This window comes from Sorex fumeus, unplaced genomic scaffold, assembly GCF_029834395.1.
Source record: "Sorex fumeus unplaced genomic scaffold, SorFum_2.1 ptg000043l, whole genome shotgun sequence".
NCBI classification, from domain to species: domain Eukaryota; kingdom Metazoa; phylum Chordata; class Mammalia; order Eulipotyphla; family Soricidae; genus Sorex; species Sorex fumeus.
Genome location: NW_026606100.1, coordinates 42981486 through 43125664, shown reverse-complemented (window position 1 = coordinate 43125664; position 144179 = coordinate 42981486). Strand labels below are relative to the sequence as shown.

The following is a 144179-nucleotide window of genomic DNA, read 5'->3' as shown; positions in this document are numbered from 1 at the left end:
TGCTATATGGTCCCCACCCACTGTCTTCACTCCACACTCCTTTCTACTACTCCCCTTCCTCCTTTAGAGATAGGTGGCATATCAGATGCTTTCCTAGACTTACGTCTTTTGTGCCATTGATTCTCTGCTGGGAGAATCAGGTGGGAATTTGATACTCCCATCCGTTCCCATCCTTCTCTTTCCATCTATCTTTCACTCCACAGACTGTTCACTAGGTCCTTACTTGTATAACAAGTCATTGGTTGAAATGTGTCAAAACAAAACACAAAACTCTACAATAGTTTCACGTTGAAGATTCCATTGCAACATACTGCTAAGAATACAGAAATCACTTTATAACACCTGGGCATTCACTGGTTATTAATCATGTACATCAATAGTAAGAGGTCTCACCATAGCCTCTGTTAGCCAGGAAAGGAAGAGAGAACACCTTTTATTACAAGTGGGAACAGAAACAAAGGCATTTCACAATCTTCTTTCAATTTTTTTTTTAGGATACCTCAACTACTTTTCATCCTCTCTTGCCCCATAAAGGTCTCTGTACAGTTGCATTATATTTGTAAAAATGATATTAAAGCAAGCTAGAGCCATATTAGAGAGAAATTAATTCAGATGCAGTTCTGGGTCTTTTTGTGTTGCAGAAGTGTGCCCCAGACTGTTTATTTGCATCTCTCTCAATGGCTCTAGATGGACCACACACATGCTCCCTGCAGCACGTAGCCCCAGTTTCATCCCATCTGTACCAGAGTTGTGCGTGTGTATGGTGCCGACATGCAGACAATGACAGATAACGCCCATGCAGTGAGCCAAGGTTTGTGCCATCTTATTTCCTTCAATCCCATTCCTTTCCTGTCCCCACACTACAAACCAACATCCCTGAGTTGCAGACTGATTGAACCTGCATCTCAAACAGTATATTCACCTGGCAGTGATCTCAGAATCTGGAATTCTGGGATGCTCAGACAGAGTAGGTTCTCTGGGACCTGTTCCTCCCTGTTGGCTGCACAGCCTTTCCCCAGGGGTTCATCTGATACTCAGGGGTGCACAACTTCCTATTTCCTGGTTGAGGTGGTAAATGAAGTCAAGAATCCCTCCTGGGGCTGGAGCAATAGCACAGCGAGTAGGGTGTTTACCTTGCACACAGCTAACCTGGGTTCGATTCCTAGCATCCCATATGGTCCCCTGAGTACCGCCTGGGGTAATCCCTGAGTGCAGAGCCAGGACTAACCCCTGAGCATTGCCAGGTGTGACCCAAAAAGAAAAAAAAAAAGAATCCCTCCTGTTTTCCTAACTTGACCAGAAGAAAAAGCTAAAGTAAGCTAAAGGCTTACTTTAATCATACCACTGTTGGTGGGCATGTATTAAGCTTGAACTGGCCTCTGAATTCCAGATGGAGAAGCCTGGCCTCTCTCGCTTTGTGCTGGGCAGGATACTGCCCCAAGGATGCTCACTGCCTGCTCCCAGAAACCTGGGACTCTTCATTTACTAGGCAAAAGAGACTTTCCCTACTGATTCAGGTGAAGAAGTTTAAAGTGAGTGATTTTAAACTTTGGGCTGTCCAGCTGCCTCTTATTTAGTCTCACATGATTAAAATAAAACTGATTATTCAGGGCTGGAGAGATAGTACAGCAGGTGGGCTGTTTACCATGCATGCTATGGGCTCCAGTTCGATCCCCTCCACCCCATTTGATCTCCTGAACTTGCCAGAAGTGATCCCTGAGCATACAGTCAGAAGTTAGCCTGGAGCACATCCAGATGTGGCCCAAACACCAAAATAAAAGAAAATTTGCTTTATCATTTCAATAGTTAACAATAATACTACAGAATGCCAAGGGTCCAGTTCTCCACCTCTATATGTGTATGTAATTCATTGTGCCCACCACCAAAGTTCCAGTGTTATCCCACCACCAAAAGATCTCCCATTCCTTAAAAGAAAAAAAAAATTAATGGGGGCATGTGCTCCTGGCTCTGTTCTCTGTTCTCTGTTCTCTGTTCTCCCTGGTGGAGTTCAAAGCACCATATGGTATTCCAGGGATTGAATCTAGGTTGGCTGCTTGCAAGGTAAGTATCCTGCCTGTTGTACTCTCTCTCTCTCTGGTCCCCTACACCCTCCATTATTATCATCATCCTCCTTTCTCTCTAGTTACCACTGTAGTTTAGACCAAATACAGATGTTGGTTTTGTTGGGATTTTGTTGGTCATTTTTTTTTAACTTTGGTTAAGAGTATTTTATTACAGAGAAGGGGGGAGATGGTACAGAAATCAAGGCACATGCCTAGCGTGCATTTAATCAGGTTTGATCTTGGGCATCTGAGCACTGGTGGGGTGGTCCAGGTGATCCCCAGCATCGTGGAGTTAAAGTAGAACCCCCTCCATGGGGAGCATTGATTCACTGGCCAGCATGGCTGAATATTGCAGGAGGGATCTCCTCTGGCCCCTGAGCTTGGCTCGCGAGCACTCCTGACCCCAAGTAAGTACATCAGAAAAGGAGAGCCTACACATGTGTGTGCCAGAGTGGTTAAATGATCTCTTTTTTCTTTTTAACTTTATTGAATCACCATGAGATAGTTACAAGCTTTCATGTTTGGGTTACAATCACACAATGATCAAACACCCATCCCTCCACCAGTGCACATTCTCCACCACCAATATCTCTGGTATACCCACCCTTCCCCCCACCCCCTCCACCCCCGCCTCCATGGCAGACATTATTCCCATAATCTTTCTCTACTTTGGGGCATTATGTTTTGCAATACAGATACCAAAAAGTCATCATGTTTGGTCCTTTATCTATTTTCTGCACACATCTCCCATCCCAATCAATTCCTCCAGCCATCATTTTTTTAGTGATTCCTTCTCTATTCTATCTGCTTTCTCCCCTTTGCTCATGAGGCAGGCTTCCAGCAATGGAGCAATCTACCTGTTCTGCGTATCTACTATCCTTAGGTGTCAGCCTCATGTTATGTTGTTTTATACTCCACAAATGAGTGCAATCCTTCCAAATCTTTAAAGAGGACTTACTCCCAATCCTCTCTAAGCTTTTCCACAAAATTGAAGTATCAAAAACACTTCCGAACAGTTTCTATGGAGCAAATATCACCCTGATACCAAAAGCAGACAGAGATACCACAAAGAAAGAGGCCAATATCCCTGATGAACACAGACACAAAGATCCTCAACAAACTATTAGCAAATAGAATTCAACAACTCATCAAAAAGATCGTATACCATGACCAAGTAGGACTCATCCCAGGGATACAAGGAAGGTTTAACAATCAGAAATTGATCAACATAATCCATCATATCAACAAAAGAAAAGATAAAAACCATATGATCATATAAATAGACACAGAGAAAACATTTAACAAAATCCAGCACCTATTTATGATGAAAACTCTCATCAAAATAGGCATCAAAAGAACTTTCCTCAATGTAGTCAAATGATCTCTTTAAAGCTCCAGAAGCAAGGGTACAGGCTGCTGTAATATGAGATGGACTCAGCCTGCAGTTGCTGGCCTTCAGATGGGGCCAGGAGCCAAAGAATGTGGACGGCTTCTTGTCCTGGAAAAGGTCAGGAAATGGCTTCTCCCTGAAAGGCTGTGGGGAGGAAGACAGTTCTGCCTGCACCTTGGAGTGAGCTCACTGGGGCCTGTTCTGGACTTGGGCTCTACAGAGCTGGAAGGTGAGTTAACCTGTGCTGAGTTCACTGACCCAGCTGACCGGGATTTGTCAGTGTGGGTATTAGGCAATACATGTGTGTGCCAGGCCCTGTTGGCATGCTCCCCAAAGACACAAAAGTAACCAATTCTTCACAACTACTAGCCTCTTGAGGATTGTTTATAAATCATGGATGGGGAAATCTCAGCTACCTGGGACTCTTGCAAAACAAGGCAGGGGGCACTTTTCCAAGGAACTGGGGTTTTGCTTGTTTAAGACCCAAAATGCTTTCTTCTTTCAAATATTTCTTACTTTTGGGAGTTTGAACTTCTAACATTTTATGTTAAACATGGCTATTTTACATTTTATGAAGAGCGAATCTTTTCTAAATTATATAGATCCATATATATATATATAGGTATATAAACCTGGTATTTTGTGAAGCAGAATATATTAAACTTTAGCATTTTCTTGCTGTGTGGGAGAGTTTCTTATTTTGGGCATCATTACCCAATTACTATTAGATCACTGTTAGGGATAACTAAGTTTTAAAGAACTACCATCTGTTGCAGATTTTCTAGAACAATCCTAATGTTAAATGTTTCTACTTATTTGCCAGATCACCTGGCCTGATTTTCAGCTCAAGAGTGAAGGTTATCTTATTTGAGGGCTCCTTCCTTCATAACCAACAACCTCAGATTTGTTTTTTTGTTTGTTTGTTTCTTATTTTGCTTTTTGGACCACACCCAGTGATGCTCAGGGGTTACTCCTGGTTCTGCACTCAGGAATTACTCCTGGCGGTGCTTAGGGGAATGTATGGGATGCTAGGGATTGAACCCGGGTCAGCCTTGTGCAAGGCAAATGCCCTGTCTGCTGTACTATCCTTCCGGCCCCCAACTTCACATTTGTCTCTGACAGGAAATTCTATTCATGTGCTTGCCTAAACACACACACACACACACACACACACACACACACACACACACACACGAAAGAAAAAAGAAGAAAAGAAAAAGAAAACCACATTTTTTCTTCTTCCTACTTGTTAACTCTCAACCCTGATAAGAATTGTGTGCACAAGCCAGTTGGCGGCATCATCTATAAGCTCCTGGAAGGTGAGACTAAGTGGCCAGGATTGCAGCCAAGTCAGGTACTGGCTGCGCCGCTCGGGTGGACACTGAATCTTGTGGGTCTCACCCCATCCCTCCATCTGGGGCCTCCACCAACTTGCCTTCAAATAAAGTAAGCAAATCAGTGCATCCCTCCCGAAGAATTCTTTTGCCAAGACCCAAACCACCATCCCACCCCAGTGTGAGAACCTTCTCCCGCCTCAGAACAACGCTTCCTTTCTCCCCTCAGACTTAGGAAAATCAAATCCAACTTGAGCCTCCACACTCCACCCACAATCATGTTCAAAGGCCGCTGGGACGCTCCATTTCTTAGTGGTTTGGCTGCAGCTGCCCAGGCTGCTCCTCGTTCCAGTGACTGAGACAGGAGCTTCCTTTCAAGGGATCATGTGGCTGGAACCAGTTCTCTGGTCGAGACCCCTCGGCTCATTGGCTCTGCGCCTCAGCCCTATTTGATTCGAGATGCTTCTCTGGTTACTAATCACTCTTACTACAAAGAGGTGTCAACAAGTCTGTGGGTTCCGAGCTGGTCCTTTGAGTGTACTTAGCTTGGCCCTGAGAGCAGGGGCATGTGCAGGGGAGTGAGTGTGTGTTTCTGAGTATGCATGCATGTACACTTTGAGTGACTGCAAAGTGCATGGGATTGTATACGGGGTGTGTGTGTGTGTGTGTGTGTGTGTGTGTGTGTGTGTGTGTCCATGAATGTGCATAAATGTGTGTGCATGTTTCTATGTGATTGTGTGGCTCTAGGGGTACGGCGGGGAGCTGTTTTACATATGGTGTTGTATGCATCGGCAAAGCCTGGCAAGCTCCCCATGACGTATTCAATATGCCAAACACAGTAACAATTGTCACAATGGAGACATTACTGGGCCTGCTCATGCAAATCGATGAACAACGGAGGACAGTGACAGTGACCATTGTATGCATATGTGTAAGCATTGACTCCATGTGAGTATAAAGTGCATAGGATTATATATGGGACGTGTGTGTGGGGGGTGGGGGGCATGGACGTGCGTGAATGTGTACACGCATGTTTCTATGTGATTGTGTGATCCTGAGGGTACAGTTTTAAGGGGTGGCTATTGTCCCATGTAGTGTTCCATGCGTCTGTGTGAGCGTAGACTCTATATGAGTATAAAGCTCATGGGATTATATATGTGTATATGGGCGAGGGCACGGACATGCGTGAATGTGTGTGTCTATAGTTCCATGTGATTGTGCGGCCCTAGAGCTCTGGACATGGGGGCCTGTGTTGTGTCTTTGTGATTATATTGGCAGCAGAGGAACAAGAGAGAGAAAGGGAGAAGAAGAGGCAGCGAGAGAAGAGGCGGCCACAGAAGCAGAGGAGAAGACACCGGTCTGTGGGGAGAGAGACGCAGGAGGATGAGAAGCAGGAACTGCTACGACCCTGGCAGGGAAGGAAGAAGAAGAAGGTTTGAGTCCAGTCTGGGGCCCTGGGAAGGGAGGGCAGCGCCTCCACCTCGGCCTGTCCTCCAAGGTCTGCCCAGGCAGGGGGCCAGGCTGACTCCATCCTTCCAGAGTCTCATTCCCCACACTCTCTTCTCCCACTCACACTGCCACCAGCCCGGGGTTCTCATCCCCCGCCTCAGCCTGGCGTTGATTTTGGGCTGCTCGGTGGCACCTGACACCCGCCTGGGAAGCTGCAGTTTTATTTTTCCTCATAACTTAGCAACCTCAAACAAAGGGAGTCACGCTGCGCGTCTGTCTCCACAAGGCAAACAGTGACTGCACTGGGCGGGCGCCTCCCGATACACTGATGGGCTTGGGCAGAGGGGCCCACAGGGACAGCTTGGCGGGGGGGGGGGGTGGTCAGTGGATGGGAGATGCAGTGGAGGGCCTGGAGGCGCTAAGGTTGCTGAGGCCAGGGAGAGAGGGTGACCAGGAAGAGATGTGACCACAGCAGGGGCCCTCTCAAGCCCGTGGGACAGGCCACCTGCGTGGGGACATGGGAAGGATGGGGGGCCCAGCTGTCACCACCCCGAGTTGCTCACTGTGTACCTTGGAAGTGGGACTTGTCCCCTCAGGCCTGGGTCCCCCAGAGCCTGTGGGTGGGTTGGGGGGTGCTAGTTTTGTTAGAAGACTCCTGAGCAAAAGTGTGAAGCCCCCGGATCTGGAGGGTGACCCCCTTGCTGCCAAGACTTTCTACCTCTCTTTCCAGCTGAGGGGCTGGGGGCATTGGGCGTGTGGGCAGCCCTGCAGGGACCCTGTGTCTGCCCTGGCACCACCTCAGTTGTCTGTTAAGGGATGGAGACTCTCTTGGTGGCCCTCTGAACACAAGTCTCTGGGACCTTGGGCACGGGATACAGCCGCGGGGGTACTAGCAGGGGGCACCTCATCCTGACAGCGACAGTCCTGCCATGCTGGGATTTCTGGGCATATCCACTCCCAGTTGACACAGTGCCTGGCTGTAAGGAAACCCAGAAGCTACTTCCTTGCAATCGGTGCTACCTTGGAGATGGCAAATCCTGCAAGGAACCCCGGGGTAACCCAGGCAGGCCGACTCAGGTCAGGCTCCAATTCCATCCATAGCCGTGGCCTGCGGGGCCCTCCAGACAGCTGGCCCAGCCCCGAGCACCAACGTTCTGCCACTCCCAAATGCCCTCTCTGATCCTGTCTGCCTTCCATGCCTCCCAGGCTGCCACCCACTTGGTGGACGGGCAGATGGGAACCTCAGGGTGTCATCTAGGCAGGGTCCTGGGCCCTCAGCCCTTGGGAGTGGCCACTGTGGTCTGGGAGGAGCAGGACACAGACCAGGGACAGGAAGTGACCCTCAGTGCAGAGCTGTCTGTGTGTATATGTGCAAGTGTGTGTATGTATGTGTGTATGTGTATGTATGTGTGTATATGTGTATGTGTATATGTGTGTATGTGTGTATGTGTATGTTTGTATGTGTGCATGTATGTATGTGGTTATGTGTGTATGTGTATATATGTGTGAATGTGTGTATGTATGTGTATGTGTATATGCATGTGTATGTATATATGTGTGTATGTGCGTATGTATGTGTGTATATGTATGCATGTGTATATGTATGTGTGTATGTGTATGTATGTGTGTATGTGTATGTATGTTTGTGTGTGTGTATATATGTGTGTGTTTATGTGTATATGCATGTGTATGTATATATGTGTGTATGTGTGTATGTGTGTGTATGTGTATGTATGTGTATATGTGTGTATGTGTGTATGTTTATGTGTGTATATGTGTATATGTATATGTGTATGTGTGTATGTGTGTATGTATATGTGTATGTGTATATGTGTGTATGTATATGTGTATGTGTATATGTGTGTGTGTGTGTTTCTCTTAGACTGGGGAGCCCTGGGAAGTGGGGGCAGACCTGCCTGTGTGCTCAGGGGGCTTTGGGGGTGAGAGGTTGCCTCTGGACTGAACAGGGACCAACTGTTCTAAAGCCAGGTGGGTCTATCTTCCAAATCAGCCCAGAGTCACCCACCCCTCCCTGTCTGCAGCAGCAAACCCCACAAACCATGAGGCAGCCACATCTCCTGAGAGGCTCCCCGTCTAGTTACACCCCCTGCCACCCTGTTTGGGGCTGATACTTGGGTGTGAGAGAATGGTGGGGTTTGTGGGTGAAGACTTGGTACTGGGCCATTTCCCCATCCCCTTGAGAAAGGGTGGGGCCGGGAGATAACACAGTGGCCCTGGCACCCTCCCACACCGAAGACCTGAGCAGCACCCTGTCCTCAGACCCTGGCACTAAACTGCTGGTCTGGCTGGCTGAACATCCCCAGTGGGGCGTCTGTGTCACCTGAGCTTAATAAATGCACAAACAAATGAAGTTTTTAGAGGGTGGCCTCTCTGTGTCCGCCCAGTAGTAGGTAATGACTGCATTCCCTCTCTGGAGTCCCCTTCAGCTTCAGACTCAGCCTGCCCTGGAATGTTCTTGAGCACAGTTGCCTCTTAGCCGGGAAATCTGCATGATGGGCCCCTGTTTGCTTCTGTTTCTAGGAGCAACCACTTCAGATTTCTAGAGTGGGCGGTTTGCCGACATGAGTCATGCAGATATTACGTTCCTCTGAAGAACCAGCCAGCTCTTTTATCCAGGCCCCTGGCCTCATCCCCCAGCAGTGCGGGCGTGGGGGTAGGGTGGGGGGCGGAGGTGGGTAGGGGCAATGACCAACCCCTTGATCTCAAAACGCAGAGAGGCTGCCAAGTGACTTCCATCAGGATGCCCTCCAGTAGTCTCGGGGGCTGGGGTCATGACTCACCTTTGATCTGAGACCCTTCCAGGCTCTGCCCTCCTCTCCCCCGTGGAAGCTTTCCTGGAAGCCATTCCTTTCATAAATCACATTCTTCCAGTGCTTGCCTCAGCGCTGCCTCTGGAATCTGCATGAAGACTGTGCGTCTCTGCAGCAAGCAGCCGGCATTCTGCAGTCCTCAACTGTGTCACAGGCACCCCTGGCTGCTCTGGGATCTTCAGTTCACTGCAAGGTCGGGTTGTCGCCCAGAGGCCGAGCCCTGGGTCCCCTCCAGCACCACATCCCTGGATGTGTTCTGCCAATGACCTTGGCTTCTGGAATTCACCCCTGGGTGCATCCACATGGCAGACACCAGCTACCGCTGATCCAGACCAATGGCTTGCTGCATACTGACAAGGAGAGGGAGGTAGTGAAGGGGAATCTCCCTTCCTGGACCCTTGGAGCTGTAACTAAGAGCACAGACAGACCACACTGCCTTGTGCATGACAGAAACTTGTTTCTCGTAGTCCGGGAGACCGGAAGTCCAAAATCAAGGTGCTGGCAGATCAAGGGCGGTGGTGAGAGCTGCTTCCTGTCTTCTTGGGGTGCCCTTATGAGATGGGAGGGATGACAGTTGTTCTTGGGGGTCTCTTAGGTAAGGGCACCAACTTGCAATGCTCTAGCCTGATGATCCCATCACCTCCCAAAGGCCTCCCCGCCAAAGCCCACCCCACTAGGATCACATGTCAACACAGAACATTTTTATTTTGGTGGATTTCCCTCACTTTTGTTCATTTTATTTGGGGCCACATCTGGATGTGCTCTGCGGCTAGTCCTGGCTATGTGCTCAGAGGTCATTTCTGCTCGTGCCCAGGAATCCTGTTGGCTGTTGGGTTTTGGCATGTGCAAGGCAAGCACCTAAACCCTTATTCTAATTCTCAGTTCCCTCAACATATAACCTTTGTGCAACATAAAAATTCACTCTCCAACAGGCTGTCCTCTGAAATCCCTCTTTGGTCAAGTCCTTTTTGTTGAAATGCACTTGACTTAGTGTGCTAGGAGTTGCTTTGGACGAATTCATTTGTCCCCCTGAGTCCAATGTAACAGTTGTTTCGGGAGCTTAAAAAGACAAGAGAAGTCGGGGACAAATAGAAGCTTGGAGAGGGTCGCCTCACCAGGGCTGGGGTGACACCAGGGGACTCTAATCCAGGTCTGCATTCGGCCCAGATTTGCTGGGCTCTGCTGTAACAGAAAGTCTGTGGTAGAAAAGCCTCACACGTGCAGAAAGTTGATGGTGGTTGTCATGAGTGAGGGGAGAGAGGACAGGGGCGTAATTTAGTGAGAAGGAAACATTCTGGCAGTAGGCCAGCAAGCCTACTGAACACATAAAAGTGGTCAGTGTGCTCAATTTTATGTTATGTGTATTTTACCACTATAGCACTGCACTGTCGTCCTGTTGTTCATCGATTTGCTTGAGCGGGAACCAGTAATGTCTCCATTCGTTCCTGTCTCGAGCTAGTGTAGCCCAGTGGCATTTGCTTTCTCCAGGAATACGAAGTAAGACTTGTTGTTACTGTTTTTAGCATATCAAATATGCCATGGGAGCTTGCCAGGCTCTGCGTGCGGGTGGGATACTCTCGGTAGCTTTCCTGGCTCTCTGAGAGGGATGGAGGAATTGAACCCGGGTTGGTCATGTGCAAGGCAAACACCCTACCTGCTGTGCTATCACTTCAGCCCCACAGTTGATTTTTTTTATTGTGTTAGAGGGAAAGTTTGGACATACTCTGTGGGGTACAGGTGGGGTGTTTCTCACTTCTGCCTCTGAATTTGGAGAGACATAAGCGTGCTATGCCTATATCCAAACGTGATGTAACACCCACCTACTACCAGTGGAGTCCTCACGCCTGCCCTTTCTCTCTGGCACCACCACCCTGTTGTAGAGTCCGGGGCTGTTCTTTTTCTCTTCTTGAGCTTGGTTTCCTTGTATTCCACAAATGCACGAAATCAGTTATTTGTGTTTTCCTACATGATTCATTTTACTTGGCAGCATTGCCTCAAAGCCCATCCAGACAGTAAGACCACATTTTAATAACAAAGGGACCGTGACTCCACTGTGTGTCTATACCCACACCTCCTGTCCCCACTCATACATCCATGATCCCTAAGGTGGTTTCTGGGCCTCAGCTATGAAAAAGAGCACTGCAAGGAGCACAGATGTGCACACAGCTTTCGTTTGTTTGCTTTGAAGCCACACCAGATAGTGCTTAGTGGTTCACGTCCGGTGGTTCTCAGGGGTGCCTCATGGTATCAGGAATGGAACCCAGGCTTCCTGCACATAAAGCATACGCCCAGTCATTTTGGCCATCTCTTTGCGCCCTGCCCTCCTCCCCCACCATACACACACACACACACACACACACACACACACACACACACTTTTCTTTGGGGCTTTGTACATAGCCTTTTGAATTTGTATCTCCATCTTCTCACCCAGAGTGAGAAGGCCAGAAACATAGGGGTTCTGGTTTTAGGTTCTGGAGATCCCATCTGCACTCTTTTCCACAGTGACCCCCACCAACGCAGTAGGCCAACAACAGGGGTCTAGGTGCCTGACACTGACTTTTATTTTTCTTGCAAGTTCTTCAATGCAATGCAGAGTTGAGACCCTCACAGAGCAGTCAGCAGTTTTCTGGGTTGATATTTGCAGAGTGAGTCCCCCTGGCAACCTTCCCAATGGCCATGGAGGACGCAGCAGCAGGCAGGCAGACAGCACAAGGATCTGGAGCACCTGCCTCACTTGTTCCCAGGCTGAGGCCCTTCCTGACCTGTCTTCCACACCCCAATTCCCAACTCCCCCAGCACCCCAGCTCTGCCATAGTCCCAGTTCCTCCAGATGCCTATGCCTTCTAGAAGGCGAGCTTCCGCCCTCTCCAAAGAAGTGCTCATGCTCCCTGCAAGGACTCTCACTCAGTACTCGGCAACAAGCATTTTTGTTGATTTTTCCTGCACTCTTGGGCAGGCGGGTGTGTGAGGTGGAAAAGTAGGCCACGTGGGAAGGGACAGGGACAACATCTCCAAAGGACGGTATATTCATTCCTGACCAGCATGTTTTCCTTCTGTCCCAGCAGGACTTGTAGCTCAGAGCTTTGGGCGTCTGCCCCCTTTCACCCAATTAAGTGGGGAAGGGCGGGGGAAGCAGTTCCATTCACCAAATTCAACAGGCCTTGCTGGCATCATGCCCAGATGCTATGTGCCAGTCACGGGTCAGCAGTGGCACAGACCTTAGATGCTGGGGGACCAGGCAGAAGGGCACACAGTCAGTGGGGGAATCTCCCCAAACTGCTCAAACTCGGTGACTCAGACTGACAGGACATTCCATGAAGACCTGAAGTGTCTCATCGAGGTCCACTCCTGAAAACATGAGTTGGTTAGAAGTAGGCTCTGTTGTCCAGGTATCGATTCTTTCTGATTAACCCAGCAAACTGCTGACTGCTCTGTGAGGGTCTCAACCCTGCATTGTATTGAAGAACCTGCAATAAAAACAAAAGTCAGTATCAGGGACATAGACCCCTGTTGTTGGCCTACTAAGTTGATGGGGTCACTATGGAAAAATATGTGAAGGGGGTCTCCAGAACCTCAAACCAGACCTCCATTGAAAGTGGGGGACTCTCAACGGACAGGAGGGGCAATGAGAAGGGATGTCTCAGATTTCTGGACACTGAGCAAGTTCATTTTTCAGGCACTGCAAAGCTAGGAGAAGCTCCCATTTGCTGTTTTATCAATCCTCTACTGGACCCCACATTCTCCATGAGCATGGTCTAGAAGTTTTTGCCTGTGGGCAGCTTACCCTCTCTCCTCATATGCAGTGTTAAAGGATGCCATCCTAGAACTGACCCCCAACCCTTTGAACCCAAACCAAGAACAAAGATAAAGAACAAGGGGTCATCTTGGGTGGTTGGACACCGTGGGAGGAAATGGGTATGCTGTCAGTCCCATCCACCACCAGGGAGGCTAGGCCAGTGGGACTTTCAATGTGACTCCTGAGAATGCTGATCATGTGCCGATGTTGTTGAGAGACAGAAAGGGGGCAGGAGGGGAGAAGGGCTGGCCTCATAAGCTGAGGGTGGGGGTCTCAGTACTGCTGGACATCTGAATGGCTCAGGGTACGGACACACCAACATGGGAACTTCTTGTTCCCCAAAGCCTTGGAAGCAGCAGGGCAGCTGTGAGGTCATCTTGGATCCAGTCCAGAATCGGAGCCTAGAGAGGAGAGGAAGTCTCAGGTAGACTGAAGGTGTATGCTGAAAATATTGGTGCCGGGGCTGGAGAAATAGCACAGTGGGTAGGGTGTTTGTCTTGCACGCGGCCGCCCCGGGTTCTATTCCCAGCATCCCATATTGTCCCCTGAGTACCGCCAGGAGTAACTCCTGTGCATCTCAAGGTGTGACCCAAAAAGAAAAAAAAAAAAGGAAATATTGGTGCAGCCTGATGATGGAGGCCACACCCAGGGTATATCTGCTCTGCCAAGGAAGCTACAGGAGTGGGGCAGGCAGGCAAGGAGTTTATCCTGTGAGAAGGTCAGCCTGAAGTCCACCAGGCCCAGCAGCAGGATGGAGCTGGGAGCCCTGAAATATCAGGGCCTGTGTTTGCCTCCACTTTCCTGCTCTCTCTCTCTCCCTCGCATGCTCTGCATGGGAGGTAAATTTAGAGATATTCAAAGATGAAATGGAGGGGCTGGAGAGATAGCACAGCAGGTAGGGCGTTTGCCTTGCACGCAGCCAACCCGGGTTCGATTCCCAGCATCCCATATGGTTCCCTGAGCACCGCCAGGAGTAATTCCTGAGTGCGTGAGTCAGGAGTAACCCCTATGCATTGCTGGGTGTGACCCAAAAAGAAAAAAAAAGATGAAATGGATGAAATGGAGTTCTCCTCCCCATCTTGCTTCCCTCCCACCAAATAATGCCAGCTGAGGAAGGAAGGAAGACATCTGATGTCCAGACCCAGTCTGTGTTTGGGCCTTCGAGGGCTATGGCACACAGTAGGGGCTGAGCAGGTTCTGGGGTGTTCCCCTGGCTCCTACTGGATAAATGTAAAGTGACAGAGAGAGAAAAAGTTAAAGTTGCATCTTGACCACACTGCACATGCTCTGTAGGTGTACAGTGAGGTATTTTGTAGAGATTCATTTCAGCTCCAGTCTGTCCCGAGTAAACTGCTTCCAGCAAATATGATCCACTTGTTTGGCGGGCAACAAAGGAAGACCTTGGCAATGGCACAGCCTTTAGAAGCTCACCCCACCTCTCTCTCTCTCTCTCCCTTCCAGGCAATTAGGCCTTATCGGTCTTTATTTGAATGAAAGTACAATTCATATATTACAGGCAAGTGACAGGTCAGCCCAGGCTGAAAAATGCAACGTGTGATTTATTGAGACTGGTTTTCCCTGAGCACAAAAGAAAATAATAAATTAGCCATAAATTTAGAGAGAAAGTGCAGGGGGAAACTATCGAAATGTCAACGTGAGCAGTCTGAGAAAAGGCCAGCTCCCAAGAGCCCACAAGTTGAAAATGTTATTTCCGGTAGAGCTCTATCTGAAATCCTGTGAGCGCAAGAAATGCCTCTACAAGGATGGCTGCCTCTCGTTCTTTTAAGGGCGAGAGCAAGCCACCAGAGCTGGGAAGGGCTAGCACCCAGCTAGTAGTCAGCAGGGAAATGAATAGATCTGACTGTGGTCCCTGTATACCACTTTCTAGGGGCCTTGGTGACAAGACCCATTTCGAGGTTCCTTGCTTCCCCTTCAGGACCAGGCCAGTATAATGACAGTATCTTGGTCAACTCACATTGATAAGCAACTCATATGTGTCCCTCTTGATAATAGTGCAAATGAATACAAATGCCTGGGGCAGGGGGACTCACATGGGCTCAGGCAAATGTATCTTAGTTTTTCCCAACATAAGCCAATATTATGGTAGGACTGGCCTTGGGGCATCATTATGATTGCAAGATCCTCTTCAGCAACAGTTCCATCATGAAACTTGGGGAGATATTTATGACTTACAGAACCTGAAAATGACACAGCAGACCCGGTTCAGAGTGAGGTCTCGAAGAGACAAAGAGAATAAAAGGTAGAGAGCACACGTGGGTTGAGTCCTGCTCTTCTGGAGCCCCGAGTGAAGATGTAAGGTATCATGAATTACTCTTTATTGGTGCATTCGACCCATCAGACTGGGAACTTGCAGAGACAACAAAGTAGAAAGATCAATTCCAGTTGACCTAAAATATCCAAGATCTATGAAACCAAGCTGTCTCTGAGAGAAGGGAGGCAGCTTGACTCTCCATGCCCATAAATTCGGTTGGCCCTGGGCACTGAGCTGGACTCAGGCTCTTATGTGACAAGAAAGCTAAGTCTAGTCTGTGATCTTATAGTAGAGCAACTCATATTGATTTCTCTCTCTTCTGGAGGCTGGGACATCGTAGACCAGAATGCTAGCAAGTCTGATGGGTGGTGTGTACCGGCACTCCTCCGAGCTGGCAGATGGCTACTCTGCACCTTATATTGGACAGAGGAAGCTCTGAGGGTCTCTTCCCTTTCTTATCAGAACACTGGTCCTTCCCTGGTGAGTCCATTTTCATGATCTCAACTAAACCAAGCTTCCTCCCAAAGGCTGCACCTCCTTATGCCACCACATTGGAGGTCAGGATTTCAACCTGTGGATTTGAGGGGCATGTGCATATTATTTCTACTACCAGGGAAGTATCCTGAGTGGGGAACAGGCATCAGAGCCTGTCCCACAGTCTCTGCCCCATTTCTCCTTGTCACCATCCTGTTGTGAATATAGGTGGTGAAGAGTCTGTCTTAAAAGTCCCTTCCTTCTACAAGCTCCAGGATTCCAGGAAGAAGTGGGAAGAAAATAGAAGGGAACAGTGTCAGGATCATTGAGAGCCTTGATAGGTGAGCCCTGGGGTTGGGGTAAGTTTGTCTTCTCATGAACCTTGTTCCAAAAAAGAATTAAAGGTGACTTGCAAAGATAAAGTGTTAGATGTTGGTAAGAGAGATGAAGGAAAAGGGTCAGACAAAACCTAGAGCCAAGTCCTAAAATAGAAGGTAAACTCCATTTATTCTGCTTAAGCAGGAACGGAGCCAGGTTTTCTGGGAAGCCGGTGAGGTATTCTGAGCCTTCTCTTTTCAAAGAAGAGTTAGGCAGTGTTGCTTTCGATTTAGGGGCTTGCATCTTGATGAGTCTGTTCTGTTTGGGTTTTTGTTTCGGTCCCCGACCTTAAATCTCCATTTCAATAAGAGAGAGAGAGAGAGAGAAAAAAAGAGCTCCATCACAGCCCATTGACAGTTTTCTTGTAAACCTTCTTCCTCTAGGGATCTTTCTCAGGGTGAGGAACTTGGCAGATCTGGAGGGTAGCAGAGGAAGTCAAAGGTTAAGAAAGAATTGGACAGTCTGTACAATACAGGAACTCAGAAAAGAAAATTCTGGAAGGAACATCCATTTTTGCTCTAGCATTTAGAGGGCTCAGGTTTAATTATCTTCTGAAAGAGAATAAGACTAGGAAGACAGTCTCTGCACAGCTAAAGCTCCCTCAATAAAACAGGATTACCTGGTAATTGACTTGACTTTTGCTCTGTCTGTGTGGGCACAGAGTGTTTATTCAACGCGGTGATATTTTTATTTGATAGAACAAAGCTATCTTTTCTCTCAATCCCAAGGCTTGTTTGCCAAGATTATCTTTATTTAAATGCTCCCTACTAATAAGCAATTCTCTGTGGTCTCATGGAGAATATTCATTTTTAATTTCCAGAATTAAAACAAAAAAATCCATAATCAAATAAAAGGACTGGTTCTGTTGCGCAAAGCATGCTATAAATACTGCCTAATGAGTTCTCGTTTGCAAAGGGTGGGCCAAGTACCGTTTCTTCACCAAGGATGAAAGGATCTTCTGTATCCTGACGCTTCTACTTTGGTAGCACTCTAGCACTGTCCTGTAGTATTGTCCTCCTGTTGTTCATCGATTTGTTCGAGCGGGCACCAGTGATGTCTCCATTGTGAGACTTGTTGTTACTGTTTTTGGCATATCAAATATGCCATGGGGAGCTTGCCAGGCTCTGTTGTGTGGGCAGGATAATCTCGGTAGCTTGCCGGGCTCTCTGAGAGGGATGGAAGAATCAAACCTGGGTCAGCCACATACAAGGCAAACGCCCTACCCGTGGTGCTATCACTCCAGCCCTACTTTGGTATCTTCTTAAGTCCTCCCCAATCTTCCCTCAAAGCACTCTTGCCACCATTTCATCCTCCTTGATGGTGCCTTTCTCCCCCAAAGCCTCTATTCCTCTCGGAAAGAAAGGCAAGCTACCGAAAGTATTCCGCCTGCACGGAAGAGCCTGGTAAGCTATCCGTTGTGTATTTGATATGCCAAAACCAGTAACTACAACTGGTCTCATTCACCTGACCCTGAAGGCTTCACCGGCACGAATCTCACCATGCCGTTTTCGACACTGGAGAAGAATTGTTCCTCGGAACATGCGATAAAAGAGGTGTCGGAGGCATCGGTGTCCTTGTCAACAATCAGATGGGCTGGTCACGTAATGAGATTTAAAGACGACCGCTGGACTAGAGCTGTTACCGACTGGATTCCACGGGATGTCAAAAAACCGTGTGGCCGCCCACCTACCAGATGGTCAGACTTCTTCGTCAAGATCATGAATGATCGGTTTGAGGATCTTCATGTTCCCAGAGCGAACAGATGCCATTGGGCTACACTAGCACACGACAGGGACAAATGGAGATGTTACTGGCGCCCGCTCGAGCAAACTGATGACTAACGGGAAGTTAAGTGATTAAGTGATAAGTGATGGTGCCTTAGAGCCTGTTGTGGACCCTTCCCTGTTACACAGGCATCAGGGCTGGGTGGGTTTTTGAGGAAGTGACAGAGAATGAAGGCCCCTTCCTGCTCACTTCTGAGCAGCCCTCACCCTGTGGTTGACTGGGGCCCTTGACCAATGAGTCTCCTCCCTATTTTCTGACCTCTAAGAATTCAGGAATAAGTGGGGACCACTTGAAAGATATAAGATCCTGGGACTCTGGGAAGGAGTATTGTGAGGTCCTGAATTGAGTCTCCCACCAAACCCTCTCAATTTGTATGCTCAAACCTAAGTGCCTCAGAATGTGACTGTGTTTGAAGAAAGGATCTTCCTAGAGGAAAGCGGGAGAGAATGAGGGTGTTGGGTCCTCACCCACCCGATGGGTGTCTATGGAAGGGTAGGGTACAGAGAGAGGCAGCAAGGATGTACATCCAAAGGGGAATGAGGGATGAGCCAGGTGGTAGCCAAGCAGAGATTCAGGGGGGACCTGACTTACAGACACCTTGACAGCTGGTTTCCAGACTCCAGGGCAGCGAGAAAGCAAACTTGAGCTGCCATTTTGTTATGGTGGCCGAGCGGGCTCATACAGCACTCCTCCCTCAGGTTTCCTCAGCAGATCCTCCCAGGTCACTCTTCCTCTCACCCTCCCACGGTTCTTTCCTGGGCCTCCCATTTGAAAGTTAAACCCAAGTTTTAAGATTTTTTTTAAAATTGATTATTTTCTTCTCTCTTGTTCTTCAGTGAACCATTAACGACATCTTTATAGAGCAGACTCTCTCTCTGCTCCCCAAGCCAGGAAACTGCCCAGTTCTTTCCCATAAAGCCAGTCATACTTCAGTGTTTAGAAAAGGGCTATGAATCTTTCATGAAAAGTCATCATTATTCCAACTGTTAGTCATAGAATGATTAAAGAATTTGGAAAATAGAAGCTAAAATATGGCCATGAAATTAAAGATTATCTATGACTGCCACGATGTGAGAATTGCTGTTGATTAAAATCTTTTCCATCAAATTAAAAAGAAACATCAGAAACACCTTTATAAGTAGTCAAATAGATTTTCAAAAAAAAGATAACAAGAGCCACATGGAGTAGCCCAGGCCTTAGGGTGCAGTGCTCAGGTTCTATTGTGCTGGGTCATGTGGTTGTGGGGATCGAAGGGGTACTCACACATGTCAGGCACTTTCTCTACCATCTGGAGCCATATCGCTGGTCCCTAAAGTAGCTTCATTTGGGGGAGCCATATTTTATGCTATAATATCATCCTATTGGATGGACTTATTTTATCATTCACCTGTTATCGAACATTTAACTTTTTCAAGTAATTGGGCTCCTTAACACTCCATCTGAATCTTTGCCCAAGTTTTGGACTATTTCCTCATGATGAATTCCAAGAAGGGAACAGGAAAATACCTTGCAGTTCCATGTAGATAGCACCAAACTGCTACTCTGAGGTAATGGCACAAACTACATGTGTTTTTACTACAAATCGATCAGATTCATGATACTGGTCCTTCTACTGCTTAGGTTCAATAATTCCAAAGAAGAACACTTGTGATAAGACAGTCAGCAAACCTCTGTATAATGTTGGAAGATAGACAACGAAAGGTTTCGTTTAGGGCATTTCTTCTTATGTCATGTGTCACAACTAAGGAACAGCCCTGATGAAGTTTTCTTTTTTTGGTGAAGCCTATTATTTTAATTCTAGAACAAAAAACTTAGAAATTTTAGAAACCACTTGCCTACTTTAGAGATGACAAAATTGAAACCCAGGATAGAGGTTTCCTTTAAGATTATGGAGCCAAGAAATCCAAGACCTGGAGCCAGCCTTCTGGTTTCCAGGTTCTAGGCAGAGAAATTCATGAGACTCGAGGGATGCGGAATGTGGACTGTGCCCAAGGTATTGCCCAGCAGGAGGTTCTGATTTCTACTTAGCCCTTAGCCTTTCCCCATCAGCCATGTTCCCTGTTTGGCACTGTTCAGCTGCTTTCCAAGCACCCCAATATGAATAGGTTCACTGGGAGGAGAGTGACTTTGCAAAGAGGATTCTGAAATTATGAGTCATTCAAAATATGAGGCACAGTGAAAAGACGAAGAGGGTCTGAGAGGATGATGGCCTACAGGTGGCTTAGAGAGAAAAATGAAAGCTCGGTTCTTTTTGGAGCCTTTCACTGACTAATGAAAGCTCTAGACTGGCTTCCTTTCCCAGGACTTTCTAAATGACTAACTAGCAACAAGGACTCCTATTGCTTATCTTAGCAAACTGGGGAAATGGACTTGATATTCAAGAACGAGATTGAGGCCAAGAGCTGGATTTCCTTGTTTGAATTTAGAAAAGCAGAATTCTTGGCTAGAATAATAGTACTGTGGATAAGGTGTTTGCCTTGCACACAATCAAAAAGGGTTTGATCCCTGGCATCCCCTATGGTCCCTGTGCACCACCAAGAGTAATTCTTGAGTGCAGAGCCAGGAGTAACCCCGGAGCATCATCAGGTGTGACACTCCCACCCCCTACTCAAAAAAAAAAAAAAAGAAAGAAAGAAAGAAAGAAAGAAAGAAAGAAAGAAAGAAAGAAAAAGAATTCTAAGAAACAAACTGGGCTGGGTTAACATACTCAAGTAGACTGGCAAACAATGAACTGAGCTGATGTAAAAATCCCTACAGAACATGTTTGACACAGTAAAATGCCATTATAACAATTATTTTTTTTAAATGTAGGATAACTGCCCCTCTCAGAGAGTCCAGCAAGCTACCGAGAGTATCTCACCGGCATGGCAAAGCTTGGCAAGCTACCCGTGATGTATTCAGTATGCCAAACACAGTAACAAGTGTCACAATGGAGATGTTACTGGGCCCGCTCAAGAAAATCGATGAACAACGGGAGGACAGTGACAGTGACAGTGACAGGATTACTGCTATTATTCAGCCAGTAATTAAGTTGACTGAAACAGGCATGAACTCCACATTACCTTAAATTTTTTTTTTGTTATTGAATATGTGAGATAGACCGTTACAAAGCTGTTTGTGATTGGGTTTCAGTCATACAATGATCCAACACCCATCCTTCCACCAGTGTACATTTCCCACCACAGTGTCCCCCATTTCCTTCCCACCATCCCTCTCCACCCCCAGCCTCCCTCTATTTTTGTGCATTATCGTTTGAAATGCAGATACTAAGAGGTCATTGTGTTTGTTCGTGGCATTCAGTATTTTTAATTGGGATGGTAAGGCTGGAGTAGCTTTTGAACTGGGTAGCAGCTTTGGGGTGTGGCTGTGATTGCCGAGGCTTCCAGAAGTACAGAGAGGTGGGACGAGGTATCCCATCCCAAACCTGAGAAAGCCTGGGGATTTCAGTCACAAAACCCACATACCCAAATTTTCAGCAGATTTTATCTCAGTGAGGTGGAGTTGGGCTGGGAGCATGGTGGTGATTGTGGATTGTGGAAACAAGAGGCTGCCAGGGTCTCTGCTTGGGCAGGCATCAGGCTGACCCATACACTCCAATTTACCCTGGTTTGTTCAGCCTTACATGAATCCTAGATTAACTGTGGCTTTTGATCTCTTTCAACATTTATTTATGGGTCTCTAAAGCAAGGTCAAAAAATGAGAAATGAGCTTGTACAGTTGAGTTGGAGGTGGTTTGTGGGCATGGCTGCCACATACCTGACTTTTGGCCATTTAATTTCTCAGGAAATTTGGTCCTGAGTTTTTTGGGTCCAACCAGAGGCACACAGGCAATTTAGGGGTATCAGGAAGCCTGAAGGCAGCCTTGATTGTTAATGAACTTGCCCCACAGGTACAGATTGACCTGCTGGTGGCACTGTACCCCCCAGGTTTTTTTTGAAGTGGACAAGTATGCTGAGAACTCCAAGGGGCTGCTGGGGGAAGATCCTTGGCACAGGGTTCCTTGGACCAGAGTTTAATAAACCTTTCTTACTTGCATGGAGTTCATGCCTAATTAAATCAGCTTAATCAATGGCTGAACAAATAGCAGTGCTCCTACATTATTAAAAAAAAAGGAATATTCTAAATGAACTATTTAAAATCTATGACCTTTTATTTTTAACCTTTGAAAGACTTACAGTAACAGGTACATCAAATATTATAATTAGATCAAAATGAACTAAATTGCTTTATTTCTGAGCTGGACATGAATTTGACATATTAATATTATGTGTATTCAGTTCTGTATCTGTTTTGGGAGAATTTTCATGAAGAAAAAGAAAATTTCTTTTCTTTTTTTTTTTCAATCAGAATAAAAAAACAAAAATCCTTTCCTACTTGCAATCCTTTTTGACCTGAGAAATGGACATAGAGGAGTGCAGCCAGCACAACTGGGGGGTAATTAAGCAGTTGATTCTAAATTAATTGACTTTGAATATGTTTTTGGTCATTGCCTGTTCAAAAATCAATTTCCACATTCAATTAGGGACCCCATGGGGCTGTGCCCCATAGTTTAAGAAACTAGGGTTTCGGTACCAAGCCTGGTTACCAGTCTGGTCAATAGGCCCAGAGCTTGCCAGAAAATTGAAAGTTCTTTAGATTCCTTCCAACTTCTGCAGCCCAGCCAGATGGGGTCTTTGTTTTTGGTTTTGTGTCTTTTTGTGGAGGGGAGGGCATGCCTACGTGGTGCTCAGAAGTTCCAGCACTCCAGACCCCCAGGATTCTTTACTTACCAACTGCAAAGGCCTGAGGATGCTCAGAGAAAGCCTTTTGGAAGGAACCAGAGGGATTAACTAGGCCCAGCACAAATCCAGGAGCCCTGTATTATAGTTTGGTGGTTCCATTTGGGGTCTCACTCTCACCCAAATACCAGAGAATCTCAGCTCTCACCAACTACCCTCTATGCCTGCCTCAAGGATCCAGAGGACCTTGATCATGTGGGGCTTTTCCTGGGTGCAGATGCAGGAGAAGCCAGTCGAGTGTTTGTGGAACATTTCCTGAGCGCGATCTGAGAAAGGAGTACAAAACACTTGACAAGGGTGAGCTCAACAAACAGATGGCTGACAGGAGAGTCCAAATTCCCATTTTCCAACTGAACACCTCAAATCACAGGAACGCAAATGGCAAGATCTCTAGGTTCTGCGGGAATTTCGCCGAACAAATATTGACTGAAGTTGGTGGGTCTTATCAATGTTTTGATTATCCGGAAGCAGAACTGGCCGGAGTGGGAGGGTTGGATTGTGGGGAGCTGGGCTACACCCTGGGTGCTACTCTGATCCAGTCTGGCGTCTTCTGACGACGCTTTTTAAACTCAGTGCCCTTCAATTTGCTTATCTGCCAGAGACAAAAAGGATCGCCAAGGTCCTTCTTAGTTCTAAAATTGCATGTTTTTCGGCATGAATGGGGGCTCCTTGGCCCAAATTCTTTGAGGTTAATTTGGACTCAAAATCATTTTTAGAATGGGAGACAGATCTGCTCCCTTTGATGAAAACTGTGTGTCGGTGTGTGTGTCGGCGGGGGAGGGAAGCAGAACTTGATCTGCTTTGTTAATGTTCAACTGCAGTTCTCTGTGTTGTGGTAGTTTAGCCCTATGCCCGTTGTTGTACAACAGATGAGTGAAACTTTGTAGTCTGCAATATGGAAACTCCAGAGACACTGAAAGACAAATCCCCTCACCCTGTCTTCCTGGCCAGGTGGTTTCGGGCTCAGCCTGGTGATGCAGCAACTCAGTGCCATGGGCCACCGTGACCACACCTGGGAGAGCTCAGAGGAACCATGCAGTGGAGGGGATCAAACTTGAGGCCTTGCACATGCAAGACATGCACTCCAACCCTTTTAGCTATCTTCCCAGCCCCTGATTCTAATATCACACTTTTTTCAATATGCTGCATAACTGACATTCCCAACAATGATGCAGAAAGGTACCTCCCTGCCCCCAACACCCCTCACCCTAACACCCACCAATGATGCAGAAAGGTACCTTTCCCCCTCCCCAACAACCCCTCACCCTAACATCGCGCACTCTCCTCCCATGTCTTTGCCAATACTTCTTTCTTTCTTTCTTTTTTGTTTTGTTTCTTGAGCCCACACCACACAGTACTTACTGTGGCTTAGTCCTGGGTCTGTACTCAGGGATTAGTCCTGGTGGAGCTCAAGTTGGCTATGTGCAAGGCAAGCGTCCTACCTGCTGTACTCTCCCCAGCTCCTTCTTTCTTTCTTTCTTTCTTTCTTTCTTTCTTTCTTTCTTTCTTTCTTTCTTTCTTTTTTATCTCTCTTTCTCTTTCTTTCTTTCCTTTCTTTCTTTCTTTCCTTTCTTTCTTTTTTCTTTTTCTTTCTCTCTTTCTTTCTTTCCCTCTTTCTTTCTTTCCTTTCTTTTTTCTTTCTCTCTCTCTTTCTCTTTCTTTCTTTCTTTCTTTCTTTCTTCCTTTTTTCCCTTTCTTTTTTCTTTCTTTCTCTCTCTCTTTCTCTCTCTTTCTTTCTTCCTTTTTTCCCTTTCTTTTTTCTTTCTTTCTCTCTCTTTCTCTTTCTTTCTTTCTTTCTTTCTTTCTTTCTTTCTCTCTCTCTCTCTTTATATAAATAATAGTTGTTCGAATTCATATAATGTAACATCTCATTGTGGTTCTGGTTGCAGTTTCCCTGATAATTTGTGTGATGGTAAACCTTTTTTTTCAGGAACCTGCTAGCCATTTGTATATCTTTTCTGGAAAATAAAATTTAAGATCCTCACCCATCTGGGGTTGGAGAGATAGTACGCTGGATAAGGTGCTGGCCTTGCACACAACTGACCCAGGTTCAATCGCTGGCATTGCGGCATAGTTCCCTGAGCTGACCAGGGGTAATTCCTGAGCAAAACCAGATGTGGCCCAAAGCAAAGACAAAAACACAGAACAAATCAAATGAGAATCTTTGCACACTTTAAAATCAGATTTCTTATTTATTTTTGAGAGTGAATTATATGGGTTCTTTATGTATTTTGGATATTAATCCCTATCAGATGAGTGATTTGCAAAGAATTACTCCCTTTCAGCAAGCTGCCTTTTAATTTTGTTGGTGAGTTCCTCCACTGTGAAAATCTTTTCAGTTGGCGGAGGTCTACTTATCTTTTGCTTTTGATGTCAAATAAACAAAGCAAAACAAAACCCCTTTACAAGCGTGATATAAAGAAACTTACTACCCATGTTTCTTCCTTGGATGCTCATGGGTTTTATAGGTTTCATAGGTCTTATGTTTAAGTCTTTAATCTGTTTTGGTTTAATGCTTTGTGTTCCACTCTTTTGCATGCGGTCATCCTGTTTCCCCATTTGTTAAGAACACTGTCCTTTCCACCGTTGTATGTTATTATTATTATTATTAAAGGCCCGAGGTAAAGGCCCTCCCGCTGATCGTTGATTTGCTCGAGCGGGCCCAGTAACGTCTCCATTGGAGACTTTGTTGTTACTGTGTTTGGCATATCGAATACTCTCGGTAGCTTGCTTATTATTATTATTATTATTATTATTTATAATAGGTTAATTGACCATATATGTGAGTTTATTTATAGACACTCTACACTGTTTCATTACTATATGTTTTGATTACTATAGTTTTGTAACATATTTTTGAAATCAGAGACAGTGATATCTCCACTTCTCCATTTGTTTTGTCTACATAGGGTCATTTGTAGTTCCTAACAAAATTTAGGGTTGCTCTATATCTGTGAGGAAAAAATTGCCATTGCATTTCTTTTTGGGAAATTCATTGTGAATTCCTTCGGGTATAATGGACATTTTAACAATATTAATTCTTCCAATTTATGCTTTTTGGGGCAATATCTGGCTGAGCTCAGGGCTTGTTCCTGACTCTGTACTCAGGAATTACTTCTGGGAGTGTTCAGTGGACTTTATGTGATGCCAGGGATTGAACCTGAGTTGACCTCATGCAAAGCAAGTGTCTGAACCCCTATAGTATCTCTCTAGCCTCCAAATTCTTCCAATCTATAGACAAAATTTATTTTCATTTATTTGAATCTTCAGTTTCTTTCAGAGTCATAGTTTTCAATGCACATGTCTTTATCATCTTGATTAAATTTATTCCTAGGTATTATAATCTTTTGAATGTAATTATGAATGGTCTTATTTTCTTGATTTCTCTTTTATTAGCTTCTCAGTGTATAGATGTGAGACATACTTTGCATATCATTTTAGAAATCTTACAACTTTATTGATTTAGTTTTTTGGCTTGATTCAAATTTTTTTGTAGACTTTTCATGTGATTTTGTCAGGAGGTGCACATTTCTTTTTCTTATTTTATTTATTTTTTTTAATTTATTTTTTTATTAGTGAAACACCATGAGGTACAGTTATAGACTTACAAATTTTTGTGCTTGGGTTTCAGTTATACAATGATAAAGTACCCATCCCTCCACCGGTGCCCATCCTCCACCACCACGGATCCCAGCATCCCTCCCACCCCCCATTCCCCTCATCCCACCCTGCCTCTGTGGCAGGGCATTCCCTTTTGTTCTCTCTTTCTCTCTCTCTCTCTCTCTCTCTCTCTCTCTCTCTCTCTCTCTCTCTCTCCTTTTGGGTCCTGTGGTTTGCAAGAGAGGCATTGAGTGTTTGGTCTATAGTCTACTTTCAGCATGCTTCTCCCACCCTGGGAGGATCCTCCAAATACCCTTTATTTGGTGCTCTCTTCTCTATCTGAGCTTTCTTTTCCCCCTAGCACGTGCACATTTTATTGCATTATGCCAGGGGGCAATGCCAAGGAACACTCTGGGGTGTGAGGGGATGGGATGAATGGGAACAGGAAAAGGGACACAGCACGATTATTGTCATCTCTGATAACAGATATTTCAGGACATGAGCAGGGGTGTGCGAGGTTTTTATTTTTCTTCCACTTGACAGGCCACAGGATAGAATTCCTCTGTCCCTCTCCCATGGTGCTCCTTGATTGTGCTGGGAGCCATTAGCTCATAGCGTGTGTGTGTGTGTGTGTGTGTGTGTGTGTGAGAGAGAGAGAGAGAGAGAGAGAGAGAGAGGTATCCTGGTTATCTTGCTGCCTTGTCATTGTGCTAATTTATCATCAGTAGCAGAGGTCTGGGTTTAGCTGGGATGCTGCGGACCAAGTTGCCTGTGCATCAGGCTGGCAGGTTTGGCAGAGGAAGCACTGTGTGAGGGGAGGGCTTGGGGGATGGGAGGGAGGAGGGGCGTTCTGCAGTGGCGCAGCTGAGATTTGCTGGATTTGTGCTTAGCTTGGCAGAGTTTATGAGATGCAAGGTATCTTCTTCTATGTGGACAAAGAGTTCATCCTGTGAATTAAGTCCATGATCTATATAGATTATTCATCAAAAGAACACGTATCAAATTGGCTGCTACTGTCGCACTGATCTATTTATTAATTTATCTATTTATTTATTTTTATTGAATCACTGTGAGATACAGTTACAAGCTTTCATGTTTGAGTTTCAATCATATAATGATCTAACACCATCCCTCCACCAGTGCACATTCCCCACCCCCAATGTCCCCAGCATACCCTCCCCCGCCCCGTTTCCCACCCTCCCCCTGCCTCCATGGCAGACAATTTCCTCCATACTCTCTCTCTACTTTGGGGCATTATGGTTTGCAATACAGATACTGAGAGGCTATCACGTTTGGTCCTTTATCTACTTTCAGCACACATCTCCCATCCCGACCAATTCTGATCTTGTAGTGGAAGTGCTTTGTTCACTGGGACCAGGTACTAGTAAGTTACAGTTTGATGTCTGCTGAGCTCTCAAACTGGAAGGGACACCTGAGATGATCTAAATCTACTCCTTTGGCATACAGGTAAGTAAAGGCACCAAGAATCCTTTCCATTCTGCCCAGACCTACATCACCCTCATCCTCTCACACCCAGGTGACCCAAGGGCTCTACTCTTCAGTTCTTTTCCTACTTGCCTCTATGCTGTCTTCTTAAATACAAACCTGCCTGCCCAGTAAGAGAGCTCCAGGGGGTGTGTCCACCCATTGCTCCATCCATTCTTCCATCTACCCATTCATGCACCCTCCCATGTTTATTTAGCAAACTGCCATGAGAATGCTACTTTGCAATATGCAACATACCAGTGGAGCTTATTGGGACAGCACTCTAGCTATCAAGTAACAGTCTAATTAAGAGAGAGGAAAGTTTGCATGTAATGACTAGACCTCCAATTAGACTCTCAAGGAAGTACAAACTAACTTTCTATCTAGCAAAGTGTTGAAAGAAATGGAAAGGAAAAAAAAAAGTCCTACTAGAGGATGTGATTAGGTTATAAGTAGGTCTTGTTTATTGACCTGTGTCATCTGAACAGTTAGTGGAATCACACGGCCTGAATTCTAGAGATCTGGCCATAATCCATTTTATTCTCTTTTTCAGTTGATGGATTCACATTCTAGGTCAGGAAAAGCCACACGTCCTGCAGTCATGATGCCTCATATCAAATCCATCTTCTTGACCACCTTCTTGCTTCACCTCAGACAGATTCATTCTCTGGGCTTCAGTCTTATTACAATATATCCACTACTCATTTTAGCAGCAACATCCTCATCAGTCTTTGGAGATTTGTTCTTGGCTGGGCACTGCCTACATGATACCAGGGAGTCCCTACATGTACATTTACATTTATATGAGATAAAGAAAGCACAAATATCAAGAAACAAACCTAATAGAACACTGGGTACTTATTGCACTTGGAACAGACCCTGGGCCAGGGGTGGGGAGTGTGTGTGTGTGTGTGTGTGTGTGTGTGTGTGTGTGTGTGTGTGTATGTGTGTGTTGGGGGTGGGGAGGGGTTGAGGAATAACCCGAGAGAAGATCCAGGGAAGTGGCTTTGAGAGATTCTTGGAACCACCTTTTCACTTAGGCTGGGGTCCTAGAGACCTAGGAAAATAGGCAGGAAGGGTCATTAACACCTTTCCACTTAATTGCAGAGGGAAAGGGGTTCCTGTCTGTGTCCAGAATAGGTCAGCAGTGCTCTTGGAAGCACGTGAGCAGCTTTCTCCATGTGTGGGGACAAATGGCTCCCCACGAGGCAAATGTTCATTCAACACTGCATGAACTCAACCAGACATGTGGGAGGATGTCAGGGCATGGCCTCGAGGCATCTGGCCTTCACCCGAGCCGGTAACTGTGCCCCTAGCCCTGTGCTCGCCCAGCTGTCTTCCTGGTGTTCCGACTCCGCTTGTCAAGATCATTTTACAAGATTAGGTAATAGGCACAGGCTGGGTTATATAACATGCACATGGTCAGTGGACATGTATAGAATAGATGTGTTAGGAGGTAGATGTGCCCTTGAACAGAGCTTACTTTGTTCATCCAAAGCTCGAGTCTATTCCAAACCCGGGCAAGGCTGACCGCCAAGGTCAGAGCACTCTGCAGTGCAGCCGCCCCCAGGAAGGACGAGCAGGTGCTTTTCCCTGCTTGGGCACGGGGCTTCTTCCAATCAGCCTCTTGGATGGAAAAGCTTCTCCCTAAGCCAAGTAATCAACATAATGAATGGGCGCTTCCTGTGGCAAGGAACCCAACGGCCTGGAGCGTGCTATTAGGGGAGGACGGTGAGGGAAACTCAGTCTGTTGACCTCTAGCTTTCATGGCTGTGGGACTTTACCCTCGCGATGGGCCTGTGTTCTCTGTGCCCTCAATCTCGATTCTGGATTGGAGCAAAAAAAAGGCCTTGGATTGGACCAGAGATTGTCAGTGACCTTTTGTAGATTAGACATCGGGTTTAGGCTGCTTGGCCATTGCCCTCTCATGCTCCACTTTATCAAGTGATAGAGTTACCCTGTCTTGGGTCTTCCAGGCCTTCTTTGCATGAAGTTTCCCTTTCTTTATTGTGGGGATCTCTCTTGCAGTACTCAGGAGGCTCCAGGGGCCTTGTCCAGGGACTCATCATGAGGGTTGAGGACATGGTGCTGTCAATCATGATCACTTTTTTTTTTTTTTTTGCTTTTTGGGTTACACCCAGTGATGTCCAGGGGTTATTCCTGACTTTGCACTCAGGAATTACTCCTGGCAGTGCTCGGGGGACCATGTGGGATGCAGGGAATCGAATCTGGCGGCCGCATGCAAGGCAAATGCTCTACCTGCTGTGCTATCACCCCAACCTCCAATCATGATCTCTTAATCACAAAATATTTAAAGAAGATACAAAATAGAGAAATATATATATATATACACACATATAAATTTCATGTTATTTTACAGACAGATATTCAATTTAAATTCAATTTTTCTACTTTTGAATTATACTGTTCGTGGGCTTGGTCTTGGAGATAATTATTTGTAAGACTACACTAGATCAACAGTTTTGCTATTTATATTCTCTTTGGTCTCTATATTTTCTGTTGCTCACTCCCTGTAGACTTTAATATGGCCCAAATATTTTTTAGCATTCCATTTTAGTAGTAGCTTGACTTTTTATTTCTAGAGGTGTAGCAATTGCTATAGGGAATACATGATATATTCTTAACTATCTGCCTTCCATTGAAAGTGTTTACAAATAGCTATTGTGGCCAGAGAGATAGTACAATGGGTTGGGCTCTTGCTTGCCTTACATGTGCTTGCATGTGGATCCAGGTTCCATTGCTGGAACCCATATGTTTCCCCCCAGTACCACCAGGCATGAACCCTGAGTCCTGATCCAGGAGTAAGCCCTGCATTCAGGTGGGCGTTGTCCCTCCCAAAGAGAAAAGAAGTCTATTGAGGTGCAATTGGAGTATAATAAACTCCACAGTGAAGAAATAAGCAGCACCATGACAAGAGTAATATAATAAACCAACACTGGAAGTTGCCTTGTAGCTTCAGAAACCAACCCTGAAGGCCCTGCATCGGGGCACATGTGCCTCGTGTCTCTGAGAGGGCAGGGTGGGGCTTCCTCCATCAATCATGCACTGCTAGTGATACTCAGCCTCCGGGCTCAAGTGGACAGGTCAGTGCTTGGGCCCCGAGTTGTGAGGCTGTGGGGTTTCAGTGTTGCAAGAGACCACCAGGATCATATCCAGCAGTTCTGAGGGTGCTGACACCAGGGTTGAACTAGGGCTCAGTCTCTCCACCCCCACTCCCACACTGTCTTTAGCAGAGCCCAGCTTAATATATTTATTGTTAGGGCTTTTGATTTATTAATGAGAATCTTGACCATCTGTGGATCGTTCGCCCCTCTTTCTGTGGTGCAGAAAGCTATTAGAACATCAATGGGTTCACTGTACTCCTTAAAGTCAGGGTGACCAGGGGGGAAAAAGACTGGGGGTGCTTCTCCTGCCAAATCTATTTAAATACGATCATGGATCTGTCACCAAAGCTGTGGACGCTGATGACATGGCAGAGTCTTTATTGTAGTGGGAGATGTTTGAGGGGAAATTGAAAAAACTAAACAAAACAAAACTTTTTGTTGTTAACCGAAAAGGAACATTAGGAAAACCCAAGGACTAAATGAAGCTGTAGGTTCAGTATTGTTCAAGGATAATACAAACCAATTTCCTCCCTCCCTCCTTCCTTCCTTCCCTCCCTCCCTCCCTCCCTTCTTTGCTCCCTTCCTGTGCAGGGATCAAACCCAGGCTCTCACAAGTTCAAAGCAAGTGTTCTACATCTGAGCCACACTCTTAGCTCTCTCTCTGGCTTCCTATTCCATCTTCTGGAATAGAAAGTTCTTCATGTCACTTTTATTGATCATCCACATATAGAATAACAGAGGCATTTCTTTATGAAAGTCTTTGGTCTATAAAAAGAACAGTAGTAATGCCATGTTTTCACTATCCACTCCAGTTGCATATTAAATAAAATGGAATATGCTGTCAGATGTACATAGGATGTAGATTTATCCATAACTTCCTCCTTTTTTAATGGGCTATTCTGAGTTTTAAAAAACAGGTCTTTGGTAATTGCTAGAAAGAATTTCCTGGGAATATTATGTAGAGAATGTATCAAAATTATAGCACACAGTGGGCTTCTGGGCCACACCTGCCTCAGGAGTCTATCAGCTAAAAAGCATTAATGGAGAATGCTCTTTCGCCCACACAGCAAAGCCTGGCAAGCTACCCATGACGTATTCAATATGCCAAAAACAGTAACAAGAAGTCTCACAATTTGTTGTGAGACGTTACTGGTGCCCGCTCGAGCGAATTAATGAACAACAGGAGGACAGTGCTACAGTGTTCTGGGAACTTCCTTTTCTTCCTTATGCACACACATGCAGGTTCTGTGCTCAGAGACAAGCAGCACGACCCGTCTGGAAAGAGAGTGAAAATCCGCTTACCCTCGCCTCCAGATGAGAAAGCAATCCCACTCTTCTAAATTCCCTGTCCTGGTAAGAAGGATTATGAATCAATGCGGTAAAGAGCCATTTTTCCAATGAAACAGGAAGCCCTTTCAAGTTCCTGACCCGAATGGTAGGGCAAGCACAGCAATATGATTGAAGTTTGAAAAGCCAGGCAGATGCTGCCCTCAAATTAAGTTACCTTCTACCTGCACACGCGAAAAAAAGGAGAGACATCAAAGTGAAAACCCATTAGGACAGGAAACAGAAGTAAGAGCCAGGATCAGACATTGAGGACATCTGGTTCTGGAGTCTGGTGGGGATGTGGGAGGGAGGGAGAGTAGGGGTCACTCAGGGCCTTTAATGGGAGTTGGATCTTGCTCGATAATGTCCCCTGACTTCCCCACGAGTTGCCTTCTGAGGCCTCCTTGATTTCTGGCAGAGCAGGTGTGTCAATGGCCTTCTTGGTTTCCTCTTTTGTATTCGTTTGTTTTGCTCAGTTAGGCTCTGCATTCAGGACACACTTGGGGTGCGGGGGATCAAACCTGGGACGTGCGTGTGTGCAAGGCAAGTGCCCCACCAGTTACCCCATAGCGCTGACTCTGTTGTCCTCTCTTAAATACATTGCGTGTGTTTTAATTTTAAAAAGTCATCTTGGAGGGCTGGGAGATGGTGCAGTCATGGTACATGAACAATATAGTCTAAGCTGAGTTTGGGTCCCAGAGCCCCTAGGTCCCCGGACATTGCCTGGTGCAGTCCTGGAGGCCACCGTATCGCGGGGTGACCCTCGGGGATCCCACAGTCTAGGTTCCAAGCAGCATTGCTGCCTCAGAACGTTCCACTAGCTGGCCCGGCCTTGTTAGAGTTTTATTTTCAACAACATGCAGCTTCTTCCTTCCCTGGACTCAAGAGAAATAAATAGGAGATGGCTTAGGAGAGAGAGAGAGAGAGAGAGAGAGAGAGAGAGAGAGAGAGAGAGAGAGAGAGAAACAGAGAGAGACAGAGACAGAGACAGAGAGTCCTATATATGAGACTTAGTTTGGTGGGAAAAATAACCAGTAGCATTTGTGGTTCCTGAGTCACTTGTGTTTCTGTGGACTTTGACCGTTTTGAACATTTCCCGTGTCAGTTTAGCCCCGCCTCTTGAGATGTTTGGATTCTTTATGTGCACTGTGTTCCAGTGCAGTGGAAGGGCCTTAACGCCCCAGCAGGGTGGGCTCGGGGCTCCCAGTCCAGATGGACACAGACCTGCCTGGGGTTCTCTCTGCTCCTGCCCCTGAGGAAACCTGGCAGAGAGCTCTGAATCACTATGAGGCTAGGAGCAGGGCTCACCTCCTGTGTAGTGGCCAGTGCTGATCTGTTCTGGCAACGGAAACATCTTATCAGACGTGTGAATCAACAAGGCACTCTTTGTTTTTTCTGGGACTGCAGGGTGGAAAAAAAAAAAAAGCAGAAGCTTCCAGAAGCCCTGGGCAGTTCTGTTACTACCAACCAAGAGCCCTGGCTGGCACACCGGAGGTCCCAACCCTCAGTGAGACTGTGTGAGTAGCCATGACCTCTGAGGGCCTGGCTGCCCGCGATAATCTGCTGGCTGGACTAGGGGATCCCCAGAAACCCCAAGCATCCAGTCTAGCTATCAGGCTCTCTCTGTAGGGCATTCAAGAGCTTGAGGAGGCTTCGACAGGAACTTTGCCATGGCGAGGGCCCATGGAATAAAGCCTCCATGGTGGCTAAGGGCCGGCCTGGCTGCTTCCCTCATGGATGGATCTTTCCTAGGGAGAGATCCCTGCTGTGCTCAGGGTGACCAAGACAGGCCCCATCTCTCAGGGAAGACCCCTGGGGACCATCTTCCCAGGATGCTGGCTCAGTATCACATTGATTGGGGTGATATGGTGAAGTGTGTAGGATGGCTTAACAGCCCTTTAATGGACCTCCTGAAGTGAGGTCCCAGAACCCATCGGTGGGGCAGTGGTCTTCCAGGGAACTCACACAGTCTCCCCGAGTCAAGGCCGTGGTTGCTGTGGGCTGGGATTTGATGTCTTCCCCATAACGGTGGGTGGCACTGGGGATCAAATTCAAAGCCTTGCCTTTAGCCACTTAGCCATCCTCCAGGCCTTGTGTCTTTATTTTATTTTATTTTTGCTTTTTTGGGTAACACCTGACCATGCACAGGAGTTACTCCTGGTTCATGCACTCAGGAATCACTCCTGGCAGTGCTCGGGGACCATATGGGATGCTGGGAATCGAACCTGGGTCGGCTGCGTGCAAGGCAAATGCCCTACCGGCTGTGCTATTGCTCCAGCCCCGCCTTGTGTCTTTAATTCTCCAAATTAGCGTGAGAGTTCAGTGCTTCGGGGATGCTTCAGCTCCAACCCACAATTCTCCAACCCACCATTCTGGTTTCTTTCTTGTCAAATCTCAGCTCATGCCACATTTTGTCAAAACATTTGTGTGCCTGATATTGCAGAGATATTGTATCTAAATATTTAAAAGTATATCTAAGAGGGCTGGAGTGATAGTACAGCAGGTAGGGCATTTGCCTTGCATATGGCTGACCCAGGTTCGATTCCTAGCATCCCATATGGTCCCCTGAGCACCGCCAGGAGTAATTCCTGAGTATAAAACCAGGAGTGACCCCTGTGCATTGCTGGGTGTGACCCAAAAAGAAAAATCAACAACAGCAACAAAAGTATATTTAAGAGGTTTAAGAGCCCTTCAGGCATGCATGAGATGAGAGGAAAAGATGTTCTGTGGACTTCTCTCTTCCTCTCACAGCTGGGTCAGATTTGGAGACTTGGAGGTGGGTGTTCAAACAGGAAAACCTCAGTATGCTTTCAGAGTGAGGACAGGGACATTGTACCAGCAACCACCTTCACTTGGATTCTGATCATTTCTGCCATCACCTGTCCCTACTCCTTACCAAGAAAATTAAAGCAAACAAACAACAAAACAGAATGTGTCCTTGTACTGAGATTATCTCAGAGTTATCCCATCCTAAAGTGGCTCCAGCTAGGAGCCATGGAGACAGTCAGATTTTAGATGAAAATATCTTTGGGGAGTTAGAGTTCTCTTTAAAAAGATTCTTTCTTTCCCCTACGTCTCTTCCACATCCCAGTCTTCAAAAGACTGAATTTTAGGAGTGGGGGACATACCTAGCAGTGCTCAGGGATTACTCCTTGCCATCCTTATTTCTAGTGGGGTTCAAAGGACCAAGTGCGGTGCCAGGGATTGAACTGGGGTTGACCTTGTGCAAGACAAATGCCCTACCTGCTATGCTATTACTCTGGTCCCATCTCCAGAAGACATTTTTGTTTGTTTGTTTTGGGCTGCACTCCATTGGTGCTCAGTGCTTACTCCTGGCTCTGTGCTTGGGGACAACCTCTGGAGATCTTGGGGATCATATGGGGTACCAAGGATCTCAATCCCCTTTTGTTTGTTTTTTGGGCTATACACAAAGATATTCAGGGGTTTCTCCTGGCTCTGCACTCAGGAATTACTCTTGGCTGTCCTCAGGGAACCATATGGAATCCCGGGGATCAAATCTGGGTCAGTTGCATGCAAGGCAAAAGTCCTACCAACTGTACTATCGCTTTGCTGTCTCTAGAAGACTTAAAAGAAGATTATTGGGCTGTGGCTGTGGCTTAAAGTGATAGAGTACATGTATTGCATGTGTAAGGCCCTGGGTTCCATTCCTAGTAGCACAGACCTGGGTGCACTTTTGGGTGTGACCCTTATTTAAATAATATTGAGCCGTAGATATAGTATGTGGGTTAAGGCACTTGCCTTGCATGCAGCCAACCCTGATTTGATTCCTGTTATCACGTATAGTTCTGAGTACATCAGAAGTGATCGTCGAGCACAGAGTCAGGAATAAGCCCTGAGAGCCAAAGTGTGTAGTCCTTATTAAAATTAATTAAAATTAAAATAAAATAAAGAGGTGGGTGAACAGCTAGCTTTTCATAAGAGTTCCACTAGGGCCTGCCATTCTTTGAGGGCCGCTGCTGGTTAGGAAATTTTGTGCACTTGTGTAATATGAACTAGGAATAGACAAGCTAATAGCCCTCTGATGAAGACTGATTTTATGTCACTGTTCTAATCTTTACTCTAGCTCACCATGTGTTGTTTCTGAAGGATTAGTTAATTAAAGGATCTTATTTTCAGAACAAGCTGGACTAGCCAGTATGCTAAAAAATGGGGGTGTAGGGGGTGGTGATAGGAGTGTTAACTGCAGAAATGTTTGAAAAATGCTCAATTTCTTTTTATTAATAAAATATAAAATATTAAACTAAGCTGGAAAGAGAATATAGATTTTACCTCAAACATAGGAGCATTGAATCCTCACAGATCTTTTCAAGCACAGGGTTAAGAGTTGGTTGACAATAACCATCACAGTGTCTCTGGAGAAGGTGTCACTACCTTAACTGATATATTTTAGGTAAAATATAAACTGGAAAGCAATTATTACCCAGTTAGAATTTAATGCTAGGTTTTAGAAAGTCAATATTTGTAGAGAGTTAAACTTCAATAGTTACTAAATTAACTTCCTAGGGCCAATTTAGTGGCTTAAAACCACAGACACGCTTTCTCACAAACTTTCCAGGCTGAACACCTATCTAACTCGGCATACTAACTTGGGCTTCCTTCATGGTTCCAGAGAAGGCCTTTTTTTTTTTTTTTAAATCTCCCTAGTTTATTGTCACTTCTGACAACTCTCCGTGTCAATGTCCTTTATCTTATGGATGCTTCACTCCGATTTCTGCCTTCTTTGTCACCATCTTCTCTGTGTATCTCTGTCTTCATCTGACTCTCCCCTCTTTCTGTCCAAATTTTATTTCTCTAGAAGGAACTCAATCATTGGATCAGACTTCCCTAGTTCTTTTAAAAAAGGCCCTCCCGTTGATCGTCGATTTGCTCGAGCGGGCCCAGTAACGTCTCCATTGGAGACTTTGTTGTTACTGTGTTTGGCATATCAAATACTCTCGGTAGCTTGCCGGGCTCTCCGAGAGGGGTGGAGGAATCGAACTCGGGTCGGCCATGTTGGTCGCTTGTAAGGCGAACGCCCTACCCGCTGTGCTATCGCCTAGTTCTTTTACTTTTTAAAAATTTTTTAATTTTATTTTTTTAAGTTCCCTTCCTTCCTTCCTTCCTTCCTTCCTTCCTTCCTTCCTTCCTTCCTCCCTCCCTCCCTCCCTCCCTCCCTCCCTCCCTCCCTCCCTTCCTTCCTTCCTTCCTTCCTTCCTTTCTCATACCCAGCGATTTTTAGGACTGGCTTCTGACTCTGTGATCAGAGATCACTCCTGGAGGTCCTCAGGAGACCTGATGTCCTTCCAGAGCTCAGACCATGGTCAGCTGACTATAAGGCAATGCCCTACCCACTGTGTTATCTCTGCAGCCCCCATATCTTCCTACTTCTTTGTCTTCTCTCCGTACATGGTCCACAGTCCTCCTGTTGTTCATCAATTTGCTCGAGCGGGCCCAGTAACGTCTCCATCGTGAGACTTCTTGTTACTGTGTTTGGCATATAGAATACATCATGGGGAGCTTGCCAGGCTTTGCCGTGCGGGCGAGATACTCTTGGTAGCTTGCCAGGCTCTTCGAGAGCGGCAAAGGAATTGAACTTGGGTCAGCCATGTTGGCTGTGTGCAAGGCAAATGCCCTACCGCTGTGCTATCACTCCAGCACAGTGGTAGGGCGTTTGCCTTGTACGCAGTCAACTTGGCCGACCCGAGTTTGATTCCTCTGCCCCTCTCAGAGAGCCTGGCAAGCTACCAAGAGTATCTATCCTGGCAAGCTTGTCTTCTCTAGTTCTCAAAAATTATATCTGCAAAATCCCCATTTCTGAAATTTTCTGGGGTTCCACAGAACATGAATTTTGGAGAATATTAACCTAATAATGTCTCCATTTCACCTGCTCACCTTTTCCAGACATAAAATAATAATTAATACTGTCTCTTGTTCATTTTTGGTGTAATGGGTACATTAATTGTTCTCCAGCTAAGACTACACTCATCTAGGGAATATAAAGTAACATAATAGGAGACGAACACCTGAGAACAGTTGAGATAAGTACCAGGAGGTCTGCTCCACGGCTTGGAAGCTGGCAGCACATGCTGGGGGGAAAAGAAAGCTCAGATAGAGAAGGGAACAGCAAGTAAAGGATATTTGGAGGATTCGCTCGGAATGCAAGATGCCTGCTGAAAGTAGACTATAGACCAAACACGATGGCCACTCAATACCTCTATTGCAAACCACAACACCCTAAAGGAAAGAGAGACCAAAAGGGAATGCCCTGCCAAAAAGGCGGGGTGGGATGTGGGGGATAGGGTGGGAGGGCTACTGGGATCATTGGTGGTGGAGAATGGGCACTAGTGGAGGGATGGGTACTAGATCATTGTATAACTGAGACCCAAGCACAGAAGTTGGTAAGTCTATAACTGTACCTCATGGTGTTTCACTAATTAAAAAAAAGAAAGAGTAACAAATAAATAAAAATTTTAAAAAAGATTAAAATTTTTTTTAAATTGAATATCTGTGAGTTAGACCATTACAAAGCTGTTCATAATTGGGTTTCAGTCATACAATGATCCAGCACCCATACTTCCACCAGTGTACATTAATGTCCCACCATCAATGTCCCCTGTTTCCCTACCACCATCTCCCCACCCCCAGGCTCCCTCTATGGGAGGCACTTTCCTTCTCTCTCTCTCTCTCTCTCTCTCTCTCTCTCTCTCTCTCTCTCTCCTTTTCCTTTTGTGCATTATGGCTTGCAATAAAGGTGCTAAGAGGTCATGGTGTCTGTTCAGGGCATTCAGTATTTTTATTGGTACGTAAGGCTTGAGGAGCTTTTCAATTGGGTGGCCACTTTGCAGTGTGGATGTGACTGCCAAGGCTTCCAGAAGTACCCCGAGAAAGTCTGGAGATTTCAGTCACAAAACCTGTACACTCGAATTTTCAGCTGATTATATCTTGGTGAGGTCTATCCTGAGAAGGTGGTGTCAGGCCAGTGGTGCGACAGCGATTTTAGATTGTGGAAGCAAGTGGCTGCTAGAGGCTCTGCTTGGGCGGGGTCCAGGCCAACCCATCTCCCTCCGATTTACCCTGGTCTGTTCAGCCATGCACAGGTTCAAGATTAACTGTGGCTTTTGATCTCTTTCAAGATTTATTTAAGGATCTCTGAAATAAGACCAATATATGAGCTTATATAACTGAGCCAGAGGTGGTTTGTAGGTATGGCTCCCACATACCTAACTTTTGGCCATTTAATTTCTTGGTAAACTTGGCCCAAGTTGTTAGGGTCCAGCCAAAGGCACAGCGGCAATTTTGGGACATCAGGATGCTTGAAGGCACCATCAGGCTGCTGCTGCACTCACCCCACAGGTACAGGTTATCTGCTGGGAGCACCATATCCCCAGCTAAGATATTTTTCCCCCCCTGGAATTACCTTTGTGTAACCAAAAACAATTAAGGAGGGAATATTTCTTTTATGTAATCTATTCACACACTAACATTTCCTAAAATATACCTCATTATAAATAAATGTAAGGACTAAGATCTGAAAGTTTATGCACACCCTCATACATTAAAATTCTGATGTTTTAGGCGGGGGGGACCTGTGAGAGATGTTTAGGGCTTGATAGTAGAGCTCTTGTGAGTGGAGTTAATGTCTTTCTAAAAAAGATCCTAGAGTTAGCTTTCCCTTCCACCCTGTGAGAACACAGCAAGAAATTGCAGCTGGCAACTCAGAAGAGATGTGTCCCCCAGAATCCACCAATGCTGACAACCTGATCTTGGACCTTTAGTCTCCAGAACTGGGGAATAAATTTATATTGCTTATGACCACCTCATCTGTGATAGTTTGTTATAGCAGCTCAGATATACTAAGAAATTTTGTCTTCAAGCCTTAGTTCTATACACACACAACACACACACACACACACACACACATACATTGAACAATCAAATGTCAAGTTAGTTGTTGGTTTCCTGAAAGCTGGTTTGGAATTCCAAATGCTGCCTCACATCTTTTATTAATGATGTGATTAAAAATCTCTGTTTCTTTGCAAAATTCACAACTTTGCAATGACTTTAGAGATGGCAACAGTTGAAACAAAAGGGAAAAAAATCATTCTGAATGCAAGCTGCGCACGATGGCTGTTGCTGAGCATATGGCAAACTAGGATACGGGAAAGGAGATGGATTTCCAGAACGGCAGTGTGGGGGACTTGGCTGATCTGTTCCTCAGTGAAACTGCTGAGAAATACTTTTTAAAAAACAACCATTTAAAGTGTCTGGAAAGATTCCAAGGGGCAAACAATAATTGAAGAGGCATCAATTTGAAGGAAGAAAAAGACAAGAATGTGGTAAAAAGTTGACAGCCTGTGGAATTTGCATCTAGACTTCTCTATCAATCATCTCAGTGAAACAAAGACTATTCTAGACCACTGCAGCCATGAACACAGGCAGCTTCCCCCACCTCTCCTACCACCCCCAGTCAAAGTTACATCTTTCTTGGGGAGAGTAAGACTGGAGTTTTTCCACTTTAATACATGCTGTGACATTACTACTATGCAAGAGGAGTGAAGAAGCCAAGGCTCCCTCTGCTCAACCCAACAGGTGGAATGGAGGAGAAATGCATTGAGAACTCTGGGGTCGTGGTGCCCCAGGCTCACAGGCAGTGATTCTGGTTTAGGAGAGGCAAGTCAAGATGACTTCAGGTTGCCGCCTCCCGTCTTACGCTGGGCACTTACTCTGAGTGCACAGACATCACTCAGAGAGAAGCTTGCCATTGAGACGCCTCCCAGTTGCAATGCTCTGGCTCAGAGATTTTGCCAGTGGAAGGAGGGGAGAAAAGTAGACCCCTGATTAGCTCCTGATCTCTTCTCCAAAAAATTGGTTTTTAGTTACAAAAGAGGAGTAAAAAAATTCAAATCGAAAAGCATTCTCAAGAAGAGTGGAGGTTCTCGATGCATTAAAGGCCTTGATCCAGAGATTCAACAGTGAATCCAGGAAGACAGCAGCTAATGGGAGATCTCTCTGGACCCCATGTTGAGCAGGTTCCCTGGGGCATGTCAGATGAAACAGGAAATAAATTTATATTATGATCTCCTCATCTGTGATATTTTGTTATAGCATCTCAAATATACTAAGAAATTTTGTCTTCAAGCCCGAACTCTACACACACACACACACACACACACACACACACACGCTTTGAACCATCAAATGCCAAGTTAATTGTTGGTTTCCTGAAAGCTGGCTTGGGATTCCAATGCTGCCTCATATCTTTTATTATTGATGTGATTAAAAATCTCTGTTTCTTAGCAACATTCACAACTTTGCAATGACTTTAGAGATGGCAACAATTGAAACAAAAAGAAATCAGATGAAGCAGGTGTTTCTTCTCTGCCCACTCCAGATGAACCTCTGGCGGGCACAAACTTCCAGAAGAAAAAGTCAGGTATGCGGGATCAAGGACTGAAGGCTCCAGGCCATTTGGTGGCAGCGGAGACAGGCCATCCTTTCTGTCTCCCTGACTACTTGGGGTCCTGGCTGTCCCACCCACAAACTGCCTCCAAGTGCCATCTCAGTGCATTAAGGGCCTTGATCCAGAGACTCACAAATAAATCTAAAAATGGATTGGCTCCCTGCAGAGATGTCTCTGGACCCCAATCATTTAAAATTTTAGAATTCCAAGAGCTCACAGCCACTTCCACAGCCACACTACCCCTCGTGATATCCACGATGATCAATAGAATATAAATTAGCTAGCTTCTACTTGTGACAGGCGGGCTTGAATGGTGGTGGGAAATTTTGAAATAATGGGTGGTGGAAAGGTGTAATGGTGGTGGTACTGGTGTTGAAATAGTGAATGTAATTAATCAATGTGAACAACCTTATGAAAATAAAATTTAAAAACTTAAAAAAAAGAAGAGTAGAGGTTGAGGTTAAAGGTAACCGAAGTTATTCATAGATGGAATGAACAGCTCAGACTAAAGAGATAAAGACTCTAAGCTAACATGAGCTCATAGGAGAGAGCCGAGGATTGAGATAACCTGGGGGAAACACTCCTGAGGTCAAAACAACCATCAAAGGGCCCGAAAGATGACTCAAAGGACCTTGATTCGTGGTTCCTCAGGGACACATGAGGAACACTGGTTGTTTCCCCAAAGGCCCCCAGACACTGCTGGAATAGCTCTGATCCCCCCCCCCCCACACCCCCAGAGTCCTCCATCACCACAGGGCTACAGATGCAGTGCATCCTTGAACTCTAGCATTGAACCACTGGCCCAGTTGGCTGAGACTTGCCAGGAAGTGCTTGTAACACTGGCATTACCCAAAAATTATGGAAGTGAAAGCAAGAGAAAAATCTTGAAAGCAGCAGGTAAAAATCAATTTGTTGCATGCAAGTGCCTCCCAATAAGATGGGCAGCTAACTTCTTAGTCGAAACAATGGAAGTCAGAGGCAGTGGAATAACACATTCAGAGTTCTCAAGAACAAAGCCTTTAACAAGACATTGTACATACTATCACAAGTTTAAGGTGTGTCTCAGTCACAACAAACTACTCTTACATTAGATAACCGGCTTCAAGTCTGGGAAACTTCCGTGTTTGCCCTAGGTTAAATGCTCACCAGTGCAGGGAAACATTGTTTACAGTAATGAAGAATCATGGAGAGTGAGCTTTGGGAATATCCGGAATACATAGCTTCTGTGCATTTCTTCCATGGATCCATAAATATTTTTTTCGGCTAGGTGGGGAGGGGGATAGGTGGTGGTCACACCCAGCAGTACTCAGGGCATACTCCTAGTCTATGCTCAGGGACCTCTTCTGGTGGTAGTCAGGGGACCATAAGGGGTGCATTAGAGATTAAACCCAGGACAGCCATGTGCAAGGCAAGTACACTACCCATGGTACTATCTCTCCAGTCTTGGGCCCCAAATTTTTAATCCTCCTCATTGACGATGTTCACCAACAAGGAAACTAACTGATTATGTCCAAGAATTTGATTAGGACTTCATCACTCAGGCATAATTTATTGATAATGGGCTATGTGACTGAAGTCTCTGCACAGCCTTGTCCTACCCTATCTGGAGGTTAAAAGATCAAACTCAGGGGTCATTCTTGGAAGTGCCTGGGAGACCATATTCAAGGCCATATGCAAAACCCAGGGGTTGGACCTTGGTCAGCCACATGCAAGACAAGGACACTACCTGCTGTACTGTCATTGCAATCTCTCCCCCCCCCCCCCTTTTTTTGAGATCAGGAGCATAGATATAGTTGGACAATATTCTGGTGTTTGGAGAAAAGAATTGCAAAGAAGTGGTTTGATTTCTTTTTAGATGTTTAGGTGAATTTACCAGTAAAACTATCTGTTCTCAGGAGTGTGTGTGTGGTAGGGGGGTAGGAGGGGGGAAAGATTTAAAAATTTCAAATCCAGTCTATTTTTATAGATCAATAAATATTTTATATTTCCTCATGAGTCAGTTTCAATCACTTTTGTGACTGAAGTTGATTCGTTTTTGCCAAAGGCTCGTTAGTCATAGTTCTTTGATTTCCACCAGGTTAGTATTTTTTTGTTTCTGCTTCTTTGCCTCACTGCTAGTGAGAAAGCATAGGGACAACTTCCTTCTTTTTAGTGGGATGGCACTTCAGCTTTGTGGCAGAACACAGCCAAGGGCACTAATGGCAAGTCTTGGCTGGCATCTTCTGGGCTAGAATGTCTGCCATCTATAGGTGAGTGGGGGTGTGCAGAGACCCAATCTTCTCACCTTGGGGTTATCCTCTGTGAGAGGGCCAGAAGGGAACAACGGCTGTTTAGAGGCACTCACCTGCAAGTTCTTTGCAGCAGAGACTTGGTTGAGAAGGGTTGAGAGCACTGGCAGCCTGTCTCTCTGGGAACTCTCATAACCCCTTCTTTTTCATTTTCATAAAGCTATTCACAATAATGAGTTACATTCAATATTTTGACACCAGTCCCACAACCATCACTCTTTCCCTCCACCATTATTTTTAATTTCCCACCACCACTCAAACCTGCCAAACATCTATTATCTAACAGATGCTAGATAATTTATTTGTATTGCTCACTATGAATAACACAGGATGTCTCGTGGCCACGTGCTACTAGAAATCTAAAATTTTAGATAATTAGGGTCTGGAGAAATCTCTGCAGCGAGCTGCTCTGCTCCAAGATTTTTTTTGTATGTCTCTGAATTGTGGCCATTAATGAGCTTAAATAGTGGCTGGAAGCAGCTCATGGCCGTGACATCCAGGGTCCCATGAGGGGAGGGAGATGGAAAGAGCTGGCCCATCCCTTGCCATATGAGGCCTGGAGTTTGCTGTCACTAATCCCAAGTACCTGGACTTCTCATTGGGTTCTGGAAGATGGCGGATGCTGGGATTTCTAGGGGGAGGTGGAGGGATAACACCTGCTCCTGTCTGAGGCACCCCGGTGAAGTCGGCCCGGTGCAAAGTCCAGAGGCATCTCTGTAGCAAACTGCTAGGCTCCAAGACTCTTCTGTGTCTCTCACAGCCCTTTACTGAGAACTTGGGGAGAAGACTGCAATATTCATGGCACGCCCACCCCAGAGGGATGTCTACCTGACTGCTCTGGGGCTGTGGGAGTGGGAAGTGGGGAAGGGCGCTAGTGCCTGAGAGTCTCGAGATTACTCACTGAGATTTAGTTGATTTTTTCTTGAATAAATGCTTCATTTGCAGTGTGCCCTTGGGACAATTATAGCAATTTTAGATGGTTGTTTATAAATAATTCTCACTGGAAAGAGGACCTTCAGAACTATGCATGTGACATTCCATAAAGGAATCATCTCCAGCACGTTATCCTTTCTACAGAATTCTTCATTTAATGCTTGACTTTATAACTTCAGGCTCTGCACAGTTAGGGAAGGCTGAGAGCAGATAACCGAGATTGAGAAGCTAGGAGAAGCATATGTGGGGACTGTGCTTGAAGAAAGTGTCAACTGTGAAATGGCTATCTTTGCAAAGAGGGTATGATTGTTGGGAGCTAGTACCCCTGCTTGCTGCACCCCAAACAAATGGAATGTTGACAAGACAGAACACGGTACACAGATTGGACATAATCTCTTTGTAAGGTAGTTAAACAATAGAATGTACTGCCCATAAACTTCCTACAATACCATTTTTAGAACAGCCTAGATATTATCTTTAGATTTCTCTCAAATGACTGAATGTCGTTTCTCTATCACCTCACTCATTGTGACAGGATCTGAAAGAGCCACTACATGGGCCAGAGAGATACTAAGGCAGGCAGGGTGCTTGCCTTGCATATGATCGGCCTGGGTTCGATCCCTGTGGCACTGCATATGGTCCCCTGAGTGATGCCAGAAGGGATTCCTGAACACAGAGTCAGTAGTAAGCCCTGAGCACCACCCGGTGGCACTTTGTTTGTGGCAAAACAAATAAACAAACAAACAAAACTCCCCCCCCCAAAAAAAACCCACAAGAAAAAAAACGAAGCAAGAAAGATAGAAATAAAGGAAAGAAAAGTTACTATAGTATATAACATAAATTATTAAAAGGACATCAGTGTTTTATCATTCATCTAGAGTTCAGGGAGGTGGGCACACCAGACAGTGCTCAGGGATTATTCCTGGCTCTGTTCTCAGTCCTGGTAGGGCTCAGGGGACCATGTGGGGTGCCAGGGATCAAATCCAGGTTGGTGACTTGCACGGCAAACCCTCTCACTCTATCCAGCCCCCTTTCCTGCTCCAACTCTGAACTGCGGGAAAAAAACCCAAAAATACAACCAAGTTCATCTTCAAGTTTTTAATAGCAGGTGCGAGTAAACTAAATACAGTTCTGGGACATACAGATCATTGTTTTGTTCTTCCTCCAGAAAGTTAAACAAATAAAAGCCGCTGTCTCTTGACTTACCGTTTTGTAAGTCTGACTTGTGTGTTGCTGCCCCTGACAGGGGCTCAGGATAAACAACCTCATCAGCTCCCCAGCAATGTGGCATTCCTTGGCCATGCCACTTCCTGCACTGGGGACGCTATTGTTTTTTTCCTTCCCAGGATGAGGAGATAAACCGTACTTCAAATATTTACCTTCCTTATCTTGTTTAGTTTAATAAGAAATTTGGTTGTGGTATCATTTCATATGAAATGCCAAATATAGAACATTTTCAATTAAAGAGATAGATGCCATTTAATGAGATGATTCTTTTCCAACGAAAATCATAAAAATGTGAGGGGAAATGAATGTCCTCTGTGTTGGCAGGATTGGAGAAATTGGCCTCTGCCTTCTCGAATGAGCTTCAGGGATGATCTTAACGATGGGGGAAGAAGTAACAGTAGACCAGGAATAGAGTGATGCTGTTAACTTTCTTAGTGACAAAGTTCAAATATGCTGGATATAGATTTGAAGAGTAATTGCAAAATTTTATTCCAGTTAATACTTACTAAAGCTGTGTTCTAAGATTGACTAGAATTTTACTGTTGAGGGGAAGTCAGGCACTGCAACTGGTTAGATAAATTCAAAGTGTGTTTTCTACTGTCATATATATGTACACATATGTGTACTGTTACCAACAGACTAAGGCAGATATCATTCTAGAGAATAGAAACTTTAACCTTTAAACTACACATCTCTAAAATATAATTAAAGACTTAAAGATTTATGTATGTACACATAAAGGGTTCTAGATATTCTCTGGTATCTATATTCTCTGAGTTCTCTATCATCTATCATTGTAGATGATTTAACCTCCAAATCTCTTAACTGTAAATGAGATAAAAATTCACAGGTATATACACATGTGTACACAGATACACATACACTCTGTATATATGGAAGGTAATTTATATCTTCCATAGTGACATATACATATATGTGTGTATACACACATATATTTCTATGAATTTGTATCTCATATAGTTAAAAAGCTATCACTGTTACTGTCACTCTCGTCCCGTTCTTCGATTTGCTTGAGCGGGTCCAGTAACGTCTTCATTTTGAGACTTGTTGTTACTGTGTTTGGCATATTGAATACATCATGGGTAGCTTGCCAGGCTCTCTGAGAGGGGCAGAGGAATCGAACCCGGCTCATATTGGGCTGGCTGTGTGCAAGGCAAACGCCCTACCGCTGTGCTATCACTTTAGCCTGTTATCTGAGTTAAAAAGCTAACCTATTTAAATTATGAGAAATAACTTAAAATTATTTGATAAACAGAAAAGCAATGTGCAATACTTATTAATGTGAAAAAATTCTCATTTTAGCTTCACTAACAATGGACTTGAACCATCTCATTTTTTTTCCCTAAGGAGTCCATTATCTCCCAGAAAATGATTCTTGTTGCCAAGGAGGCTAACCTTACACACTGAAAGGCTAATTTCTGATTGCAGTTGTTTGTTCAGAAAGATACTTGTTCAAAATTTCAGTTATCCACGTGCCTGATTTTATCTCTCCTTAGCAGTTGACAAGAATTGAGAAAAAAATTATCATCAATGACTAAATATACTGCATGTGTAATGAAAAAAAATCACGCAATAGGGCATTCTATTTTTGGAAAACTGATTAAGACCAAGGTTACAAATTTGTAAAACAGGATAAATACTGTAAGATGGGTAGCTCATGATTTTTCAAAACTAAAGTCTCTTTTAAAGAAGTTTTAAAATATTCTACGCTTTATTTACATAAAAGACATTTCAAATATTTTTGTGGCATATGCATAAAGGAAAAAAGAGAAGGGGTGATGAATATTCATCTCCCCACCCCGACCCCAAGATCCTTTCCTGAAATCTCAAACTCCTTATCTGGCTCAGAGTTCAAGGATGAACATTTACTTAACTAGAAATCTATGTAATACAAAATTAAGTATACTAACAAGGTTTTGGAGGGTTAGTTAACAGCGCTTTAAATAATTTTCTGAGATCCATTAGAAATATGTATATTTAAATATGACAATGTTTCAGTCCTTCAATAGTGTCTCACTGTCAAAAAAACAAACACTGTCCTCCCGTTGTTCATCAATTTGCTCAAGCGGACCCAGTAACGTCTCCATTTTGAGACTTGTTGTTACTGTGTTTGGCATATTGAATACATCATGGCTAGCTTGCCAGGCTCTGCTGTGCTGGTGAGATACTCTCGGTAGCTTGCCGGGCTCTCTGAAAAGGGCAGAGGAATTGAATCCGGGCAGGCCAGGCTGGCTGCATGCAAGGCAAACGCCCTGCCGCTGTGCTAGCGTCCAGAGCGATAGTGTCTCATTTTTTAAAAAAATCATAAAGTTCTGAAGCTTAAATAAGGTAAAGGTAAAGGCCCTCCCGTTGATCGTCGATTTGCTCGAGCGGGCCCAGTAACGTCTCCATTGGAGACTTTGTTGTTACTGTGTCTGGCATATCGAATACTCTCGGTAGCTTGCCGGGCTCTCCGAGAGGGGCGGAGGAATCGAACTCGGGTCGGCCATGTTAGCCGCTTGTAAGGCGAACGCCCTACCCGCTGTGCCATAGCTGTAGGGCTTAAATAATACATTATTATTCTGGGGGCCGGAGCCATAGTACAAGTGGGCAAGGAGCGTGCCATGCAAGTGACCAATTGAGGTTAGATCGATCCCTGGCATCCCATATGGCCCTCTAAACACCACCAGGGATGATGTCTGAGTGAAGACCTGGGAGTAAGCCCTGAGCACTGCCGGGTGTAGCACAAAAACCAGAAACACATTAGGACTCTAATTATCACCTGGGTGTTGGTGTATACCACCGGTGGCTCACACTTGAATGTAACATTTAACACAAATTGCAGAGTCACTATGCCAAACTATTTATTACAGTATGTAATAAAACTAGAGGGGTTGGAGAGCTAGAACAGGAGTTCAGACATATGCCTTATTTGCTCACCCTGATTCTATCACTGCACTGTCCCCAGTGACTACCCAGAGAGGCAGTGGAGGGCCCCAGGAAGCATCACTGTGATCCAGGTAATCCCCAGCACTAAAGGGTTCCAAGCAACACCACAAGGGACTACCAGTTAGGCTGGCCAAGATTCCAGGAGGGGCTCCCAGACCTCATGAGCTGACCACTTAGTGTTGGGTGGGTGGATGGGTAGGGTGGGCTTGTGCCTCTAAAACAAATGAAAGAGTTTTCTACTCCATATCATAGAATCTTTGTGTGTTTCAGCTAGTTCATCTCTGACCTTAGATCAACTCTCTTCCAGATTGTTTCAAAACCTTTATGAACAGTGAACTCCGACTCTCCGTGTCCCAGTCACTAGAGTTCAGAACATTTAACTAGTCGTTAGTTTACTGTGCTATGTGCTTCCCTGACACCATCAGAAAGTCATTCCACGAGACATGCCTACCCGCTTTCCCTGATGAGGGACTGGACACTGAGTCCGGTGCTCAGGGCTGTTCTATCAAGTGGTAGACCCTGTTTGGCTGGCACTGCACTGGGGTTTGGACATGACTGAGCCACATTTCTGCTCATCTCACATGGCTTCCTTCTCGGTCTACCATGCACAGCATATGCTGTCCCCATGCCCCCAGCCAACATTCATTTACTCAACACCACTGCTTGTTTTTTATCCTCAGACCTTCTCCTCCCCTGATATAGGAGGCACACAAGACTGCAGAACGAAGGTGGGGAGCATGAGGAGTTTCCCCACTTAAATTTATTCCAAAAATTACATTATTTGCCAAGCTTATATAAAAAGAGGATAATCACCTGTTGCTTTATAGGCCCTACATTCAAGTCTTTATAGTAATTAGAGGGCTATATTATTCTTCTACTTATCTTCTCTCTTCTCTCTCTCTCTATACACACACACAGACACACAGACACACATACACACACACATATATAATAGTCAGACAATTCTGTTGTGCAGAATTTCAATTACTGTGCTTTAAATCAAACCACGCCACCAATAATGTGATTCATATGGTCCCGTGCTATCTAATATCACTCTTCATGTACACTGTACACTGTATATGCACTCTCGGTCCACAAGGCACATGGGAAGAGCAAGGATATGACCCACGATGGTGGTTGTAATGCCACATCCTCCTGAGGCTACTGAAGGAATGGTCACTTAGAATATCATTCAGTTCATGCCAGACAGCAAATGTCCTGACTTCCTGCTTGCATTCTTGTGACTTGGTAGAACCACGGAGTTTACAAATGTGGGCATTCAAAGGAGGAAACTGGCTAACAAAGTTGAAAATTACAGCCAAGCAATGCAAGATAAAAACCCTGGATTGAACGGAAATGGAGTCACAGAAACAGTTAACCCTGGGCATGTGGCTGGTTGCTGTGTGACCCTCTAGATACACAGTCAGAGAAATGAAACATTCAACACCAATCAAGCAAGTGGCTGTGAAGAAGAGTCTAGTAAAAATCCTAAACAATCCTTTATATTAAAGAAATTCATGGAGATACGGATACAGCATTGGAAACACAAAGATGAAAATGGTGGGAGAGCCATACTATGGAAGGATAATTTACCAGGACAGACAAGATACCCGCCTGTATTATAAATTTTGTGACGAGAAGCAAGTCTGATTCATTCTGGGTAATTTTTTACAAAGAAACCCAAACTGTCAATTTCATAATGCTCAAATTATAATATTCTAAATATTAGCCTTTTCAGGTTCTCATTTATAACCAACACTAGCAATTTTGTGTGTGCATGGTTTTGGGACCATATCTGATAATACTCAGGGTCCATGCCTAACATGGCTCAGATCATGGTGCCAGGGGATTGAACCCATGTCAACCTTGTGCAAAGCAAGTGCCTTACCTGTTGTTCTATCACTCCAGTCTGACACTAAGAATACATTTTTTAAAAAATTTTTATTAGTGAAACACCATGAGGTACAGTTGTAGACTTACAAATTTTTGTGCTTGGGTTTCAGTTATACAATGATCAAGTACCCATCCCTCCACCAGCGCCCATCCTCCACCACCATGGGTCCCAGTATCCCTCCCACCCCCCTTTCTAAAGATGATAGAGCAAGCTTTCTCCTCTTCGATACTAAAATTGTTGTAGTCTCAGGATTATTAACATGCTTTGCAGTTTCAGCTTGCAAGCTCATTTTGATAGTCTTTACTACTTAAAGAATTACTATGTAAAGAACTATCTACGTATGTGTATGTATGAGTGGAAGAGGGATCAAAGAGGCCTGTGAATACATGATTAAAGTGAGCATATTTAAAAAAAATAAGAGCTGGAGTGATAGTACAGTGGGTAGGGCGTTTGCCTTGCATATAATCAACCCAGGTTCAATCCCCAGCATCCCATATGGTCCTCTGAGCACTTCCAGGAGTAAATTCTGAGTGCAGAGCCAGGAGTAACCCCTGTGCATCACCAGGTGTGACTAAAAAAAAGCCAAAAAATTTAAACACACACACACACACACACACACACACACACAGCATTATCTACACTCTGTGGGCTGGAGCAATAGCACAGTGGGTAAGGTGTTTGCCTTGAACGTGGCTGACCCACATTCAATTCCTCCACACCTCTCAGAGAGCCTGGCAAGTTACTGAGAGTATCTCACCTGCATGGCAAAGCCTGGAAAGCTCCCCGTGATGTATTCAATATGCCAAAAACAGTAACAACAAATCTCACAATTTGTTGTGAGACATTACTGGTGCCCGCTCGAGCAAATCGATGAACAAGGGGAGGACAGTGCTACAGTGCTATCTACACTCTGCAATGTGTTTTACTAAATGTATAAATTGAGACCTAAAATCTTTTTTTTTCCTTTTTTTTTTATTAGTGAAACACCATGAGGTACAGTTGTAGACTTACAAATTTTTGTGCTTGGGTTTCAATTATACAATGATCAAATACCAATCTCTCCACCAGTGCCCATTTCCCACCACCATGGATCCCAGTATCCCTCCCACCCCCATCCCCCATCCCACCCTGCTTCTGTGGCAGGGCATTCCCTTTTGTTCTCTCTCTCCTTTTGGGTGTTGTGAGACCTAAAATCTTTTTTTGCATAGTGCTATCATATTCTGTTGAATAAGTGATCATATTTGATTCTTAATTAATTTTCACATATTGATGGAGAAGTAGGTTGCTGCTCCTCTTTGAATTTCTCCTCTGACAGTGGCTGTTTCTAAGTTTTGCTCTCTGTGAGCCAAGCTGAGCTTGCTCTCAGCACAGGCCCTGGAAGAAGGCCCTCTGTGGTCTCGGAGAGTGAAAATGTTGGGTGCCAACAGAACCAGATCCATGAGAGCTATGGCATATGGCATACGTAGCTTGTCACTTCAGAGGGAGGATTCCTTTCAGCCGATCAAGGATAAAAAAAGAACTCATTCATGTGGAGTACCACAACCATCATACGAATACAAAAATCAATTCTAGGTGATGGACTTAAGTGTCAAAACCCAACAGCTCTCCAAAAGAAAACCTCGAGATTTTGAGTTGAAAATGTGTATCTTTCAGTTTGTTTCTCTCTGGGGGCCAGAACCAGTGGTGTCCAGGGCCCATGCAGTGCTGTGATGGGGCTGGAATCCAGGTCTCCCAGATGCACTGGCCCTTTGAGCGAGCTCCTGGGCTGTTTCAATCTCTTCTAAGTGTCACAGGAAAAGTTTTGTAATGAGACACAAAAGGCACTGCTTAAAAAAAAAAAAACAAAAATTGGAACCAGAGACATAGTACAGGAGTTAAGGCACTTGCTATGCATGTGGCTGACCTGAATTTGATCTCACACCATGCTGGTGTGAGATATATATGCTGGTCTATATCTATCTATCTATCTATCTATTTATATATATATATTTATGTATATATATGGACCCCTGAGCACTGCATGGAGTGACCACTGAGTGAAGAATCAGAAATTATCCCTAAAGATGTTGACTGTAGCTCAATGGCCCACCTCAAAAAAATTTGCTATATTAAAATTATGAACTACTTTCTAATAAGATACACTTATAATTATTACTATTATTACTATTATTATTATTTGGGTCACACCTGGCATTAATCAGGGTTTACTCCTGGCTCTGCACTCAGCAATCACTTCTAGCAGGGTTTAGGGGTGCTGGTGATTAAACCTGAGTAGGCTGGTACAAGGTAAACAACCTACCTACTGTTCTATCATTCTGGCCCCATAAGATACCTTTATTATTTGTGGTGACAGGATTCAAACCCAGTGCCTCATAAATGCAAGGCAAGTGCTCTACCCACTGAGCTACATCTCCAACCTAACATAATAAAGAAAATGAAAAGATTATATAAAGTGTTTATAATTACATACACTCAAGTGAAAAAAAGCAAGCTAAGAGAAAACTGAAAAACCGGAGAGACACCAACAGGCCATTTTTCTGACCAATAAAGAAACAGTGATTGGTGAGAGAAGCCAACACCACAGTGACATACTACCATGGGTGCAGTGCTGGAGTGTATATGCCCGGAGCACTCTGGGACGGTGGCAGCCGGGGAGGCCCACCGGAGCCTCTGCCCTGCACCTTCAGCGGTGAGCCCTCTGCCTTCCTACTACCCTCACAAAGCAAAGTCTGCCCCCCTCTCAGCTCTTGGAAAACTTCTCAGTCCTCATGCTTATCCTTCAACAACGCAAGTTCTAGAGTAGGGACCCTGACCTAGTGCAGGGAAGAAGGACCTGACAAGAGCTGAACACCCTTTTCATATCCCCCAGGTTCCGACGATACATCAGAGCTTACCGGGTTCTAAGCCGCAAAATTATTTCCTGAAATCTCCCGAATGTAAAATATGTCAAAAATAGAAACATGGCTTTAGAGAGAAAATATTTATTCTATTTCTTGAAAAAAAAATGTACAAAGCTTAAGAAAAGAGGCATTAGGCTCCTGCATACAGTATAAACATAAATGCATCATTTTCTCTGATCACATACTGTACAGCTCTCATGATCTGGTAACCAAGGCCACTGCACACTTCCTTCCACATGAGCTTCTGATTAATACATATATTTGAAAGAGTCACTGAAGACAGTCTTGAAGTATAGGTAGAAATAGTGCTGTATAAAAATATATTACTCTATTTGAAACACTTAAAAATGCAAACTGAGAAAATTCCTTTAGAACCAGACCATACTGAAATATTGGATTTCATTGGATTTCATTCGAGATTTTATCTTAAGAGGAAAAAAAGCATGATCAAACCTTTGGAATGACAGATAATGAAATTGGTACAAACAGAGCAACTCCACTCTCAGAAATAAAACCATGATTTTTTTCCATACAAAAGATGGTAAAGAATGTTAGTCTCTGAAATAGGACCATTTGTGATATGTTAAAATTTGAAAGTGATTTTATATACAGATATAAATATACACACATATGTATACAGATATAACACAAACCCTTCACACAGCAAACTCTGATTTGTCCAGAATTCACACCTACAGTAACGGCAGCAATTAAAAACATTTCTAAACTGGCTCTCAACACATCACTGACAGTGAGAACTTCATAATAAAATACCAACCTATATAAAATGTAACTGGAAAGGCCCACTGCAAAGTAGGTGGAAAAATTTAAAGTCAAATATTTTAAAGCATTCTTTAAATATAAAGCATCCTCCTATATCCTCCTTTAAATATAAAGCATACATCCTTCCTATGGAAATTGAGATATTATCAAATTTTTTTTCTTAAATTACCATTTGCTCTATTTCTTGCCTATGTAATGGCCCGATCATTTCTCACTGAAACTTCTACAGAGGCTATACTTTTTTTTTTTTCATTTGTGCTTTGGGGCCACACTGGGCACTATTCAGGTCTTATTCCTCCTGGTGCTTCACTCAGGAATCGTTCCTGGGGGTTCAGGGATCATTCCAGAGGGGTTTCTAGGGATTGAACCCAGACTGGGTGTTTGCACGGCAAAAGCACCTTAGGGCTATACTATTGCTCAATCCCCTACACGTTTTTAATGAGAGAGAAGCCCAAGGCGTGGTAAGAAAGTGGGAGTATTCTCTTAGAGGTAAATCTGGATGACAGGTCATACAAGTTAGCAGTACACTGAAACTCCACACAAACAAAATCTTGTTAACTATTTGGTATAATGAACACCACACAGAATGAATATATTTCTAGTGAGACTAAAGGTAACGACTATAAATTCTAAATATGGAAGAGAATATCATGGTAGAGTGCCTTTAAATATTCAGAAAAGCACCTGTCTTTTCCCTCCACTATAGTAATCATCATCTAAACTGCCTATATGCCTTAACAAAGATTGCTTAGGAGTATAGCACTCCAGATAAAGAATTAGACAAGCAGTGTTTTAATTGGGCATCTTTAAATCTCATGGCAATCTCCCCACTATTTCTCAGTACTGGGAGGTTTAATTTCACTTTATTTGAAATATAAATGTGTAACCTTGTTTAAAGCAAATGTTAAAAGCAAATGGTAATAAATTTTATTTGTCTATCGAATGCATAGTTTGGAGTTTCAACATTAAAAAAGGTCATTTTTTTCCCCTCTTAATTCTACTACTGAAAAACACCAAATCTGTAAGTTAGTTGCTATTTAAAAAGGAAGAATTTCATACCATGTCCTGACTGCTAGAAAAATGCTTTGGAACATGTGGTTGCTTTGTGCTCTTTAGTATAGTTACTGGGATAGGCAGGGAAACAGATTAGAAAATGCTTGGGAGTCTTTCTTCTGCTCCTGGGGTTTCCGACGGAACAAAACGTCCTTTGGGTGCACTCAGAGCAACAGGCCAGCAAAGAGGGACACACCAAACAATGAATAACTAGTACAAGGCAAACATTCCACAAGTACTGAGGGTTTTCACTTTCCAACAATAATTAAACCAAATCAGCTCATTATGAGACAGGGGTGAAGTCAAGGAGTGAGCAGACGGTGCTGTGTGGCCAGCCGGGCTGTCTGGCTGGAGGCTACTGCCCAGCCAGCAGCTCAAAGCGTGAGAGGCCATGCTCAGCTGCTCACACGCTCTCTCCCTCCCTCCCTCTCTCTCTCTCTCTCTCTCTCTCTCTCTTTCTCTTTCTCTCTCTCTCTCTCACACACACATACACACACACACTCATTGAGCTCCAGCTTTTAATGGCACTCTGAGTATTATCCTCTTGCCAGAAAATTAGGGAAAGGGGGACATGAGTAAGAGGGAGCTTTGAATGACTTAGGACAAAAGAAGGACTGGGTTAGTGTGAATTCCGTAAATAAACTATTGTGTGATAGGAGAGGAGGAGAGGAGAAAAATCTTGATTCACTGTGAATTTTACTTCTAAAGTAGGACACTGCCAATACATTTTAAAGTTAATGTACAGTTCATTTTGGAGTGTAGAGTAGAATTTTGTGGCTCCGTAAAGTAATTCTAATACTTAAAACTAACCGAGGGGGGTGGATGGGGACTGTTCTTGATCAATGGCATTCAGCACTTTATCCTTTTTAATAACTGTGCTGGGATAGCAGATCGACCTGGTGAAATCCTTCCTTGCTGGAACGGTGTGGATTTGAATCGCTGTGTGATGGAGTAGTGGTGAAAACACCACTTGGTTATTTAGGAACCAAGGACTTTATGGGCTGTGTGTATATTTAAGACTGAACAAGCTCCTTAGACTTTTGTCTTGGCTTTGTGCTAGAAATTCAGCTACACATTAGGACATTGTGTTTTAAAGATCAATTACGTTAACATTGCTGCAGCTAATCCTGAAAAGCTATTTAATTCTTGAATACATCATTTTCCTGAGAAAGCCCTCTGGATACTGTGTGAATTTAAGAAAGAGTAAAACATCTTAATTTATGAGAAACAAGACACAGACTGCTGCAGTTGGCTGAAGGATGAGAATTCCAAAAAGATGGATGGGTTTATTTTACATTTGCAAAGTAATCATCACTAAGACTTTGGAGGGGGTTCCTTGGATTTGTTATTCTAGCCAAACTAGGAAAGATGTCCAGAAGATAGACTTTGGGAGGCAATAAGAAAACACAACGAAACAGACTTCTCTGTGCTCTGTCCCTTCAGAAATGGAGCTTTTGACTGTGCTGGTGTAACTGCTTCTAACTTGCATGTGTCAGAGATTCCTCGTTAGGGAACTAAGCAAAAATGACCTCATAATGCTGTTGTGAGGATAAAGGGAGTTGATATATCTATATATAAGGCATGTAGGAAAGTGCCAGGCACACAGCAGCACTCAATAAATCCAGCTATTCTTCTCATTACTTTATTTAAATACTGCCAAGGCTTAAGAGAGTCTTCCTAAAAAGAAATAAGCGCTTTTCATTCCACAGTTCGTTTTCATTTGACATCTAGGAGTAGAACCAGGAATACAGTCCATTTTCCAGACATCTTTCCTAGTTTAGCTAGAATAACTAATGTGTCATCAACATTCTGAAGCTGTTTTCTCAGCTGTAAAATGCTACTTGTCTGATTTATTGATTACTCTGATGCCCCAGTAAAGTGAAATGCATGAAGGCACGTGGAATATTTCGTAAAGCACCAGCAGGGTATGTTCCAGAAATGTGGTCCTGGGAACGTAAGTCTGGATTCTCTCAAAAGAAGCTTATCACTCAAAATTCCAGGTCTTTACACTTAATAATCTATATATAAAAACCTTAGGTATGTTTTTTTTAATATCATCCATAATAATGACATGCTTTACTATAAAACTGTCTTGAATTCCAACTTGAGGCATACTTTTCAGAGATACTGGGACTGAAAAGAAAATGCCATCTAAGTTTATGGAAGGTCATAAATTCTTACTATCAGTATTACTAAGCCAGTAACCACAGCCATTTCGTTAACTACTAAATGCTTCACAACCTCTTTATGGAAGCCCTGCAGCACATTCCATAAGGTGGGGATACCAGTCCCATTTTGTAGGATGACTGTGGCATTCAAGTGACTCCAGTCCACAGTAAAATGTAAGAGTGAGCCCTAATGGTTTCTGTCTTTATCAAATCACACACTTAGGAAAACTAACAGGCCAAGAGGCTCCAAACTATGCTTTGATCTTTGGTAATGAAAGTGAAAAATTTTTATTAGACAGTAGGTCTTCACTATTCACTTCATTTTATCATGAAAAAAACTATCAATTTGGGGGACCAGAGATAGTATATCGGGTACGATATGCTTGCCTTGCATGCAGCCAATTGGGTTTAATTCCCCTGGCAAACCATGTGGTCCCCAAAGCACCGCCAGGAGTGATTCCTGAGTGCTGAGACAGGAGTAACCCCTGAGCATCGCTGGGTGTAACCCACAAACAAAACCAAAAAACCCCATATTTTGGAGGGCGAGGTTAGGGACTTATTTATTTGGAAAATAACACAATGCTCATGGGAAAAAAAGACCTGAAAAACAGAACTAAAATGAGTATCTGCAATTAGGCCTGAAACTCTTATTTTTCCAATTATTGAAAAAATAAGCAAAGAGTAACTTATCTCAGTGGTACTATTAGTCAAATGTATATTGGCCATAAGAGAAACTTATTTGAGAAGTTTTTGGTTGGTCTTTTCATCTGTGTATGTATAGATAAGTATATTTACAGATACTAATCCACACAAATTGAGCTTGGGAGAGACTGTGGTAAGACTACTAGTTTTCCGCAGGCCTGATTATTATTATTATAAATATATTAACAGAATGGTTAAAGAATTTTCTTTTAGTTACTGAACTCAGCCAAAGGTATAGTTAAGAGTCATTAGAGTACCAAATCTTCCCTTATGAATAGATTAAATATTTGCTTATGACAGCATATTCAAGATATGTACTTTCAGGGATCAAATCAATCTGAGTGTGGATTCAGAGAAACTCTCTATTTCTGAAATTATATCACAAAGATATCATTTTTGCGATATCTTTGGAGGAAAAATGACTGCCAAGCCAGGAGGATAATTTAGAGCCAAGACTGCAGGAATTATGCAAAAGTGTGTATGATAGCAAATTACTGGCATTTTGGTGACAGTGATTAAAATCTTTTTTAAGCTACCAGGGGTCATCATAATTTATGTAGGACAAGCAAAATTTTTTTAAACTAACATTACAGAACCAATATCACAGAAAACAGAGAAAACAGAAGGGAGACAAAAATTGAACCTTTAAAAAATAATAAATAAATAAACTCTAATCCATATAAATACCTTTAACGTAAAAGCAATACAGACTGGTGGTTGGGTAAGAATAAGAATGTTAAGAATGTAAGAACAAGATATAGTCAAGAAAAGTATAAGGTTTAAACTATCCTAAAATTCTTGTTCAGTCAAAGGGAATGTATTAAATTCTAAAATATACTTTTGATATATATATAATACAGAATGTATCTATATGCATGTTCATATATTAACAAATTATCTGGTATTTCTGAATTCGTATGTTAAAACAGTATAAACTTTTAGAGACCGGGAAGGTTTAGGACCTTAAATAAAAGATTAAACAAATATTCTCATCCTGTCCAACTGGAAATAAGGAGTACAATAAATCAAACTAGATATAAAGATGACTATGGTATGCTCTCCTCAAAGAGAATATTAATGTTATACATCCTTTTTTTTTCAATAGAACATACTTTCTGTTGAGAGAAAAGGTTTATGAGGTAATTACATATAACTTAAAATAGGAATTCTTTCAATTTTACATTAGTGCATCTCTTAAAAGTAGGTTTAGCAGGACACAAATGAACTTGGTCATAATATATGTATTTTCTTACTTCAGACGTTTAGGTAATTTAAATAAATGTAAAAAGTATGTCAAATCTATTTTAAAAAATTCAAGAGAATGGTAGAGATGATGGTGTCGGAAAATAACACTTGAGATTTAATACTGTGTGTGGAGAATGACTTTTACACCAGACTGTCTATAAATATTTATTGGGTAAATAAATATGGTTCACCTGGTGTTTTTAAAATCTTGTATGCTGACTAAATGATAAACATGAGGAATTAGTTCTAGTCAAAACAAGAGGCTTAAAAAAAAAGAAATTATGACAACAATAAGAGCCATCTTCTAGTGACTTTTGGGGTGGAGAATAAAGACCCTCAGCCATGCCCCCAAATAATATCATCAAATCACTGGATGTTTCAGCCTTATTATTTTAAAGAACACGATATCAAAATAAATCTCACTACCAATGGTAGAAAAATGTTCCACCCTGAAATTTGAAGGATTTTTTTTTAATTGTGAATTTTGAAATTTGAAACTTTGAAGGATTAAGGCTTTGATATGCACGGTCCTCCCGGTGTTCATCAATTTGCCCGAGCGGGCCCAGTAACGTCTCCATTGTGAGATTTGTTAGGAAAAAAGTGGGACCTCCCAGTGGTGCTCGAGATGCCTCCAGCCTATACTGAGCCTGGTGGTCAGGGGTGTTTGTTTGTGCCTGGCTGGCAAGGGTGCTGGCTTTACCTTGCCCGTGGACCCTTCAATGCACGGGGAACCTGTGGAGGCGGGAAGGGGGAGGACACGGTGGGATGGAAACGGGTGGACACACAAACTTTGGGGTGATAGTCCGGCCCTTTAAAGGGAACTTAAAAAAATCACAATGAATGATTGTGGTTTGGCATATCGAATATGTCACAGGATTTGCCGTGGGGCGAGATACTCTCGGTAGCTTGCTGGGCTCTTCAAAAGGGGCGGAGGAATCGAACTTGGGTTAGTCAGGTTGGCCGCATGCAAGGCAGCCTACACACTGTGCTATTGCTCCAGTCCCAAATACAGTAACAACAAAGTCTCACACTGGAGATGTTACTGAGACCGCTCGAGCAAACTGATGAACAACGGGAGCATAGTGCTACGGTGCAGATTGTGATTGAAATTCTAAATATGGGAACAACAAAAAGAAACAGAAATCCAGAAATCTGTACTGAATTCTTACAAGTAAAAAGTAGATTTTTAAAACAGCACACATGTTCATCAACATCATTTTTAACAATAACAATGAATTCATCACTTACTAGCATCATGGTAATGTGTCCCTGAGTCCCTTTGTCCTTGAAAGGCACGATATTTTGGGGGACTCATACATAATCTGGTAAAGACCGTTCATTCAGAAAATAGTTAAAATGTGAGTCTCTGTGTCCTAAACTCTATCTTTAATTTTTTTCTGTATTGAGTCATAAGGCATTACTAACGGTATGTTAGAATAGCAAATAACTTATCATAAAAATAGACTGAGATTCTCTTTTAAATAGACTTAACATTTTTTTGAAACTGTTTTTTTCTTTTTCTTTTTCTTTTGGCTTAAAGCAGACCTTGAATGCAAGTGTCCATCAACGTATGGAGTTAATCTTAGGCTAAAATTACTGTGAAATTTATACACTGAAGTGTGATGCTGGCTATTAATAAAAGTAGAAAAAGTGAGGTAAAATATTTGGTATCACTTTTGTTCAGTATCTGCTGTAAATCACTAGGTAATATACACCACAGTGTGTGTGTGTGTGTGTGTGTGTGTGTGTGTGTGTGTGTGTGTGTGTGTGTAGGGGTTATGTCGTGTGCCAATAGCAGCAGAGATTACATTAGCACGGTTCAAATGATGGGCAATGACTATCTGGCATGGGGCCAGGTGAAGTTGTTTGCTTGTAAGAAATAAGTAGGTGAGGAGCACGGCTTTATTTGAACCAGCTGCTGGAACTGAGCAACACATTTCTTGGTCTGCAGAAGCAGAAGCGCCATTTCTTTCCGTAAGTTAGAGGGCTGGGGAGTGAGGGTAGAGGCCAGGTGCTGTGGGTGGTGGGGCTGCTAGCGAGGGAGCTAAAACGCATACCTGAGCTCTGCAGGTGCTAGGCTGCCCTGCTGTGTATCAGTGATTTGCAAAGGCTGACGGAACGAGATTCCCTTCATCATACAGGCACTGCTGTCTGCGCTGCAGTAATAGAGAAGCACGCTGACCGATACGACGGCTTCAAGAGGTAAGCAAGTTCCAGGAAGCTCCAAGGAGATTGTTGGTTGATTGGAAAGGTCCTCAATTTCCCCGGAAGTGGTCTGTCCTTGGAGAAGCCATTCGTTGCCTAGAAAGTAAAAATGTAGTAAGGCTGTGAAAAGCAGGTAGGAGAGGAGAGAACTAGTGAGAAGACTAGCTTCATCCCCCACCAAACGTTTACTGGACGCCCTCCATGCCAGGCCTTGTGCTGCGTGTGAAGGATCTACGTTTCATCAGGCAATGCTCCTCGCCTAACGCTGCTGACCGCAAAGCATTAAAACCTCCTCTTTGCTTGAATATTATAAAATGTGTCATCGTTTCTCTGGAAATCAAGCTGAACATTGAATTAGGATTAAAACCGGAGGAGAGGGCATACCTGGCAATGCTCAGGGGCCAGTTCTAGTTTGATCCTTGGGTGCTGCTCCTGGCAGTTTGAGGGTGGGGGAGAGAGTCTCTATGGGGCTTTCAGCAAGTAAAGCTGTGCTCAGCCTGCTGAGCGCTCTCTGGCCCTGTTACATATTCTTTTTTCTCTCTTTCTTTCCCAGTTTCCCTGCTCTACCTTCCCTTTCCTCGCTCCACCCACTTATAAACCCCTTACTTCTAAAGTTAAAATGAAATCTATTAAATTCTTAACATCATCCGGCTTTTCTTTAAATTTTTTTTTCCTGGCTGAGTCAACCTACTCAGAACATCTGCCTCTCTACCGCTCTGCTCCATCTCTCCTTTTATTTACTACCTCTAAGACTCTGTGGTTTAAGGAAGAGTTAGATTTGGGGAAAATATGTGAAACAGGAGTATGAGGGTGAACAGCGAGGCTCTAGAGAGCTACGTGCGGAATATTTCTGCAGTAGCTTCACTTTTCTTCACAGTTCTTGGCTCGTTTCTAGGCTAAGGAATATTAATTAATCTTTGGTTTTATTACGTCACATTTTAGTAGGGAACTTATTATATTTCAACTCAAAACAGGAAAATAAAAACTATACAACGTTAATGCTTAATTCTCTATGGAAAACAGAAAGATGTTCCTTTAGAAATAGTTCAGATTCATTACATTTGCCAGTGTGACTCATCTGTTAATAATTTCTTTGGCTTAAAACCTTTACATGAAAAGGTCATTCTAAGATTTAAAGTTTTTTTCCATCTTTAAATAACCAGACAGGGAGAAATAAACTGTCCTTTAATCACAGGTCGACAAATTGTCCTAATACAATAACTGTCAAAAACCTTGAACTGTTAGGGATTCTTCCCTGAAAGTTTATTGGTCCTTACATAAGAAAAAAAAAGGGGGGGGAGGGGGGCTGATATCCTCAACAAATGATAAAACAGCTAAGAATATTCTCTAGCGACTATGTCACTTTTCCTTAATACTATCTGCATTTTGTAGTCCAAAGACTCAACAGACTTATGCGTTTGAGAGTTGGGTATGTGAATTTGTCAACATGCAATTAAAAAAAATCAATGCACAGTTTTAAAAATCGATATTAGTTAACATGCACAGAGAAATTAAATTAGCAGCACTCTTCCCCCGATGTTCATGGATAAAAGACACAGACACTCGCTGCAGTGAAACTCCAGGGGACGGGACTGCTCAGGACCCAAGACGTCTGGCCACATGGACGGCTCTTCGCGTCTGCCAAGGAATGCCTGGTGCAGCCTTGGGACTGGAGGTGGCGTGGCCACAAGCTCAGTCCCCACCAGGGCAGGCCCCACCCGAGATCACTCTGGTCCCTTGACGTGGACCCTGAGACGGGGCCGCAGGAGTGGAGGCGCTGCCGTGAGAACGGGCGAAGGTGAGGAGGCAGACGAGCGGGACCCGGGGAACGTGGCAGAGACAAGTGTGTGAGAGGGTACGAGGAGAAGTCAGGGAGGAAATGGGAGATTGAGTGAGAAGATGTGAAAGAGCGTGGGAGACTAGTGGGGGGGTGGGGAAGACCCTGAAAGACAAGAAGTCGGGATCTCGTCCGGCCACGAACGCCACAATCTAAACTGGTCCACTTTATTAGAGATATTCGAAAGCACTGCTCTAGGGAAAGCAGTAAGCCGATTCCTTTTTGTCAACTCATAAAAGAGCTGAGTTCATACTGTGATTCAGACATACACACACACACACACACACACACACACACACTTAAAATCTTTACATAATTTACAGTAACTGAATACTTTTGAGAATAGCCTCAAACAGGAAGTACTTGTAGATTAAAAGATGGCAAATTAGTGAGTGAGGACAAAGGCGCTGCTTTGGATGCAGCCCATACTAATTCATTTGTATTCAATTACATATCCTTCAACAATGTTTTATTCTTCTAGTTCAATGGCAAACTCTGAAGCTATGGTCTGGCACCCAGTTTCTTGTAGTAAGCAAGTAATGGGACTTAAATTCTATGCCTGGCATCTCTAAAAAAGAAAATACAGCTCCGGGCTTAAGAACTGGTAAATCAAGTCTTAATGATACCACTGAAATAAAAATAAACAGAAATTGAAAGGTCTAAGGCATTTATTTGGTAGATGCCATGTGGAAAAAAAGTAAAATGCCACTTAAAATAAAAGCTCCAAAGAACCGAACTGGAAAGAGCCAATGTCAAGTTTCTTTGGCAAAAAAGAAAATGGTGTTTGTTTTATTGTTCTTTAAAAATATATATACTGAAAGGGAAGAGTCAATGTAATTCTTTAGAAAAGAATCTATGAAATTTATGCCACTTGATTAATGCGGAAGGTATAGTGGTAAATACAATTAAAACGGAACTAGGCAACAGCCAGTGCTAGCAGGGATGTGGTCCAAGTAAAGGAACTTTCATCCACTGGCGGTGGCACTGTAAGATGGTTCAACCTCTGGAGAAGACGGTGGAGACGTCCCAAACAATCAAGACTGACGTTTCCACCTGCCCCTGAGGTTCCACTTCTGGGCATCCCCCTCAAGAACAGAAAACCATTAATTTGAAAGGACCTGCGCACAGCTGTGTTCACCACGGCATTATTTAAAACAGCCAAGGCCTGGAAACAACAGATAAGCAGATCAAGAAACTGCGGCCTCTGTCCACCATGGAACACAATTCAGCTAGGAGAAAAGACCAACTTTTGCAGTTTGCTACGACCGAGACGGAAAAGTCAGGCTAAGTGAAGTGAGCCTGAAAGAAAGATACAAAACAAGCATGGGATTAATCCCACTCCTATGTGGAGGATAAAGAAACAAAGCGCAGGGCTGACAAGTCCCCACGGGTACAAATCCTGTGACTTGACCACCAGAACTGGGGACGGAAGAGGCTAAGGACACGGGCAGGAAGAGCCCTTGGGGGGTCAGCAGCAGTGCCAACATACAACGAGGATAGCAACACTACTGTCAACTAGGACACCTCAAGCAAAACGATTGGGACGGAGAAAAGAAATCTCTGCAGCATTTTAATTGGGGGGAAGCAAGGGACGGTTTGTTTTACCCAACGGAAGCAAGTGAAAGGGGAGCAAGTGAAAGGGGGAATTTCTGGGCTGGACCTGGATGCATTTTCTTCCTTTGTCAAAAGGTTAAATGAATGACATATTCTTCAACACTTCAAACAACAACCAAACAAGCAGAACTTGGACCAGGACCCCAGAGTGCTGACTGACCACGGTCTCTGCAAGCCCACACACTGTGCCGATGCCCCTCGGGCCACAGCAGAGAGGAGCAGCCCACAACGTTCACCTGATGGCCGGCTCGCAGGCCTCTCCTGCCACCCTCTCCTTCCTCTTCTTACTAGGCTTCTGCTTTTCTATGCAAGGGTTGGGGACTGAGCTCCAGGCCTGATATATGCAAGGCAAGTGCCCAACCCTGGAGCTAAATGCCTGGGCCCTGAACCTTCCTTCGCTCTTTGGACCTTCTCCAAGACTCTCTCTCTCTCCTCTCTCTCTCTCTCTCTCTCTCTCTCTCTCTCTCTCTCTCTCTCTCTCTCTCTCTCTCTCTCCCCCTCCCACCCCTCTCCCTTATATCCTCCCCCTCTCTCCCTCTGCTGATGGCCTTATTTCTGGCTGTATGAAAAAAAAAAGGTATTCAGGAAGAGCTTCCGGGAACTCCTGCTTAGACTTCTGAATGACACCCCAGCCTCCCTCCTGTCACAGGCTGCCCACATGCCGACAGACCAGCCATCCCTGGTACAAACAGTCATCTTCTCTCGTGTTCTAAAAGATCCCCACCCCTACCACCTACCATAGCTTCTTTTCTCTACTGGACCTTGGCCATCAAAGTAACCCATATGCTGGTCTCCCAATTCCATTTTTCTCCTTTTAGCAACTGCTCTATTTTCTCCTTTTAGCTAAACTGAAAGAGTTGTCTCTGCTGTCTTTAGTTCTGCTTCTTATATTCTATTTAAAAAAAAAACCCAACAAAACCCAAACCTTAAATAGGTATTTCCTCCATTCCACTCAAGTTCTAGTTGAGGACATCAATGAACAATGCCATTAAATCAATGATGGATTCTTAGTCCTTCTCTAACTTGATCTACCATTAACACCCAACACATCTGGGCACTCGTTCCTTAAACACTGGTGCTAAGACATTCCAGGAAAACTATACTGTCTTGGCTTTGCTCCTTGCATACTCATTCTCTCGTTTTCTTCTCCTTGCTCTCTCAACTTGGAGTAATCTACGACAGACTACTCAAGGCAGAGTCTGTAGCCGAGCTAAGCACAGAAACTCATCAAAAGGTTTAGAAACGTTAGTGACATTCGGCTGTATCATCAGTAGCTGTGCATTTCATATGCCACTAAAAATAATTTGATTTTTAGGATTAACACAATTCTAGAGATTGTTTGAGATGGAGGCACTGTGGCCCTGCACTATACTCCTGTTGTTCATTGATTTGCTTGAGCGGGCACCAAATTGTGAGACTTGCTGTTATATTTTTGGCACATCGAATATGTCACGGAGAGCTTGCCAGGCTTAGCCGTGCGGGCAAGATACTCTCAGTAGCTTGCCAGGCTCTCCGAGAGGGATGGAGGAATCGAACCCGGGTCGGCCGTGTGCAAGGCAAACACCCTACCCGCTGTGCTATCGCTCCAGCCCAAATAGAAATAATAGAAAACTCGATGAACCAAGAACTAGCAGAAAAACGGGTTCTAATTCCATTTTTTCACTAAATTCAGGATATGCATGTGGGTAAATCACAATCTATCTGAGTCATTAAATAAAGGATTCTGAATAGGGTCTTTTGGTCCTTTTAGCTCTAATATTCAAGTTGCAATCATTCTGTAATAGCAACATTCTTCATCCCATACTGAACTTGTCTAGGGAACCCCAGATTAACACTGGGGTGACCTACACTGCTCTTTAATAAAATCAGAAAGAATTTCAGAGAGTAAAGAAAAGAACTAACGTGAGGGGTTAAATCTGCACCAATATTTTTTTTTCCCACTTCCTTAAAGTGCTGTCAAGCTACAGAGTAAATATATCACATAACAAATGAGAATAAACATCAAGAACTTAAAGAATTCTTACAGAGTCTGTCTCATACCTTCAGCGTTTAGAAACCAGCAACTGGGGACTCCTTCGGTTAGCTTTGTCCCCTCGGGGAGGCCGAGGCTCAGCTTGAACTGAAGTGTCTGGCCCGGAGTTGCAGCCACGGGGGAAAGCGTAATGCTTGGAGCAGATTTAGGTAGTTTGGGCAATGTCTTTGGTTTTCCTACTGCTAACGGGCCATCTACTGTGACGTTTTCAGATTTGAAAACCGGAAGCTAGGAAATTAAAAAAAAAAGTTTATGAAAACATAAGTACTTGACGGTAAAGAGATTTTTTTTTTAAGATATTAATAGAAAAGCGAGGTTTGTGCCAATGAAACTTAGCTGTCATTCTAGCCTGAATTAAACTACATGGAAATGTCCTCGTGATTATTTTGTGGATTGAGAAAAATTATTTCCTGGACAAAGGTGAGATATTAAGACATGGACTAAAAATTCTGTTAGAGGACATGTCCTTTTCTTTAAACGCTGACAAGAACACGTACTTAAGCTTCTTTCAAGTGTGTTTTCCCTGGCTCAAGAAAATGTGGCTTCTAAAGCTTCTTTGGGAATTTCCTTAGGTAGAAGCTTCACCGTAGGAAACAAAGGCTGCACATCCAGGGTGGGGAGGGTTGGGGGGAGGAAAAAACCCACCCCATCACACGGCATGAGTCACCGTGTGCGTGGATTTGTGTGCATTTAGAAACAGATCTCTTCTTTTTCTCCAGAAAGTTCAGATTCTCTCCAGCTTCCAGAACCTTTCTCAATTTCTTGACACCAATGAACGCTTTATTGTATAGACAAAACCGCCTGGAAGGAGGCTCTGAAATATCCCTGCCCACCTGTCACCCCAGCGAAGCCCTGTCCAGGTATTCCTGCCCTGCTATGTGGCTGTCAGCATCCCTCTTAAAAGGACACCCTGTAACTAAGATTACTCACCACAAACAGGGTTTTTGTTTCCAAATCCATCACTTTAATCTGGTGGTTGTTGGTGTCTGCTACATACAGTAACTGACCATTCTCTCCGATACATAAGCCTCCAGGTTCATTAAAAGTTGACTCGGTGAAACAGGAGTGGATAACGTTACTGGCCTCTCCGGTTCCTGCCAATGTTGTACAGTTTTTTGTTTTTGGATCCACAACTTTAATCTAAAGGAGAAAAAAATGTATATACTTGAAGGTCAATCTTATGTTTGTGTAATGAAAAGTACACTATCAAGCCAGCTAGAGAATTTTGCATTCCTTATGAATCTCATAAAATTAGGCATTTCTGCATTTCTTAAAAAACACAAATTAAATTTATAGTCCAAGGGGAAAAGGATATCTTTTGAGAACAAAAAACTATGTAAAATGCTCTCCTAACACCTTTTTCTTCTAGAATCATCTTTGATGACATTATTTATGAAATTAAATCTTAATCTTTTTCTTTCATGATGGGACGCACTTTCACAGCTGAATTTTCTTTTGAAGAGCATCCAACATTGAGAATTTTCTGCTTATGCTGTTAAGCTTAATGATTTCTTGTTGTGTCTCCATCATGCTGACTTTATAATCTCTCGGCACAAAGCATTTTCCCCCCACTAATTATTTTTTAAAAAAGAAAAATGCAATCAAATGGATGGTTTAATAGTCAATGCATTAGAAACAAAACAGAAATGCTTCCCATAATGGATCTTCGAGCAAGTCATCATAATAGTCAAAAATGTTCACCTGTTGGTTGGCACACTAATTTCCCTGCTCCCTGCCTTCCCTTTCATTTACTGAATGCGCAGCTTTGAGAGGTTATAATTCACCGTCTGTAGCTACGGTGATTTGCAAATTTTGAATCCTTTGCCCGGCTGACGGTACCACCATCGTATCAGGAGGGAGCAAGCTTCTGGAGAGAGCTGTCAAAGCCTGTTATTCCTCTACTTCAGAGTGGCAGCTGGAGGAGGCTCACGAACGCATTTAGCATTTTAAATACACATATGGAAGAAAGGCGGGTGTCACACGATTCCGCCAAGACTCACCTTGTGATTATAAGAGTCAGCCACGTAAAGCAAATTCCTTTTGTTGTCCCAAGTGACTCCCAGTGGGTGCTGAAGCTTGGCATTGATTCCTACTCCATCAACATCACCAAAGGCAAAGAGATTCTGAAAAGAAGAAGAAAAGAATGAAAGAAAGCAAAGAAATAGCACGTGTGAGAAACTTTACAGGGTTTTCTAAGGGTGGAAGATCAAAGTTAAATGGCTGTGTATGTGACTAAAGGGGGAAGACGTGTCACCTTGTAAAACAGAGTAGGGCATTTGATTCAAATTAGGAAAAAAGTAACGATGGTGTTCTGGACCAGCATTAGGTTGTGGTGTTCGGTAGATGGATTCACAATAATTCGACATCTGCTCAGAAACAGGCCAAATCTGCTCGATAGCAAATACTGAATTCATATATATATATATATATATATTGCTTTTTGGGTCACACCCGGCGATGCTCAGGGGTTACTCCTGGCTCATGCACTCAGGAATTGCTCCTGGCGGTGCTCGGGGGACCATATGGGATGCTGGGAATCGAACCCGGGTCGGCCATGTTGGCTGCGTGCAAGGCAAACGCCCTACCCGCTGTGCTATCACTCTAGCCCCTGAATTCATATTTTTCTCTTCTCTTGGCAATGAACATTTATCCTCCCCTTTCTCTGAAGTCTCAACTGTGAGCGATGGTTAAGGATAAGGAGAGTAAATTCACTTTCGTCAGACGGTTCTCTTACTCGGGTTTCTGCATATTCCCGTTGCCTTTGATTGGATTTACTTTGAAATTCAAAGGAGCTTGCTCAGCTCCAAGTTTCTGGGCCGTGCCTATCCCTGACCACAACAAGCTGGCTCGGAGCTGGGCATGAGGGCAGAGAAGGGGGTCCCTTACCATGGGATCGCGCTCTCCGCCCACGAGGTGCCTGACGGCTCCATCCTTCAGGGAGACGGTTCTCACGGTGCTGCTCTCGCTGTCCGCCACAAACAGGCAGCTCCAGGGATCTTCGGAGGCCAGAGACAGGCCAGAAGGTTGGGCAAAGCCTGCCTTGTGAGGGTAAGCGTTGTTTCGATTCTCTTCATTCCCACTTCCAGCGAACCGGAGGCATGTGCCCTTCTTTAAATCGCTAAAAAGGTAAATTTCACACAGGGAGTCAACGTTGGTCTGGTTAAAGCAGCCGGGAAATGAACATCCAGGATGGTGTTGACCCTGGTAATCTGTGTCCGGTTTAGTTATTAAACAAGTGAAAGTGAATGAGAAACCCACAGGTGATTGCCAAAGGGGGAGGGAAATTGAATGATGGTGACCACTTAACTCAGCTAGTCAGTTTCACTGTGTTTTTTTCCACTCACTAATATATTTACTCACTATGTAGAAATCTTTCTCCTTTTTTTTTTTTTTTTTGGTTTGCTTTTGGGCCACACCTGGCAGTGGTCAGGCTCTGAGTTCAGGGATCACTCTTGGTGGCACCATATGAGGTGCCAGGAATTGAACTCATGCAAAGCAAGGGCCCTTCCTGCTGGACTAGCTTTCTGGTCCCCAAACCCTTCTACTTTTTTGGGGGGATAAATGGAAAACTGACATGTCTCAACGACCAGAAAGGAAACCCCGACAGGGTCGGGATGCTCAGAACAGTGGTTGTATCACTGACAGGAGATCTTTCACTTTTAGGTTGTGCATTAAGATGCCACGTCAACCTGACTTCTTTTCAGCTGCCATCTTAGGTCCTGAAAGGGGACTCAAGGGGATGCAGCTCCCGAGGGTTCCTGCTGCCAGGCTGCTGCCCTCCGTGCCAGCTACTAGCAGCGCCTCCTTCCCTGGCATGGCTCCTTGGTCTTATCCCACTGTACACATGGCCAGGAGTCTTTGAAAAACCCGGGAAACGAATCTTATCATGCAACTTCCTAGAAGCATGGAGGATAATGTTCAGATGCCTTCGAATGACTCACAGGGCACTTGGTGATCTGACTTCTACTGAGAACAGGAGCACCCCTCCTGGCTTGTCGAGCCTCCACTCTCTCTCCTGCCTCCTCCTCGACCCGCTTTTAGGTTCAAAGCTTCTTCCAGGAAGCTTCCCTTCTACCTCAGATCTCCACGGCACTGGGCGTCCCTCATTTTCATGAGGAAGTTTCCATGAAAGGACTAACGGAGGGGGCCCCTTCCCGCACAGACATTATACTGTCCAACAGAGTTCCGACACTGACGGATGCTTCTCCTGTCCCCCACTGAGGGCAGGAACCCCCTCTCTTCATTTCATTTCTGACACAGAAAGCTTATCATTTCATTCCCAGCACGGAGCGTGTTTAATAAAGAGCTGCGAGACAAATGACTAAATGCTAAGCCATCAGTGAGGGGCGGACACACCACCTGGAGTCTCTGGGATTCGACACCATGGCTGTCACTGCTCCTTTCCACTGGCAAAGGGTAACAGAGATGATGGCCATTCGCTGTCCGTGAGGGCTGTGCTCTCTGGCATCTGGCTGCCCCGCATTTGCTTATTCTGCTGACACACGGCACCAGGCACCAGCACGCAGGAATGACGAAGTAAAAGATTGTCCCTTTGCTGGGCGGTCAGATAGGAGGAAGCGTCAACAACCAAGGGTGCTCACAAAACAGAGGAGCTGTCACAAGGAGAGGAAGGGAACAGGGTGCGAGAGCAGCAAGGAGGGAGGGAGAGAATCAACTGCTGGTGGAGACTAGACGAGCTGCCAGCTCCCCCCAAAGCATCGAGCATCGGGAAGGTTGGCAGAGTTTCCCATGGTGGACAAGACTGCCCCCTGAGGGTGCTGGAACAATGGCCGAGGGTGCCAGGGGGTGTTGGGAGGGCCGGGGAGGGGGCTGACAGTAGCTTTGGGTGCAAATGTGGGGGTGAGGGTGGGGTTCTGTTCGTTAGCTGTAAGAAGGTGGGTTTCCAGGGAGGCACTGTGATTTTTTTGGTCCCCTGAGGAGGAAGCAGTGGGTGAAGTAACTGTGGAACCTCTGACCCCCAGCAAAGACTACGAGACCCGGCGGGGAAATGTTTCACCTGGTCTATCCCCACCAGGGGCTGCAAAGCTGCTGACTTGAGTTGCATGCATCATGCGTGTGTAAAATGGGCTTAGGAGATGGAAACAAGGAAGCGGGCTCAGAAGGTGCAGCGTGTCCCACGGCAGCTCCAGAGGCTGCGGCAGTGCCGGTTCCAGTCTCAGGCTGGACCAGACCACAGAAGCCAGCTCGGCACAACTTGCTCAGCAGTGCCCTGCGGCTGAGACGGAGAGTGGATGCACGGCCGAGGGGAGATAAGCGCCCCCAAAACAGTCCCCGTTCTTTTCCTGGACACTCGCTGGGGGATTGCTCTGCCCTGGCTCCTTGACGTGAGGTGTGGCCAGGAGCACAACTGAGGAGACCTAAAGAGCAGAGACCTGAGTCCCTTTGGGGTTAGAAGCTTTATGCGGTGGTGAGCGACTCGCCACCTATTTCTCTCTCTCTCTCTCTCTCTCTCTCTCTCTCTCTCTCTCTCTCTCTCTGTGCCAGGATGTCCGGCAGGGCTCCAGAGGGGAGACCGTTTCCTCAGCCGGCTTGGCAGTGCTGGGTGCCCCCGTGAGTCTACGTGAGTGAATGAGAAACGATCTTGTCTAAAGTCACTGAGAATCATGGTTGTGCAGGCTGGCAGACCTTGCCCAGACTGGCAAGGGTGTTGCAAGGGCAATGACGATGGGGAAGGGAATTTTGTCAACTCTGAGGCGTGCGGTTGAGAGAGAGAGAGAGGTGGGGTGAGGGGGGAGGGAGAGAGAGACAGAGAGGGGAAGGAAGAGAGAGAGAGGGGGAGAGAGACACACACAGAGACAGAGAGGGGGGAGAGAGAGAGGGAGAGAGAGAGAGGCAGGGAGAGAGACAGGGAGAAAGGGAGAGAGGGACAGAGAGACAAAGAGAAAGGGGGAGAGAAATAGTGGGAGGAGACAGAGACAGGAGAGACAGAGAGGGGGAGAAAGGGAAGGGGGTGGAGAGAGAGAGAGAGAGACAGAGAGAGGTTCCCACTTACTTCTTCTTGGGGAGGCGGCCATCTTCCAGCAGGAGGGCCCAGATCTGATGCGTCCCGGCCATGGCGATCCAGAGAACGTCATCCTTCTGGGGCTCTGAACCTGTAGAGCAAAGAAACCCAGTTATCGTGAGGACGCCCGGCTGACAGAAACACTTGGACCGCTTCAGGAGCTGCCAGCCAGGGAGGGCAGCAGTAAGTTAATAGGTTGCTGCGGAGAAGAAAATACAGTGTTGAGAGCTGCTTTTGAAAACTGTCCATTTTCCATGCAAAGTGATGACCTTTCTAAGACTTAAACTATTTACTGTCACGATTTCCACTGCAATCTAAAGGACGCCCCTCTGTATCCCTTGGCACAGTATCTTTAAATATTTGACTCCTTTATGTGACAAGGAGAATGAGCGGGCGCATTTCCAAAGGAATTCTGCCTGTAAAATACCTCGCACCAACCACCCAAATGGCATGCCGGCTCTTTGAGCAAACAGGGGGTCTTTCGATAGCTTAAGAAATGTCTAGTTCCACCATTTGCTTTTAGATTGAGACACACGTCACGTCTTTACTCTCTGCAAAAGACAGAGATGACAAGCAAAAAATAAATAGATAAAATAGCTGAGTATGCTGTAAATCACAACACAGCAGTTTACTCAAATTTATGATCGTTCTCTTTTTATAGACTAATGTTACAAACTATTACAAAGTGACATTAGCACTTCTCAGATGAATTCTATTGAGATACCAAATTATTTTCATGTCAGCTACTGTAAGGTTACCTTCGCACATAATCAAGACATTTCAATTACAAAAATTTGGCCAGGCATTATCGTCTGCTGAAAACAAAACAAAACAAAGCAAAACTCTGCTAAGGGGATTTTATTTGTATGTTCCTTAAATTCCAGTCAGCGGTTTCCAGAGGACATTTTTCTTCCTTGACTATGGTCAGGTCCATCCTCCAGAGGCTTTGTGACTTTCCAGGGCCACCAAGGCAAGACACAAAGGATTGGGAAGCTGAGCCTGATAATGACAGAACAGCTGGGTCATGTGTCGTCTCTTTCTGCTTTCCTATCACACTGGAAGGAGTCAGTCCACCAGCTCTTCCACGGGCCAGTATTTTTATGAACGTGAACAGTATTACAAAGAACATGGACATCCGGGTAGTCTAGAGACGTGGTCTCTGCCGAGTCAGCGGCTTTCCATAATTAGTCTGCTTCGGTTTCATCCCCACCAAGTGAAGTCACTGTCAAGGGCACGTTCGAAAAGCCAGGCAAGTGAAAGCTGGCTCCAGGAACCACCGACGAGAGGCTCCCAGACCCTGCGCCCCCAGCTGCCAGACGCAGGAGATGAAGCCCACCCTGGCAGCGGAAGCCTCGTTGAGTGCTGTCCTCTGCGAAGGCAGCTGAGGCCAAGCTGTAGCTCCCTCCCCAAGAACGGAAGTGGGACAGGGACATTTCTGCCATCAAGCAGATTAGACATTAAACTGCAATGATCAGAAAATGACATTTGAAGACTTCTGCTATGCTGAAGGAGAGTTGTACTAGGATATAGCTGAGTGAAAGACCCAATCACGTCTCCACCAACTTGTCCTTTGAGTAAGCCAGTCCATGGGCCAGAGCAACTATAGCCAGTAGGGTGCTTGCCTTGCACGCAGACAACCCTGGCATCCCATACGGTCCCTCAAGTTCAATCCCTGGCATCCCACATGGTACCCCAAGCACCGCCAGGAGTGATTCCTGAGTGCAGAGCCAGGAGCAACCCCTGAACATCGCCAGGTGTGGCCCCCCCCAAACTAAATAAACCAGTGCAGTTCCCTGTGGTCTGACTGTGAAGGCAGCCACTGTTGAGTGGTGGTTGGGGGGTACTGCTCCTTCCTTCAGAAGCCCGGGGCACTCGGAAAAGCAGAGAAACAGAGGCTGGGGCAGGTCACAGGTGTGTGAGGCTCGACACACCAAGCAACGCAGACCAGGCTGGCCGATGAGTGCATCAGTCATGTTCAAGGCACTAAGCTAAAAGCACTCTACCAATTCCTTTAATAGCCTGAGCAAGCATCACGGTCACCCCTATTAGATAAGGAAACTGAAACTTTAAAGAGGCGAAACCATTCACTGAAACGTACACAGCTGCACCTGGCCCAGGTGCTGCATCCAGGCAGTGGGCAGATCTGAGTGAAGGACTCCAGCTGAGAACTGTAAGCTGAGCCTCTCCTTTCCCCTGCCCCTCCCCCACCTGCCTCTGTCCTGAAGCCTTCTTGGCCCTGGCACCAAGGATCAGAGCACATTCCCAGGTGTCTCAGAAAGAGGGATCTGATGGGAAGGATGAGGGCTGCCCACGCCAGGAGTTGTGAAGCCAGGCTCCCTCCTTCTGCCCTTCCTTGCAGCCTCTGAAATAGTCTATGGCTGAATAAGCCCTTGTCACTGTTTTTCTCGAGTCCCTTGCTTTTCCATGTTTGGTTTGGTTCAGCTGATCAACATCTCAGGATGACTTTTATGTTGAGACTCTCACACAGCAAACACTTTTATAGGTCTGTGTGTGGTTCTTAGTGCCATTCATACGCTAATTCTTGCGATTCTCCAACATGGGGGTGAGGTGGGGGGAAGTAGTTCCTATCTTCAATTTAGGTGACAAAAACAGAGGCAGAGGAGGATTACACAGTCCCACCACCACTAAGAGGTAAAACCCAAAGGCTGTGGCCGCAGAGTGCTTCTAACTGCCGTTCCATCGCATCACTCTGACCCTGCCACCTTTCACTAGGGCGGTGGAATCTGTTCATGAGAAAAAACTGGGGTTTTAATAAAGGCAAGTCTGGCACATACAATGTCTATCAAACTAACAACAGAGTGATAATTTATACTGTTCATTCTGAATTTTGAAATCTAAAGCACACAGTTCTATCACCGAGGATAATAGTTTTGTTCTTCCTAGTAAGAATCAGGCAATCACAAACATTTGAAATTAGAAGTGCACATACTATCACTGACTCTCAGTAGGCACAAATGAAAAATTAAATAAATAAACAAATAGAAAAATAGATAAAAAAACAGTGCCAAAGCCCAAAAGGTTTTGGAAGCATTTTAAAAAGCAAAATCCTCACAATTATCAGTGAGGATTAGTGAAATAGTTTCAGAAGGCAGGAATAACAACCAGCAAATGAAATATAAAATGAATAGAAAATTACCTGCAATCCAGCTTTTAAATATCACGTTACTTTAAGCTACTATGATCAAAATAAATCCCACTGACTCTTAAGAGCATCTGTGAAATTTTCCATTAGCGTAATAGGTTTTTTTTTTCCCTACACAATTTCTAACCCCTGAAGCCTGCTACTCTTGGGGTTCAGGCTTTGGCCTGCACGTGGTCATCCAGGTTTGTTCCCCACATTATGGTCCTCTGGACACTGTCAGGACTGAACCCTGAGCACACAGCAAGAGTAGGCCCAAGCCCCCAACCAAAAGTAAGTAAATACATACAATAAAGTCCAGACCGAGCCCAATTCTTGATAAACCGGGTCAACCTCCCATAATCCTGGCAGCCGTTACAGTTCTCCACAAGATGACTCACATGGAATAAAAAATGAGAAGATGCACATAAAAGTAAGCAAAACCAAACATACCCTCCAGACATATCAAACTGCTGAAAACCAAAGAGAAAATCTTGGGGGCAGGGTTACGGGGTTGGTGAGTGGAGAAAGGGAATACTCTATGTCTGAACAATCAGAAAACAAACAAACAAAAAAAAAAAACAAACGAGAGACTCTTTAATTAAATTAAAGCACTGAAAGGAAATGGAAAAGTCAATCCAGATTTCTATCTGGGAGAGGAAAATGAAGCACCTTTTCATGTCAGTGCTGCAAAGTGAGCATGTTTGGATCCCAACCCGACAGGTGAGAAAGTGACATGTGAGTCCCCCAGGCAGAAGCTCTGTCATCTCAGACACTCAGAACCCCAAGGAATAGTCACTTTGGAAACTGACAGTTTCTTTTAAAATTACACACACATACTAACCAGGATGACACCAATTTCATTCCTAGGTATTCCCCCCTCCCCCCCCGCCCATCCCTGCTCCCTTTTTTAATTGCCCAAGAAAAAGAAATTCCCCTGTTCACAGTAAAATATATACAGGATGACTCTCTAAGCTGAAGGAAAGGAGTCAGACCTATGAGGCCAGAACGAGACTAGGGCTAAGGAACAAAAAGTAGATCCCTGCTGCCGTGGGTGGCGGAAGAGAATTTGGTGGGGTGACTGAGCTATTCTTTCCACACCTTGGATGTAGACAGTGTTACAAGGCTTTGTTTTGCTTATTAAAATTCACAGAACTTAACCCTAATAAGGTTGAAGTTTTCTTTGTGTAAATTTTGGAAATACAATCATTTTTTATGCTAACAAAATACACTGTATGTGACAAATTCCTCAAATAAATATTGTCTTTAGAAGCTGAATATCTTATGGTATTTTACAGAGTACTAATGGAAGTCACAGAAGCTCATTATCTAAGCATATAAGTACCAAGACAGCAGATTATCGGGCTGGCCGGCATTTCAATCACTAAAAGTAGTATAAGAACAGCTAAATCTACATAAATGCTGACCAGAGAAGGTTGAATTTGGACACACTGTCCTTCACAAAAGTTTTTTCCTTTTTTTTTTTAAATAATGATTCTGAATGATGTAAAGCCTAAGGCACTTTGAAAAACTAGTAGTTTTTTTACTATTGTGATAGAAAAATCTCTCAGACCATTTCTTTCTAGCATGAATGGAATCTGTTACAGATTTGATATAAATCTTAGAAACACAGCTATGCTTCTGCTCAAAAGAATGAATTTATTGGTAGTGAGCAACTGTTTTTAGTGCAGCAGAAAGCCTCTATGTAGAGTGATAATCCAAAGTGAACAAACAGGGAATGATCATTTTTGTACAAATTGCTTTATTTTTGTTCTTTTATGGCTGTAATGGCATAATCAGACTACTCATTCATGAAATATGCAATACATGTTTTTGCATATTACGTGTATAATGAAAACAATCAGCGGTATTTCAAGTCTACTTTCCTAATTTCTTCTTTAAGTAGGCTGTTTGTTAATCTGGTCTCTTGGTAGGATAGTCTCTTACTAGAGTTTTTTTATTCTCTTTACCTGATCTGTTTTCTTTCTAAAATTTAATTCTAATTAAACAAAGAGATGCATGTTACATAAGCTTAAACGGGACTGAATTTCCATGCACACACATGGCCCAACCCAGGAATGCATACCTCAGGTGTCCCCCCGCCCCTCCCAGACCACACTTCCCGCCCCCCTTTTTCTGGAAGGAACCTCTGGTCTAAAAACTTGTTTCTCTCTTTTTTCTTTTCTCTTTAATTTTCCCATTTCTGGAAGACATCCCACTGTATCGTTAGTCTTGCTTGCTCCTGCACGTCTTATAAAAGAGATCATATTTGTGAGAGGTCCTTCTCACAATTTCCTTTTCTCAGCCAACAGACGCCTCCAGCTGGTACAGGAATCTCCAAGGCCCGTTACTCACCTCCTAGAACATTCTAAGACAAAAGGACACCACACATCTAACTCCCACTTGCGGGGGCTTTCCTTCACATAGCCTCATCCTCTCAACTTCCAAACCATGGTGGAATTTCAGAAATATTCTCCGAAATACTTTAAGTATTCAAAAACGTAAGTGTCTTGAGAGCTACTTCCTCCCTTAGCTGCCTCTCCCTTCAAGCTGTGCTCATCCCCACATCTGCTTAAACCACTCGTGTGTATGATGTGATTTAAATATATACGAGCCAAAATTCAAATGAAGGCAAAAAGGGAATTGCTTATAGGAAAACAAAGTTGAATATTTTTGTGAGAGACTCAATAAAGGCAAGCAACTAAGTCGGATCTGGCCCCAGCGTGGGAAGACAGCTGGGGAAAGAAAAGAGGCTAAAATCAGTCTCAGATTTCCCTGCAGGTGTCTTAAAAGTCTCTCCACAGTTTAGGGAAACGGAGACACCAATTTTCAGTGGTATGGGATGATCAAGGACCACTTGAAGTGAATAGTCTCACACCAAAAATTTGACTTAAAAATATATATTCGTGGTATGTGTTTTTTTTTTAAGTATCTTGATTAAATTTTTTTTTAAATTGAGATTCTGTGGTTTACTGTTAGTGATTTCTCAAGCACGTAATCCAAGACCATGCCCATCACCAGTGTACCCAGATCTCTCCTCCAAGGACCCCCAAGCCCCTCCCTTTCAATCCCAGCCCCCCCCCAACCCCGCCAGCACTTACCCGCCAACTCCTTAGCTCAGTTCTTCCATTGTGTTGCTCTGGGTCCTTTGTTACTAACTTCATATGCCTCTTCTGGGGGTAGCGGGGGCCACACCCAGAGATTCTCAGGGGTTACTCCTAGCTCTGCACTCAGGAATGACTCCTGGCAGTGTCTGGGGTACCATATAGGATGCTGGGGATCAAACCCGGTTTGGGCGTGTGCCCTGCTGGCCCTTGCAGCGTCTTTAAGTCCACATATGAGGCGGATCCTTCTGTATCTATCCTGTCTTTCTGGCTGGCTTCACTTGGCATGATGACCTCTAGTTCCATCTATGTGCTGCAAACTGCCCGAGTTTGTTCTTTCTTAGAGTTGCACTGTATTCCGCAACTTCTTGATTCATTCGTTGTATTTGAGTATTTGGATTATTTTTATATCTTGGCTATTACACTAAGTACAGCGATGAACATAGGTTTGCATATATCCCTTTCAATAAATGTTTTTTTGTGAGAGACTAAGGTACAGAAGGTATGATTTTGACAGTTTTAGGCAATGTTACTGCACCACACACCCATCATGAGTGCCAATTTCTCATTACCCCTAGGTTGTCCCTGCTCCCCATATTAAAATGTCTTAAATTAAAATAATAAGGCATGTTTAAAGGGTTCCAGACTGAACAGCTTCTAAAAATACGAACCAATGATCATATCCAGTCATCAATAAAGGGCTCTATTTATCTTCTTCTACTGTCATTTCAGAAAGGACTGAGAGAGCTTACCAAGACACAAAACCCTGATGCTATGAATTCAAATCAAGAAAGTTGAAGCCATAGGTAATTCGGGTAAAAAGTATACTGCCATTCTAATTTTTTTATTATGGGTTTTGGGTCACACCTCAAAGTGCTCAGGAGCTATTCCTGGCTCTGTGCCCCGCAGTGACCCCTGGTGGTTATGGGGGGAACTTTGGTTGCATGTAAAGGAAGCACCTTCCCTCCTGTATTATCTCTCTGGGTACCATTCTAAAGGTAAAAGGTAAAGGCCCTCCCGTTGATCATCGATTTGCTCGAGCGGGCCCAGTAACGTCTCCATTGGAGACTTTGTTGTTACTGTGTCTGGCATATCGAATACGTCACGGGGAGCTTGCCAGGCTCTGCCGTGCGGGCGAGATACTCTCGGTAGCTTGCCGGGTTCTCCAAGAGGGGCAGAGGAATCGAACTCGGGTTGGCTATGTTGGCTGCATGAAAGGCAAACGCCCTACCGCTGTGCTATCGCTCCAACCCATTCTAATATTTAAAAAAAATGAAGTCATGCTGGAACTAGAAGGATAATACTAGAAGGATAATAAGGCGAGTAAGGTGCTTGCCTTGCATGTGGATGATCTGGTTTTGATCCCATCACTCCATATGTTCCCCCAAGCCTTGCCAGAAGAGATCCCTGAGCAGAGCCAGGAGTAAACCCGAATGAAGCCTAGTTGGATATGGCTCCCAAACCAAATTCATGCTACTTTACTTCCTAAACAAAAATAAACGCAGCCAACATGGCCGACCCGAGTTCGATTCCTCCGCCCCTCTCGGCGAGCCCGGCAAGCTACCGAGAGTATCCACCCGTGATGTATTCGATATGCCAAACACAGTAACAACAAAATCTCCAATGGAGACGTTACTGGGCCCGCTCGAGCAAATCGATGAACAACAGGAGGGCCTTTACCTTTACCTTTACCTTTATGATACTCAGTATATCTAAGAGCTTAATGCATTGACACCAGAGCTACAATTTGTGTTAAAGACACTTTATGTATTGCCTTTTTGGGTCATACCCAGCAATTGCTCAGGAGTTACTCCTGGCTCTGCACTCAGGAATTGCTCCTGGTGGTACTAGGGGGACTTCATGGGAGGCCAGGAATCAAACCCAGGTCTGCTGTGTGCAAGGCAAACGCCCTCCCCGCTGTTCTATTGTTCTGGCCCCTAAAGACACTTTAAACTACCAGTAAATCGTAACAGCAAAACTGCAACAAGTACCACTGATGAGAATCTGACTAGTTCCATCAAATCTTAAATAGAATTTCTGGCAGGTTTAAGTCCATCATAAAACCCAACCGAGAATGTATCAGGCAAGTAACTCAAAATCGATGGTGGAGGGGGTGGTGCTGAAATTTTTATGTATGAAACCAGACCAACAGCAGTTTGGTAAATCACACCACTTCTAAAAAATGTGAAAAAATATAAATTTTAAAAAAGAACTAAAAAAAAAAATTCTTAGACCACAGTAGTCATTGTAATTATAGGTCCTTTATCCAGTGCTTGCAAGCCATGTTCTCTCAGCCAGCACTTTGAAATGTGTTGAGCTCAAGTGCACTCAGGATTACACCTCGTGCCAAACACCTGGAGGGAAGTTATTTTAACCTGCGAGTTAAATGCAGAGTCGAAAGCTGTTAGTGACCTATTGAGGGAGGACTCACCCGTTTCTCAAAACTGTGCTTAATAAAAACACAATCACCTCTCAGGCAGCAATCACACCACACCAGGTGGATGTTGAGGGAGTGTTTGTCCATGGAGCCAAGAGTTCCCTTGGATAGCAATTTGGGTGCAGTTGCAATATGAAATAACCAGAAATTCTCTGCCGTGGAAACGACAGAAAATATTCAAGCCTAGAGAAATATTTATGTATTCTGTGGACATTTAAAGAGCTCCGACTTAGTACAGCAAGCAGCAAAGTGCACACTGTTTTTTTAAAATAATGTAAATTCTGACATATGTGGCAGACTGAAGTACATGCTGTTCTCAATTCTTTCTGCCCATGAAATAGCAGTTTATACCTACACCCTTGCTGTGGCCTCAACACAGCCAAAGTCTATGCATCCGCCCCGTGACTCTCGACTTAGTTATGTGATTTGCTTCGATATTAAGTAGCAGATAAACAGTTATGACTCAAGCAAAAGTTTTAAATGTGTGTGACTGAGCTAACTCCTCCTGGAGTGATAGCACAGTGGTGGGGCGTTTGCCTTGTGCGCAGCCAACCCAGCCAAGCCGGGTTCGATTCCTCCTCCCCTCTTGGAGAGCCCCGCAAGCTACCGAGAACATCTCGCCAGCATGGCAAAGCCTGGCAAGCTACACATGACGTGTTCGATATGCCAAACACAGTAACAACAAAGTCTCATGATGGACACATTATTGGGCCTGCTCGAGCAAATCAATGAACAACGGTAGGACAGGACAGCCAAAAAATTATACCCCAGACAGACACTGGTTCAAGGAGGACGAGAAACAACTGGGGCAGTCTGGGCCCCTCAAAGAGCACAGAAGCTGTGGGCACACATTCTTTTCTTGCTCTATTTTACTGTTAATGTTTTATATCAACTATTTCTCAACTGGGAGACATATCAGCCCCTCCTGACTCCAGGATATTCTAAGGGGGCCACAGGTGAGGGTTTACAGCAGAGACTAAGGGGCCAATTGGTAGGCTAGGAGGTGCACATAAGAGGGATGTAAGATCAGAAAGGAGCCACAATCAGGAAGAGGTTGAGAAATGTTGTTTTGGACCATTTTCTCATCTGTAAGATTTATGGTTAAAGAACTCAATGGCTTACCAAAAGCCAAGAAGCAGGAGCGTTGAGTCCTGATGCCAAATTTTTAATCCGAATTACTTAGAATTGCTGGTACAAGGTGACAAAAAAGAAAACTGAACTGTAGTTGGCTTTATTATTATTTTTAAATTCTCTCTATGCAATCTATCCCCTTGTTACTGGCATGGGAGACACACGGCCTCCTTTCCCCATCCCATTCCATCCCTCGTGAGCCACCAAAATAACTCACTTATTGGGACATGGAACTCCAAAAATGGAAACCTCAAAAATAATTTACACAAAGTACCCAATATATATATATGTGTGTGTGTGTGTGTGTATATATATATATATGCATGTGTGTATGTGTGTATGTGTGTATGCATACCTATATATAGTGTAGGAGTTATCTTGTGACTATCAAAAGCTTAATTGCAACGGAAAACATTACAATCTTTAAGATGAATTACAACCAAACGCCTTCATAATAGAAAATTAGCTCAAAAAGAAAGCTATTCAATGAACTTGATTCTTATTTACTCTATAAAAATCACTCAGCCCCAGATTCCACTTTAATCTATTTTACTATTTATTTATTCATTAGTAATATAAATAACCATGTCAAGGTCAGAGGAGCAACTGAAAATAAGAGTACAAAGGCTCCTGGGTTATCTTTCGGTCAATTATTTTAGGTAGTAAATATCTTAAAGATAGGAAGTCTTGTCCACAAAGTTTCTTTTTCTAATTGTTTATAAGAAGCTATCATATTTCAAGAAAAAATTTAATAACTAAAAAAAAAGCAGCTATTATTTGATTTCTTTTTCAAGTTAGAGTACATACAAAGGGCTTTTCAAAAAACATTTGCACAGGGCTGGAGAAATATCACAGCGGGGAGGGCATTTGCCTTGCATGTGGCCAATCTGGGTTCGATTCCCAGCATCCCATATGGTCTCCTGAGCACTGCCAGGAGTAACTCCTGAGTGCAGAGCCAGGAGTAACCCCTGTGCATCGCCAGGTGTGACCCAAAAAGCAAAAAAAAAAAAACCCATTTGCACAAATGAAGGATCTTTTCAAGTTCTGAAGCTGTTGTTCTCTGGTGTGTTGGTTGTGGGTTTGGACACGAAGGCCCCCAGGACAGTGGTGGCGGGGTCCTGGCGCGCTGGTGCTGAGTGTGATGCAGTGACACCACAGGCCTGAACCATGAATAGTGATACTAAACTATAATGATTCCAACAGACGAATATTCAGAACTACATGAACTGTAAGCTGCAGCCAAGATGAAATTCTTCAGTACTGTGTAATCTATAGCTATTGTGCATATATAGTATATAAAGTTATACATGACAATATAGACTCCTTCTTATATATATCACTGCTGCCTTTGTCTTTACATAATTAACAAACCCTAAGCCATAGGTATAAAAGTATAAAATCTCTGGAAATATTTAAGTGCCTATCCCAGGGTATTTTAAAAACCTTACTTTTATTAAGGGAAGTTTACTTTTTAAAGTAAATTTTACCTTATTATTTACACCATATAAAAATACCATGGGTCAAAGATTTTAACATAAACCCCGTTTACACAACTTCTAGAAGAAAACACCAGCAGAGAGCTTCTTGACACTGGCCTTAGAGGGGATAATCTGTAATTTACACCAGATAGCAAAGGTCATAAAAGCAAAAGCAAAGAAGTGGAATTAAGTGAGGCTGAAAAAGTCAAAGGAAACATCAGAAAGAAGCAGCAGCAACTTGACAAAGGGGAGAAAATATTTGGAAATTATATATCTGATAAGGGGTTAATACCTCAAATATATTAATTGGGTAGTTTTTAATATTAATTATATTATATTATAGCATAATTACAATACAATAAAATATATTATAAAATATACTTTCACTTAATTGTTTTAATATGAATTAGTTATATTTTTATAATTATTTTATAATATAGTTAACTTAACAAAATGTATTACTATTTTGTTATTTATATAATTCAATAGCAAAACCTAAACAACCCAAGTAATACATGGGACAGATGGTCTGAATAAACATTTCTTCAATGAAGGCAAACAGCTGGCTGAGAGGTACAGGATAAGGTGCAAAACCTCAACAGTCATCAGGGAAACGAAAATCGAAACCCTCTGAGGTATCACCTCACTACTGTCAGAGTGACTATTACTGGGAAAGAAAACAAGAAATAATATGTGTTAACAAGCATGTGGAGAAAAGGGAACTCTTTCCTCCACCACTGGTGCAGCCTCCTGAAAAACTGATGATTTCTCAAAAAGTCTAAAAGAGGGAGCTGGGACGCAGCTCAGTGACAGCGCACAGGCCTTGCACGTGGCGAGGTCCTGGGTCTGACCTTCAGCATCAAACACACAAAAAAATAGTAAAAAGAGAACCACAATAGGACCCTGCAATTTCACTTCAGCATATTTATACGTATTTATACATATTAAAACAAAAACACTAAGAGAAAAGATCCCTGCACCCCACCAAGAAATATGCCCAATGATCAGGACATGGAAGCACTGTCCATTTCTATGGATAAAAGAAAATAAAAAACAACGTGGTATACAGTATATGATGGAACATTATCCATCCGCATAAATGGAAATTTAGTCATCTGCAACCACACGGTGAGACCTTGCAGCTTAAAGCTAAGTGAGGTCAGATAAAGACAAATGATCTTATATGTGGAATATCTCAAATGTTTTTTATTTTTTATATTTTCAACCCTCACCCCGCAAAAAAAAAAAATCAACAAGCCAACCCACCTGAACCCATGGAGTACAGACAAATGGTTCCCAGAGCAGGGAAAGGGAGTTGGAATAAAAGAAGGGGCTATAAAAAAAATACAAAGCAATAGTCCAACAGGGAGGGCATTTGCCTTGTACCTGGCAGACCCAGGTTCAATCCCTGGCATCCCATACGTCCTGCCAATCACCACCAGGAATAACTCCTGAGCACTGCCAGTGTGGCCCCCAACTGTGCTCCCCTGCCCACATACACACTGAAAAACAAAAAACATACACACCAAGGTTTCCGCCACAGAATATACTAGTCGTGGGGATGCCACAGGCCACCTGTGGACTTACAATAATACTGGATGTAAAAAATAAAATTTCACATACCTGATGTTCCAAAAACTAGATCCCAAGGGGAACTAATGGGCTGCTGCTGTCCACTGCCTCCACCTTCTTTATCTGTCCCTTGGATTCCAATGCCAGCTACTGTGCTTACCGTCTCGGTCTCCAGGTCAATCTGAAAAAACATGTTCCATGTTACTTCATACTTTTCCTTTTGGAACAGCAAGATTTCTAGCAAGATATATAAAGAGTATCTGCAACATCAATGCTTTGTGTAGGGCGTGCACAAGACTCAGGTGTTTCACTTCCCCACCTGTCCACTCTGCCTGGTTCCTCTTACCGTGCCCTCCTGGTGCCCGTTAGGACTGATCCCACCTTAACCGCAAAAATCCCTCACAAACGTACACATCTGTGTAGCCCCACTGGTATTAAGATACGGAAACTTTCATCCCATGAAATTCCCACACCTCCATCCTGTCATTACTGGCCCCAGTGGAAAACGCTACTTTTCTCCCTATCACAGATAAGTTTGATCTCTCCTGATTTCTGATGAATAATCATACAGTACGGAATCCTGTGTGAGGCTTCTGTCCTTAAACCTTCCTGAGATCTGACTGTGTGTCAGCAATTTCTTTCTCCCTGGCTGAACAGCCAATATTTTTTTTTCTTCTTATATTTATTTATTGAATTATTGTGGGAAGTTACTAAGCTTTCAGGTTTAAGTCTCGGTCACACAACGATCAACACTTCTCCCTTCACCACCACTCATTTTTCACCACCAAGAACCCCAATATATGCCCCCTCGCAATGCCTGTGAGGCAGATGATTTCCACTTTACTGTTCTCTACATTGATTACATTCATTATTTCAACAAAAGATGCACCATTAATGTTTAGAATTTACCCAACAATCAGAATTGCTGAAAAGGCATTGTGAAATACTTTGTTTTCTATAGCTGGTTATGAGAATCATATAATCTCGCATGGCTGCAATAGCGGCCTCGCGATTTTGGATTTCTGCAAAGAGCCAGGTAATTACAAGATTGGTTTCTGTGCGTCTGGTGTTATGGCTTGAACAGCCAATATTCTTTCATAGGGATATACCGCCGTTGATTTGTGCATTTTCCTATTGATGGGATCTGAGCTGTTTCCAGTTTGGGGCCTTTAAAAATAAGAGTTGTACCCAAAAGGAGAGAGAGAACACAGGGGATTGCCCTGCCACAGAGACAGGGGGGATGAGGGGATGGGGGTGGGAGGGATATTATCCATGGTGGTGGAAAATGGGCACTGGTGGAGGGATGGGTATCTGATCATTGTATAATTGAAACCAAAGCACAAAAAATTGTAAATCTACAACTTTAAAAAAAAATAAAATAAAGGGAAAAAAAATAAGAGTTGCTAGCCATATTCTTGTCAAAGCCTTGCTGCCAACATGTTTTCATTTCTACACCTGTAGGGCTCTAATAGCTATGCTATAGGGTGGGTATCTAGTTAGTTTGATGAGAAACTTGCCAGATTTTCTCCAGTGCTCTATCTATCATTGCTTTATCACCACTGACAATGCATTATTGTTCAGACTGCTCCATAAACTGGTACTATCTCCAGTCTTCAACCATTATAAACACATTTCCCTGTAGCCTTCAATTACATTTCCTTTGAAACTCATGATCGCGTTTTTATGTGCTTGTGATAGTTCTCTTGAAAGATGCTCAAAGCCTTTGGTCCATTTTTTAGTAGTGGAAACCTTTCATTTGTAAGCTTATCAATCAGTTGTCAGATAGGATTTGTGAATTTTTGTGGCTGTTTCCTGACAGCCTGTGGTTTGCTTGTCTTTTCATTTTCTTAACAGCAAATATTGACGATTCTGACTTTATTTGTGATTTATGATTATTAACATGCCCTTTTCTGTTTGTTTTTGAGCCACACAGGCAGTGCTTGAAGGATTCTCCTGGGGTCACTCACCAGAGGTGGACCATGTGATACCAGCGAGTTCTCTTCCTGGCCCTTCCTTAAGAAACCTTTGTGCTTCCCCACAAGTCACAGAAGTATTGTCATTTGTTTTCTTCTAAAAGCTTTATGGTCACGGCCAGAGCGGTAGTATAAATATAAATATAAAATATAAATATAAAAATATAAATAAAAACTTTATGGTTTTTTAAAATAAAAATATTGAAAATAATGGGGCTGGAGTGATAGCACAGCAGGTAGGGAGTTTGCCTTGCATGTGGCTGACCTGGGTTTGAATCCCGGATCCCATATGGTCCCCCGAGCACCACCAGGAGTAATTCCTGAGTGCAGAGCCAGGAGTAACCCCTGAGCATCGCCGGGAGTGACCCAAAAAGAAAAAAAATTAAAATGAAATTTATGATTTGAGCATTCACATTTTAGTCAGTCTTGAACTGATACTTATGTGTTCTGTGAAGTTGGAATGATACTTTCCTCTCGCCTCTCAACTAACTTAGCTCATTGTTTAAATATTATTTGCTAAAATAACTTCCCTTCTTCCTTGATTGCACTAATGCTGTTTTGAAAGTCAGATAGCTATCGATAAAAGGTTATCTCCAGATGATTTGTTATTTTTTACTGGTTATTCTTCTATCCTTATTTTAAAAATGTTACTTTTTTGAACAATATAGCATTATAGAATCTTAAAATCAATAAGTCTTTTAATTTTGTTTTCAAAACTTTTTTATGCTTTTTTTGCATCAAGATAAATAGAAACAGCATGAACTTTCTTAAAACACTGTAATTAGCTTATTTAGATTCTTCTGGTCTCTCTCTCTCTCTCTCTCTCTATATATATATATATATATATATCAAAGAAAGTCTGATTAAATTGTAGTGAATCAAGAAATAAATTTGGAGAGAACTGATACATCATAATATTGAGTTTTCCAGTTTCAACATTAGATCAAATTTTCGCATCAGTGTTCTACAGTTTCATACAGGTCTTGTGTACATTTTGCTAGATCTATTCCAAGTGCTTTATGTGTTTTGTAAACAGAATTCTAATTCCAATGAAAAATTCCTATTTCAAGTTGACCGCTATTAGTACATTAAAATGCAAGCGAGTTTTTAATATTGATTTTGTGTTCTGCAACCTTCCTAAATTCACTCACTAGTTCAAGTAGTTTTTTTTTTCCCCATAGATTTCTTAGTATCCTATGTACATGACACATGATTGGTAATAGTTATTCCACTATCTTTCAGCCTGCATGACACCTATTTCTCTTTCTTGCCTTAATTACAACAGTTAGGACATCAGTACAATGTTGAATAGGCAAGTGCTGGAGAGAACCCTCACTTGTCCCTAGTCTTCAAGGAACAGTAGTCAATATTTTATATTAAGTGTAGCTGTCGACATTTTGCTGACATCCTTTGTTAAATTGAAGACATCTGCTCTATTTCAAGCCTACTCATCTTATCGTGAATAGGTATTAATATTTTCAAACGCTTTTCAGAGTCTAGTGAAGATTATGTACTCTTTTACTATTACTATGATGAATTACATTGATTTCAGCAATATCCTCTTTGCATTTTTAAGAAACTACTGATATAAAGAACACTCAACAATGTAAACTTTTTTTTTGCTATTATTCCTAATTGTTGTTATCAGAGGCTGATAAGCAGGGCAGAATGGGAGGCTACCATGTTTTCTACTTTGTATTTTTTCCTTGGGCTGGAGCGATAGCACAGCGGGTAAGGGCGTTTGCCTTACACGCAGCCCACATGGCCGACCCGAGTTCGATTCCTCCACCCCTCTCAGAGAGCCCAGCAAGCTACCGAGAGTATCTCGCCTGCACGGCAAAGCCTGGCAAGCTCCCCGTGACGTATTCGATATACCAAACACAGTAATAAATCTTACAATGTTACTAGGCCTGCTCGAGCAAATTGATGGACAATGGGAGGACAGTGACAGTGATTTTTTCCTTTGTTTCATGGTACCAAGGTCAAACCTCAGGGTTTCATTCAAGTCAGGCATGAGTTCTACCACTTAGCTATATTCCTTGGCCCTTATTTTCACGGAACTGAGTTTGCAAGAAACAATAGCAAAAACTAGAGATGGGAGTTCCTTGAAAGAGAGCTCCATTAAGAAATGTATTACAGGGCCTGGAGTGATAGCACAGCGGGTAGGGCATTTGCCTTGTATGCGGGCCCACCTGAGTTTGATTCCCAGCATCCCATATGGTCCCCTGAGCACCGCCAGGAGTAATTCCTGAGTGCATGAGCCAGGAGTAACCCCTGTGTATCGCTGGGTGTGACCCAGAAAGCAAAAAAAAAAAAATGTATTACAAAAACTGGTATTACTGAGAATTCCTTTTGCAAAAAAACCCATGGCCCAGGCAATATCACCAGGGAGTTTGAATGAAAAGTCAAACATTCATTTCTATTCCAAAACACAGAAAAAGAATGAAAACAAACTAGCTCATGTGATGAGGTTCGCGTGACCTTGATTATGAAATCAGGTGAAAAGAGCACAAGAAAATAAGAGTGTTTCAATTTATGAAGATATATTTTTAAATTTATTTCTTTACTAAGGATAATACTGACCCCCTGTGTTTCCTGAGTATTGTCTCAGGCTTCTGCAAAGGGATGTCACCACTCCAGATCCACCCACCAAAGTACTAATATCACTCCCTTCCATCCACTGGTCCCCTCCCCCCTTCCCTCCAGTAACTTCAGTTGTGCTGTCAGAATCCGTGGATTTGTTTTGGGTTGTCAGCCCCCTTTGCTTTGTTTCTCTTTCCATTTCTTCCCCCCACCCTTTTGCAGTGCCAGGTGTTCAAACCCAGGGCCTCACATGAAAGGCAACTGTGCACATACTGGTGTATAATTTGCTTCTGGGTAAGAGATAAAAGAGAAATCATTCAGTGTTTGTCTTTCTCCTCAATTATTTTGCTGAGCACAATCCCTAGAGTTGCATCCATGGGTGGCAAATAACAGGATGCAATCCTTTATTATAACTAAATAGTATTCCATCGTGTGTGTGTGTGTGTGTGTGTGTGTGTGTGTGTATGTGTGTGGTCTTCTCTTTCTGCTTATACACTGCTAGACATTTGGACTGCTGCCAAGTATTGACTGTTGTAAATAGAATTGCAACGAGTTCATAGATTTTTTCCTTTCCAAAATCAAATTTCTGATTTAATAATAAACCAACTCATCAATTACAACTCAGCAAAGATTAACTCAATTATTTTGCAGTTTATCTGTATATCAATTGTTACTTCATATACTTCCAATTAGACGATGCTATTTTAAATCTTTTTTTTTGAAACAAATTTATTTTTTATTGAGTGACTGTGAGATACACAGTTAGAAAGCTGTTCTTGATCAGATTTTCAGTCATACCATGTTCCAACACCAGTGTACATTTCCCACCACCAATGTCCCCAGTCAGTCCCCAGTCCCCACTCAGCTCCTGGGAGAGAACAAGACAGAGTCTCCTACCCTATGCCTGACTGTCTCCACCAGGGCCCAACAGCTGAAGACCACCGAGGCCCAGCCAAGGCCATGCTGAGAGCACTCTCCACACACTTGGATGAGCCTCACGCATAAAAGAACTGACAGAGGAACCCAGGTGTGTGGGACCCGGGGCTGAGATCTCCAAGCCTGTACAGTTTGGGACTGGACCTGCCAGTAACTAGACAGTTACACCCACCAACTGCCGTGTAACTCCAACAACAGCCAGGATCCAGAGATCATCACACTCAGCTCCTGGGAGAGAACAAGACAGAGTCTCCTACCCTATGCCTGACTGTCTCCACCAGGGCCCAACAGCTGAAGACCACCGAGGCTCAGCCAAGGCCATGCTGAGAGCACTCTCCACACACTTGGATGAGCCTCACGCATAAAAGAACTGACAGAGGAACCCAGATGTGTGGGACCCGGGGCTGAGATCTCCAAGCCTGTACAGTTTGGGACTGGACCTGCCAGTAACTAGACAGTTACACCCACCAACTGCCGTGTAACTCCAACAACGGCCAGGATCCAGAGATCATCACACTCAGCTCCTGGAAGCGCGCGGCCGCATTCGCGACCGCGCGACATCTTATCATCTCATTCCTAATTCGGTCAAACTGGCAGGCTACCAAATGTAACATGCCCACACGGCAGAGTCTGGCAAACTCCCCGTGGTATACCCAATATGCCAAATACCAGTAACAATGATGGTCTCATTCTCCTAACCCTGAAAAAGCCTTGAATATGGCACTTTAAAAAAAAAAAATCTCAGGGCTAGGACGAAGAAGACGTTACTGGCACCTGCTCGAGGCAATCGACGAACAACAGGGTGGTCGTGATCGTGAATGTCCCCAGTCCCCCACCCCCACCCCCCAACAGTCTTCTCTATGGCAGGCACTTTCCTCCTTTTTAGATTAGTGGTTTTACATTATTTGGGTAAACAGATCACATGGTAGGACCTATTTTAAAAATTTTTTAAAGCCGCCATGCTTTTCCCGATGGAGGTTGGACACTGTTCTTAACTGTGCCTGGGGCACAGTTTGTCTTCACATGCCCGTCGGTAGTTCTGCTTCTGCTCTTTTTAATATAGGACATTCTTACAGGTGTGAGATGGTATCTTATTGTAGTTTGATCTGCAGTTCCCTGATTTTGAAAATGAGCACTTTATGGGGGTGGCGGTGCTGGGAAGATGGCTCAAAGATCTGGAGCTCATGTTTTACATGCCGGGGCTCTGAGGTGGATCACGGCACCACATGGTCCCCCGAAGCACCAACAGGTGTGGCCCCAAACCAAAACAAACGAAACATTTTTTTTCTTGTTTGTTGGTACTTGGATTTCATCTTTGGTGAAGTATCGATTTATCTCTTCTGCCATTTTTTAAATTGTTTTTTTGTTTGTTTGCTTTTTGCTATTATTGAGGAAAACCCATTGATAATTACTTTATTAAGTATTTTAATGATATTTTAAACATCAAATAAAGGTTCATTTGATGTCCATACATGTCAATGAGTATTCTTTTATGATGGATTGATTCCCTTAGTAATTCTATAAAGTCCATCCCTTTTTCTTGTTACCCTCCCTGTTTTTCCCCAGCTTGAGGTCTACCTGATATAAATATAGCTGTCCCTTTCATTCCCCGGTTACCATTTGATTGTAAGATTTCTTTTTCAACCTTGTACTTTGAGCCTAGCTTTATCTTTGAAGCTCAAATGATAAAGTATGCAATTTGTATTATGCATTTAATGGCGTTTACCTCTGTGTATTCTGTGTGTTTTTGAAGTTGTCTATTTTCGTTTGCTTTTCTCTTGTCCTTTCTACTTTCATTTCTACCTCTTGAGTGATGTATATTTTTCTATATAATTTAGAAAAATTAAATCCAATGTGACTTTAAAAAATGTTTCAGTTAAAAGGAAGGTTTATCCCAGGAATAAAAAGATGACTAAACATAAAAAAGCAAAAATTATACAATTATATCAATAAATGTAGATTTATATATACTTTCTATAACAAATTTATAATGAAATTAACAAAATTGTAATGGAATAATTCTAGGTAATGTACATAGGAAGTTTCTTCATAATTCTTTTATTCCCCCAAAGCTGGAGAAAATATTAAGCTTTGGGGAAAAATTTAGTTATATTTATATTTTTTTCTTTAAGAATATGAGCATGATAAGATACCACCACTAATAATGCTTAAAAAAAAACTGAAAATCTGACTAGTATGAAGTATAAAGATAGGGAGGAAAAAAAGATAAAATTGTCACTTTAACTGACACTTATTAGAAATTGAGAAGCAAATTGTAGTTTTTGCAGAAATGACAAGGTGAATCTAAAATACAGTACTAAAAGGAATCCAAAAGAGCCCAAACAATAGTGAAAAACAAGAAAGTAGAAGAATTCTTACTTCTTGATTATAAAACTTACTAAGTTATAGCAATCAAAACAGTGTGGTACTTATCTAAGAAATATATTAAGATCAATGGAACTGACGAAGTGTAGCAATGTCCATGCATTAATAAAATAATAAAGGTTATCAAGACTATTCAATGGGCAAAGAATGGTTTTTAATAAGTGACTCTGGGATACCTGAATGTCCATATGCGTTTATGAATTAAGTTAGATATTCCCTTCCAAACACTGCATATAAATATCAACCAAAATAGATCCATGACCCACCTTTAAAAGCCAGGTCTATAAAACTCTTAAAGGAAAACAGGAATAAATCTTCACGACCTTGGATGTGGCAATAAATTCTTACACATGACACCAGAAACATAAGCAACGAGAGAAAAAACGACAAATTGGGAAACATCAAAGTTTAAAACTCTTGTGCGTTAAGAGACATGACTAAGAAAGTGAAAGGACAGCCAACAGAATGTGAGAAAGCATTTGAAAGTTGTACATCTGATAAGACATTTATGCTGAGAATAAAAAAAGATCTCTACTAACCAACTCAACCGTGCAAAATATAAGCCCGCTTTGAAAAGCGGCCAAGAGGGGCCGGAGAGCTAGTACAGCAGGCAGCTGCTTGCCCTGCCAAGTGGCCGACTTGGGTTTGACTCAGGAGACCTCACATGGTCCCCCGAGCAGCGCGACTCAAAGTGTGCACCCCAGTGAAGTGAGTGTGGCTGCGAAGTCCAAGCACCACAACCAAGAGGGCAGCCTCTGGTGAGCCCTGACCCCAAAGTGTGCGAGCACCAAAACCAGGCCTTGCGCTCCCGGAGCGGGCCTGGGCCCAGCTACCCCGCAACCAAAGGTCTCCCGGCACCCTTGGTCATCACCAAGGATAGGGGAAGGCGACACGCTTGCAATTATTTGAAGAAAGAAGTGAGACATATAGCGCCCGCTATTCTTCACTTCTGTACATTCAGAAGAGGCCAACTGGTAGAGACAGAAAGCAGACGTGGCAGGGAGGACACAAGGAGTAACTGTAACTGGCATGAGGGTCCTTTCTGAGGGGAAGGAAAACATTCTAAAACTGGTTTATGGCTGTGGCTGTAAAACTTTAAGTTTACTAAGAATTCTTGAATTTATATATTTGAAATGTGTGAACTATGCTATGCAAAATATATCATAATAATGTTTAAAACACAAAAAACATATGCTCGACGAGGTCAAATACAAATAAGAAGAAATGAATTAAACATATCAGTATGGCTGCATGCAGTCATGTTTACAGCGGAGGAATGACAGGGAAAAATGGGAGTAGGATAAAGAAGAACATATACATTAGAAGAGAAAGAAATCATAATTCTGCCTCCTTGCCTATTTTTTAAGGCAATAAAGGTAGCCTAAATTTGGGGTGATTATGGTTTTACTTAAAAGGCATCTGAAATGCAGTCAACACCCCTGTACATCGCCAGTGTGACCCAAAAAGAAAAAAAAAGATAACAAAAAAATAAATAACGACCTTGTAGGTCTAAGAAACAGAAAATCCTCTTTCTGCCATCTTGGGACATGTGGAGGCCAACTAGACAGACAGAAAGAGCTGGACGGCTGCTGTGCAAGGCCATTTTTTGCTGACTATAAGCAGGTCCTCAAGAACCTGGGAGAGCCCAGAGCTATTTTTAAAACCAAAGGTGTCAAGGACCTGAGACAGTGAGCAGGTAAGGTGCTTGCCTTGCACACAGCTGATCCATACTCAATCCCTGGCACCGCATAGGGTCCCCAGAACCCCACCTAAACACAGAGCCAGGAGTTAAGACCTGAACACAGCTGGCTCTGACCCCAAAAAGCAAAGAACAAATTAAAAAAAAATGAAGGTGTTTATGTCAAAATAAAATTGAATTTCATCTGGGCAAGAGATGTGTTTACACATACAAAGCAAAGAATAACACAGTGAGTTCTGATGCCAAACCTAACAAACCAAAACCAGAGTAATCAGGTGTGTATGTGTGTGTGTGTGTGTGGGGGGGGGGTGACACACAGACTTCCTGTGCCCACAGACACTTCAAGTGATTAAATGGTTAAAGCAAATTCCAAAGCAACCTTCCTACTAAAGCCTTTGACACAGAATTCATGAAAGGCTGTTTAAATTTAATGAAAAATAAATACCATGTAGGCATTAAAGAGAAAATACAGATTTACAAACCACATGCCAAGAAATCATAAGTTCCGTCTGCCCATCTACGAGATACAAGAGTTCTGTCTAAAACGGAGAGACCGCAGATACCTCTCACCAACGGAGTCATAAGAGATTAGCTTAACAGTCTCCACAGAGAAAATTCTTAAGACTTTCAAAGAGTAAGTCTGCAAAATTTATAAAATCACAAAATAATTTTCATATTATGAGGAACAAATACATTAGAAAATGCTTCATTAAGCAGAAATTATTTACTTATAAATTCATACAACATATGTCTGGTGAACACATACAATGGGCTAAGCCCCATGCTATTTTAGGACTAAATTATGGTAATGCTGTATGTTTTTTCTCCTACTATTATGTCTTAAGGTTAGGAAGAATTTATGCCTAATATTAGAAAAGATCAAATAAAACAGACATAATAATTATACTGAAATAGTGAGAAAAGAAAACTATATCTAAAAGAGTTATGTTTTGACCAATGGATTATACCCAGTCATATATTAACCAAAAATCTTAATATATTATTTACATATAAATGTTAAAAGTTATAGGTACTTCTATAATTTAGTACAATGCAGTTATAGCATTCATGTGATAAATATGAAAATGGTGAGTTAAAGACATAAGATCATGTATGTACAGTATGATTACATTTAAAAAAAATTCTACGCTAGTCCTTTTAAGATAAGTTTATTCACACGAATAGGAAATTTCTAAAACGAGAAATTTTAGCAAAAGTTGGCTATTTCTGAGAAACTGAAATAGACTGAATTACAGGCTTTTAGCCCTTATGTTTTAATTAACTTTTAAAAATCAAAATCTAGTAACTTTTATAACAAAATAAAACCAATTTTTAAGAGTACTTGCTATGTCCAAGAAAAAAAATACGAGCTGAAGGAAGATGGGAATGATATAATTTTTCTTGTTTTGAGAAAAATTTAACCGAATTTTAACTGAAAAGGACAATGTATCACTTCCTAAGTAATCACTGGGAAAATACCTCAAATGGGAGTTTTTGAGAGATTAAGTATATGACTGAAACAAAGACGGGGGTGGGGGGGAATTAATGTTGGAGAGAAATGCAGCCGACTCTGGTTCAATCCCTGGCATCATACGGTTCCCCAAACACCACCCCTGAACAGAGCCAAGAGTAGCACCTAGGCTGCCCCAACTTGCTACCCCTCCAAAAAGTCTTAAAGGGTATATTTTCTGCAACAAATACAAGTGGATGTACAGAAACACAAGACACTTGAGTAAAGCAAGTGGCCCTGGAAAAAAATCTAAATAAGGATACTTTGAAGTATTTGCTCTCATTTTCAATACTTAATGTTGCAAATAAATATCAGTTATCTTGTTTAGGACTTTTAAAACTTTTCTTAAAATTAAAAAAAAAATTACCTTTCTGATTAGGTGGTTTTCAGTATCTGCCACATAGATGACATTATTCATTATGGCTACACCCTGTGGTGAATTAAAGGCTGATTCTGAAAATATTCCATCTTTTCTTCCAGGGTTCGGCCCTAAAATACAAGGTAGACATAAGACAAGTTTTCTCCTTATGAAAGTATCTCAGAGAAAATCCAAATAATAACAATAAAATTTGAATTTAAAGCTGTAAATGAATATAAATGAAAAACACTTCGAATTAAAATGAGAAAGCTTCCCAAGAGTTGCTTTTCTTAAAAGTGAGTTGTTATTGACAGGGCAAATAGCGGCAGAAGGAATAAAATCAACAGGAATTTAAGAATTAATACCTGGGCTAAAAAGTGTTCAAAACAAATTTTACTCTTTTACCATCTACATAGACAATTTCCCACAATTTAATAAGATTCACATTTTTTTTTAACAATACAATACATGCCAGGAACCTTTCGTTCGAAAAATACACATGCTCACCAAATGGTGCAAACAATTCATAGAGGTTCTCAGATCCCTAGGAAAGGCATTCAAGCATTTCTTAATGATTCAAGAGGCCCAGATTAAGGATCCTTAATAGTGATGCGTATTATTTTACTTTGTGATAAAGTTTTATAACACCTCATACAAACTCGAAGAAAGAGAAGAACGGCCGGTCCAATGGCCTGGGCTTTTGTAACACAGGTGCAGTTTCAGGGGTGAAGACTTCATAACTTAGCAAAGCATCACTTAATGCTGTGACCCAAGGCAATCCACACAGTCCTTGAGTGTGCTGAAGGGCTCTACGCTAGACGCTATCGAGAGCAGTGGAATGCAGTGGCAGGAACATGAATGCGAGGCTCGCCACACTTGATTTAAATCCCACTTCTGCCTCTTCCTGCTGAGCCAGATGATTGGGCAAGTTCTTCGTATTTTAGTTTCCCTTCTGCAAAGGGAACTAAACATAGAACTAACTCACAGTAGCACTCTGAGAACTCACGAAATACAGTGACACTGGTGCTTAGAATAATGCCAGCAAAATATGCACTTCTTTCATTTTTCTTATCCTACTACTATTAATAGTGGTGGCAATGCTCCCTAAGAACAAAAGTGGGGTCACTTCCAACTGGAAAACACGGTGCATAGAACTCTCTCCAGCCTGACACATGGAAGGCGCGCTTGAGCAGTCTCAGAAGTACAGCCACAGCCACACCAGAAATCGGTGAAACTATACCGAGCCAGGCTCCCCTGAGTGCATCTAACTACCGAAATCTTTTTCTATATTATAGAATAACCACTAAGTACATCATGAGATAATCATGATGAGAAATGTATTTGAGAGGGCTGTTGGTTTAACAGAATACTCACAAAGAGTGAATATTTGAATATTTAAAAATATTCACTCACAGAATATTCAAAGTATTTGAATATGAAAAATGTCTAATCATTTAAACTCAACTTATTGTGTTCTCAGAACTGCCTACTATCGACCGAAATACTAAACAGTCAAAACAAAATAAGCAGTGTAACAAAGCAACACTCAGGAACTATAAAAAATTTAAGAGTGAAGGAAATAATATCTCAGTATGCTGAGAGTAGCACCAGGGCTTAGGAATATGATTAATTTATTTGCATTAAGAATGCAGCTATTCCTACATTATTTACTAATGCTGCGTGGGTTACTACTAAGGACCGTGGAGATAAATTACTTTGCTCCTTGACTAATTCAGATGTTCATTCGGTGAGAGAGCAGAATTAATAAGGGTATTTAATAGATCTTATTATGCCAAATACGGCCCTTCTCAGCATTAAGAACAGAAAGATAGGAACAAAAGCTACCCGTGACGTATGCGATATGCCAAAAACAGTAACAATAAGTCTCACAATAGAGACTTTACTGGTGCCTGCTCGAGCAAATCGATGAACAACAGGAGGACTGTGCTCCAGTGCTCCAGTGCTCTGTTCCTCCTGTTCCACTACGCCCAAAGGCGACCGACTCGGAAGTACACTGGCATTTTGGTTTTTTCCTTCCCCCACGAAGGAGATGGGAGACCTTGGGGCTGGCAGGACTGCTCTGTGGCATGAGGTGGAAGTTCACAGGTGCCCTGGGTGCATTGGGAGCCAGGAACCATCTTCCAGGTCCTTTTCTCCTGGGGATGCCAGGCAGCAGAGCTGGAGGGTCTCCAAGGAGCCAGTGCCTGAGGCACTGAGAGCAGCCGCAGCTCGCTTACCAAGCTCCATTCTCAGACTCTCATGGGAGGAGAATTAAAGGATGTGCAAATCAGGGGCTGGAGTGATAGCACAGTGGGTAGGGCGTTTGCCTTGCACGCGGCTGACCTGGGTTTAATTCCCAGCATCCCATATGGTTCCCTGAGCACTGCCAGGGCTAATTCCTGAGTGCAGAGTCAGGAGTGGCCCCTGTGCATCGCTGGGTGTAAGCCAAAAAGTTAAAAAAAAAAAAAAGAATGTGCAAATCAGAGGCCATTTTCATGTCATCTAAACTTCCCATTTCCAGGGCACTTCCCATTTCCAGGGCAGTAGCCTGGTCTTTAAAAAGATATATCTCTATTTTGTATGGGAAGTCAATCATAAGTGGAAAGTGCCACTAATTCATAATGTGCATTATACATGAGTGTAAGTAAAGCAGTTTTTTTATTAAAAAAAAAAAAGAAAAACCAAGACTGAATATACAACTCTAGATAAAAACGACAACTTAAAGCTGTCCTTCTGATTTCAAAGATATTTGGAGGGGTATTTTTTGAAGAAGTGTAAAGATAATAATCTAGAGACCACATATTAGCAAAATTAACTTGTAATAAAATTAAAAATTAACATACACAGTGACTCTATAACTGTTATCATTTCAATTTGAACATATTTCCTTACACAATATTTTTACTGTCAAACACATTAGATCTCACCATTAGATAGAAGCATTACCTCCAATGCTATACTGGATTTGCCCGTTCTTCTCGACGACCAAAATTCTATGATGTCCGGTGTCTGCTATTACCAGTCTATTGGAAACATCATCTACGGTCACTTTGCCAGGAAACAGCAAGGGTGATGGCGGCAAAGAATCCTTATAGAGTTTTACTCCAACTTTATGATCTTTGATTTGTCCCCTGTCTTTGTAATACTTTAAAGCAATCGAAGTATACAAAAATAATTTGTCTTTGTGCCCTTCTCCAACTAAAGAAAATAACATGTTTCCACGGGGCCCAAGAATGACCAGAGTTGGCCAGCAGGACACTTCCAGCTCTTGCCAAAGGCTGGCATCTGCATCGTTGACCACAGGGTGGGTGATGTTGTAGCGGAGAACAGCGCTCTGAATGTTCTCCAGGACCTTCTCGTTTGGAAACTTAGCCGAGTGAACACCAATGATCAGAAGACCATCTAAATGGGAAAAATTTGAAAGTAAATATAACAAAGTACTGGAGTTTGCATATGCTCAATCACACAGTGATATAAACAGCCCAGAGATAATAGAGAAAAACGCAGAACTAAATAAGTCATTTAAAAACACATTTTAAAATGTAAAAAAATGAACAAAAAAAGAGAACAAATCTAAATCTCATGAAAATCTTGGTGACTACATATAATTGTATATAATGAAAATCATATGATTATTTTAGGATTAAAGTCTTTATGCTCTTTAGACAAAGCTGCAAAATACATCTCCAGAACATGCAGAAATGCGGTAACATTTCTCCATCTGGTGTGTGCCCAGAATGAGATACAGAACTGCTTTATGTTGGGATTCAATGTCACACTGTTTTTTAAAAATTTATCTAACCTAACAACACAACCGAAGAAGAGGATGTGACAATATAATCATATTTCTGAAATAAAAGGTCTCTTTAATTTATCTATAATTCCTGTTTATAGTTCTTAGAACAAACCTTACTATGGCTGGCAAGAGTGTGGACAACTATAAACATTCCTTTTCTAAAAGTTTGTTAAGAAGTTCACTGTATTACTGGATCACTGTCATTCTGTTTTTCATCGATTTACTCAAGCAGGCGCCAGTAACATCTCTATACGTCCCAGCTTTGAGATTTTAGCAGCCTCTCCTTACTCGTCTTTCCTAACAATTTGAGGTTCTTTCAGGGTCAGGGGAATGAGACCTGATACAGTTACTGTTTTTGGCATATCAAATACCCCACGGGGAGCTTGCCAGGCTCTGCCCGTGCGGCCAGGATACTCTCAGTAGCTTGCAAGTCTCTCCGAGAGGCATATATATATAGTTCTATCTATGATTTGTTGCCTACTGTCTGAACCCCATCAAACATGGTGTGGTAATTATGAAGTTAGTATAGAAAAAATAGAGGCGAGATTCAGAGTGGGGAAAAAATCAATATGGACTACTATAGTCACTGTCACTGTCACTGTCCTCCTGTCGTTCATCAATTTGCTCGAGCGGGCCCAATAATGTCTCCATTGTGAGACTTGTTACTGTTTTTGGCATATCGAATACGTCACGGGTGGTTTGCCAGGCTTTGCCGTGAGGGTGAGATACTAGTGAAGGTAATAGTGACAACATAAATATCACATTTTCAACACTCATCAAAAACTATGTGTGTCAGCATAAAAGCATGTGCGTGCACGTGCATACACACACACACACACACACACACACACACACACACACACACACACAGAGGAAACTCTTTGCTATGTAGGAAAATGCTCAGAGTCCAGTGGAAATGCTACTGCCTTTTTGGTTCAAGTAACTTGGAAAACTGAAATTGTGGACGAAACCCTGAAGGGAAAAAAGAGAGGGTGATTCCCCATTTCTGAGTGAAAAACAAACACACCTCATCTTCACTGCTAAACCACACGTGTGTGAGATAAACCCAAACTCAAATAGCAAATGCCTCAAGAATGGAGAACTGAATTACCGGGATGAGTGAAGGAAGGATCAAGAGTTCAGAGAAGACGAGGAGAAACGTGTTGTGAACCCACTGGGCAGTGTGAACCCTTTACCGACACCAAAGCTACCCACACGCTCCCAGGAACCCCAGCAGATCTCTCCGTAACACAGCTGCCACAAAGCACGTTTGTGACGTTCAAAGTCTGGGACACAGCTCCAAATCACCAACACTCACAGGATACCACCACCGAAAAGAAGCAAACATTTGAATGAGGAGATGAAACTCTCCCACTTTAACTCCTAATCTTTGCAAAAATTCCGTCCAGCTTGGCAGTTCCCACATGTCTTCCCCTGTCATTTACCTTATGCAGTCCATTATAAGGGGACAGGGTAAAGGACACAGGGGGAAGAGCTCTCAGCTCATTCCAGTGGCCCTCTACCAGTGCTCACCAAACGCTCACCAACGTGGCAGCTTCCTGCACACCCTGTCATGGCGGTTTCCACACCTTTACCATGCGCGGATGGGAGATCTCTCATTCCAGAGCCAGCCCTTGTGCCCTCTCTGGAGATCAGGGCAGAAGCATCCAAGCTCCCACTCATGGGTTCCACCCAGCATCACCTCAGAGCAAACAATATGGCTCTCACCCCAGAAATCTGTCTGGAACAGGGATCAAAGATCAAACACTATAACCAAGACTCTTACCACTTAGGACGTGGCAGGGGGGTTTGGATCTCTTTTGCAAAAACTTGAGGCAGAGACCAGTCAATGCATATATTTTCCACTAGCTCACACCTTTCCACTTAGAAATTTTATTGATTGGTTTGGGGGCCCACACCTGGTCCAGGGGATCATGTGTGGTGCTGGGGACTGAATCAGGGTCTGCTTCGTGCAAAACTGCTTTAACCTCTGTGACGATCTCTCTGCCCTGGCTGTCACTGACCTCCCCCTACTATCTGCATGGTAGCTTTGACGCTTGTACTTCCCTTCATGATGGTTAGTAACAACTCCACCACTGTGTGAAGGTCACGGAGCGAGACTCCACAGACCCAGCTGAGGTGCTGGGAGCCATGGCGGCCTGTGGGGCCCCCTTTCTCGTCCCTTTCTTTTCTTTCCATCTTACTTTACTGGCATTCTCTCTACTTTTGTCAGACTAGATAATTTTTTTATATCATTCTGTGGCCCGTGGGTGACACTTTTAGATTCTGCCCATTTAGCTAAGCTGGAATTGCTTGCGTTCTTCTATTCCCTACCTAATTCTGGAATATCCTGGACCACAGAGATATTCTGTGGAAAAAACAAACAAACAAATAAACAAACAAACAAAACCCAGGATAGCACAAAAGGAAACTGCAGACCAGGACTGAACTACAGAGATTCAACTTGAACTATAGTCCTCTAATCTCATTTGTTTCTTTCTTGAGCTCCTATTCATTCCCTAAATTTATTTCTCTAGTTTATCTGTTCCCTTCGGTGAGAATTTAAAAGCACATCAGCACGTTTTATGGGAACGGTAGTGAGGGAAAAGGCACCCCAAAGACTGCCGGCCAGACACGACTCGGCAGCCCTCCTGGTATAGAACTTGGCAACATGCACCCGGACACTAAATACACTTAGCCACGACCCAGCCATCCTACTCAGACTTTTACTCTGAACATATGCTACTAGCAATAAAAATAAATAAAAAAAAAAACACGTTATCTACAAGATGAGTCACTGGCTGTAGCTGAGAAATAGTAGGAACAACCCAAGGGCCAAAACAACTAGGAGAAAGAAGAAAATAACTAATTAAGTCTATCTCATGCACATACAGTATTCCACATAGTTGTTAAAAGCAATCAGAAGTTCTTGATGAATTGACATAAAGTGACTGCCAAGATATACTGTTCTACTTTTTTTTTAAGGGCAAAACGCATAGAAACACTAGAGAGTTCCCTTTTGTGTGAGAGGGGGGAAATGGGAAACAAAAATTTAAGACAGGCATAAAAACCTGAGCCTTTCTGATTGCTGTGTGATCCAGAATCTAGGACAGACCAACTTCAAGGACCCAGGAAGAGGAGTGAATATACCTCTTACATAGTTCTGACTGAAACAGATGAAACAGAAAAAAAAATGGGGGTACCTAAAAATACACACAGAAACAAATCTACCTGTACTACAAATAATGAACAGAACTTCATGAGGGCAGGTAGAACTAGTTTAAGCCCATTTTTAAATTAAGAACATTTAGAAGAACCCAGTAGCTTTGGTTCCTTAAAACTCTCTCCAGTACTCAGGGACCAGAACCCATAGTACAGCAAGGAGGTGGTGCTCGCTTTGCACGAGGCTGACCCAGGTTTGATTCCTGGCATCCCATATGGTTCCCCATGAGCTACCAGGAGTAATTCCTGAATGCAGAGCCAGGAGTAATCTCTGAGCATCACTGGGTCTGAAAAAATTAATAACAACAACAACAAAAAAAAAAACAAGAAGACATCTCCAATAGTCAAAATATGCATCATACACTATATGAAAATGTTGGCACCAACAGTAGTTTTCCAATATTTGGAAGAAGTGATGCTGATGGGGAAACCGGAACCACATGAAGGTACGAGCAAATAAAGAGAATGGGAAGGGAATCCTGGGAGAGAATACCACAGCAGGGGAGACAAAATGGGAGAGACTGAGAAGGTCGAGTGACAGAGAAACAAGGGTCGCATTCAACAAAATGAGGGTGAATTCCAGAGAGCGTCAGCAGGGAAGGCACAGAAAGAATTCACATCTTTATCCTTCACAGCAAGGGTGATGCAAAACATGAGAAACAAGCTTCAGAGAGATTTCAAACTAGACTCAGGACCTTTCCCTGCAAAACCGCCCTTCTTTTGGGGGGGTGGTCACACCCGACAATGCACAATGGTCACTCCTGGCTCTGCACTCAGGAATTACCCCTGTTGGTGCTTGGGGGACCATATGGGATGCTGGGAATCAAACCCGGGTCATCCACATGCAAGGCCCTAGCTGCTGTGCTATCGCTCCAGCCCTCGTAAACCCGCCCTTCCTACAGCTTCCTGTCAAGGAAGGAGAATGTCCCCATTAGACATAAGATAATGAAAAATTCCAGATTAATACTTATACTAATGTATCATATCATTTATCTGAGCCAGAAAACTCTGTAATAACAAACCTGCCTCTTCTTATTATCTGCATTTATGTCATCCATGATTAGATCAGTAATTCCTGCTGATCCTGTGATTAGTTCAAGCTATTAATACATCCTGTAAGGAGCACAAAAGCTTCCTCATTCCTTGTCTCTGACATCCATTCTTAACCATCACATTAATTTCTACTGAGAACTTAGACTAACGTTTAAAAACACACAAATCTAGGGCCAAAGAAATAGTATAGCAGGTAAGGAACCTGCCTGGCACGCTACTGACCCCAGCTTGACCTTTCCTAGTACCACAAGTGGTTTCCCCAAGTTCCACCAGGAGGGAGCCTGGCACATTGCCAGGTGTGGGCCGAAATGGAAAAAATGAAAAGGAAAAAACATCAACCTGATCAGGTCGCCATCAATCTTGCAGAAAAGCAGCCATCTGAATTTCACTCTTCTTCCTATAAAAATGAAATCTCGTCTCTCCAGCATCTTCTCCACCCCTCCAGCCTTCCGTCAACTCCTCATGAACGTCACCATTTTTCTTCCTTCAAGGCCCTCACAGTGGTTCCTCAGGGCAATGTTCTCACCTTTCTCATCAAGTAAAATCACCCTTGTCTTTCAGGTCTCAGGCTCAATTTTTCCTTTTAAGAAGGCTTGGGCCAGAAAGATGCGCCTTGCGTGTCGCTGACCTGGTTTGATCCCCAGCACCACTAGGGACCAGTTCTGGCATAGTGCCAGAAACAGCCCCTGAGCATTATTGGATGTGGCCGCAAAACCCAACCAAAAAATAAAAGTAATTCATCCAGGTTGAACATCATTGCTTTGACAGGAATTTTCCTTCTTAGCACTAATCAGAAATAACAAAATTATTTTTGTTATTATTTCATTGTAAGTCTTTCCCCTATTAGATTATTAATTCCTATTAATTTGGGAGACTATAAGCTTTCTTGGTCATCAGCATAGGAAATATAGGAAATGATAGGAAATAAATCATGTCTAAATAATAATAGGAAATTAATGGATAAGATTACAATGAAGAAGCCATCTGTACACTATATAAACCATATCCAGATTGTCTAAATTGATGTACATACAAACAACTCTGCCACCCATTTTTGTGTCAGGAACTTTGGAGAGATTTTCCTAGAATGTTTTGGAAAACAGAATCTCATTAGGGTAGTGGGACAGCTCCAAGGGCTGGAGAACATGCGGAACACGGACAGGACCCAGGCTCATATCTATCACAAAGTCTCCCTGATACTGTGGGGTCTGGCCTTATGGGTCCCCAGTAGCACTACCAAAAAATCTCTCACTAACCTGTACTTCTGCCAATCAAAATTCGTAACTAACCGGCCAGAAGTCACAGTTTTTAGGTACAGCACTATAAAAAAAGATTTGGATGAAACTAATACTAAGATTGAAGCTTTAAAATAATGAATTTGGGACTAATGACCCAACCGCTGAATTCTCCCAGGTCTTCAGGCTGAGATCTCTGGATGGGGCAGGGGGCAGGGGGATGGGGCAGGCCTAGTGCCCCAAACGCACCTGGCATCCTGGGGCGTATAAGCACCCAGCTTCACAGCTCCACAACTCATCTCAAAGCGATGCCACGCTGCTGAATCGCCCTGAATTCCAGAGATCCTGCAGTGCACCACACCTCCTAATTTCACAGCACTAACAGCCCAGTAGGTGCACCACTAATGAGATGGGAAAATTGCGTAGAAACCCACTAAGCTCAAGGAGCAAAAAAACACTAACACAGAAGGCTCAATTAGCACCTAACAGCTTAGCAAATCCACAGATAATAACTTTAGTAACACCACTGTGAGATATATGCTGTAAAAAGTAATATATATTATTTTGTGCCTGCTGGCAGGGCAGGCCTGGGCGAGGGAGTGGAGGATGGGGGGTGTTTCACATTGGTAAAGGGGAAGGTCACTCACACCCACCTTTGGTGGGATTGGTGTTGGAATGTTGACTACCTGAAAGAACCATATTATGAACAACTTTGTTAATCAAGTGTTTAAGTTTTAAACGTAAAAAATAATAAATGAATGAACCTGTTGCTCAGAAATAGTTACTGAAACTATGAATTATAAATTGAAGCAGGTCTATGAAATCACTTTATTTTAGTCTGGGGGAAGCCATCCTAGGGGTACTCAGAAGCCCGGGGATCTCGCCCGTGGGTCAGCACAAGTGTGTGAGGATATCTCAAGGCTTGTGTCCTCAGGTGTCAGCGAATCCCTGGGCTGCCTGTAGGGGTTGGGGGCCTCCAGGCCACACTGGCAATGCTCGGAGGGTCATGTGCCACTAAGGGATGGAACTGGGGTCAGGTTTAGGCCAGGCATGTGCCCTAACCACTGTACTATCTCCTGGCCTGGGAATATTTTGTAGAAACTGAGACCCCAAACTGGGTGGGACAAGTGAGTAGAACAGAATGATCAATAACAGTAACTGAAACATATAAACTGCAACAAAATTCTAGTTTTAAAATATCTGCAAATCAGTGAAGTATTTCTGTCAATGAGTCTAGGCAAGTGAGATGTTAGTGCACTATGATCTACTTCTTTTAATAAAGTGTATTCGATATGCCAAACACAGTAACAACGAGTCTCAAAGTGGAGACGCTACTGGGCCCACTCTAGCAAATCGATGAACAGCGGGAGGACAGTACAGTGCAGTGCAGTAGTTTGATGTATGGAACATACTATTTATCCCAGTATACTTAATTAAATTCGAAGACTGAAAAAAATTCGAGTTTCAGGCGAGAAAAACAACTATCGACTGAGACATTTGGAGATCTAAAAGTCAGGAATGATCTTTCTAGGCAGGAAAGGCCCAGGAAGGCCATTCTCGTGGGAGGAAACGCATTCAGGCCCATTGCGAGAAAACAATGGAACGGAGCCAAGTAAAGCCAGGGAGCAAGTAAAGTCAGTGGAGGAGACAGAGACAAGGAAGGGAGAAGATGCTGGGAGGGCTTCAGATTTTATACCAAGAAGAGAAATAAGAAAGGATCAAAATCACTAACAGTAGACTAGAGACCAGAAGTAAGTCAGAAATCCTTCTCATTTCAAAAAATTGCCATTACCTTGTATCCTCATTAAACACCCAGAAAGTCTGCCATAAAATGACCAACTTTTAAAAACCGAGTAAGGACATGGATTAATAAATGCAGAGAACACTCATCAAAAGGAAGCACACGAGTGGAGACTCTAACATGGTGGGCCTGACTGCTGGGCATCCGGGCCAGGACCACGGCAGCCTGTGGCACCAGGCACATCCTGCTTTTCGAGGAACCATGCGGATGAGGCCCCAGGCGACACTGGATGTTGGACTTCCTTTGGCCCTGAGGAAATCTGGTCCCTGATGCCAGGAAGAAGCTTCCAAGCTTCCCTGGCCACTGAGCTTTCCTTGGGGTAAGAATTCAAAAGTGTTGCCACTGCTCCCTCCTCATGGGAGAAAATCATGCAGCTGTCTGTGGAGGCCAGTTTTTGGGTCAACGGGCCTGGGAAGCTTGTGTGTCTTTGCCCTGCTGATTCTGGCCGCTTTGTACTCCCTGCCTGTATGGAGCACTTCACAGTCCCGAAAGAACGCTACTGTGAATTCCGTGAGTCTTCCTAATGAATTCACCACTCTGGGGAGAGCTGTGGAAACCCTCACACACAGCAAAATCATATACCATCTCATTTCTCAGCTTACTTTCACTATAAATTCCAAATACAGTCGGATCATTCTTAATAAGGTATGAAACGGAAACCTAGCACATCATATATAACGGGAACTCTGGCATTTACTCAGTAGTATTAGAGCATTTAGATTTATGAAAGCCTCATTTAAACACACATTAATGAATAGATATATATCATAATCATAGACTGTAATGATAGCACAGTGGGTAGGGTGTTTTCCTTGCACGCAGCCGACCTGGGTTCGATTCACCTATCCCTCTCAGAGAGCCTGGCAAGCTACCGAGGGGGATGGGGCAAGCCTGGCAAGCTCCCCGTGGTGTATTCGATAGGCCAAAAACAGTAACAACAAGTCTCACAACGGAGATGTTACTGGTGCCCACTCGAACAAATCGATGAACAATGGGAAGACAGGGCTACAGTGCTATATATCTCACGATCATAGTTTTAAAATATTCCAAGTTTTCTTAATAGATGTTTTCTTATGAAACAAGTGCTTTTGAAAAATCTGAGCAAGGCCAGAGTAACAGTACAGCCAGCAGGGAGCTTGCTTTGCAAGCAGCTGACCAGGGTTCGATCCTCGGCAACACATATGGTCCCCCAAGCCCCATTAGAAATGATCCTGGGGCACAGAGCCAGGTGTAAACCCTGAGCACAGCCAGATGCAGCCCCCAAACCAAGAATAATTAAAATTTGAGTATAAAGTATATCATTAACACATTCAGCAAAAAGAGGTAAAAATTTTAGAAACAGAAAGGAAAAGAAGGCACTACAGCGTGTCAAATCAACATAAATGTACACACAGTTAAGCTAGGACCACAGGCACTTTCTTTTAAAATATTTGACTCTCAGACCATTTGTTACTATTAACTTGTTACTTTTTGCTTTCGACTCTGGCATTTAAATTTCTCTTAAGCTACTCAAAAGCATTGACTGGTCACCATTACGAATTTGGCTTTAAAATCTGCTTTGCCAAGAAAAGAAAGTGAGTTTGAAACTGGGTCATTTTTCAGGGTGCTTTTGAATTAATAAGCACTTTCTCACCCAGCCAACAATTCTGGCTTACTGATAAAATGAACTGAATATTCCATGGGATTTTAAACAGGCTGCCGAATGTCACTCCAAGAATGCAAATCGCACGGCTGCAAGCAAGTTCGGAAACACGTCAGGCGGGAAGCAGACAAGATGCTCAGCTCCCCGAGAGCAAATTAATTTAGTGACAGCTTACTGACCTTGTGTGCGACAATCTATCTCGGGGTATGCCTGCTTTGGGGGAACAGAAATTGAACCTATCTTCTAAGCAATATAAAAATCTATTTTCATTTCTAAGTATTTTCAAATAGCAGCATACTTTCCAGAATAATGTTTCTTAGAAATTACAATGCTGAATCCTCTTACAAAGCATTTTACCGGTCACAAGTGTATCTGTATGTGAAAATAGGTGTTTTTTTTTTCTTTTTGGTCACAATGTATTTATATTAAAAACACAGGCAATAAACTGGTAAAGAGATTATAAGGAGTCTAAGAAATCATGAAATTTGCTTTCAGTGTAATTGACCAAATTTCATCTTTTATTTATTTTTGTTCTGTTTTAGTTTGAGGACCACAAGGCAATGCTCCAGAGTTTCTCCTGGCTCTGCACCCAGGAATCACAATGAGCGGTGCTCAAGAAACTATATGCCAGGGATCGAACCCAAGTCTTCTGTGTGCAAGGCAAGTGCCCTACCCACTATACTATCTCTCCGGCACCCAGATTTCATCTTTTAGAACAGATAACTTTAGGATCCTTATTACTTCTTCAAAAAGTTACCTATGGGAGTGGGGTGCGGGCTGCCCAGGCCAGAGGGCACCAGGATCATGTGGGAGCAGGAGTGAAGAAGACCTCTCATTGGCCTCTGTTTGGTGGGATGGTTTGAACCCAGGTCCAGTAAACCACTGAATCGTCTGCAAGGACCTAATTTCAGGATTCTTAGCCTAATCTCTAGTCCTTTGCTTTTTCTTTAGTTTTTGGACCACACCTGGTAGTGCTCAGGGATTACTCCTGGCTCTGTACTCAGGGATCACTCCTGGTGGGCTCTGGGGTCATCTGGGATGCTGAGGATTGAACCTGAATTGGTCATATGAACAGCAAGCACCCTCCCCACTGTACTATTTCTCTGGCCCCCTGTAGTGCTTTTCTAAATTACAAATCTCATTATTTTATTCTTCTATTAAACTAAAACCAACCTAAAACATTCCCATTTTCAATGGAAGGAAAAAAAATCAAAAAGAGTAAGAATTTTATGTGAAGCCCTTTACAGTGAGGGTCAGACCTCACCTACCTAAAATCCTTTCATGTCATTTTTTTGAGGGATGCTTCACCGTTCCCAAGAGTCCTACTCTGCCTCACGCGCCTGCTTCTACCTGCTGCTTCTTCCATCACCACCCACACCTCTCCCCCATTTTCACTTTCAGCCACAATGATGATTTTCCAAGTTCCTTTTTCTGGGGAACATTTTCCTTGAACTTTCCTCAGGTTCCATGTGCTTTTTCATTGGACTTTATCACAGACCTTCTAAGCCTTAGCAGAACGATCTGCACGGAGGCATGGAGTATTTATCATTGAACAAATTTAGGTAATTTCAGGTATGCTTAAAGAGAGATCATAAAGGAGCCTGGGAGATAGTGCAAGGATAATTGTACTTGCATGCAGCAGCCTCTGGTTCAATTGCCAGCACTCCATATGGTCCCCTCTATATCACCAAGAGTGACTCTTGAGCACAGAGCCAGGCGTATGCCTGAGTACCATTGGGTATAGCCCCCAATCCAAAAACCAAAGAGTTGATCATGAAAAAAAAAAAGCAACTTATGTCCTTATTCTTAAAGAACTAGAGACTAAATGTTAGTGCTTGGGGCAGGAGAGATACTACATGGAATAAGGTGCTGCCTTGCATGCAGCTGACCCCAGTTTTATCTCCAGCACTGCCAAGATATCCCTGAGCACAACTATGTGTGGCCCCAAAACAACTACAACAAAAATAAGACGAAACAAAACAATATTCGGAAATGAAAGAAATGTTGGTTCTTAAGGAATTGTCACCAAAGTTAACTTCTTATGCAAAGTGGCGTCCTTCATTCATAGATTAGAGATTACTTTTAGAATCATTGAAGTCTTGCCAACTGTTCATTCTCCTATACGCAAACCAATCAGCTGCACTCCCAATGCCTTTTTGAGCGGGTCTATTAGGAAGAGATTAAAGGACTGATACCTGTATCTGAATACATCTTTTCTAAAGCGTGGAGATCAGGCAACAGGTGAATACAGTTTATGCAGCAGTAGGTGAAGAAGTCAAGCACGACCACTTTTCCACATAAATCCTTGTAGACAGAAATAGGCCCTTCTGTGTTCAGCCATTCCAAACCTGAAATTCACAGAAAAATATATGATCATGATTAAAGGAAAAGACAAAAAAAGAAAATTTATCTAAAACTTTTCAGTAAAAAATGGCCACTGTTATTCCTACAGAGGGATGGGAAAAGGACAGGGAAGTGCTTTTAAAAGGTACCCTGCAAATAGAAAACTTCCCTGCAAATCTACCAAACTTCCAGAAATTCTGATCTGCAGGTGAAAGAAAGGAAAATCAATACAAAAATAAAAAACAAAAGAGAATGTCAATTATTAAGAGGCCTGAAGTATACAATTAGGTACAAAGCCGCTGAGAAAAGGAGATTTACAAGAAAAAAAAAGAGAACGAAGAGAAATTAAGAATGCCTCAGCCAAATTTACAAGATAAAGAGCTAAACAGCAAAGTTAGGCAAAATGGCTAAATTATATACTGGAAATAATGTTATAATTAGTATTCTCTTCCCTTAAAAAATATTAGAATCTCATGAATCTGTATCTTTGTATATAAACATGTATAATAACTTGACCATAAGTTACTATTTTAACTATTATATTATAAAGATTTTCTTTTCTTTCTTTTTATTTCACCTGGGTGGGTCGCATCCAGTGGTGCTCAGTACTTATTCCTGATTCTGTGCTCAGGGATCACTCCTGGCAGGGCTCTGAGGACCCTATGTGGTGCTGGGGACCCCACCCTGGAGTCAATGCAAGGCAAGCGCTTTCCCTACCATACTATCTCTCCTGCACCAAAGAAAGATTTCTTAGACTGAATAATAAAGTACACCTCAGCACAATCTGCTCTGACTTTCACCCCAACTCGGGATGAGTAATCCCCTTCTTTTACTTTCTGGGGTTCTCTCATACCCCTCCATCTCCTAAATAAAAGTACTGGAGTACAACACCTGGAAGATAATTTGTTGCTTACTGGTAAATATAGTTACTAAAGGACTAATTATGTTTTGAAGCAGGTATTTTGAAATACTTTATAGACACAGAAAACAAAAGTTGACTGGAACAAGGGAGATACAATAGCTAATGCCAAAAACTGCAGCAAAAGCTACACAACCACAGTAAAGAGTTAATTTTAAGCCAGATATAGTGATGATATAAAACTTCAAACTAATTTATGCATATTTCATAATTGCAAAGTATGTCTGGATCAATCTTCTAATTTATTTTCATTAGTCAAGAGTGACTGAACTGGTGATGAGAGAATAATAGAGAAAGCACACTAACATCTCAATTGCTACAAGGTCCTACAAGAAAAGTAAATTTTACAATAATTATTATGGCCATAATTTTAATTACTTGTTGGTTTGGGGGCCTCACCCAGCAGTGCTCAGGATTTACTACTGACTCAGCTCAGAGATCACTCCTGGACCATATGGCACGCTAGGGATCAAAACTGGGTCTGCACCACGCAAGGCAAATGCCTTACAAGCTGTACTAATGCTCCAGCCCTGCGGTAACATTTAGTGAGTTTGCTTATGAGCTAAGAGCCTTGCATGTATAGTAACCCTGAAAAATAAATACTGTTTCCACTTTATAACTGAGAACAGTAAGGTTTAGAGAAGTAACTTGCTCAAAGTCATGCAATTAACAAATGGGAAAACTGACGATCCTAAATGTGTCTGACTTTACTCATTCATTACACCACTCCTCTCATAAGCTTGTACTTTCTCTAAGAAACAAAACACACTGTTTTTGTGATAGTTACATTTACAATCCCTTGATTACAGTCTACTGTAAAACCAAGAGAAACACATCTCTAGCTTTCTGGCCTTAATAATCAGGTCTAGCTGAAAAAAATTGAGAATCTCAAAACTATTTTATTTTTTACAGGTCACAGAGGTCAATCCTCTTGGTGATAAAATACAATCACTGTAAATACAAACAGAACAAGAAAACAAGAAACCCCATTCTAAAGCAAAGCTGGTAAAAGTGGACTATCTAACTTCTTACAAATTTAGTATTGATGCACCCTTCTCTGTAACTGTTTTGTTTCTTTCGCTCATGCACCCAATTCTTCTGCAAGAATTCCACAATCATCAAAAGCAGTTCAAGTGATTTTAAAAAAATAAAATATAAAAGAAAAAAGCCCCTTTCAAGGAAGGAGGAGCAGGCTGAAAAGATACACCAGGCTCTGATGTCAGGGAGTTCTGATATCCCCTCCCTGGAGACACTGAGCGGGGGGGGGGGGGGGGGGGGGGGGGGGGGGGGGGGGGCCATCCAACCAATCAACTATACACTTGGTTTCAGTGTCCTGCCAGGACTTATGCCAACACCACGGGGCAAAACAATGCCAGTCTCAACCAAACAAGGTAAAGTGGTCTCATTTATCACAGCAAGAAGATGTACTTCACAAACACCACAAATAGCACGGCGAATATCAGTGCCCTCGTGTTCCAGGCGATCCCAGCGCTGGAATTCAAACTCTGGAGAGGGGACCTCGAGGAGCCCGAGTTTACAAAGAGCAGGGGCAGGACTTGGGATGGAAGAAGAGACTGGGCAGTGCAAGGGCTCAGTTCGATCAGACTTGGGCCAGTGACTTAACCTCCGACGCAAAGGATGGGGTGGAGGGTGGGGGGATGGATCAATTTCCTCCTCTGTGAAACGGGACCAAAATTTAAAAAAAGAAAAAAAAAAGAAAAAAAAAGAAAAAAACACTTCCGGGAGCTGCAGCCCCGATGACATCGGGGCCAATTCCCCGGGAGTGTTGAGGGCATTCCAGAAGCGATGGATCAGTGTTGGCTGCGACGCGACCAGGAAGGATGCGGGGGCTGCCCCCTACTCCGGGCACTGCGGAGGCGAGGACCTTTCCGGCGCTACCCTAAAGGGCCCGTCCCCAGTTTCCTGGAATGTCAGCGTCGCCCGCACACGCCCCGCCCGGTTCTGGAAGCCGAGAGCCCAGCACGTAGGTGTCCCCGCACACACACACACCCCCAATACCGCCCAGCTGGAGAGCCCCCGAGTCTGCTGCGTCCTGGGGCCCCAGTGGGGCGTCCGGGGAGGGCGCGGGGCGCGCAGGGGAGGGCCCGGGCGGGGTCCCCACCCCGCGGCCGGCCCCTCACCTTCCGGAAACTCGGGCAGGGCCAGGTCCTGCTCCCAGCCGTCCACCTTCTGCAGGTACTGGTAGACCAGGTGGTCCTGCTCGTCCTGCGTGACGGCGTCGAGCAGCGCGTACTCCAGCGAGGTCTGCGCGGGGAGCAGGCCCGCGAGGCTGCGGCTACGCGGGCCGGCCGCCGCCATGTCCCCCGGCGTTCCGGACCCGGGTCCGGGCCTTCCCCGCCCACGCCGCCGCCGCCACCAGCGCCCCCCGCACCCCGGGAAGCGGGCATGCACACGCCCGCGTGCAAACGCTCCCCGCGCGGGCGCGCGTCCTGCAAGCCCCGGGGCCGCGGCCACCCCGCCCCTCCGCGGTCCGGCGCCGCGCCCAGGCTGGACGTTCGGGGCGGCAGATTCCACAAGCGCCCTTCGGGGGTTGGCTCCCACCTCCCACCCAGACACACACACACACATACACCCTAAGCTTTGGAAACTGGCAGGTCGGAGAAACAAAACAAGTAAAATGCAACAGATTCTCGGGAGCACCCCGGAAAGCGCGCGTGAGGTTAAGGTGCCTCCCGAGGCTCGCGCTCGCATGATTCGACACGGGGCGGCGCGGGCCCGCCCGCAGGAAGCCGTTCCCGCCAAGACCAGGAAGGTACTGGACGCGAGGGTGGTGCTCCCGGGACAGCTCTGGACGCCGGACAGCCACCCGAACGGCTGCCCCGCGCCCCCGCGGTGTCACCCCCGCGTGCTGAAAGTGCGGGAGCGAATGCCTCGGCTGCGGGATGGGGAGGGGACCGGCCCGGGGATTGGAAGCAGCTGCAACCCCGAGCCCGGGCGCCGGGGCCAGGTGGCAGGGCCGAGCATCCCCCGGGGGTTTCCGAGGGGAGGACTTGCGGGCCCAAAGGTAGAAGCAGGGGGGAGGTGTCAGAGGCAACTATCCGTGGGTTTGAGGCTGGTGCAGAGCCGTTTGGCAGTCTCCAGGGCAGACCCCCTCGTAAGCCCCCGCCTAGGAATGTGGCCCCAGTGCTCGCTCGAATTCACATGATTTGACTTGTGTTTGCTCACTGTGCAGTTGGTTCATTGCTGCTGGAGGAAGATGTTGGACAGACGCCCGAGACCGACGCTGTTGAATTTCCAGGAGTCACAGATCAAGGGTGGTTAAGCTTGTTGCAAATCCTGCACCTTTGATTATGGTGGAAGTAGTAAAACCAGGTTGCCTTTTTAGTGTTTGGACTGACCTGAGAAGCCAATTGCCCAGAGACTGGGAGTTTGTGAGTTATTTGGGCCATTGTCCAATTGAAAGAGAACTGACAGGCACTTTATAACCGATTTTCAGTGTTTGTTCAAAGACTAAACTCTTAAGTCAATACTTCCCGTGAGGGATTGATTTTCAGACTGTTACTATATATATATATTTTTTATTTTTATGAATCAAATTGTGGGAAAGATCAGGATCCACTGAATGAGGTAGCAGTCGCAATGTAAAACTCAGATGCTACCTCCCATGGTGGGTCCTCTTAATTTTGTTGTATAAATGGAACAACAAGTATTCTCAAGCATCTGGTCTGTAGTTTGTCAATCTATTCATTACAGGAACTTCAGATACCAACAGATTAGTGGCATTTTGGTTTTCCTTTCTGTTCTCGACAAAATAATTTCTTTAAGAACTTTTTATAAAAAGAAGTGGACTCAAGAAGATTGGTGCTTTTTTAATGACAAAAATTATTTTGCCATGTTGGAAGACTCTCTTTCAGAGGAAGACATTTGGGAATATAAATCCAAAAGAAAACCAAAACCAGTGCACCCAAACAAGAACTCTGGGAAGATCTCGAAATCTGTTGAAAAAGCAACAGATGGGACATACCGGTCAAAACGAAAGAAAAATAAAAAAAGCCCAGTAGATGCTCAAGAGACTGTGAAGGTCCCAGAAGTGTGCCTGGGAGAAGAGAAGAGTGAGAATTCAGTAGTTTCCAGTCAAAATTGTAGCGGTGAAGACAGCATCCCACAGTCCCAGCAGGAGGAGACCACCCCCAGAAAACACCGTCGCACCCCCAGAAACAAGCAAGGGACACCAAAGAGTCGTCCAGTTTATGATGGATACTGTCCCAACTGCCAGATGCCTTTTTCCTCATTGCTAGGTCAGACACCTCGATGGCATGTTTTCGAGTGTTTGGATTCTCCACCTGCCTCTGACATAGGTAAGATGATAAATAGGTAGTGATCTGAAACCCTGACCATTAACAGTATCATAAATCATGGTGCATCAAACAACAACTCAGAGGAAAGTAGATCCTATGTTTTCAGGAAAAAAAAATTTTAGTTTTTTTCTTTTTTTTGGGTCACACCCGGCGATACACAGGGGTTACTCCTGGCTCATTCACTCAGGAATTACTCCTGGCAGTGCTTGGGGGACCATATGGGATGCTGGGAATCGAACCCAGGTTGAACGCATGCAAAGCAAACGCCCTACCTGCTGTGCTATCGCTCCAGGCGCCCCCAAAATTTTTAAATAGAAAAATAAGTATATATGCTCTTCATAGTAACTATAATTCAGGGAAAAAAAGGTTTTATTTTTATTTTATAGTTTATCATTTTATTTTTTAACTAAAACTATTTAAGTCATTGTTACCTTTGTCTGGGGAGAACAGTAGGACTACACTCGGTGGGGCTAGCAGGGCTACTCCCAATGTGTTGGGAGGGCTGGGGCGGGTCATTTCTGGTGATGTTCAGAATACCCTAGTCCTTGAGATTGAACCCACTTCTCCTGGTACAAAGCACGCAATCCTTTGAACAATCTCCCTGGCCCTTAGGCCCTTCACTTTGCATCAAAGTGAAGATGCAAAGTAACTTTTAAAACTTGGATTTGTCTTTCTTGTGAAAGTGTAGTAAGTAAAAACCCAAAGACTTACTAGTGATTTGCTTTGAAGTGGCTTGAAAATCAGAAAAGTTGAGAAGCCCATTGCGGACTTTTCAGATTAAAATTCTATTTTATTTTTTAAATTTATTTTTAATAGAATCACAGTGATACACACATTCACAAAGTTGTTCATGAGTGAATTTCAGTCATATAATGTTCCAACACCCATCCCTTCACCACTGTATTTTTCCTACCACCAGGGTGGTCCCAGTTTCCCTCCTGTCCCCCAACCTCATCCCACCATCTGGCACTATGGCAGGCACTTTCTTTTCTCTCTCTCCCGCCCCCCCTCCTTCCTCTTTCCTTTTGGGTCTTATGGTTTGCTATACAGATTACGAAAGGTTATCAGGTACATCCCTTTACATATGCCTTTCACCGCCCACGCACTCTTGTGCCAAGCTTCCAACCTTTGACCTGTCTTTCTGACCCCTGTTTACCTTTACCTTGGATATTAGTCTCATATATACATATATAGCTCCAGTGATAACACAGCTGGAGCGATAGCACAGCGGGTAGGGCATTTGCCTTGCACGTGGCTGACCTGGTCGGCCCAAGTTCAATTCATCCGCCCCTCTCGGAGAGCCCCGCAAGCTACCGAGAGTATCTGGCCCGCACAGCAAAACCTGGCAAGCTACCCGTGACGTATTCCATATGCCAAACACAGTAACAAGTCTCACAATGTTACTGGTGCCCGCTCAAGCAAATCGATAAACAACAGGAGGACAGTGACAGTGACATTATGTATGTATATATGTATGTATATATGTATATATATATATGATATCTCACAAATGATTGTAGTCTAAAGTATTATTTTAGAAGAAGCCATCTCTTAGCAATTTTTTTCATTTTCCATTGATTGAATAGATTCTTGGATAGGCTCTTCTTGAAATGCATTCAAGAAGAGACTGTTTTGTAAAGCAGTTTTAAGTGGCTTTCAACAAAGAAGTCCTCCAATGTAAAGTCATGTTTTGACAACCTCCAAAGTTAACTTATAAGAGGATATGCTGAGATGGTTACAGAATGTTATTGTGAGGGCAATACCAGTCTTTCTTTACTCTATGTTGCCTCCCTGGTGAAACAGATCAGCTGTGGAAACTGATGGTGTCAATTTCAAGGCCCGTTGAAGTTACACCTACTGTAAACTAAGTGCGTTTTTGAGGGAACTCATATTTGTGAGTTATTTGTGGAAAAGAAATGCTATTTTTGGGTGGTGTTTTGAATCAAATCCAAGGCTTCTGTTAATCCTTAAAAGTATTTTTTTTTTCAGAAAAGAATTTGAATTGAGTTACAAATAATAATTATACCTTGCAAACCTGTACTGGGTTAGCATTCTTTAAGCTACCGAGAGTATTCGATATGCCAGACACAGTATGCCAGACACAGTAACAACAAAGTCTCCAATGGAGACGTTACTGGGCCCGCTCGAGCAAATCGAGGATCAACGGGAGGGCCTTTACCTTTTTACCTTTATTTTGATAGCTACTTAATTTGCCTATGGTCAAGTTACTTGAAAGGGGTCAAGGCCCCACATCACGTTGTTCCACTGAATGTCAAGGTCGCAAAAAAATATTTAGCCATAGTCAAAGATTTGTGAACCTGCAATGACTAAAATTTAATTCAAAACGAATTGCATAATACATCCAAGAAATGCATGGCGGCCATGATCATCCTTCATGTGTTGCATTCTTTGGGCAAAAGAGTGGCCAAAAATGTTTAAGGGTTCAAAGTAGGATTAATAGACTTTCCACAATAACTTTCCTATGCGTGTTGGCTAGTGTTCTGAAACCTTAGTCTGGGATTTGAATCCCTAACACTTTTGTATTTGTTTCGTTTTCAGAGTGTCCTGATGGTCTGCTGTGTACTTCAACAATCCCTTCTCATTACAAGAGATATACTCACTTCCTGCTGGCTCAGAGCAGGGCCAGTCGAAGTCCTCCTGGCAGCCCCTCGCACCTGGCCACCCTCACTTTCAACCACACTGATCCGGGCTTGCCTTCTAGCTTTGAGGAAAAATGGTCTGTGTGTCAGAAGCAAACCGAGGACTTCAAAAATGTCCTGGCTGCTTCCTCGAGGGTGACACCACCGGGCTTGAGATCTCCATCTGCAACTGAGAAACTTTCTTCTTTGACAAACAGCCCAGGATCCCAACAAATTCCCCTGTTTACAGAACTTGCTAATGATGACAAACTGGACGGAGTTGGTTGGCGGCTTACTGATGAATTAGACAGCCAACACAACTCAGAACGAAGAAATGCACCGTTGCTAGAAAACGATGTTAGCAATGACGAAATTTCCTACTCGCCTCTTCAAAGTGAGGAAGAAACTGACGAGATCACTAGGAAGTTGGATGATTCCCAACAGGAACTGTTTTTCACGGAAAGCTCTAAAGATGATGACCTGGAAGATAACAGCTCCTCTTGGCTTAAAAATCTCCCATGTCCCTTACTATTGGACCAAGAGAAGAGCCACCCAGAGGTGAATAGCTTCTTAATTGAGAATGAATGCAATCAGGGCTTGTCTAAATGCAATACTCGAAGTGATTCGTCTCCACTTCTTTTCCAAAGTGAGAGTGATGACCCAGCAGAGACTGAAGGGGATTTTCCATCATTTCCAGCGGCTTTAGTCAGGGGTCTTAATTCTCAGTATCAAAATTCTGCTGGGGCAAAAATAGCAGAACATCACTCATCTCAATCAAATAAACAGAAACAGGTAATTAGAGAATCAGCTGATGGCAATCAGCATTCTCTCCCTTTACTTAAGGGTGAAATGTCAGAGGCCTTTGAAAGCCGGGGAGGAGGGTGTCAGTCTTTCCCTCCTACCCAAAGCAGAATTAGAGAGTTGCCAAGTCAACCCCTCAGTACTAAGAACAGCACCTCAACATGTTCCTGCAGGAAGGCAGCAGACGGTGTGCTGAGTAGGAAAGTTCCAGCCTCAAATAGAGAGAAACTTCCAAGCACACCTACTCCTTCTAAATCCCTGCAGATGCTGTCCTCTGGTAAGGTGGCAGCAGACCCACCGACTAAGGCAATGAAGCAGATGGATATCGGTGTTTATTTTGGGTTACCACCCAAAATAAAAGAAGAGCAAGTGCCCGGGGAAAGTGACTTCAAAAGCAGGAACTCAAATCCGGTGGCAAGTCCTAATGAAAAGAGGTCTCGGCAGTACAAGAGGAAGGCAGAAAAATCTTTAAGTGACGTAGAGTTTGATGCAAAGAATTTAAATGAGAGTTGCCTGGAATTATCCAGTCAGATGTCGCCGCGCCAGAGAAAGAGACGGAAAAAGTCAGATTTGATACCAGGACGAGAGAATCAGAAGTCAGATCAGCTAATGAATGAGGCAGAGTTGGAAGCAGTCAATGTAGGCAAAGACAAAGTTCAGATGAAATCACCTTGTGGCAGACCACAGCAGAGAAGAACCATGAAAACCACAGAGTCATATAACACAGGAGAATTAAGAAAAAGGACATGTCCGTTTTATAAGAAAATACCTGGTAAGTTGAACTTTCAGTGTTCCGTGTATCTACCAAGTTTTTTAAAATGTCATGGTCATTGCACCTATTGTGTGTATGAGTACAAAACAATTTTGGGGTTTCCTATACTCTTCATAATACTTCATTGACCTATAGTATGACTCGGGGGGAGGGGGCGTTTTACCCCTAATTCAGGAAACTCTTACTAATATTTCTGTTTTGGACATTGTACTAGTTAGATTAGTAGATTATTACTAGATTACAGATTTGGCAAAAATCAGTAAAGATCAGCATAATCCGGAAGGAGGTAGGACTCTAATCAAAGGCTTTCCCTGATCAGTTTAGAGAAATGCTGAATAGATCACTTTAGAGAAGTACTTAATAGTTCAGACAAGGAAGATATCACAGGTTATATGTGGCATAATACATGCCAAGTATTGTTCTTAGGCCACAACTGATAGTGGTCAAGGCTTATTTCTGGCTTTGTGCTCAGAGATCACTCCTGGCAACTCAGGAACCATATGTGGTACCCAGGATTGATCCTGGGTTGGTTGTATCAAGGCAAGCCCCTTCACCCTGTCCTGTCTCTCAGGTTCTTCTTTTATTTATTTGTTCATAGACTAAAGTGTGTGGCTGTACCCATGACAACTCAGTTCTGAAGATGAGATTAGTTGCTGGGGAGGGGATTGGGAACATTCTGGGATCACTGGGTGACACTTGGCTTAGGATCCCCTATTTTTTAACCATATTAGAACTTAGTGTCTTACCCTTTTCATGCTGTGGTTTCTCATAACTTCATAGATGAGTTAGAACTGTCATGAAATGAATTTTTTTTCTTAAATTTTTATTAGTGAAACACCATGAGGTACAGTTGTAGACTTACAAATTTTTGTGCTTGGGTTTCAGTTATACAATGATCGAATACCCATCCTTCCACCAGTGCCCATTCTCCACCACCACCAGCCCCAGCATCCCTCCCTCCCCCCATCCCTCCATCCCACCCTACCTCTATGGCAGGGCATTCCCTTTTGTTATCTTTCTCATTTTGAGTGCTGTGGTTTGCAAAAGAGACATTGGAGTGGCAGTTTTGTTCGGTCTATAGTCTACTCTCGTCACACAAGAAATGAATTTTATTAGTGAAGAAACCGTTAACTCTTCTGAAAAGACTGCCTGGATACACTTGGCTTCAGATGTTTTAAGTGTTTTTCTATGGTTCAGAATATTTGTGTAGAGAATAGCATATACTATAGAATTAGTTTTGCTTTCGATAATTTTTTTTTTGCATTTTAAGTGGACCTAAAAATAGAATTTTGTGTGTTAATAAACCTCTTAAGTTGTGTACTTTTGCTTATCTTCTCGTGTATCACTGCAACACATCTGGGTTTTTTCTTTCATGAATATATTTCAAAACTGTTCCATAGTTTCCCAACCCCACCCCATTACTACTTTTCTAGAAACTTTGAGAAACTTCATTTTGCTTGTTTCCTTCCTTTTCCTATATCCTTGCCCTCCCCCCATGATGAAATATGAAACATTGCAGTTCTTTTTTAAAGTATTATCTACTTTTAATCAAATTTTTTAAAATGTGTGTAATTATTTAACATTTAGTATTTATGTATTTATTTATTTCGAATACCCATCCCTCTACCAGGGCCCATTTCTCACCAACCACGGATCCCAGTATCCCTCCCGCTCCCCATCCCACCCTGCCTCTGTGGCAGGGCATTCCCCTCTGTTCTCTCTCTCCTTTTGAGTGTTGTGATTTGCAAAAGAATTAAGCCTGATTGAAATATTACAGTTCTTTTTATCCACTATTTTATTATGTCATGTTAGATTATGGCAAAATTCACATTACTTGTGTCTTCAACCATTTTTGTCCCCTTGGAGGTATAGCAGTATTTGCCTCCCCACTCCCCATGGATAATTTCTGTTGTGTTTCCCAAGCCCCTCCAGAAGTGATCCCAGAGCAAGGAGCCAGGAGTAAGCCCTGGGCACCACTAATTGTGTCCTCCATCCTCCACCCCCTCCCCCCCAAAAAAAAACGGCAAATAGAGTTAAGTTGGAAATGAGAGGTAAAACTGTGAGAGGGGTCTAGCGTTTTAATCAGACTAGCTGTCTTGTCCTTCGCTGGCTGTTGGTCAAGCTGCTGGGCTGGTATTGTCTTTGCAGGAACTGGCTTCTCAGTGGATGCCTTTCAGTATGGACCGATTGAAGGCTGCACAGCCTATTTCCTCACACACTTTCACTCCGATCACTATGCTGGCCTGTCCAAAGCCTTCACCTTTCCAGTTTATTGCAGCCAGGTAAGTGGGAGGGATCTGCATTCCTAATGCACTTTCACACTTGCAGGGTGCAGTGAGTTTTTAAGCGACTGATTTCCAAAGACTAACTCTGGTGACAGTAAGAGCAGTCCTTCTGCTCGAGAAGATAAAATCAGTTGTATACTCAGAGCCTAAAAGTAAATGAGTCACTACACGTAGTGGCAGTTGGTTTTTGAAATAGGCTTTCTTGTGTGGAAATAATAGATCAAGTGCTGCCGAGTGTACTAGACCTAAGTTTCTTCCGATCCATATTTGTTGAGAGTCTTCAAAGATCCTCAAGGCAGAATACACAACTCCACAGTTCCAGAGACTTCAGCGGAAGTCTTCATCAATAACAGCACTATGGGATGGTCTGTAGTGGGAAATGAGAGCTGAGGAGAAGAGAATGCGTCACTGTGTCTATAAGAAGGTTAGGGAAAACTTTGTGGCAGAAGAGATACCTTAAAGTAAGTCCTGAAAGTCACACACTCTAATGCCCCTCCTGAGGGTTTGGGCTCAAATTCCATTTGATCCTCACAGTGTACTTAGATTATCCTCTTTGTCTTCATGGAGATATGCCTCCTATCCCAGAGCAAATGATGGCTGGGCCTGGCTTGAAACGCAGGTTTGTCCTATTCCAGAAGCATGTAGAGAAACAAGAGGATGGAGAGTTATTAGAGGCACGCACAGGTGACATTGCCAAGCCAGATGCCTTGGGAGAATTCAGAACCGCTAACCAGGAGACAGGAAATGGCAGAAAATAATCTTGCAGAATTGACCAGGGCCAGAACTGAGGAGTTTTCTGTTGGGCAGGAATGAAGGACATCTTAGGTGAGGCACAGAAGACGGTGTCTAAGTAACAGTCTTTTCATGAAGTTTTGAAAGGCTGGCATGAGTTTTAGTGAGAGAATAGGTGCTCCCTTCTCAGGTTCTACGATGCTCATGATCTAAGCAATAGATCATGAATACAATACAATAGAAGACCGTTAGGAATTTTCTTCTGTGTCAGTCTCAATAACATTGTTTTTTTTTCAGATAACTGGCAACTTATTGAAGAGCAAACTTCATGTGCAAGAACAATATATCCACACTTTGCCAATGAACACTGAATGTATAGTGAATGGTGTCAGTGTTGTTCTACTCGATGCTAATCAGTAAGTCACTTTAATAATAGTCTTTTACAAGTATTTCAAAGGAAAAATGCCTTGGCATGGTTATTTAAGAACCTTTTTATTCGAAATAATGACTAGTCTATTTTCATGATGGGTATTGTTCTGGAGTGTTTTATAATGCTTTTGTCTGATTTTGAGATTCGTAAAAGATTGGTTTCATGACGTATTCCTCCCCTTTCTCTTTTCTAAAGATTTTGTAGTATTGAATGTGGATATAACTTCCTGCTAAAATCATTGAGATCTGAAGGTTTGAAGGAGGGAGGTAAGGGAATGGTTTTAGATGACAGATGCCATTGCTTCCGGTGCTGTGCAAGAATTCAAAATGAAAGTTCAACCACTTCCAGACAGACCCCAGGTGTCAGGCAGTTGACTCGAACCACCTTTAAGTGATGGTTCACTGGGGCAGGACTTACAAGACCCAGAAAGACTATTGCTATATTCTTAGGGGGTAGATTATCTTAGCAAGGGACTGCAGACTCATGTCAGCAAAGGACAACGGGGCACAGGCAGCGACAAAAGGAGAGCCCCAGGACAGGTGTTCAGGGATCCCTACCAAGTGCTTCTGCTAGCTGCACACAGAGGGACGTCACTGGCACTGCACACTGAACTTTTCCTTTCACTGGTTTTTCTAGTGGGTCAGTCATTAATGCAGGAAGCGCCACGGGACTGACCTCCATTACTCACACTCCAGTCCCCTGAGCAAAAACCACAACTTTCACTGTAGATCACACTGGTAGCGTGAAGATTGGGAACACCAGGTTCATCACTTCGGGCTCGTATCAATAGCTCTGAGGATGGCTCCAAACAGATCTCCCAAAGGCCATCCAGGGCTAGGCCTAAGGAGAGGCCTTTCCCAGGAATGCGGCTGGGTTTGAGGGTCAGTCCTTCCATGCCTTTCTTTTCTTTTTCTTTCTCTTCAATTGATGTCAAAGTCCTAATGTTAAAGTGCTACATTGAGGACCTCAGTGATAATACAGCAGGCAGGGCGTTTGCCTTGCACACAATCAACCAGATTTGATCCGCAGCATCCCACATGGTCCCCCCCCAAGTACCACCAGGAGTAATTCCCGAGTGCAGAGCCAGGAGTAACCCCTGAGCATTGCCGGGTGTGACCCAGAAGACCACAAACTAAAAACTGAAGTGCTACTTTGCCTCTGGAGGATAATGCACTTTGTGGTCGGCTGATAGAATGTCCTTTGGATGCCGAAGTAAGCTGTGTTAGGATGGCAGGATTCAGGGACAATAGTAGAGAAAAATGGACACTGGTGGAAGGATGGTGCTGGAATGTCGTCGGCATGAAACGTTATCATTGACAGTATCATACAGCTCTAAAGAACAATATTATAATATTGTCAAGGATGGTGACTTCAAAAGACTCCTCTGAAATGTTTGTGTTCAGCTGTCCAGGTGCTGTCATGATCCTTTTTCATCTCCCCAATGGCCTTGTCATCTTGCACACGGGGGACTTCAGAGCCGACCCCTCCATGGAACGCTCTCTGCTGGCTACCCAGAAAATCCACACGCTTTATTTAGATACCACGTAAGAGGGGCTTTGTTTGTTTGCTGCCTTTCTGCACTGGGTTAGGAGTGCTTCCTGTGTGTTAGTTAGGTAGGACCTCAGGATGATGACATAGACTGTCAATTATTTTAAGGTTCTCGTAAAGGAAGAAATATACCTAAGAACAGATTTGGGAGCCCAGGTCTTAACTGACTATGGATCAAAATGGTTTTTTTTTTCTGATTATCTTTTGATAGTAGAGTTTATGTAAAAATCTTGTGATTGAAACAAAAAAATTTTTGAAAAGATGGGACAAAGTTTTGGAAGACACCATTTTAGATTATCCTTTCAGAGACCAGCTACAAACTGTATCCATGGAGAACACAGACCCAAATGTTTTCTGTTTCTCAGTATTCAAAATTACTCTGTTTGTTCTCAAAAAGATCATTTGTAAGTGACAATCTTGAATTTCTCAGTGCGAGAAACATAATGATATAAGCCATTATCTTTTAATTCTATATTTTAAGAATACTTAATCAGTTTGTTACAAATTCTGTGAACTTTTCAACCTGTTTCAGGAAGTCAATTTAATTGGCTTATTTTAGCGAATTTAATTAGCATATTTTAGCAAAAGATGATCATATTATTCAATTTTGTACACTGTAGCCAATCTTTCCAATTCTTTTATATGCACTTTAAATCCAAGAAAAATTACGAATGTTTAATAGTCATTTGCTGCTTATTAGTTCTATTTTGCATACAATTCTAATTTCTTTATGTGTTTTTATAAGAGAAAGAGCTATTTTTTTTTTTCTGTTCTACTGGGAAATGATCAAACAATTTTGAAAATTGAAGGGGGAAATATGTCTTTGGTGTTTGTACCTCACAACCTTTTTAGTAAAAAATACTTAGTTTTGAGATAGAGAGATAAGACAGTAGGTAGACCACTTGCCTTGCACATGGCCTACGTGGGTTCGATCCCTGCCATTTCTTATGGTTTCCCAAGCCCCACTACGAGTAACTCCTGAGCATTGCCGGGTGTAGCCCAAAAAACAAAACCAAAAACCAAACCAAACAAAAAACAAATGGAAGTGCTTAGTTTTTGTCTCAAATATGTATAGATTATAGTGTCAAGTGTTAATTTTTTATTGTGTTTTTATGTAATGTCTTCCAGGTGGAAAATATGCAAATATTAGCTTTTATTATTTGTTTTTGTTTGGGGGCCACATCTGAGTACAATGCTCCTGACTCTGCACTCAGAAATCACTCCTAGTGGTGCTTGGGGACCATACAGAATGTAGGGGATTGAACCTGGGTCAGCTGCATGCAAGGCCAGCACCCTACCCACTGTACTGTCTCTCAGCCCAAAATAAGGTAAAGGTAAAAGGTAAAGGCCCTCCCGTTGATCGTCGATTTGCTCGAGCGGGCCCAGTGACATCTCCATTGGAGACTTTGTTGTTACTGTGTTTGGCATATCGAATACTCTCGGTAGCTTGCCAGGCTCTCCGAGAGGGGCGGAGGAATCGAACTCGGGTCGGCTATGTTGGCCGCTTGTAAGGCGAACGCCCTACCTGCTGTGCTATCGCTCCAGCCCATATTATTAGCTTTTAATTTAAAACTACTTCACTAGATTCCTGTTTAGTTTTGTTATTTTTATAATTTTTTTTATTAAGACAGTTCTTTATTCCAAAATTAATCCTGATCAATAGTATTTTCCATAAAGATTGGGGCTAAAACAAGTGACATCGGTATTTATAACTCAATAGTTAATACATCTGACTGGCTCAGTATAGTCCTGAAGTAAAAAGTCAATTTCTTTTTCTGGTTGTGATAAAAGAAATAGAACAGAAAAGATATATTCAAGAATAGAACACTCTATCAGAAATAATCATTAACTGGTCACAAATAATGTGAGCACCTCCTGTGAGATATTATCAATGGCATTAATGCATCTTGCCACCATTGTGTATAATTTTGCTCGGTTATTTTTAAAATAGCATCTGTCTTAATGCTATGACATTTTTGTTCTTTTCATATTTCTACCTGACAGCTACTGTAGCCCAGAATACGCCTTTCCCTCTCAGCAAGAGGTTATCCAGTTTGCCATCAACACCGCCTTTGAGACTGTAACTCTAAACCCACGTGTGCTGGTTGTCTGTGGCACTTACTCTATTGGAAAAGAGAAAGTCTTCCTAGGTGGGTGGTAGCTGGATCTAATTCACATTAATATATTATAAAGATTAGATTCTTTTTTGAATGAAGCCCTCCGAGTTTTTGTTCTTGCACTTGATAATTATTTCCTGAAATGGTTGACTTTTACCTTTGAAGCTGAATCGAGATTTTAGAAAGCTGGACTCCCTTCAACTTTGAAAGGCTTCTATTAATGGAGACTTTGATAAGTGTGCTTATGGTAGTCTTTATTTGACAAAACTAAATAATTTTAGAATAAATAAAGTTTGTTTATACAAAAAATGTCCAAGCTACCTTAGTATCTTAACGGAGTTTGAAAGATACTTTGATCGTGTTATATCACTGCATTCTTGACAATAATCAATTTATTATTTTAAGGAATAGTTTTTTACTTAGTTTATCAAAATATTATTGTACTATTTTGTAAAATACTTTCCATTCTTTCCATTTCTTCCTAACTTTGGTCACATATTATCAAATTTTAAAGATCAGAAGTGATCACCAGAGCTATAATCTAGCTGGTAGGGGCATTTGTTTGCACACGCTGGTCTGTCTGTCTGTGTCTGTCTGTCTCTCTCTCTCTCTCTCTCACACACACACACACACACACGCTCATACACACATACCTGGTTTCTCTCTCTCTCTCTGTTACTCTCTCTCACCCATCCCCCACTTTCCTCACACAGATACATACACAACTGCTCTCTCTCTCTCTCTCTCTCTCTCTCTCTCTTTACCTCTCCCTTTCCCTCTTCCTCGCTCTTTTTTTCTCTCTCACACACCACACACACACCTGGTCTCTCTCTCTCTCTCTCTCTCTCTCTCTCTCTCTCACACACACATACACACATGCATACACACTCACACCCTGGTCTCCACACACATCCATTCACCTGGTCTCTTTGTCACATAAACACACACACATACACACATACACACACACTCCCCTACACACTGGGCTACACAGTGGGTCTCATACACACATGCATACACACACATCTGTCTCTTTCTCACAGACACACACCAGCACCAACAGAAGTGACCTATCTAAACAATAGTAACAAAGATATGAAATGAGAAAGGGGTTAACACTTCCAAACAAGGTTTTTACTCTCCTTCCTCTACCCTCCTTCTGTATATCTTTTGCAACTTTTAAAGAACTGTATCTTTTAAAATGATTTTTTTAATTTTTCAAAATTTACACAGCCAACACACCACAGAATTATGCAGCCTTTTTGAGATGACAAGAGTAGAAAGTGATTTCTTTTCTTGAAAAGTGATTAAGCTGTAACTTAAAAAAAAAAAGTAAAACCTATAATCTTGCTATTGTAAACTTCTTTTTTGCCTATAGCCATTGCTGATGTTTTAGGTTCAAAAGTGGGAATGTCCCAAGAAAAATATAAAATGTTACAGTGCCTCAATATACCAGAAATGAATTCCCTCATCACAACTGATATGAGAAGTTCCCTGGTTCACCTTCTCCCAATGATGCAAATTAATTTTAAGGTAAGCATCAGGAGTTATCGCTTTTGAGGTTGAACAAGAAACCCAAACCTAACGAATGTAACTAGAATCCCATTTTATCTGCTTTTGAAATTACGTTGTAGTGAACATGGTCCTCGAATATCTTTCCAGAGGAATATTCACTGTTTTTAAGTAGGTGTGTGTGTGTGTGTGTGTGTGTGTGTGTGTGTGATTAATATTAACCCCCATACTATTGATAGATGTTGGAATTTTACTTGTGTGAATTAAATGAAATGACGAGTGTATCCTAAGAGGAAGTTCCAGTGATGGTGCTGAGGCATAACTTAAGATACATTTGATGCTGAGCATTTTTGCACTGATTCACATGCTCAGATTTCTCCCATTCACTAACATTTTTGATACCTAGCAGTGGTATCCATCAAACCTCACTACTCAGAACAGTTCCGCACTTGGATTACTTTTGTATCTGGGCTGTTGCAAAATGCGCTGCCAGTGTACAGAGGAGTGTCAGTATCCTTCTGGATTAGGCTTTTATGTGCGTTCTTCCAGCAGATACCCAGGAAAGGAATTCCTAGATCTGTTTTAGCATTTTAAGAAACCTCTTTACTGGTTTTCATAAAGAATGGATCAATTTACCTCCCTTCACTTGCCTACCAACCTTTGTGATCCGATATGGTAGTTTTGATTGGCATTTCCCTGAGAATAAATAATGACAAGTATTTTCCCTTTATATATATATATATATATATAAAATTTATTTTTATTGAATCACCATGGGATGCACTTACAAAGCTTTCATGATTGAGTTTCAGTCTTACAATGATCAAACACCCATCCCTCCACCAGTGTACATTTTCCACCACCAATATCCCCAGTATCCCTCCCGCCACCCTCACCCCACTCTACCGCTGCCTCTGTGGCAGACAATTTCCTTCTTACCTTCTCTCTCTACTTTTGGGCATCATGGTTTGCAATACAGATACTGAGAGGCCATCATGTTTGGTCCTTTATCTACTTTCAGCACACATCTCCCATCCCAAGCAATCCCTCAAACAGTCATTGACTTAGTGATCCCTTCTCTATGCCAGCTAATGAGGCCGGCTTCCAACCGTGGAGCAATCTTTCTGGCCCTTCCTATACTGACCTTTGGAGTTAGACTCATATTGTGTGATTTTATATTCCACAGATGAGTACAGTCATTCAATGTCTGTCCCTCTCTTTCTGACTCATCTCACTTAGCAACATGTACTCTCCATGTCCATCCACTTATAAGCAAATTTCATGACTTCAGTGATGAGTATTTTTCATATGCCCATTGTCCATCTTATATGACTTCTTTAGGAAAGTGTCCTTCCAGTTTTTCTCCTTACTTTTTTGATGGGTTGTTTTTGTGGTTGTTGAGTTTTATGGATTCTATTCCTTGGATATTAGCGCATTGTCTGGTATATGTACATGAATATTTTCCGTAGTTTATAAAGACTCCCATTTGTGCCCTGGCATATGCCGTCCTGCACCCACCAGTCTCACTCCAAGCACTACTAGGAGTGGCTCAAAAATTTAAACAAGAGAAAAGTAAAATAAAGGGGACAGAGAAATAGTGGGTAGAGCATCTTCCTTGTACACAGCTGATCCAGTTTTGATCCATATGGTCCTTGAGCTCACCAGGAGTGAACCCTGAACACAGAGCCAGGAGTAAGCCCTTAGCATGGCTGTGTGTAACACAAAAATTTTAAAATAATAGTAGGAAATAAAATGCATGTCTGTGCAGAGTGTGCTCTGTTTGTTTTATTTTGTGATTTGGGCCTCCCAAGTAGTGCTGGGGTGGGTCTGGAGGTTAGGAACCTCCCGGATGCTCTACCCATTAGACACATTCTAATGAGTTAACTAGGATGGCAGATGTTACTCCTCAGGCCAAAGGAAACATTTCAATATGTGGTGTAGTGATTCAGTTGTTTACTTGTAGGCCTGTTGGCTCCGTGCTTTGGGCCCTGTGATATGGTGCTGCTTGGGCCATGCTGAGGGCCACCAGGGCCACCCCTCTGGTTTGGAGGGAGCGGCCTTGAGGTATCAGTGATGGAATTGCTTCTAGTGCACACTGCTCATGTGCTCCAGGCCTTTGAGCTTTCCCTAGCCCTCTTTGATCTTAAAAGTATTTCTTTAGGGGCTGGAGTGATAGCACAGCGGGTAGGTAGGGCGTTTGCCTTGCATTCAGCCCTACCTGGGTTCGATTTCCAGCATCCCATATGGTCCCCAGAGTAATTCCTGAGTGCATGAACCAGGAGTAACCCCTGTGCATCGCTGAGTGTGACCCAAAAAGCAAAAGAAAAAAAAAGTATTTCTCTATGTGAGTCAATACTCTGCTGCTACATATGCTTGGGTCTATATTTGGATTGATATTTACCAGTACTAATATTAATGCCCCTGACATCCTAATAGTTTGTAGCCAAATAGTGGTAGCACTTGAAGGGATTTTATTTTTTGAAGTGGGTATCTGCATTCTAATTTTTCCATATATAACTCATGTTTACAGATGCCTGGGGCGGGGGGGAATACAGCCAGAAGTGCTCTGTGCTTGGGAATGACTCCTGAAGGGACTTGGGGGGACCATATGGGATGCTGGTGATTGAATCTGGGTCAGCTGTATGCAACGAAGCATTCTGCCAACCTGCTGTCCTATCTCTCTGGCCCCTGGATGTCTCATCTTCCCTTCAGTCTAAACATAAGCTTGTGTGATTTTAGAGCACAGCAGGTAGGGGGTTTGCCTTCCACTCAGTCAACCCAGGTTCGATTCCTCTGCCCCTCTTTGGAGAGCCCGACAAGCTACCAAGAGTATCTTGCCCGCATGGCAAAGCCTGGCAAGCTACCCGTGATGTATTCAATATGCCAAAAACAATAAGTAACAACAAGTCTCACAATTTGTTGTGAGACATTACTGGTGCCCGCTCGAGCAAATCGATGAACAATGGGAGGACAGTGCTATAGTGCTACAGGGGAAAAAAAAATATTTTTTCCTAGTCACTTTGAAATCAGAGCACTAGTTCAGTTGCTGGCTAATGCTTGCCAAATGAAAATTCCCTCTGACTATGCTGATGTAACATCTTTAATCATTCTGTTTATTTCCTATAACCCAAACACGAAATAAATATCTCACTTTCATTGAACAGGGCTTACAGAAACATTTGAAGAAGTTTGATGGCAAGTATGATCAGATTTTGGCTTTTCGACCGACAGGATGGACACACTCCAATAAGTTAACCAGTATGGCAGATGTCACACCTCAGACCAAAGGAAACATTTCGATATATGGTATAGTGACTCAATTGTTTACTTGTAGTGGGTATAATTACTTGGAAAAAAAACAATTTTGTAAAATTAAGATCCAAGAAAGGTGACAGAGAAGCCTTAACAATTCAAGAGTTTTAAATTGCTTCAAGAGCTCCGAAATCGTCTCTTCTGTAGCTTGTAAAGTGATACCATGGAGAGGAGAGGTGCAGAGAGGATGCGGCATACAGGGGTTTTCATGTGTGGGATCACTGGTGTCCAGAGGGAACTGCAGGTCTTCTGTTTTTTTTTTCTTTTTGGGTCATACCTGGCAATGCACAGGGGTTATTCCTGGCTCTGCACTCAAAAGTTACTCCTGGTGGTGCTCAGGGGACCATATGGGAGGCTGGGAATCGAACCTGGGCCAACCGCGTGCAAGGCAAACGCCCTACCATTCTGTGCTATCTCTCCAGTCCCTATTTTTAACTTTTGAATTGAATCTCTCTGATATAGACCCTTACAATGCTGTTCATGATTGGATTTCAGTCCCTCTTCTGATTTTTTTTGGGGGGTGGAGGTTTGTGTAATGTTTGAGGACTGAAACTTCTTTTTTGTTCTGAAAATTAGTTTTCTGCTTAAAGTGTTCAAGGCTGGAGCAATAGCAGAAAGGGCATTTGCCTTGACCACGGATGACTGGGTTCTCTCTCTGGCACCCCATACAGTCCTCTGAGACTACCAGGAGTGACAGAACCTACCTGAGCACAGGAATAAGCCCTGAGTAACTGCCAGGTGTGGTCCAAAAGCAAAAGTAAATTTTAAAAAATTTTAATAAGAAAGTATTCATATTTTATATATACTTGGGAATTTTTGAAATCCGTAAGTATGTCAAGTCCTTTAAGGGAAGAATTATTTTAAGCACTGCACTGTCCTCCTGTTCATCGATTTGCTCGAGTGGGCCCAATAATGTCTCCATTGTGAGACTTGCTGTTACTGTGTTTGGCATATTGAATACATCACTGGTAGCTTGCCAGGCTTTGCTGTGTGGGCGAGATACTCTCCATAGCTTGACGGGCTCTCCAAGAAGGGCGGAGGAATCGAACCCAGGTCAGCCGGGCCAGCTGCGTGCAAGGCAAACGCCCTACCACTGTGCTATCGCTCCAGCCCATTTCTTTTTTCTTTTTTTTTTTTTTTTTTTTTTTTTTTGCTTTTTGGGTCACACCCGGCGATGCACAGGGGTTCCTCCTGGCTCTGCACTCAGGAATTACTCCTGGTGGTGCTCGGGGGACCACATGGGATGCTGGGAATCGAACCCGGGTCGGCCACGTGCAAGGCAAACACCCTACCCGCTGTGCCATCTCTCCAGCCTCCCAGCCCATTTCTTAGTATCTCCATAGAAAAGTAATAGAAATCTTTTGAGTCATTTTATTGGTTTTATTCTTTGTTAACTGTAAAGGTATTAACAGGTTTTTTTGTGTGTGAGAAATAAAGCCTGAGGGAGTTTGACAAATGTATTCCAGATTGCTTTTTCTTTGTGATTTTATTTTGGACTTGTGCTGTTTTCAAAATTCAATTTGATTTTTAGTAGGCTATATCTTTTCTTTTGAATCGTAGGAATCCCTTATAGTGAACACAGCAGCTACACAGAAATGAAGCGTTTTGTTCAGTGGCTAAAGCCAAAGAAAATCATACCTACCGTGAATGTCGGCACCTTTAATTCGAGGAGCACCATGGAGAAATATTTCAGAGAGTGGAAATTGGAAGCTGGATACTAATGTTAGCTGATCGAACTCCAGAATGGTTAGTAACTGCTGCAGCTTGTATGGAATAGCAGAACTTCAATCTACATGCCACAGTCATAATGCTCCGAGACTGGTCTCCCCAGGACCTTTGGCTTCTCCATCCTCCCCATGGGAGTAGTTAGGTTCTGCATCTGGTATTAGAAGAGGAAACAGAGACAGACCAGGGACCAAAAGGATTCATAGTATTGGGTAAAATGGGATTCAAAGCACTATATTTAAGTATTTGTGATCTTTCAGGAACTTAACATGGACATATTTTTCATGAACCAAATTTTTATATATTATGTACACTTAAATAAAAATTAATTTTAAATTTGTTGTCATGTCCTTTGTTTTTTTAGGACGGATTTATGTATTCATGCAGTTTTTTTTTTCATTTCAATGAAAATGATTTAGTATTTGACTCTGAGAAATATGATTCAGAGAGTAGCCAGAGAGCTCATCCAGGGGCTAATGCAGTTGCCTTTTACACGGCCGGTCAGATTCCATCCACAGGACCTCATCTGGTCCCCCAGTACCACCAGGAGTGACCCCTAAGCATAGAGCCAGGAATAAGCACAGAGTATTGCTGGGTATGGCCCAAAAACAAACTAAAAAGATTCAGAGAATCTCTACTGTCATCCAATAATAAATAGAAAAAAGGTTTGCTGAAAGAGGTTTATCCAGAGTGTGTACTCAGAATATCAGATAACGAATGATACGGGTTGTGGCGGGCGGGGGGGGGGGGGTGTTAAAGTGAGATTTTGCTATTTATGACTATTTATAACTCTTGATCTATTTACTCAGATTTAAAAAAACTAATCCAGTGTGAAAATTGTAAGCCTATGCATGTATAAAATGTTTTTATGGGGTTTGAATAAAAAAGGTATAGCAAAATAAATTAAACATATACATCTAATCTTGTACTACAGCAAAATTAAAATGGGAGTGTCTTAATATTTCCATACAAATTATTTGCAATAACAATTTTAGTCACCAGAAAGATGGTATTCCTATGAAATTTATTTTCATAAATTTGGATTTTACTGTTTATGGCAGTGACCACATTTAAGGGACTGAAAGTTTTTAGAAGTTTATAATGGTTATAAAACCACTTTTGAAATGTAATGGTTAACTTAGTTTTAATTGTGCTCTTTTATCACCATTACACATGTTATGTATTTCAATGTATTTCATTTGGGTTTGGTGTTTGAAACTTTATAAATAATTTCTTGGAGCATAGAGAAAGAATTTTATTGGAAACTGGGCAGCATATCAGATATCATATCTCTGATGGAAAATGGAAAATCCCATGTCTTCAGTTACCATCTTTTTGTATGGTCTGAAGAAGTGATTTTTTTTTTATAGGGAAAAAAGAACAGGAGAACACTGTTTTAGAACAGAAAGGTTGCAGGCTAGTGGGTTATAGACTGGTCACTTTTCTTGTAGTCCCCAAAGTACACTCCATGCTATCAGCAAACAGAAGCAAAGACTCCTGAATGAGGCTTCATTCTTCCTTATTCTAGGCTTTGAAAGAGCAACATAACGGAAACTGTCCCTGTCCAGAAGAATTTGCTTTAGACTCCCAGCCCCTATAGTAGCTGGGACTTATCTCCCCACCTCGAACTGTCAGTGTCCCCCTGGGGGACAGTGTTTCAAATTTCGGGAAACAGTGCTCAGAGGAACTCAGCATTTCTCTAGGAGACTAGGTTGAAGCTGGTATGGCTATGTGCATCTTAAGAAAGATCAAGTGGGGTAGGTGGAGTCACATGACTTAGTGAAACAGATTTGGAAATAAAGCAGTATATAAATAATTCATCACTAAAGAGCAATGAAACTATCTTTAAAAAATGAATTTAAATCAAACTATTTATAAGTGCTATTCTTGCATGTTTGGATGATATTTTATGGTTGAAGTCTCCACTTTTAAACCGAGTTGTTAAATCTCAGTCGATGACTTTGAGATTTAACAACTTCCATGAACATTACTTTCTTTTATTTGTCCTGGAAATAACCTTTTTTTTTCTTCTTTTGCGTGAAAGGAAGTTCGGTAAATTCAAATTCATTATCTGTGCAAGCCCTTCTGTTATTTCAAAATAGAAAGCAAGAGTGTAAGATCATAAAACGGCATCAAAGCAGGGCTCTAGTGCACAATTAGGTAATGTTATTAAATTGCTTTTTAAAGTGTGTTTAAAAGAAGCATTGCGAACTTCCTGCTGAGGCTCTGAGCGCTGATTACATATCACATGGGATAAGCAGATAAAATTGTAAGTGAACTAAAGCAACAGTGTCTGGAAAAGGAATAAATGCTAAATGTCCTTATTTTCCTAAATCAGCCCGCTTTTGAAATTATTGTTTTTGTCCCTGAAAAGAGTGTCAGGGGTCTGGTATTCAGATTGTTTTTTATTTTTGTTTTTTTTTAAGTGACTTTACTGAGATATGGTTCTTCTATTTTGTAATTCACCCTTTTCAGGCATGCATTGCAGGACAGGGAACATGGTTTAAACAGTCAAGTGTGTGCCTTGCATGCAGGAGAACTGGGTTCGATCTCTAGCTTCTCACATCAAAAATAAAAATGTAAGTGTATCCTAGTCAGTGGCTGTTTTTGTTTTTGAATTTTTGGGTCTCACCTGGCCTATGTCCAAGGGTTACTTCTGGCCCCTGGCATTCAGAAATTATTCTTGGCAGTTCTCTGTGGAGCATAGGGGATGTCAGGGATCAAACTTGAGTTGGCAACATGCAAAGCAAACACCCTACCCACTGTAGTACCGTTCCTAGTCAGTGGTTTTTACTATCCTTACAGAGATAGTAGGATATATGTAGATATTATTACAATCAATTTTAGATTTTTATCATCCAGTAAAAACTCCTCTACTGATTAGCAGTTATTCCCCAATCCTTGGCCCCCTTTTTTCCAGCTCCCACATTTTTAAGGCTGCAATGAATCTTTCTGTCTCCGTAGACTTCTTTTTTTCTCTCTACTCACTTTTGAAAAAAATTCTAATTTTTTTACTTTATTTAAACACCATGATTTACAACGTTGTTCATAATAAAAAGCTTTTAATGTTCCAACACCAATCCAACCATCTGAGTGACTTTTCTTCCACCCTTGTCCCTCCCTACTTTCCCAACCAACCTCTAATCTAAGCCTCTCCCCTTAGCAGGCTCACAATAGTTTGTCTTATATTGCTTGTTACAACTGAGTGGCTAAAGGAATTATCAAAAATACTTCAGTAAAAGAAAATTTTTGAAAATTGATATATCTCACAATGGAGTTGTTAACTCTTTGTCCGAGGATTTACTACTAAGCTGTTTGTCACTAGTTGAGCCTTCTGTGTGTTTTTTGCTTATTTGTTGAGCTTAGTTGTCTTCTATGGTACTTTCTCCTCTAATACTGTGCTCCCACTGGAATTCAGTACTGTGGAATTTGTGGATGTCCAGAAACTTCAGAATCTGCAGAACTGGGATGGGTCTGAAGAGATTCTTAGTGAAGCCATGGAGTTAGGATGTGGGCTGTTGGCATGATGGCAGCAGTGGGATGTGGGGGTGTGGATGCCTACTGAGGCTTCAGCAGGGCAGAGACTCAGCCCACCCCACCTCCCAAGGGTGCCCCAGAGTTTTCATGAGGGGTGGAAGGGACAGGGTATTTATGAATTTCAGCTACTTCGCTTGCATCTCCTCAGATTTAGTTTGTGACTCTGTAGAGCAGGGTCATTTGGTCAGTTGACATGGTGGCAACTGTAGATTTATTTATTTATTTTATTTTTTTGGTTTTATTGTGAGGGTTTGGGGAGCCCTACCTAGCAGAACTCAGAGACCACTGCTGGGAGTGCCTCATGGTCCATATGTGATGCCAGGGATCAAACCTGGGTCAACCTTTTGCAAGGCACATGCCTTAACCTTTGTCTCAATACCCTCTATCTCTTGTCTCCAGCACCCCATCTCTATAAATAACTATTCTAGATATTTCATGTTATAGTATCTTCTCATTTGTGATTGAGCTTATTCATCTAATGTAATGTCTTCAAGGTTTATTCATGCTGCAGCAAGTATCAATGCTTCATACCTTTTCATCTGTAGGTTGATATGATGGTTGTTTTCACTTAACCAACTTTAAGAAAATAATGTTCACATACAACTTCCTGTATGGATATGTACTTTAATTTCTCACATGTGGGGCTGGAGAGATAGCACAACAGGTAGGGCGTTTGCCTTGCACGCAGCTGACCCAGGTTCGATTCCCAGCATTCCATATGGTCCCCTGAGCACTGCCAGGAGTAACTCCTGAGTTCAGAGCCAGGAGTAACCCCTGTGCATCGCCAGGTGTGACCCAGAAAGCAATAAATAAATAAATAAATAATTTCTCACACGTGTTCATGCCTAGAGGCAGAATTTGTAGGTCCTAGGGTAACTTTATTGAAGCATTTTGAGTAATGTCAAATCATTTCCCAAAAAATGCTGCAACATTAGAGCCCTACCAGCAATGTATAGGATCCAGCCCTCTCCATCCTCAGCATTGGTGGTTCTCATGTGCTGTCTCGATGACAGCTATTTTTTTGGAGTCAACTGTATCTAATTATGGTTTATATTAACATTTCTGTAATGATGAATGATGTTGAGCATCTTTTCACTGACCCTGATAGGAAGACACTGTGTAGAACACTCCATCAAATGGGTGTTCCAGAACGTATTATGTAAACGCAGGAAGGTGGTTGATATATAGACTTTGGTTTGCTAGAAGATGGCATTTAATGATGACAAACTACAATTTTGGTCTGACAAGATTGATTTGAATCAACAAAAGGACAAATTGAAAATGTAGCATCTCTCCAGGAGCCGTGAAATACTGGATGCTGTGCAGGTAAGATAGATTAAACTCCTCCAGCTTGCAGAAAGGAAGCAAAATGATGGTGGTAATTACGAGTTAGAAAGGAAGGCTTGAGATAGGAGGGCTTTAAATATCAGGAGAGCTAAACCAGCTGATCTTGAATAAGCACTGCCATTTATAAAAAAGGCCCACAATATTGATAGGAAGCTATGAATGTAAATCTTTAACCAGTTCTTTAAGTTTGAAATTGCAGCATGCTATTTTGGTCTTCTCTGAAAGCCAAATCACAAAGTGAAATAACGTACTTGGATCTGGTTTAACCCTAAGTGTAATTCCTGTTTTGTAAAAGTACATCATGAAAACATTGTGTTTTAAACACCTCAGATATTCACATGTCAGGAGAATAATTATCCATGAAACTTAACTTAGGCTGTTAACATTTATCTAAGTATTCCATATTTATTTCGGGGTGTGTTCTAGTAATTCATTCCTAGACAATTCCTTTTTTTTTTAAATTTGCTTTTTATTTGTCTTTGGGTCACCGCTGGTGGTGCTCAGGGCTTAATCCTGGCTCTGTGCTCAGGGATCACTTGTGGTGGGGCTCGAAGGACTATCCGGAGTACCAAGGATCTATCTGGGTTGACCATGTGTAAGACAAGCACCCTACCTGCTATACCATCACTGTGACCGAGCATTGACATTTTAAACAAGTTTATGACAAGTGAACAGATGAGAGGAGTCAGGACTCCTGAAAAATTCAGCATAAAGTTCTTTTTTGTCACTGTTTGAAATCTCTGGACAAGAGGAAACAGATGGGTTTGGTTACATTATCCTCACTCTGCCCAACAAACAGTTGAAGAAAACACGCAATGCCCTTTCACTGCATGTCTACTTTTAGCCAGGGATAGGTGGGTGATAGGAACAGGACTAACTGGACTAGCTTGTTCCAGCTGCTCGTGAGAAAAGCTTACAATTTTTCAAATAGAGTTTGAGAAGTTGATTTGAATTCTCAGTGGATGACTTAATGCATTTATCCTGGAAACACTGACAGAACACAAGTCTTCCCTGAGACAGTGACTCCTGGGCAGAGGAAGGACTTGGATTCCTTCAGAAAGTCTTCAGGGACCAGGGAACAGTGGAATTCTGATGTTGAGCAATCCAATTCAAATAAAAACGAAGTGGTGGTTATGTCTAAAGTTTTTTATTCAATGGGTCCAGGGAGATGGCTTAATGGGCTGAGCGCATGTTTTGTATGTGGGCGGCCTTGTTCTATCCTGGCACCATTTGGACTCCTGAACACTACCTGGAGAGATTTTTCCCCAAACTTTGAGCACTGTCAGGTATGGGCCAACCACAAAAACAACAAAACAAAAAATGGTCGTGACTCATAGCTTTCTCTCAACAGTTGGATAGGTAGGATCCATAGATTCAAGAAATATGCCATATCCACAAAAGTAGCTTGTAGCACTGTCCTCCCCATTGTTCATAGATTTGCTGGGTGGGCACCAGTAACGTCTCCATTGTGAGACTTGTTGTTGCTGTTTTTGGCATATCAAATATGCCACGGGGAGCTTGCCAGGCTCTGCTATGCGGGTGGGATACTCTCGGTAGCTTACTGGGCTCTCCGTGAGGGGCAGAGGAATTGAACCCAGGTCAGCTGCGTGCAAGGAAAACTTCCTACCCACTGTGCTATCACTCCAGCCCATTCACAAAAGTAGTTCAAAGAATAAACAGCTGCCAATGCAACAGAAAAAGAGCCTATCTTTAGCGGGTTAGTGGAATGTTCGCTAAATGAGAAATCATGATGGGGAGACAGGATGGTGTGGAAGGCCAGTGTCCAATCTGGAGGTGAAGGATGAGGAACACGAGAGTGTGGAAACCTTGCCAACTGGGGCCCCCTCCTGGCACTCAGCCCCAAGTCAGAAAAAGGAAGGTAACAAAGACACATTGGAAGCCATCTGAACCTGCTGCAGTCTCACAAAAATATCAGGAGGGCTGTCTAACATTTTATGCATAATTTCAAGAAGTATCACAAAGCAGAGAATATTTGAGCTAAAATGTTCATGCAACTTCAACGAGATTAGTAGAGTGATTGTGCCTATTTTTCCTTCTCTTTTTTCCAAGATGTTATAATGGAATAGATTCATAAAAGCCAGTTCATTAGTGGGTAAGATATTTCAACAGGAAACTTCTGAACTACAGGAAAATGTTAGCTTGACAGGACAGATGATTTGACGGATGAGTTGATGGAGAATCTGGGATGAGCTGAATGGGTCTTTGTGTATCTATTTGTTGTTATACGTGAAAAAACAGAAGCTATTAATAGGAGGCAAACTCAGAGTTATACAAACAAGGAAATACCCCTGAGAACATTACTTGGATCTGTAATACACCAACATCTACGTACTCGTGTGAGAGATGCAAGAGTTCATTAAAAATAGTGACAGACTCAGGGGCTGGAGTGATAGCACAGCGGATAGGGCATTTGCCTTGCACGTGACTGACCCGGGTTCAATTCCCAGCTTCCTATATGGTCCCCCCAAGCACCACCAGGAGTAATTCCTGAGTGCAGAGCCAGGAGTAACCCCTGTGCATCGCTGGATGTGACACAAAAAGAAAAAAAAATAGTGACAGACTCCTATCAGGGAACGGATGAAGGAAGGTGTGAGAGGATGAGTGGATCCATGCCCTGCTGAAAACTATCCCGTGACTAAGCAAAGTACCTTCTCATTTGCTTACATACTTTTGGCCAGACCTTGATCAACACAGAGAAAATTGAAATGCTTGAGAATCCCTGTCCCGAGCAGCCGAGCACAGAACTGAAATTCTGTTACTGTGGAAGAGAGGCAAGTGGGTATCAGATTCTAGAACCATCTTATTCACTGGCCAAAGAATTCTTTACTTGGAGAAAAGATGAAAAGCAAAGACCTTGAGGAGGGAAAGATTCATAGTCGATTCCTTTGAGACTCCTTTAAATATACCTGTGAATACCACTTGACTTTGTCCTGAATTCGTTAAAGTAATTTTCTTTTGCAGCAAAAAAAAAAAGAAGAAGAAGCTTAATTTATTCTAACTAGGCCCCAGTGAGCAGAGGTCCTGGTACAGGTTACCTGTGATCTACAGAAAGGGGGGAATGAAGGCTGGGGCCCAGAAGTCTGGCCAAACTCTCTGGGTGCGAAATGGATTGTTCTCTGAGCAATTAAGAGCCGCTTGGGGGGCCAAGGAAGACGCCCGTTTGTCTGGATACCGGGTGCTCGTTCACCCACAGGCACTCAGTGTAAAAAAGACCTTCCAACACTAAGATCTTGCTCCCCCCCGCCCAGATTTGAGAGTCCCCCCTTGTAAATAACGGTGGAGTCATGAGTTTGAGAGTGAATGTTGCATCTGTACAGAGTTTATATGGTGAGAGGTGACAGGACCTCTGAGCAGCTCCCCCATTG

At 43.1% G+C, this 144179-nt stretch overlaps 2 protein-coding genes across 2 annotated transcripts; one reads left to right on the top strand and one right to left on the bottom strand.

Annotated features, from left to right (window-relative positions):
• Positions 1 to 60580: 60580 nt before the first annotated feature.
• NHLRC2 (NHL repeat containing 2) lies at positions 60581 to 116089 on the bottom strand. Its single transcript, XM_056120648.1, has 11 exons — positions 115859 to 116089; positions 112651 to 112803; positions 100653 to 101108; positions 97716 to 97837; positions 86314 to 86443; positions 73393 to 73492; positions 70266 to 70497; positions 69380 to 69502; positions 68310 to 68519; positions 67388 to 67607; positions 60581 to 61992 (listed from the first exon to the last, which is right to left on the bottom strand). The coding sequence occupies exons 1-11, from the start codon at positions 116034 to 116036 to the stop codon at positions 61736 to 61738; spliced, it is 2181 nt and encodes a 726-aa protein (XP_055976623.1). The 5' UTR covers positions 116037 to 116089; the 3' UTR covers positions 60581 to 61735.
• A 1253-nt stretch (positions 116090 to 117342) lies between these two features.
• Positions 117343 to 136213, top strand: DCLRE1A (DNA cross-link repair 1A). The gene is made up of 9 exons (XM_056120618.1): positions 117343 to 118036; positions 120596 to 122248; positions 124397 to 124530; positions 125563 to 125681; positions 127099 to 127239; positions 129248 to 129393; positions 130739 to 130893; positions 134037 to 134178; positions 135745 to 136213. Exons 1-9 carry the CDS (start codon positions 117373 to 117375, stop codon positions 135903 to 135905), a joined length of 3315 nt encoding a protein of 1104 aa, XP_055976593.1. The 5' UTR covers positions 117343 to 117372; the 3' UTR covers positions 135906 to 136213.
• The last annotated feature ends 7966 nt before the right edge of the window (positions 136214 to 144179 follow it).

Coding starts and splice junctions, on each gene's coding strand:
- NHLRC2 (XM_056120648.1), bottom strand. CDS start 116,036: ATGGCGGCGGCCGGCCCGCGTAGCCGCAGCCTCGCGGGCCTGCTCCCC. Junction 73,493..86,313: donor TCTAGTTTTTGGAACATCAG/GTATGTGAAATT, acceptor TTTGCTCTACAG/GTTCAGAGCCCCAGAAGGAT. Junction 67,608..68,309: donor AAACAAAAACCCTGTTTGTG/GTGAGTAATCTT, acceptor TTAATTTCCTAG/CTTCCGGTTTTCAAATCTGA.
- DCLRE1A (XM_056120618.1), top strand. CDS start 117,373: ATGGAACAACAAGTATTCTCAAGCATCTGGTCTGTAGTTTGTCAATCT. Junction 124,531..125,562: donor TTCCAGTTTATTGCAGCCAG/GTAAGTGGGAGG, acceptor TTTTTTTTTCAG/ATAACTGGCAACTTATTGAA. Junction 125,682..127,098: donor GTTCTACTCGATGCTAATCA/GTAAGTCACTTT, acceptor GTTTGTGTTCAG/CTGTCCAGGTGCTGTCATGA.